The sequence below is a fragment of the Urocitellus parryii genome, chromosome 9, assembly GCF_045843805.1.
Source record: "Urocitellus parryii isolate mUroPar1 chromosome 9, mUroPar1.hap1, whole genome shotgun sequence".
NCBI classification, from domain to species: Eukaryota; Metazoa; Chordata; class Mammalia; order Rodentia; family Sciuridae; genus Urocitellus; species Urocitellus parryii.
In genome coordinates this window covers 111,308,808-111,450,763 of record NC_135539.1, presented here as the reverse complement: position 1 = coordinate 111,450,763, position 141,956 = coordinate 111,308,808, and the positions used below count along the sequence as shown (strand labels likewise).

The 141,956-nt window shown below is 44.5% G+C and overlaps 3 protein-coding genes and 1 long non-coding RNA gene across 4 annotated transcripts; 2 read left to right on the top strand and 2 right to left on the bottom strand.

Annotated features, from left to right (window-relative positions):
• Positions 1–1,142: 1,142 nt before the first annotated feature.
• Dyrk3 (dual specificity tyrosine phosphorylation regulated kinase 3) lies at positions 1,143–11,527 on the top strand. The gene is made up of 3 exons (XM_026387471.2): positions 1,143–1,351; positions 3,244–3,355; positions 8,975–11,527. The coding sequence occupies exons 1-3, from the start codon at positions 1,275–1,277 to the stop codon at positions 10,547–10,549; spliced, it is 1,764 nt and encodes a 587-aa protein (XP_026243256.2). The 5' UTR covers positions 1,143–1,274; the 3' UTR covers positions 10,550–11,527.
• A 24,189-nt stretch (positions 11,528–35,716) lies between these two features.
• Positions 35,717–38,772, bottom strand: LOC113181772 (uncharacterized). The gene is made up of 3 exons (XR_003300628.2): positions 38,681–38,772; positions 37,125–37,272; positions 35,717–36,875 (listed from the first exon to the last, which is right to left on the bottom strand). It is a non-coding gene; the product is annotated as an uncharacterized LOC113181772 (long non-coding RNA).
• Positions 38,773–45,396: 6,624 nt separating this feature from the next.
• Positions 45,397–89,748, top strand: Mapkapk2 (MAPK activated protein kinase 2). The gene is made up of 10 exons (XM_026387409.2): positions 45,397–45,881; positions 84,390–84,529; positions 84,673–84,737; positions 85,020–85,099; positions 85,546–85,672; positions 86,317–86,392; positions 86,798–86,922; positions 87,248–87,333; positions 87,449–87,529; positions 88,164–89,748. The coding sequence occupies exons 1-10, from the start codon at positions 45,618–45,620 to the stop codon at positions 88,305–88,307; spliced, it is 1,188 nt and encodes a 395-aa protein (XP_026243194.1). The 5' UTR covers positions 45,397–45,617; the 3' UTR covers positions 88,308–89,748.
• Positions 89,749–118,401: 28,653 nt separating this feature from the next.
• On the bottom strand, positions 118,402–121,970 carry Il10 (interleukin 10). The gene is made up of 5 exons (XM_026387532.2): positions 121,806–121,970; positions 120,969–121,028; positions 120,545–120,697; positions 119,558–119,623; positions 118,402–118,494 (listed from the first exon to the last, which is right to left on the bottom strand). Exons 1-5 carry the CDS (start codon positions 121,968–121,970, stop codon positions 118,402–118,404), a joined length of 537 nt encoding a protein of 178 aa, XP_026243317.1.
• Positions 121,971–141,956: the final 19,986 nt, after the last annotated feature.

Genomic DNA, 141,956 nt, shown 5'->3' with positions numbered 1-141,956 from the left:
AAAACACAGTTCTGTGGTTTAACCTCCTTCGCCCTCACTTTCATTCCAACTGTCGAAGTGCGCTTAACATCAGCATTATTAAGGAGTGTGAAGTTTTCAGAAAGGGGCAAGGGAAAAAAAAACTTCTCCAAACATACTAAAGAAAAGGAAGAGTCTTTCAAGAAGTCTGGTGCAGGAGGAGGAAGGCTGGGCTTTTGAAACTTTAATTCAGGGTTCACCACTGGTTGAGGAAGCACGGAGTCTCTGGTCTTAAGTTTCCTCACTGGTAAAAATGGCTCTTTGAGCTCTACTATCTGTGGCATGCTGATGCAGGGAAGTTAGGCAAACCCCAGCTTCAATTCTCGATCCCAGTTATAACTTTAAAACAGCGATATCATTTGGCATGGTTACTGAGATTAAATAATTTTCATAAATGCTAGTACTGTACGTAAATGGTCTTCATTATTATTGCCTTTTTTTGGGGGGGGGGAGAACCAGGGATTGAGGGGCACTCGACCACTGAGCCACATCCCCAGCCATATTTTGTATTTTATTTAGAGACAGGGTCTCCCTGAGTGACTTAGGGCCTCGCTAAATTGCTGAAACTGGCTTTGAATTTAGATCCTACAGCCTCAGCTTCCCAAGCCGCTGGGATTACAGGCGTGCGCCACGACGCCCGGCTTTATTACTGCCTTTTTATGTCACCAACTCCCTCCGGACGGCCACTTCAGCAGTTGGGAAGTCTAAAACAATACACATATACATTTAGAATTCATATATATTCATGCAGGAGGTTTTAGCACTCCAGATTGCAAAGTGCTACTTAATCGCAGACTGTGAAGGCTGGCTGCACTTTGGAACAGATACACAGGGTTTCACAAATCTTCTTCCCGGGCCTTTCTTCCACCCCCTGCCGCGTGCCCCAACCTTGCGCGCAGCAGCCCAAGCTGGCAGCTCAGGACGCGTGCTTCTCGCCTTTAATCACCAGCGACAGCGCTAGGGACACGGAGAAGCGCCCCGCCCCCGTGCGTCAGAGCGTAGTTGCGCAGAGGCGTTTCCCGGGGCGTGCCTCGGTTGCTAGGCGACCATGCCGCTCCCCCTCCCGCCCTGGCGCTCCGTCTCCCTCCTCCCGGTCCTGGCTAGTCGCGAGCGAAGGCGCGCGGAGCTGCAGTGTCTGGCAGAGAATCCCCGGGGAAGCGTCGCGCCCGGGAGGCTGCCTTCACAGCGCAGGTGGACGCGGCCCGCCGAGTCCGCCAACCGCCGCCCCTCCCCCCGCGGGGGGTCCCGAGCTCAAGATGGGAGGCACTGCTCGCGGGCCGGGCCGGAAGGATGCGGGTCCGCCCGGGGCCGGGCTCCCTCCCCAGCAGCGAAGGTAACGGCGCCGCGGGGTAACGGGCTAGGGGTGCCAGAGTGAGCGCTTGGCGCTGGTAGGCGAGGCCGGGTGTCGGGGAGGATCTGAACTGGTGGTCTAGCGAGCCCCCAGCAGGAGGGACGAGGGAAGGGGTCTGATTCCCTCCCTGGACGGGCCCCCTCCCTTCTTTTCCATCAGCGTCCCCCCTCCCGTCCCCTGACCACCGTGAGTGGGGGAGGGGGCTGGAGCGGAGTTAGAGGAAGAATTACGACTCCTGGGTTGTCTCTGAAATCCTAGATCGGTGATATGGCAAGGGACTCCAGAAACCTGGGACTTTTCGTGGCTTTTCTTTTCTTTCTTTCTTTCTTTTTTTCTTTCTTTCTTTCTTTCTTTTTTTTTTTTTTTTTAAGCAAACCTGGGTAGTCTGGGAGCTATACCTTTGAAAAGAGCCCTGTTGCTCAGAGCAGATAACCCAGGGCTGAACTCTTGGGGTTTTGCTATGAGGGGTGCGGTCTAGCTTGGTATTTGAAGGTAACGGACGGTGCAGCGTAAGGCTCTCGCCGGATCCTATTTTAAGATTCTCCACCTTGCATTGTATTTTACGCCTAAGTGGAGAGAAGCCACCCATCCCCACCCCCACCCTCAAACGCCCTCCACCGCATTTGCATGGAGCCTTCTTGTGGTTAATTTGCTGTTAGTAGGAAATCTTCCAAGTGTTTAGCGTCTTTTTCTCAGTAATTGTGGATGCTTTTCCCTGTTTGTCTTATATTTGGTTTCTGTCCGTGAAGCATTTCTCTGTTAAAAATTAGAAATAATTCTATTAAGAATGAGCATTTTTTAAAAGAACATTTCAAAAACATTTGTACTTTTTTTTACCCTTTGTATGTTTTTAATACAGTAATCACATTTAGAACTAATTTTATAAAACAGTTTTTAAGGGTGACTAAAATATTTCAGGATTTTTAAAGGCATTAAAAAAAATTTCCCCCTGCAACAGGGTCATTGTTGTATTATTCATGGTTATATCACATAAAATGATACAGTGAAATGCTGATGTATTTAATTGGAAAATCCATGTTCTTGGTGGCAGATGAAATACATTATTCCAGGGCCATCTTGTGGATTAAATAGATCCTCTCTGTCTTTTGTGTTCCCTTGCAGTAGGGAAGCCACAGTGCTAAAGAACAGAGAAATGATCCTAAATCATTGAGCATTTTGCCTCCCCCATCTACCAGGAAATGAAGTGGGAACAGAGACAAAATTCAGTACATCTTGTAATTTGAAGCACCCCTTTAACTGTCAGCTATAGTATTCACTGTATTTTTCTACTAGTTGGGTAGCTGTAAGCATGTAAGTAAACAAATAAAGAGAAGACAGCTCTAAAAAGCCTTTTTATTTCTTGCAATTAGATCCAAAAGTGTGTAAATGAACTGTTCTTTCCATCAACATGTGGTAAACATGCTCAGAGGAGAAGACAGCCCAGCCAGAGATAAGAGATTAGAATCCATGTCTCAGGCTGAAAAAACAATCACCTCTGTCACACTTTCTTTCTGGTTTTTAGGATTCCTATACAAACTAGCCTTCATTTTCAAGTAGTAAGTTAATTTTTAGTTCCTGTTTTTTTTTTTTTTTTTAGCAATACTCACAACAGGTAATCTGAGTTTTGACCATTTTAAAATGTAAATCTAGAAATGCTATTTTTTATTTTTTAAAAAAAGGAAAAGACAATTTGGGATCATTTGTCAAATGCCCCAGTTTTTTATATCCAATGCCAAAATGCAGTGTAGACACTTATTTCTATTAACTGTTCTTTGTAGCAGGTATGAAGCAGTTAAGACACACATACAATGTTTTAGAAATGTGATTTATATTCTTCTTTACTAACAGATCTTATCTATAATCCTTTTAACTAGATTGGGGGATGGTGTCTATGATACCTTCATGATGATAGATGAAACCAAGTGCCCACCCTGTTCTAATGTACTCTGCAATCCTTCTGAGCCGCCTCCACCCAGAAGACTGCATGTAAGTAAAGGGCGTAATTCTTTGTGTTCTAATTGTCTTGGAAAAGATAAAGTGCTAAATAATACTCAAGGTGTGGTTATGTATCACTGGCAACACAGACTCTTTTGTTGTTGTTGCTTTTGATTTCTTCTGGCTTTGGAAAAACAATTTCTGTGGTCCAGGTTTAGATTTTCAAATTCATTTTGATTTGGAGCCCACCTCTTTGAGTTCCTACTCAGATAAATATATGACACTGGGAAAACGATTTTATTTAGGTGACATTTATTTTAGTAGAGGATAATATAAAGTATCACAAAGGCTCCTTTTAACAAAAACCAAGCAAAAGAAATTGTCTCAGAATTTGTGGATCTGCAGAATTCTTCCTGCAAGATAGAAATGCAGTCCCAGCTTATTAGTATGCTAAAAAGAACCATTTTATAACTCATAAATTAAACTTGAACAATACAACTTGTTTTTTGATGAATTTAATCATTTTAGGAACTGCAGACATTAGCTTTTGATGCTGTTTTATGGAAGATAATGATAGAATTTATTCATTTTTCCTCAGCATACACAGACCAGTAGGCAGAGCAGGGTTTGAACAAGTTTCAAGACAAGGAGAAACTATCCTGTGACTTAAATTGCACATGCCACCTAATGAACATATTGAATACTTGAATTTAATTTGTAACATTTCTCCTTCATGTTTCTGTGTTTAAGACCTGAAAAAAAATGTTGTGTTATGTCCCCCGCCCCCATCAGAGATTGAACCAAGGGCTTCATACATGGTAAGCAGGCAGTGTACCACTGAGCTATATCCAGAGCAATTTTTATTTTGAGACAGGGTCTCACAAAGTTGCCCAGGGTAGCCTTGAGCCTTTGATCCTCCTGCCTCAGCTTCCTGAGTTGCTGGGATTACAGGTGCGCCTCACTATACCTAGTCTGAAATTGTTACTATGTAGCAAAAATTACTTGCATTATTCTTATTCCATTCCAGGTTTTTGCTATTAAAATCAACACTTTCCACCCCTTTCAAGGCTAATAATATTACAAATCATGGGCAAAAATTATTTGGAAGGGTGGTCATCCCATTTCTGGAGTAAACTAGGGTTTCTTTCCATTCTCTGCAGGGTTCATTTCCATTCTCTTCATTTTCTTTCTTTTTAAAAACTTCCAAAAACCAGAAGAACTATGTCTACTTGTGTTGACCATTAGATTTCGTGATGCCAGTACTAGATCACTGTTGGATGCTGATTACAGATGAGTTGGTGTGTAAACATATGATTTCAGTTTAACATCAATTCAGGGTTGATCCATGCTGATAACCTTCCAGTAGGTCACTTAAATTATATGTTTCAAAATCAAAATGAATTTTTTATTGCACGGTGTTCAGAGTAACAGTTTTGGGAAGCATAGATTTTTAGATTCTAATGCAATGGTATCTTTACAAATTTTACTAAAAAAAAAAAAAAAGTTTGACCTCTTGGTGACACTTATAGTTCATTGTGCTATGACTTTATCCTGCCCTCCTATTGCTCTTTACACAAAGACTTTTAGCTTTGTCATTTATTCTAGATGCTCTTACATATTCATTATAAACTAAATCATTGACTTAAAGGTTGTTACTGGGTTAAATTCTGTGTTGCAGGGATATAGATAGGGTCAGGAGGTAGGTAAAGGATAGGTTTTTTATATCTGGATGAGAAGACTATTCCTCTGAATTATCAACAAGATTTTTAAGACTCAAATAATGCAGTAGAAGATTGTATCTGAAACATTGAAATTCACAGTGTATATGAGGCATTGTTAAGAAATAAAGTATGGCCAGGCTTAGTGGCACACATCTATAATCCCAGCGATTTAGGAGGCTGAGGCAGGAAAAATCACAAGTTTGAGGCAAGCCCAGATTATTTAGCAAGACCCTGTCTCAAAATAACATAAAACAGACACTGGAGGTGTGGGTGAGTGGTAAAGTAACTGTGGATTCAATTCCCAATGTGGGAGGATAGAAAAGGAGGGAGGCAAGAAAGAGAGAGTGAGTGAGTGAGAGAGAGAGAGAAAGAAAGAAAACATGGTAAATCTGGATCTCTGGAAATAATTACATGGTATCAAAATATTTTCTTATTATGATTATAACCTTAGACCGGGATTTTTTATAATTATTACATGTTAACATGTGGACACTGTAGATTCTCTGAGAACAGTGGAAGGAAGGTTTTATTTATAGCACAGAAGACTTGATATATAATTAATTCAGGCCAGTATTTGAATTATTTACAGGAAAGGAGAGAAAGATAAGGAAAGAACCACTCCCCCTGTGTGGAAAAATTCCTTCCTGGAATTCTGCAGGTTTGCTGGAAATGCAAACCTCTATACTCCGTAGTGGACTACACCCTGGGTAGTAAGTTCTGTTCTGGAAGCCACACCTTAAGAGAGACATAAAGTACAGCCCATAAAAATAATGTGAACAGAGTATTAAAGAAACCCAACACATGGCGGGCAAGGTGAGAATAGTTGAAGGAGATGATGAACTTGCAGAAGAATGGTGGGGTCAGGGATACAGCAGCCATTTTTAGGTATTCCAAGGGTTCTTACATGAAATTTGGATACTTCTGTATTTTTCCTGAGGGCAAAGTAAGGCTTATTTGCAGAAAGAGATTGATTCTCCCTTTAAGGTAAAACCATGAGTCAGGAAATCCCAATGACATCCTTCATCTTATGGTAATAGTTCTATGGTAGTTAAATTTCTATTAGATTTCTATTCTTATTAACATACTGTGCCTGAGACACCCTCTCTTATCACAAACAAATGAAGACCTCCAGAGCCAGCTCAAGGCAAGGGCAGTCTTATATGTAGGCAGAGTAGGTGAAATTTCCAGGGATGGACCCTGGACCACAAATACCTTTCCTACCAGCTTGTCATTGATGACTGCAGTTCTTAGGCATTCTTTGGGGTTAAGGCATTGTTTTCCATTAGAGTTCAACTATCACTGGAGAGGTAGCACATTAAATTGTATAGCAAGTTGAAAGCAGGCTTTGTGCCAGGGAGAAAGTGGGTGAGATGTTTCATGAGGAGGCCTGTTGAGTGGGCCCACATTGGGCAGAAGCTGTATTTAGATGCTTAGTGGAGGGAGACTGAGATTGAGGAAGCCACCACAGAGAAATCATTAGGGAATAGGGGAGAGTGTAGGAATTTAAATCTTATTATATTGAAAATTTTGCCTAATCATAACTAGTATTTTGAACATGCTTTCCAGTTTGTGAGGGTCTTTCACATGTATTATTGATTATAGTTTGATCCACACAACATCCTGCAATTAGGTATTATTATTCATGTTATATAGATAAAAAAAAAAAAAGATGAAGAACAGTTCAAGTAACCTGTCCAGAGACCTACAGCTCTTAAGTACTATAGCCAGTACCCAAACCTGGGCCTTCTAACTTCATTCTTTAGAATATGTTCCAAAAGCTATAGCAGTGAATATTTAGGTACATTAAAATTGGGTAGTGAAAATTTTAAGGAAAATAGGCAAAGATGGTGTGCAGATGTTCATTTTCTGTTATGTAAATCTAACTTGAACCAAATGATTATAATTCTTTCCTCATTCAGCCAAATTTATTCCCTAATACATAGTAGTTCTGTAAGGAAAAAAAAAATCTGTTTTTTAGCATAGGTGCTAAGTTGTAAACTCTGAGTGTTCCAGTGAATACTGGATGGGTGGCTGTGAACCTCTTCTGTTTTTTCATCCCTACAAACAGGAATAGTTGTTTGACATAATTACTGATAAAAAGGATGTTGCATTGCATTTGTCTTAGCAGGTTATTGGGACTCTGTCTACAGGCCTATTTGTTTTCTTTTCTATTTTAGTATCAGAAAAACCACAGCGTGCCCATGTCTGGCCTCTTTAAAGCTAAATGCCAAATTGTGGCCATAATCAAACTGGTTGCTTCAGTTTTGTTTTAAGATTTTATGATAGTTCATGTAACTCTTAAGTACTCTATAAATATTGAGATTGATTAAATTATTTTTAAAGGACCAGGAAGGGACTAAGTCCTGCTTTTATAACTAGATCAGGGGCTATTTGACGTATGCCAACACTGAAAATTTTTATCCTTTTTTGTTATTTGGGTTTTCATTTTTGTATCATTTCTTTTTTTAGTTTTGGTAATATATAACTTTTGGTTTACTTAGGTTAAGTTAAAATTCAAATTTTTTAAATGTTTGATTACTTTTTAACTTATATTTGTGGAGATTTTTAACAAGTTTAGAGCTTCTCTGGAATTTTTGTCTTTGATACTGGAGGTCCCCTGAAATAGTCAGATTAGGGTCCATTGGAAAAAACAGACGTTCTTTTAAGTATCGCACACTTTTTTTTTTTTTAAACAATAGATTTTTTTTCTTTATTCCTAGCTCATTAATATATCTGAACAATTTTGTTTTTTCCCTTAAATATTTATATTTAAGGTATACATCATGATTTTTGTTGTTGTTGTTGTTGTTGTTTATTGGATGTTGGGGATTAAACCCATGGGTGCTTAGCCACTATGCCATATCCCCAACCCTTTCTCTTTTATTTTTTAGTTTGAGACAGAGTCCTATTAAGTTGTTTGGGCTTTGTTAAGTTCCTGAGGCTGACCTTGAACTTGAGATTTTCCTGCCTCAGCCTCTGGAGTCTCTGGGATTACAGGCATGAGCTTCCACACCCAACTAGGATAAGAAATGGTTATGCACTCAAGCCAGTTAGCATATTCATCAGCTCACAGTTACCCTTTTTATCTAACTATTAATTATTTTTAGGTGTTTGGCTATTTTTGCTTTTGCTTTTGTTTTCCTTAGTCATATTTCAAAGAATCTTGTTTCAATTCACAGAATCCTATTTTAATTCAGAGAAATAAGTAGAACTTTTTTCTCTGGGATATTGTTCCTTCCAAGAAAAGTGTAAGCAAATTGAGGTAAAAGAGTAGTACTGCTTTATCTCAAAGGCACTTGGAAAAAGCTCTTCAGGGGCCTCGGATTCTTGGTTATTTATCAGCTACATTGAAAGTTGGCCCAGATGGTTTCAAGAGTTAGAATTTTCATGACTTCATGTGCTGATAGAAGGCTGCAGTAATGTATTTGAGGACCTGGGGGTTGATGAGGAGGCTAGGTCAGAACCATAAAGATACTTGAAATAATTAGTACATAATATTAAACAGTATATATATAATCAAGGGCGAATCATGTGGGTATAGGCTGCAGTTAAATCATGAAGTTAATTATTATGGGCTTGAAGTAGTTCTAAGTGAAAGAGTGCACTTAAATTGAGTCTGAAGGAGTAGAGGATGAGAGTGAATGTGGGGAGGGGTGAAAAGATTCTCAGGATAAGACAGACCTATGAGAAAGAACCTAGCATGCCAAGGGATGGGAAGACAATCATCCTGTCTTGAGCAAAGCAAGGCATATATAAGGATTAGGGTGGACTTAATCTTCAGGGAGTCAGGATTAATTAGGAGACCCTTGCTTTGCTCATTGTATCCTTTCTGTGTCATTTTAACCTTAAAACTAACACAATTGGACATATTTTGATGTTCTTAGGTCAGAGGGAAGATCCCTTCCTCTTACTAGTGTCTGTAACATTGTATTCATTTTCTCCTTTACAGATCACTACTGAGCATTTAACAAGAGAGCATCCTCAGCACTTTATGAATGGAGGTGAGATAAAAGTAGAACAGCTGTTTCAAGAATTTGGTAGCAGCAAATCTGGTACTCTTCAGTCAGATGGCATCACCGACTCTGAAAAATGCTCTCCCATTGTTTCTCAAGGGAAAAGTTCAGATAGCTTAAATATAATTAAATCCAGCAGTTCATCCAAAGCACCCAAAGTGGTACCTCTGACCCCTGAGCAAGCGCTGAAGCAGTACAAACATCACCTCACTGCTTATGAGAAGCTGGAAATCATCAATTACCCAGAAATTTATTTTGTTGGTCCAAATGCCAAGAAAAGACATGGAGTTGTTGGTGGTCCCAATAATGGGGGATATGATGATGCTGATGGGGCCTATATTCATGTCCCTCGAGACCATCTAGCTTATCGGTATGAGGTGCTGAAAATTATTGGCAAGGGGAGTTTTGGGCAAGTAGCTCGGGTCTATGATCACAAACTTCGACAGTATGTGGCCCTGAAAATGGTGCGCAATGAAAAGCGCTTTCATCGTCAAGCAGCTGAGGAGATCCGGATTTTAGAGCATCTTAAAAAACAGGATAAAACTGGTAGCATGAATGTTATCCACATGTTGGAAAGTTTCACGTTCCGGAACCATGTTTGCATGGCCTTTGAATTGCTGAGCATAGACCTTTATGAGCTAATTAAAAAAAATAAATTTCAAGGCTTTAGTGTCCAGTTGGTACGCAAATTTGCCCAATCTATCTTGCAATCCTTGGATGCTCTTCACAAAAATAAGATCATTCACTGCGACCTGAAACCAGAAAACATTCTTCTGAAACACCACGGGCGCAGTGCAACTAAAGTCATTGACTTTGGGTCCAGTTGTTTTGAGTACCAGAAACTTTACACATATATCCAGTCTCGTTTCTACAGAGCTCCAGAGATCATCTTAGGGTGCCGCTATAGCACGCCTATTGATATATGGAGTTTTGGCTGCATCCTTGCAGAACTTTTAACAGGACAACCTCTGTTCCCTGGAGAGGATGAAGGAGATCAGTTGGCTTGCATGATGGAGCTTCTAGGAATGCCACCACCAAAACTTTTAGAGCAATCCAAACGTGCCAAGTACTTTATTAACTCTAAGGGCCTACCTCGCTACTGCTCTGTGACTACTCAGGCAGATGGGAGGGTTATACTTGTGGGGGGTCGCTCACGTAGGGGTAAAAAGCGGGGTCCCCCAGGTAGCAGAGACTGGGGGACAGCACTGAAAGGGTGTGATGACTACTTGTTTATAGAATTCCTGAAAAGATGTCTTCATTGGGACCCCTCTGCCCGCCTGACCCCAGCTCAAGCATTAAGACACCCTTGGATTAGCAAGTCTGTGCCCAGACCTCTCACCATTGAAAAGGTGTCAGGGAAACGAGTAGTTAATCCTACAAATGCTTTCCAGGGACTAGGTTCCAAGCTGCCTCCAGTTGTTGGAATTGCCAGTAAGCTTAAAGCTAACTTAATGTCAGAAACCAGTGGTGGTATACCTCTGTGCAGCGTGTTGCCAAAACTGATTAGCTAACGGACAGTTCAGAGATGCATATGTATGTATTTTAATATTTTGCAAACCTGCAAATGGAAAACAGTGCAAGCCCATTGGTGGATATGTTTTTGTTAGACTAGACTTCTTTTTTTTTAACAAGACAAAACATTTTTATATGACTATAAAAGAACTCTTCAAGGGCTAATTACCTAACCAGCTTGTATTGGCCATCTGGAATATACATTAAATGACTTTTTATAGGTCAATGCATCTTTCTTATTATCATCAGATGTACTTCAACCTTGTATATTCTATTGGGTTTGAATCTCTTTCTTCCAAGATGGATGGGATACCAAAAATATATGCTCACTACTCCTCTCCTATTTCCCTCAGCATCTATTTTGGAGGGGTAATATGGGAAGTTGTGGTAGTTGTAGATGAGATGCAAAGCTAGATCTCTTGCTCCAGCAGGCCATTCTGTGGGCTTATTCTAAGTGAAGGGGCTCACAGCAGAATGTGAGGTGAGGGAGCACCTCAAAGCTATTGGTCACCTGTACAATTGATGTCATTGTTTTTCACTTCCCATTATGCACAGTATTTTTTATTTATGTTATTATTGCTATTATTTTGCCTCAGCTTTGTTCCTGGACACTTACAGACGTTTCATCACCTTACCAAAAAACCTTGTAGGTTACTGCTGGGGTTTGAATAAGTCTTCCCCAAAGGCCTGTGTATTGAAGGCTTGGTCCCGGCCCTCAGTTCTCTTGGGAGGTATAGAACCTTTAAGAAGTGGGTCCTAGTGGAAGGTTTTCAAGTCCATTGGGCACTTGACCTTGAAGGGAATTGTGGGACCCTCGTTTCTTTCTCTTCCTCTTTGATTCTCAGGCATTAGGTGAACGGCTTTGCTCTGCCACCACAATGTTATTCCCACCACAATGGCCACTGCAGACCCAAAGCAATGAGGCCAATTGGTCATGGAGTGGAACCTTCAAACTGTGAGCCAAAATAAACCTTTTCTCTTTATAAAAAATTGATTTATCTCAGGTATTTGTTATAGTAATAGAAAGCTGACTTACACAGGGCCCCATTTTAACGCCAAGTCATATACATTATTTCTCCCCCATCTCCAAGGAAGATAAAGCAACTTCTTTGCCCCCAGCTACCTCCAAATGTTAAAGGTAGAATCAGCATGAAAACTGCAATTTCCTAACTCCTTGATCGTCTGTGGTCTAGCTGCTTGCTGGATTTTTGTGGATTCCTGTCCTTGTGAAACAGACCTCTGTTAGGTAAACTCGCTACAGTTTAAATGTTTTCCTTCTCTCTTTCCAGCCACGTACCACCTTAATATGCCACATTTTTCCACTTTCATTTTGAGCTGGGCACCTTCCTAGATTCTGAGCAGACTTCAGTTATATGATGAAAATTGTTTAAAAAATCCAGAAACTTGTGATAAGGCAGTTTCCCCTTTGTTTCTCCTAATTGCATATTCTTCAACAGGCTTTCTTTTTCTCTGCTAAGATTGAAAGTTAAACAGTGAAGGCTGGTAATACAACTAATTGCTGGCCAAATGGCTTACTGGACCTGGAGAGCTTGTTGGGAGGTTCTAGCAGAGGAGCACAGCTACTCATATACCCTTGACTGAATAAAGGTCTTTCTCTATCAAGGAACTTTGTCCTCTTTGAGCACACAGCTTTGGGAGAGATGCTGATAACCTTTCCCCAAAAAGAAAGATATAAGAGATTGAACAGGTCAACTTAAAGAAGACATGAGCACAGTAGATTTCTGGAGTGGTGAGGGAGGACGAGGACATCTGCCTAGCCAGCCAGATCAGCTGAATCAACCCCGGTGATCGATGGGGTGACAGATTTCGCAGCCAGATCACCCTAAAATCCCCGAATGGCTTCCTGGAAAGGTGGAGAACTAAATAACTCACTCAATGCTACTGATTATTTTTATTTTTCCTGTTCATTCCTCTACTTCTGTGCTCCTCAAGAATGAAAGTATCTCCAAGTTCTGTCCTCAGTGTGTGTTCTTAGAGCATAACAGTTCTCAGAATGACCTCATTCAGTTTTTATTCTAGAATCTAGTATCTGAAAACTCCATAAGATTGGAAGGAGGCTTCTTTATTGGATGACACAGTAACCAGAAGGGAAGAAAAATAGCTATGGGCACATTATTTAAGGAACTTTGACCTTAGCCACATTATTCCTGGCTGCTTCAATGCAGATGTGGACAGTGAGAACAGAGACCTCAGCCTCTTCCAAAGGAGGAAGTCTTGATACTTTTGGTGACGGAAGAGCTGGATTATTTAAAAACCTTAATGATCATGTTTACTCCTGGTTTACAGAAGGCAAAGGAATAGACAACTCCTTTAGAGCCTTCTAACTTCTGCTGAATTCTCTAACTTGCTGGAGAAGTTGGAGAGTCTCCCGCATTATCTAGGCAGAGCATATGTTGAGGTTGTTTTGCTTGGTGTTATCAGAGTGGGAGACCTGCTCTCACAAACGGCTAAAAGGATTGCTGCCCCAAATGACGCACAGTAGATTTCTGTGTTGGAGTTTCTGTGAGCAATCTCCATGGTTAGCCAGTGCTGCACCTGAACTTGGGAGAGAAAGGAGCCTTTATCTGAGACTGGCATGTGCTCTATTCTGTGTAGTGAATGGACTGTGAGGTCACTGAAACTGAGCGGAGGTGAAAGGATATAGACAGCCTATGACACTGTAGAGAAATTCTAAAAGATCTGGAAAGGTGAATGTATGTGCTTTGGCCTAAATTTGGCAACCAGGAGAGTGATGCAGAGCAGAGTCATTCAAGTTGGCATGCCTGCCTTCTGCGGGTGGGTTCAAGTTTGGGGAGAGTGGGCTGTTTTAAAATTTGGTGCTGGCTGTGCAGATAGATTTGAGGAGATTTACGGGTGTGTTAAGTTCAGAACAAGTTGTGGTTTTAGAGGCTGTCACCCTGTGCCCTCTTTTAAATGTTCACTTGAATCTCTGCTCAGCCCTAGCAGTGACTGACTGAATTGGACCAAAGTTCATGCCGACATTCATGCTGTGGCTTACAGTGAGTGACTAGATTGTTCTTTAGTTGCTATTGTTCTAGCCGTGTCAGTTAAACAGATCAAGTGGGTTGACTTACTGATTTCCAAAATGGCAAAATCAACTGAATTTACAAATTGTTGTTTACATAATAGAAAAGTTAGATCAGAATTTTTGTTTTATTTCATTTTTAAAATAATTTTTTTTCTTTCAACCTGGGAACTTGGCTAATCCAGTTAATACCTGCTCATATTATTACACTGTATTCCATCTTCTACCCCCAGTGATTCATCTGTTCATTCATGTGCTTTCATGATTTCTTCTTTTGAATGGACAGGCCTATGTTCTTATGATATTCTGAATTAACATATTTTTTCCTTTTTTTTTTTTTTATGGTACTGGGGATTGATCCCACAGCTTGGCACATGCTAGGGACGCGCTCTGCTGCTCTTACCAAGCAGCAGAAGGGTGCAGAGTTTGATAATGTGCAGATCATGAAAGCTCATTTCCTTCATGTGCAAGGAGCATGCTCACGTCTTCTTTAAGTTGACCTGTACAATCTCTTATATCTTTCTTTTTGGGGAAAGTTTATGAGCTAAGGGTAACATGAGGCCACTTTCTTCTGTTCCAACAGCAGACACAATTACCTTGGAAACAATGAAAAGAAAAATGCAGCCATAACCTGTGATGAAGGATTCTGCTTCTGTCCCACAGTGGGTTCTGTGAAAGAAGAGAGTTTAGGCAAGACCTTCTTTCCAAGAAGAAATTGACTTAAACCATATTTGCATACTTTCTTCTTAGGTATCAAAGGATGTTTGGGGTAAATAGGGTAACTGGCTAATGCAGCATGTTAGTTTTATAATATTTAATCTGTTAAGAAAGGGCTTTATTGCATGGTCAGAAACCAGAAAATTAAATACAAATTTCAACCATGAAACAGTTTCATTCTGTAGCAGCTGGTTATGTTAAAATACCTTTGATTTTTGTCTAATTCCCAACTAGACATAATTAAATGCTAAATTTTAGGTAGCAGCTGATAAATGGTTGTAAGCTTTCCAGACAGAGCACTCCTATTGTTTTAATGAATCATGGAAAACTTTGTCATTTATTTTTAATTCTTTCTTTTGCATCTATTATTTGATGTCATCAGCATGAGCACGGAAGTTGGAAAGGTGACAATGATTGTTCTAGACAGCCTCCATATGCTTTTTCCATCTGTGAATTAAGGATAAGTACTTATCCTTGAACTAGGCAGGATTGCCAGCAAATGTCTTCCTCTGCCTCTTCAGAATCACCAGACATGATGAGTCTATATACACTGCCTATACATAGAGCAACTGCAGACAGCTGTGATATGGAAAACTGGAGCCCACATAAATAAGAAGTAAGAAAAGGCCAGGGCTTGGCTAGTCAAGGAAGAATTGTCCTCTGCCAGAGATCAACCTACTAATTTTAAATAATGTTTTCATTATCCTCATTTCATCACGTCCCTCTTTCAATTTCAATCTATACTTCCTGAAGCCCAAGAATTTAAAAGAACTTCTGGGCTTGATGAAGGGTAACCCTTTCCAAGTGTCTGTTGAATTAGGCCTGCTGATTTTAATGAGAAAATTTTTTGAGTATCACAGTGAACCCATCCATGTAAGGACTAAAAGCTCGCTGGTTCCTGAGATCCATAACTCCTGAGATAAACCAGAGCCACAAATATATTGTCTAGACTTTGACAGAGCTGGATATACTTCTTAATATAGCTCACCCACTGCTAAGTTGAGCCAAAGCTCTGATATTTTTCTATAACAGGAGAAGCCTGCCTGACGAGAGACTAGAAAGATTCTTACCTCCTTGCCACCACACAAATAGACTAAAGAGAAAGCAGAGCCCCAGATAAGGCCAAATGGTGACCTGTGGCTATTTCAGCTCAGAATGTCAGCCTCCAAACCATTAGGTTTAAGTCATTTTGATGTCATGGGATTCTATCATTGTTCATTTGAGCCTGCTGACACGCTTCCTCTGGAAAGTGCGGCTTAGCATGGATGAGTCAGTGTTTTGTTTTGTTTCTTCTTATTATTTCAGGATGTTTGTTTTAAAAAAATATATAAAGGAATTGTTGTGAGAATTTTTTTAGCATCTTGTGATTTCTTCACAGCCAAGGCATAGAGCCATTTCAGCAGGAGCTGAGTGCCACACGCTGAAGCCACCCTGTCCCTGAAGCAGGGTGAGAACCAGTCACTCTGGATTATTTGGGCTGTGCTGCAGGTACAGACTCTCTGACTTGATGGGATGATGAAGAAAGAACAGTGCTCAACAAAGGCAGTGCTGGGGTGGGGCAGGGAGCAGAGGAGAAGCAGTCTTGCCAGGACTGGGCCAGTGCTCCTTTTAGTGTCCAGAGCTGCTGTCACTAGGCTGGTTTGTGAGCTGTGGCATTGCTGAGGACAGGAAACTGAGGAAATGTGTAGAATTCAGGGATGAACACCTTCTTGGGAACCCTGGCTGTCAGCAGTCCCATCAGGAAGCCTCACATAGACCCTCTGGGGTCCAAGCTTGGTTTAGGGATAAAGCCTCACAAACAGCTTCCCGGAGTACAATTTATTTGGGAAGTTTAAGTGTTTTTTAAGGCTCCTGCCTTGGCCTGTGGTAGAACTGAGTAAATGGAAGGAGAGAGGGAACAATGTGCTTAGGGGCCTTTGGGCTTCTGTGCTCCAGCCTCTTCTGATCTGGCCCTGGGCCATTATTGCCCTGGCAACAGGAGCTAATTGGACACTGAACTCAGGGACTGCCTTCTGCCATCCCTGAATTGCCCCCCAGGTTCTTGAACAGGCTTTCTGCCTTACAGGAGCTTGGCCAAAGCTAGAAATGGGCCTTCCCATATTCACAGGAAACAACTGCATGTTGGGTAAACTGACTGCTGCTGGTGGAACTATAAGGCAGGCAGAATTTAAAAGAATATCTAGCCCTCAATACAGATGTTAAAATTAACCCATGATCAAGTACACAGCACTGCCATGACATTTTTTGCCATTTAAGACAAAAAACTGTCAGGTTAAAAAAGGCAGTGAAAAGTGCAGTGCTATAAGAAGGAATTTGTCAGTCCAAAGGCAAAAATCGTGAAGTGACTACAGCCAGACCATGCTGTGATGCTGACTAAAGACCAAACTTGACCTTACCATAGCATGGGCACAGTTTGACAGGTTGGCTTTGTTTTGCAGAGGTCACCTGGCCTACCTTTGCATCTTTGCTGCTGGTGAACTGATGTGGAACAGACCCAGGACACCCAGTCTGAACACCGCAGAGGGTGGAGCCCTGGCCCAAGCCCAATTCACCTCTGCTCTTCTTGAAGCAAATTCATACATGCCTGTTGACGCATTTATTCTTACAACAGTGACTTATGGAGCATGTTTTATGTGCCAAGGGAGTACTCCAGTGGTGTTTTTGAAGGTCAGGGAGCATGGACAGCATTGTAGACCACAGGTTCAGAATTTAACAAAAGCTGGGCAAATGGGTTTAGGGGAAATTGCCAAGAAGTGACCTACAGGCTGTTCTGATTTTAAAATTTGTATAAATCTGCAAGTAAGTCAGGTGGAAAAGGGGGATGGTTTCGAGAGAATGTTCTGAGTGTGCAGTACAGTTCGGGTTGGGTTCTGAGCTGAAGGGGGAGGAAGATGGCAGGACTGAGAGGTGAGGAAGACATGCCATCCTCTGCTTGGCTCCACTCCCTGTTGCTGACCTTGGAGGGGAGATGGGCTTCCTCTGAGGTTTCTCTCACCTGGATTCAGAGCAGGAGTTTGACCCTTGCTGGTCCTTCACCAAACTGATTCTGTCCTCAATTAGCCATTGAAAGCAACCAATAAAGAGGAATTAACAGTAGAGTCTGGCTCCCATGCCCCGCCCCCCATTTGCCTCAACATCTAGCTGGCTGCTTTGCTGTTTTCTCTGGTTGCCAAACCAACACTGCTCATTTATTTATTTTATTTTTTTAGTTATACATGAACACAATATCTTTATTTTTTATTTACTTTTATGTGGTGCTTAGGATCAAACCCAGTGACTTACATGTGGGAGGCAAGTGCTCTGCCATTGAGCCACAACCTCAGCCCCTCAACATTGTTCATTTCTGTCCCATCAGCACAACTAGTCAGAGCCCAAGACTGAAGTGAATACATGGAACTGGTTGAGAAACTGCATCCTGAGACATTTTCCTGCAGTTTTTGAGCAGATGTCCCACATTGTCTTGGTTCCAGTTCCTTCTCATTAAACCCCTTTCATTCAAGAGCCCCTTACTTCTTGGAACCTAAAGTCATTGTGTGCTTTAAAACACCAGAGAGATGTCCAGGCAAAGTTGCCTGAGTGACAGGCAGGAGGCTTCCGAGTTCTTTGGGGACTGAGAGGAGAAGCAGATCACAGGTGCTTCCTTTCGGTCCAGCTAAAATAGCAAGGGTCAGGTGTTTTTGTGGTGGGTCTTCCTGCAGGAACAACTGTTTCCCAACTACTGTGTCACATCACCCCTCCTGCCCCTTCCAAGCTCAACCTGGCCGGAGGCAGCTGCATTTCAAAGACAGCAATGCCTCTGTTCTTTATTTATTCCTGGCTTTAAATCTGCTCTATCCAGAGGAGGATGAAGAGAAGGCAGCATTAGCTGGAAAAGCCACGCCGGGACTGGAGGACACAAGGCATAGCCTTCCCAGGCCAGAGTTGCAGCTTATCAAGTCAGAAACCTGTTGGGAATAGACAGGAGCCTCCTGCCACCTGGAGGTGGTCTTTCCCTTAACCCTTGAACTGCACTTCTCCAGTGGCTCCCCCAGGGCATTAAGCCTCACCTCCCTCCTTTTTCTCTCTGCCTCCCTTTCATTCTTCAGTTAATGCCCAGTGCCTTCTCTGTGCCCATTGCTGTGCTGGATCCATTCAAACATGAACATACATGTACTTGCTCTCTGGAGACTCAAAATTTACTGGGATGTCAAACAGGTAAAGAATTGAGACACTATGGAGACTGTGAATGAATGATGACTGAACTCTTCCCAACTGAAAAGACACTTAGAGTTAAATTGGGGACACCGAATACCCTTGTCCCTTTGGTTCACAGCAGAGACAAGGACTGGAGCTGGTTCTCCATGCTTCTATCACCATGGCCTCACCCCCCACTGTTTACATTGCATTTCCAGTAGCCCCTCTTTCCCTGCCCCTTAGTCAACTCCCCAAAGCTGCCCAAATGGGCTTATTTTTACCTACTGGGATGGGAAAGGGGCAAGGGCCGAGCCTGGTGCAGTTGAGAGTGGCGCCAGCTAGGGCTTAAATATAATGAGAAAGCCCCTTCCTGCCAGCTCTGCCTGAGGAGAACCCAGTAGGAAATAAATAGCACTGTGTGCCCTGCTTGGACTCCAGGCCCCCATATGTCTGCCTGGCTGCAAGCCAGTCACAGGAGCCGAGGCTGGTTAAAAAGAGATCTTGGGTAATCTCCCAGCTCAGTTGTCTCTTCTGGCATGAGAAGCCACGAAGGTGCCAGCCTTTCTTTATGGGGCCTGAGTGGACAGGGAGGCACAGAGGGAAGGGGCAATTCAGGCCAGGGAGGGAGTCGGCCAGTGAGACTTTGCCCCAGGCAAAACTATCAGTCCTTAGCTGCTGGCACTGGAGAAGGGTGATAACACTGGCGAGGGCAGAGAAGTTGAGAAAGAAGAAGCCTGGCGAAAGTTCCACAGGCAATCTTAGTTTGGCCAAGGTCTTGTTTCCTACACACCCCCACCTGCACGTAGGAAGGCATGGGCACACACACAATGTATCTTTTCTCTTTCAGTTTTGTCCCCTTGCATTCCCTCCTGCCCCCAAACTGCCCTTTCCTGGGACTTGGGCCCTGCTTCTTTCTAGGCCTCAGTTTCCCCTTAGGCAGCATGTTTCCGATCTGTGCTCAGGGCCTTTTGGCAATCTAGGACAGTTCACAGCAAGAGGCTCCTGGGAAAAGAGCTTTCACTCTGGAAATGATCTTTTTACTGAAGTCACAGAACTAGGTTAAGTGATTCAGCAAGCCCAAGACCTCCTTGTTCAGACCTGAGTTCCCTGAGATGCTGGGGAAGGAACCCTGAGTCTAGAGACTCATTTGCTCCATGCCTCCTGCTGAGGAAAGTGTCCTGTGTATTATGCTTGGACGGGTGCAACCCAAGAACACCTGTTCACTGTAGTGGGTTGGCTGGATAGGGCGTAGAGATCATGAAGGGACAGAGAACTTGCACCCTGCAGGATGACAGGTGCTGGGAATGGGAGGCCGAGGGAACAGCTCTTGCAGGTGAAGCATGACCTCCAGGAGCCCAAACTAGCATGATGGCCATGGGGGTGGGAGGGCAGGACACACAGCAGTTCTTGACTACATGATTAATTTTTTTACTAATTATTTTAATTAGGTATATATGACAGCAGAATGCATTCTGATTCATTGTATACAATTACAGCACAATTTTTCATTTCTCTGGTTGTACCCAATGTGGAGTCACACCATATGTGCAGTCATATGTGTACCTAAGGTAATGATGTCCATCTATTCCACCATCTTTCCTGGCCCCATGCCCTCTCTCCACTCCTCCCTCTCTTTTGCCCTATCAAAGTTCCTCAATTTTTTCCCATGCCCCACCCCTCTCATTATGGACCAGCATCCACTTATCAGAGAGAACATTCAGCCTTTGGTGTTTGGGGATTGGCTTACTTTGTTTAGCATGATATTCTCCAACTCAATCCATATACCTGCAAATGCCATAATTTTATCCTCTTTTAATGCTAAGTAATATTCCATTGTGAAATATACCACAGTTTCTTTATCCATTTTTTTTTTCAAAAGAGAAATCAGACTTCCCCTCCGCCAACCCTACACCAAGAAAAAAAATTACTCCAAATTTGCATATCGAAACAGGGAAGAGAACAGAATCATTTGAGATTTCAAAAACTACTCTGGATCTCTAAAATCCAGAGATTATTCCTAAGGTTGGGGACAAATTCCTATTTTTTTTCCTCTGGTTGAGAAAGTTAATAGTGGGGGACTGGGACATAGAAGGATCTAAGGTCCTGGAGGATAATCAATTAATCTGATTCTGAGCCAAGTTTGGACCACCATGGAGCAGGCATCTGGAGAACCCTGACAGTACAGAACAAGACGTGGATGTCAAAAATGTTCCCACAGATGCTGTGTCTAAATTCTCTTTGAAGACAGAATAGGTCAGAGGCCATTTACAAAATGTGGACATTGTGATGGGACTGTGAAGGACACAATAGCCATGTGGGAAAGGAAGAGAACAGTTGTCTGAATATTGCAAAGCACAGAGCTGTGGGAGACACTGAGGAGAGAAGAGGGCTGCCTGCTGGTGAGCTGTGACCTTTGATGGAGAAGCAGGCACTGCCACCTACAGCCAGTGGGGAGGAACCTGGGGACTAAATCCACTGACCTCACTCCCCTCATCCTATTCCCATGCCTCCCATTGGCCAAACCTAACCAGAAAACAGAGGACAAGGGAGTCTGGCTAATGCAGTCCCAAGTGGCCAACCTCATGGGACAGGGGGGCGCCGTGCAGGGTGTGGAGGGTAGATCTGGAGGGACAAACAGTACATATGGGACGGCTCCTATGACTCTAAGCAGATAAACTCACAACATCAACAGACACTTTCTTTTTCTTCTTCTTCTTCTTTTTTTTCCTTTTTTGTTTGGCATGAAATATACCAGTACTGTGCTGTTTAGAAACATAGGAAGGGAGCTTCAAGAACATGATAGCCCAGCTGGGAGACAGGAGCAGGAGCATTCAGAAAAGACTCAGAGGAACTGGGGTATGTGATGAGGCTTGCAGGACAGGCAAGCAGAGTCTGGGAGTGCTTTCCTTCACTGTAGCAGAATGCCGCTTAGCAACTCAGTCCACCCCAAGGTCAAGTTTTAGATCTTCCATTCCTGAATGTTTACATGACAGCTCTGACCTGGGGAAGATCAATTTCCCTAACTGTTGGGTTCTCTGAAGGCCATTTATTAAGTTGTCCTACTGAACTAAGCAATTGCCCAAGCAATAAAAATATACTGGACCCATAAATAGGCTGTGCTGGGACTTGGGCTTATACTGAATAGGACACACTCCTTGTTGTCAATGAGCTCAAATTCTACATAGAATACAGTCATGCAAACACAATTAAGATGTGTTTGGTAGGAGAGATAATGGGACTATGAGCAAAATTCTAGGGAAACAATGGGAAGAGTGATGAATTCCCATGGGTGTTTAAAGATATATATTTAATTCCCACGGGTGTTAAAAAAATTTACACCAGATGCAATGGTGCACACCTGTATTCCCAGCGGCTTGGGAGGCTGAGGCAGGAGGATTGTGAGTTCAAAGCCTGCCTCAGCAAAAATGAGTCACTAAGCCGCTCAGTGAGACCCTGTCTCTAAATAAAATACAAAATAGGGCTGGGATGTGGCTCAGCAGTCAATTGCCCCTGAGTTCAATCCCCAGTACGTGTGTGTGTGTGTCTGTGTGTGTGTCTGTGTGTGTGTGTGCACTACAAACTCATGAATGACCAGGATTTGCTAGGCAGAGAAGGGAATTCCTGGCAGAAGACTTGAAATGTGTGGAAAGAGCAACAGGTTAAAAACAAAACTAAACAAAAACAAAACAACAACAACAACAACAAAAAACAAACTCAGGGTTGCCAGAGTAGAGGATGGCAGGAGTTGAGTCTGGTGAAAGGTTTGGGCAATTTAAAGGGACATCATAGTTCTAGTAAGGAGTTTGTAGGTTAATCAGACAAACAAGGAACTAAAGGTGGTTCTGATGTGGGGGAGTAACATGAAGAGTTTTTGAGGTTTGTTTTTTTTTTGAAAGATAATTTACTAGGAGGAAATAAAATGTTTTCAAATTCAAGTGAAGCTCCCTGAGATGGGGATCTGTTTCTCTGCCCTCACCTCTGTCTCCACCCCACATCCTACCTCTCACCTTCCCATCCCATTCTTTCTCCAGAGAAAAGTTGTTATTTGAAATTTGTTACTGTTCTGACTTTACATTAAGGCAACAGGGCCAAAAACTGTGTTTCTTTTTCTCAGGCAATGTAAATTGGACATTTCCCCTTTGTGTTAGTCTATTTCTATTGGTATAACAACAACAACAACAACAAAAAGTAAGGCTAGGAAATTATAAAGAAAATAGGTTAACCTAGGTCACATGTAGAAGGTTTGAAGTTCAAGATCAGGCAGCCCCATGTTTCATCCTCTAGCAAAGGATCCCCCAGCTATGAGATATCCTGGTGTAGGCATTATGGCTGGGTCTGGTGGGAGGGACAAATCACATGGTGACACAGGAAGCCAGAGATGTTTGCCCTTTTATAACAATTCTCTCACAAGAACTAACTAGAATTCATGTTAATCCCTTCTGAAGGCACACCCCCAATGGCCTAATGACCTCCCATTTGGCCCCGCCTCTTAAAGGTCCCACTTCCTCTTAATATGGCCACACTGGGAACCAGCGTTCCAACACATGAAACTTTAGGGAACACACTTAAACCATATCCAAACCATAGCATCCCCCCTCCAGTTTTCCCCATCCTAAAATTTGACAACCGAGAGAACAGGATACAACCTTAAGTGGAACAGCCAGCCTGTGGGATTTGGGACCTGCCAATCCTAGAATAATCAGCCAACTCAAGAGCTTTTCAGTCTTCCTGGGGCTCATTCCAAAATTTGTGGCTATTCCCCCAGGTCTTAGCTAAAGAACACCAAAAATAGGCCAGCTCTTTTTGATTTAATTAGCCATTCCTCTGAGGACTCCAGATGGAATGAAGTTAAAACAGATGCACGGGGGCAAATGGGGGTGGGAGTAGATTCTAAATGGGATTTTGTGAGCCCAGAATCACCTCTACAAAAGCACTTTCTTAGAGCAAGGAGCTCAAGGCAAAGGAAGGGACTCCAGGCTTCCAGCTTGCAGGCCAAGCTCTAGCTATTGCTCTCAGGCCCTGTGGACACAGAGCTGGCATGTGTAGGAGGAGGGGCATGGAAGAGGTACTGGAACAGCCATTGGGGGTGGGTGGGGGCAGGGTGACGGCAGAAGGGCAGAAGGGAGACCCCCCTTTGTGGGGGAGAGCAATGCATGGTCACCTGAGGGCTCACCTGCTCTAGTGTGGCTCCTGCCTCAGGGGCTGTGGGAAGCCAATAGTCCACACCAAGAGTCTTGGGACAGCAGACAAATGAGGAGTGGGGTCTGGATCCCTTTAAGAGAAGGGGACACAGCCAGTTGCCTGGGTCCAGGTGATCTTTGCAATGCCTTCCTTATCTAAAATAGGGTGACAGATGTGCTGAGTAAATTCAGACAATACTCGGGCAGAGGAGAGGTGAAAAGACTTAGATCCTTAAGGGCTTCCACCCTTAGCCAATACCTTAGTGTGCAGAAAGACCACCGATGTGGAGCAACTCCCCCCCCTGGTGGTGAACGTAGGGATAAAGTTACCAGGGGCAGTTTGTCCCACCCTTGGTGAGGTCTTGCCGTGTTTCCCCTAGGGTTCCAAAACGAAAGCCTTGGAGCCTGAGGTGTGAGACCAGGGTTGATTCCTTCTCTTTCTGACTTCCTCCTCTCTTTCTCTTGATGGCCTTATGGTCTCTGGGTAGGGGCTTCTTTCAGTTTTGCGGAATGACGGAATGACTTGCTAGTGGAAAAGCTCTGAGCTATGCGGTGACATGAGTCTGGTTCCAAGGAGAACACCAAGAAAGGCACTTTCCATTTTTGCCCCATGGAGGAAAAGAAACAGCCTGTTGGAATATCTTTATGCAATCCTCGCTGTTTCCATATTGGCAGCTGGAGATGATGCTAAACGCACTGTCTGTTTCCCAGGGAGGCTGAAAGAGTGATCACAGGCAGGGGGAAGGGCAAGTTGCCTCCTGGTCCTGGACCCCCTTAGTCCCATTCCTGGGTGGTCTCATCTGTTCAAAGCTAGTGTCACCGTCACTCATGCTGGTTCTGAGACTACACGTGGCTCAGCTCCTCGTGGCCTCCTTCCATCCTGGTTGGAAAGTCACCTTTTCCAGCTGCCTAGGGCTGACGGCCAGAGGAGGACAGAATGACCTGGTAATGATGGCATCAGGCTGGAAAGACACAGGGAGAGTCCTGATCTTATTTGTTATTGTTCTTGTTGCCACCTAACAGTCTTTTTAGTATTTGTATTTATTTTTAGACATCTTACTGGAACTTCCTTTTATATGCACTATGACTCTTTATCTAGCAGACACTGGATGCTATTGATGGAAACAAGCCAGGAGAACAAATTCTTGTCATCCTTTAGGGAGACATTTTGACCATGGTTGTGACTCTCCTTCCACAGGTAAATTAGCGAAGCTTTTACTATAAATTATTTTGATCTAGCTATTGCTCTCAGTCACTGGGAATGAAGGACAGTTGGCATTAATTTTCTTCATCTTTGTTCTAAGTTTAAAAACAAAAGCACAAAACAAAACAAAAATGGACATGGTAGCACATGATTGTAATCCCAGAAACTCAGGAGGTTGTGGCAGGAGGATTGCAAGTTTGAGGCCAGCCTCAGCAAATTAGCAATATCCCTTGCAACTTGGTAAGAACCTGTCTCAAAATAAAAACTAAAATGGGCTGAGGATATAGCTCAGTGGTAAATAACCTGTGGTTTCAATCCCAGTACCAAAAAAAAAAAAAAAAAAAAAAAAAAAAGAACTGAGTTGTTCGAATAGTTAGTTCTTTGGATAAGTGTATATATGACAGCAGTGTTGCATAATGTGTTTTAAAAATTATTTTCAATAATTAATTTTGCTAAATATTCCTCAAAAAAATTAACTGTGATAAAATATATACAACATGAAATATCTTCGTAGCGCCCCCACCTCTGCTTTTTTTTTTTTTTTTTGGTACCAGGGATTGAACCCACATCTCAACCTTTTTTTATTTTGAGACAAACTCTTGCTAAGTTGCTTAGGGCCTTGCTAAGTTTCTGAGGCTGGCTTTGAACTTTCGATCTTCCTGCCTCAGCCTCCAAAGTCACTGGGATTACAGGCGAGTGCTACTGTGCTTGGCCCTTGAAGCCATTTTTAAGCATGCAGTTTTGTGGCATCAAGTACATTCATGATGCCACACGGACAACAGTCCATGGTGGTTGTAGCTGGCTGCCCTGGTTTCCTACAGTCACTGAATTCTGTAGCCAGGGATCGAAAACCCCTTTTCCAAACAGAACCACAACCAACCTACAGTCTGTTTGGGTGTCTGACATATAATGGACAGTCAATAAGGATTTGTTTATGAATGAATGAATCTGTACAGGTATATCACTATCCCTGGGAAGGGAGACTTCATGGCCACTGTTGGTTACAGCAAGATAACAAAGGCATGTGCTTTCAGGTCAGAAAGATCAGGGTTCGAGTACTGTCCTTGTCCCTTACTAAGTGTGTAGCGTAGTTGTTGTTTTGGTTAAGCCACAAAATGAGAATAATAATTCCTGCCTTACTGTGTGACATTTGAATGGGGTAATGTATCCCAAGTACTTAATTTTACCTTGGAGTACTAGAAGCTCAATGATATTAGTTTTCATTGTCTTCCTCCTACTAAAGAATCTCACAGGTGCATCTCCTTTTCAACCAGTTCCATTACCTATTGGCTCTTTTTTTTTTTTTTTTTGGTTAATTTCTGAGAAAGAGAATACCCCTCAGTATCTCAGTCCTTTCATGTTGGGATGCTAATGCTGATTAAATGTGAAAGAGGATGTCACTTTCTTTGACTTTATCTGAAACTGAGCTTGTGGATTTCTATTTTATTGGATGGAGTGGTAGTGATCTGTTTGTTGATGTTATCTGTTCTTTCTCTCTCCCAATCTGCTCCTCCTCATCAAGAAGCACTCCTCTCATGCTCTAAACTAAAACTATCATGTCGATTGCTATATCCAAATTCAACAACATGGTTATGTGCATCTGAGACAGAGGGCACAACACTTATCATGGGCACCCAGTTTTAATAGTAACTCAGACCTATCAATCATTCTCCATAATGCCTCATTCATCTACCCCTTCATTCCAATCACTTGGCACATTTATTCTCAAGGTCAAGGAACAAGGAATTGGTGAAAAATTAAGTGATCTAGCCAAGATCTATGCCCTATTGGAGGTATGATTCTGTTTACCAGGTGAAGTCATTGGAAAAGTTTAACTCTCAAATGAAGTAATACATCTACATTTCAAATCAATAAAAAAAATCCTCTGGGGATTGTGTATATTCAAGGGGCCTGGGGCAATATGAATTTAGGAAATATGGGCCTATCACCAAATGTCATGATAGAGATTTAAAAACAGTGTTGAGTGGCCTCAACTGATTTCCCTGCTACCATTCCTCCCTTTCTTGATCTAACCTACACAGACTTACAAATTAAATTTCTAAAAATAGTGCTTCTGACTTTGGGGCCCAGGCTGTGATCAGCCCCACAGGTGGCACTAGGAAATTGGGCCCATTTCTCTAGGTTATGTAAACTACTGAAAGATTTCTTAATCCCTGGATCAGATTTCCAATTAAATTATTGGTGATATTGGATTGGAAATCAGGAGCCAGAAGCCAGTTAGAATGCTGGGGCCATAATCCAAATGGAATCTGGCAGGTGCCTGAAGCAGAGCAATGGTATAAGAATGGAGAGAAGGAAACACTGGGGAAGTTGAGTTATCTGGAAATGGTAATGGGATTGAGTGACAGTGAAGAGTGAAGGTCATCCTGCAGCATTGGCCATCACATGGAAAGCCCCAGGTACCTTCTCTGAGGAGCAGAATAAGTGTGTCTCTCTGTGTGTGTCTCTGTGTGTGTGTGTGTGTTTTACAGATAATGAAATCAGTTTTGTGGATGATGAATTTAAGGTGTCTGGGGATACCCAGTAATAGAAGTCTACTGTGGGTAAAGGCTCAAGAGAAATATTTGGGTTTTATTTGTAGTTTCGGGGGTCATGGGTGGAGTTGGCTGGTTGAAACTTGGGAAATGGTACAAAATGATTAGAAAAGACAGTCAGGGGGAGAACCCCAGAAAGCCCAGGCCTTCCAGAGGCTGGCAGGGGAGAAGAGCTATTGAAGAAAACTGAGAAATGAGCAGGGATACAGCAGTAGAATGCAGACCGTGATGTCCTGTGAATCAAGGTGGGAGAGGGTTTTGAGAAAAAGAAGGGTTGGTGCAAAGTGTGAAAACCAGCAGCGAGATCTAAAGTGACAGAGTGAGCTAAGATGAGACGATAGGAGGAGTGGTAGAAGCCAAGGCTAGACTTCTGAAGCACTGAGTGATCAGAAGAGGAAGCGCAGACTAGAAGTGGAACAGTTATATGGCCCCTGGAACGAGTCTGCTAGCGAGGGGACAAGGAGAAACCGGGAAGGCAGGGAGAAGTAGGAGTGAGGGCAAGAAAGACTTCAACAGGGAGTAAGGAGCCTCTTGGGTGGGCGTGGGCAAATGCTGTTTGCTACCTACTCAAAAACCACCCGCCTTCCTTCCTTCCTACAGAAATTGTTTCAGCTGGCAAGAAGCAAGTGGTGGGAGGAAGGCAAGCTCCGCCCCCACTCCTGGGGAGGAGTCCTGGGAATTCCGGTTTCCCTGTGCAGTGATTGGTGTAGGAGTGGCCATGAGACTCACTTTCAGCCAATGAAACATAAGGGGAATCTGAACGTAGTCCTCTGGGAAATGTTTTTTTTCCCTTCATAAATAAATTACAGAAGGGAAGGGGGATTTTCAAGAAAACTTTTTGCCTTGGTTTTTAAAAATAATAATTATTTTACCCCTGACTCTTTCCTTGCTCTGTTGAACCATGTCGTGTGAGAATGTGACATTTACAGCCCTTGCAGTCTCTTCGCAGCAACCAAGTGATGAGCTGAGCTGGAGGCTGAGGTCTGGTTGGCCGAGGATACTAAGCCCGGATCCTTAATGCTACTTGAGGATTTGTTGGAGCTGCCCAACAACCTGAGATCGCCTCCCTTTAGTTTATCTAAAGAACTGTTAACTTCTTTATGATTTAAGTCACTGCCAGTGACATTTTTAGCCGAATGCTTCCTAACTGATTCAGGGAGATTATCACATTCTGGACCTAAGGTAATTTAGGTTAGGTTTAAAACAAAATCAGGGGAAGACTTTTTTTTTTTTTTTTTTTTGTATCAGGGATTGAACCCAGGGGTACTTACCACCAAGCCACATCCCAGCCCTTTTTTATAATTTATTAGAGACAGGGTCTCGTTGAGTTGCTTAGGGCCTCGCTATATTGATGAGACTGGGTTTTGAACTAGAGATCCTCCTGCCTCAGTCCCTCTGATCACAGGTGCGCACCACCACGCCCTGCTCAGGATAGGACTTTTTGAAACCTTGAAGTAAGCGGTCTTTGTGGTTTCTTACCTAAAGTAGCAGTCAAGACCATCACTCTTTAAAATGATCTTGATTGTTTAAACAAACCAATTACTTTACAAAGGGTAGTAAAGATTATGGAAATCAGGCCTCTCTGCCTTTTGTTGAAGCCAAGCCAAATAAGCCTCCTAAGGAAGAAAGGCCCATTAGCTTTCTCCAGAACATCTCATCATTATTATTAAACCATCCCTTATTAACCCACTAGGAAGCAAATTGTCCTAATCTTTCCAATTGGTCACATGTCACCCTTAGTGTGAGATCAGACTTTGGATGTCATACTTTCCTTTGGAATTTAGATTGAAGGGCAGCACTGTCTTGATTAAATTCAAAAGGCTGAGCTGTAGTCTAGAACATGGGCCTGATGGGAAAGGAGAGGTATTTCCAAGGGAGGCATTGCATAAATAACCCAGCCAGCATGAGCAACTCTTAGGGCCACTGAGGAAATGCACAGGTAACTGGGAATGGAGCAGTTGCCTTGGAGATATTGACAGTGTAGGAGGGGAAAAGTCCCCAAATAAGCAGCATGAAGGATGGATTGGAAAATGAGGTTGAAAGCAAGGAAACCTACTTAGGGATACAGTGGCATATTCTAGGCAAGAGAAAACTAGGACATTGGCAAAGGAGATGGAAAAGAGGGTAGGATACAGGTATATAGCAAGAATTGCCAGCCCTTTAGAGGTTGGGTATGAGGAGAGATGAATGAAAGAATGAATCTCCTAATACAGCAATAGGAGAGATTTCAGAGTCACTCAGATCACGGTATTTGAACTACCTTTTAGCTGAGGAATGCCTTCTTCAACAAAGCTCTTCACAGAAGGCCAAATGTATTTGAGGTAGTTAGGCATGTATAGAGTAGATAATAAAAGACAGTTCTTTGCAAAAATTCCAGGAGGTTCTATTTGGGACCAGCTTCATGGGTGAAGACCAGTGTAGTCACACAGAGACCTTTGCTTAGTAGGTTTAATGGTTTGCTGTTACTGTCCTGAAATTCTTAATTTCTGAACAAAGAACTCTACCTTTTCATTTTGCACTGGGACCTCCAAATTAGGTGCTCAAACTGGTCTTGAGCAGAGGTGAGGGACTAAGGAACTGGGCTCTTGGACTGACTCAGTGATGCTAAGACCACGAGGGCATGAACAAATATGAACAATATCATCAGCATAGAAGTTGTCTATTTCACAGTTGCTGCAAGTGTTAAATGAACACATATGTGGAAAAATACTTAAAACTGTGTCCGACACAGAGTGAATACCATGGAAGGAGTTCAGTGTCATTATTATTCTCTCCCTGCACTGATTCAACTCTGACAGCATGAGGTTGATTGTTCATGGGGTCACAGTTGACTTTTCTCATTTTCACATTTTTAACCTGCCACTCATCATCCAGCCTCAGGTTCTTGATTGTTCTTTGGTGGGGGAAAGAGATCCAGCAACAATAATTATCACAATAAGTAAATGTGTGATATCACACCCTCTCTTTCTCTCAGTGTAGTTAGAGAGTGTCTCAGGGTGTGTCTGGGTGGCGTGTGTGTCTGCCTGAATTTGTGTTGAGAGGGAGGCTTTTAATTAATTAGAAGGTCTCTCTGGTGGTTCTATTTTTTCTCTTTACCTGTCTTTTTTTGTTCATTTTGAAAGGACTCTTAAGCCACCTGCCTCCTCCCTCCCTCCCCTTCTCTTCAGATCCCCAAGGGGAGGGCAGGACCTAAAGAGGACTGTGTCACCTTTGTCATCAAGATAATGGCTCCCTCCCCCGCTTTCCTCCACTCCCCTCTCATTTCCCAGAGCCTGGCAAGTGCTCAACCTTTGTTCTTCAGGCACAGCTCTTACACCTCTGCTCCCTGAACCTGCGATCCTTCCTGACCTGAGCCCGGAAGCTATCCCTCCTTCCCTCATCATAATCTTAGATATTCCCAAGTCATTCTCAGGACTCTCTCATTGTCCTAGGGTTTTGAGTTTGTAAGAACTACATACTTTTTTCCTTGGCAGAAATAATTATGGTTTTTCCTAACAACTTTGCAACTTCCCCATAGATTTGGAAATTCCCTTCTTAATTACAGCTCTTGATAGATGCAGAGGAAGTATTTGGTCTGGTCCTATCTTCCCTCCTGATCTGCTGTGTGATTTTGGGCAAAAATTATCTTGACTGGGGCAGACTGGAGGATGAAAAGGTTTAGAGAAGGATTTCTTTTTGGAGGCCCTCTGAAGAAGGGATTTACAAATGTCTCCTTGGTCAAAATAGTCATTTGGGGAAGTACCAACCCACTTACATTCCTCCTTTTGAAAAAAGGAGCTTAATAATTTCCATTGCTGGTTAGCTATCCCCCAACCCGATCTCCAAGCCTGCCTCCCCCCTCAGCTGTGAATCAGTGGAGACAGGCTACATCCCCCCACACAACTTCCACTTACACACACACTTCTGGGAGGCCCTAGGTAAACAGAAGGCAGAGGCAAGGCTGTGGAATTATTATTATCATTACGATGATGATGATGATGATGCTTTCAGCATGAGAAAACAGGAAGTGAAACTGCCCAGTGATAAATGTCTGGCCTCATCTCCTCAGCTGGACCTAAAGGCAAAGCAGAAGCCAGCCAGAGAAAATAGACTCTGGCAACCTCTACCGTGTGTGTGTGTGTGTGTGTGTGTGTGTGTGTGTGTGTGTGTGTGTGTTTGTGTGTGTGTGTGTGTTACAAGGAGTGTCTCTAAATACGTGGTTTCCAGAACTTTCGGTGATCTTTCAGCCTTATTCTAATGTTTGTCTTTTCCCCTTCATGTGATATCTTTGGGGTGCTTCCTTACTACTTCCTTCCCCATTTCCTACAGAGAGCTCCCCATGGCCGTCAGAGGTGTAAAAGGTCAAGGCCACTGATCACTTAGCTCCTGCTACACACATCTTATCTGCCCAGGTCAGGTCTGAGCCGTGCGCCTTTCTCCAGCCAGTTTTTCCCCACAGTGGACATATTCCAAGGGCCAGAGGCCTTTCTTCCTTCTCTCTTCAGGGAGCCGTGTTTTCTCTCCTGGCCTGGCTGCCTGACACTCCATCTGCTTGGTTGATTATTCATGTCCTTTGTCTTTTCCTCAGGAATCGATTATGGATAAATGGTAGTCCGAAAACAGCATGTCAGGGCCAATGCAATTATCCCATGTTGACATTCCATTTGTGGCACTCTGGCCTCTGGAAACATTGAAAAACAGTGAAAATGACCTGATTTTCATAGTACCTTGGAAGCTCAACTTCCCAGGAATAAAAGAGCAGACAGCTGTGTGGGGAGTAAATGAAACAAACTGGAGTTTCAGAAATACCTTCTCATTTGAATAATATCCACAGAACAAGGGAGGAGGAGGAGGTGTTAAGGAAGGGGAGGAAAGAGAGGAAGGAGAGAGCACTTTACCCATTCAAGACATTGCGCTTCTGTCCTGGTCCCTGGGGCCCACATCTTTTTATATCTTTCACACCAAAATCTTGAACAAATTAGTATTTTAAAATCTTGGCTTAAGAAAATACGTAGTTGTACTCATTGTTTATTGTAGCACTGTTCATAATAGCCAAGATGTAGAGATAACCTAAATGTACATTAATAGAGGAATGGACTTAAAAAATGGGATATCAGAGGAAATGTCTCATTATAAGATAATGTGGACAAACCTTGAGAAAATTATATTAAGTAAAACAAGCCTGTCACAGAAAGACATATTATGTAGATTCCACTTATTTAAGGTATTTGAAGTCAATTGCATGAAATCAAAGAATAGACTGTTGACTGCCAGGAGCTAGGGAGAGGGAGAAATAGGAAGTCAGTAGAATATGGGCATAAAGTTTCAGGCAAGCAAGATTATAAACTCTAGACATCTGCACAACACTGAATCTAAAGTCAATAATGTTTTGTCCACTTAAAGATTTGCTGAGGGAAAATTTCATGTTAAGTGTTTTTTTTTAACATTTACTTTTTAGTTGTAGGTGGACACAATATCTTTATTTTATTTTTATGTGGTGCTGAGGATCGAATCCAGTGCCTCATGCATGCCAGGCGAGTGCTGTTCCTCTGAGCCACAACCTCACCCCTGTGTTAAGTGTTCTTACCACAAAAACAGCACGACATAGCATAAAATAGTAACAGAACAGAACCTGACCTGATATACCTGACATGACATGATACAACTTATTAGAATACATGAAACATACTAAGCAGGTCACACCTGACACACAACACATGTGACACATGTTGAAAGCAACACATGATACAGAAGATGCATGACAAAAGTGACACAGACAAAAGTTGTGTGCCACTGCTGTCACATGTGTCACTTATGTCATGGATACATGTGGCCTGTGACAAAAATGAAGTGCATGCAAAAATGCCGTAGGTGAAAAGTATGAAGAATGACATGGATAAAAAATGGCCCCCACAAAACACATTTTACATGACACACGGAATGACACGTGTGACAGGTGGCACAAATGACACACCAAAATGGTGCCTGTGACATGCATGTGAAAAATGACAAGTAGGGGCTGAGTGTGGTGGTGCACGCCTGTTATCTCAGTGGCTCAGGAGGCTGAGGCAGAAGGATTGTGAATTCATAGCCAGCCTCCGAAAAAGTGAGGCTCTAAGGAACTCAATGAGCCCTGTCTCTAAATAAAATACAAAATAGGGCTGGGGATGGGGCTCAGTGATCAAGAGCCCCTGAGCTCAATCCCCAAAACAAACAAACAAATAAACAAAAGACATTGAGAAAAATGACACTTGTGTCATTTGTGAGACATGACATACAGGCAAAAAAGGAGACACATTACCAAAATCATATGTGAGAAAGATGACACAGGTGTGATTAGTGACATGTGCAGAAAATGGTGACACCATGAAAAAAATGTTACAGGAGCTAAAAATGACATGTGGGACAAAAATGACACATGACATATGTGATGCATTTGGTCTGCATGACATTCATGACAGAAATGATAGTCTTCATGTCTGCTGGGCTTTCTGAGTATAGAATAGGGGTCCATAGATGCACATCTGGGGGTTGAGATGGGGATCTGAATCATGGCAGGGGAAATGGTTGAAGAAAACCTCTACTACGGAGCTCTCTGTCCCCAAACAGCTGCAGATCTCTCCATTTGGAGATCATGGTGTTGGGTCCTTGCTTCCTGCATTCAGATCCCCCTCTCCAAGCCTTACTTGAAATCATTTAGATGAACTGGGCCCCAGTGTCCTCATCTGGGCCCCTGGAAGGATTTTAGTCATACGTGGTAGGGCTCTTCTGGAGCATGGACGGAGTCAACACACGGGACCACAGTCATCTCAGAAACTAAATGTTGTCCCAACCTTTCTTTATTTACCTTTGTCTGCCATTCACCAGCCTCCAATTCATTCATCCAGCAAATATACAAGTGCCATACTATGTGACAGACATTTGGCAAGCCACTGGGGATAGAGACAAGGTTAGCAGAACATAAATGTCAGAGGGTTCACAGTCCACACCCTTTCCAGGCTTCTGTTACTTTTTTTTTTTTTTTTTTTTTTTTGGTGGCGTGGTGCTGGGGATCAACCCAGAGCCTCACACACGCGAGGGAAGCTCTCCACCACGGAACTATACCCAGCACCTAACACAAAGCAAGTACACGATAGGTACTGTCACACTGAACTCAGTTCTTCCTGGTTTCTTGCCCATTTTCTACTTTGTTTTCTCCTGCTTCCCTGTTTTTTCTTTTCCCAATTCTATAGGAAGAGGCCCGAGGTGTCTTGGCAGGGGAAGGTCCTGGAATCCCTCTGGTCCCTGTCTTGGTAAGGAAGCCCTGGGAGGGCTAGGATCCTGGGTAGCTCACTGGATCTCCTACTCATCAATTCTCCTTGTCGGAGTCTTGAGCTCTTCTATAAGCTCTCTGGGAAGCTGGAGTAGGGCCACTGGGTTCTGTAATAACCACAGTTCTTCATGGTAAACAAGAACCAGATTCCTGGGCAGTGACGCGGGCGGGAGCCCTGGCCAGGCAGCTATGATTACACCAAGACATGAAGAAACACCTCTGCTCAGCCCTGACCTGCCTGGGGAAGGCCTAGAGGAGAGGCTGCCCACAGGCCCCTCTTGGCTCCCCTTCTGGTCATTCTTGGCCTGAGTTAGAGGGGACTTGGCACCAGCTTGATCTTCAAATACAAATGTTTAATCAGTCAGCTCTGGGGAGATGACCAGAGTAGTGTCCTTCTCCATCTCTCCTTTTTCAGAACTGGTCTCCCTTCTTCCTTTCTCATGTGCCCAACTCCTACTCTATCCCTCCATCAGGAGAATTCTCAGGTACACTTCTCTCAATGATGCCAGGAGAAGCCTCATATTCCTGTGAGGTGCCTTGATCCCAGGAACTCGGGAACAGGGGCTGCACTGGGCTATCAGAGCGTCTGACTTTGCGTGCATGGCCTGGACCAAGATTTTCCTCTTAACAATGTGACTTCTGACCATAGGATCAAATCTCCTGGGATTTAGGCCAAACATAATCTCTGCTAATTCCTGGGTGGATAAGTTGGACTGACTTAAATACGTCTAGAAGGATACAAGAAGAAAACTGGGGGGAGAACTGTGTGACTGGGGTTGGGGGTGGTTTGGGTGGAAGAGAAAAAGACATTTTACTATATACAACATTTTGACTTTTTGTATTTTGTACCATGAGCATGTATCAAAAATTTTAAAACAAAATGAAACAAAACAACACACATGCATACAAAGAAAAAATTCTAAGATTCGTACATTTCTTATAGATCAAATACAAAGAACATCTTTTTACTTCTGTCCTCATGGCAGAAGGGACAGTGAGACAACAGCATCAAGATGGCATCCTTTGGACCAAGTAAGGTAGGCTGAGAAGGGACTGTCAAAGGTGGGTAGTGGCTTGGCTTAAAGATTTTCTGAGTCTGAGTGACTCAGAATCTTATAATATGGGGCCCTGATGTTGTGTGCCATCAGCCAGGAGGGAGGTCCTCACTGCCTGAAAGGCCACAACTCTCCCAGGTACAGGACAGCAGTATCCTTTTCTGACCCTGAAAAGTTAACAGGGGTGGACCATCTGTGCTACTCACTTACCTTTGTACTTGGGAGCCAACAGGGAGGGAATGGACCAGTTTCAGCACCCTGGGGAGCCAGTGTCCTACCAGATAGGTGCCAGAAACTGCCATCACTTCCTGGGCATCATGCTGGTGGGGAAAGGGAGCCATTGTGGAACAGGTACAGTTTCCGTTTTTCCAGATGAAAAGAGTTCTGGAGATGAATGGTGGTGAGGGCCACATAATGTGGCGGTAATAATGCCACTGAACTACATATTTAATCATTCTAAATTCTTACATCATAAAATGTTACAATTTATACAGCACTTTCATATACATTACCAATATCTCCCCGTTTTCCAAAGTCCAAAACCTGAGTGGAATTTCTAGCTCTTGACTCTGTCTCATGCTTCACATCTTTTCTTTCTTTCTTTTTTTTTTGGTGGTGGGCTGCTGGGGATTGAACTCTGAGGCAATCAACCACTGAGCCCCATCCCCAGCCCTATTGTGTATTTTATTTAGAGGCAGGATCTCACTGAGTTCCTTAATACCTCACTTTTGCAGAGTCTGGCTTTGAACTTGTGATCCTTGGGCCTCAGCCTCCCTCACCGCTAGGATTACAGGCATAGACCACTGTACCTGGCTCATGCCTCACATCTTGACATTCTGCCCTATAAACTACATTCCAGCCCAGGCCGTGCTGACCCTACTTGTGCTTCTAAATAGGCCATACAAATTTTCGTCTCTCTCCACTTCTGTGTGCATGTTAAGCTCTTTCTCCTGTGTGGTTTTCCTCCTCTTCCTGAAGAATTCTTGCTTATCTTTCGAGGCTCAGGTAAATGTCACTCCTTTGGGCTTCCTAGATAAATCTCTTCCATTTTTGAGTGCTGGAGCACCGTGCTTAATCCTTTTCAAGGCCACTTCCACTAGGATGCTATTAATAAAACAAACATAACAAAAATAAATAACAAGAGTTGGCTAAAGTGTGGAGATTCTGAAACCCTTGTGCACAGCTGGTGAGAATGTAAAATGGTGCAGCTGTTATGGAAAAACACTAGGTAGCTTCCTCAAAAAGTTAAACATAGAATCACCACATGATCTAGCAATCCCACTTCCGGGGATATACCCATAGGAATTAAAAGTGAAGACTCAAATGGATAGGTGTACACACATTCATACTGACCTTATTTGCAGCAGCAAATAAGCAACTCAAGTGCCCATTGATGGATGAATGGATAAACAGAATGCAGTATATGCGTAGAGCAGAATAACATTCAGCCTTAGGAAATTCTGATGCAGGATACAACATGGATGGATTGGAAAGCATAATGCTGAAGAAAGAAGCCAGAACAAAAGGCCAACTATTGTATGAATTCATTTATCCGAGGTAAATATGCAAATTCATAGAGATAGAAAGTCAAATGGTAGTTGTCAGGGGCTGGAAGGAGGGGAGAATGGGAGCTATTGTTTAATAGATAGAGTTTCAGTTTTTGCAAGATAAAAAGAATTCTGGAAGTAGATGGTAGTGATGGTTCCATAACAATGCGAATGGACTCAATACTACTGAATTGTGTGTTGAAAAATGGTTAAATGGTAAATTTTGTGTATAGTTTACATATATACACACCTTTGACCACCATATGTACATATGTGTGTGGTGTGACAAAGCACTTAGAGTTGTCCAGCACCTCCACTAGGGGACCCATACAATACAGGTGTCTGGCATTCCCAGCACATCTCACACTAACTGGTGCTCAGTCAATGTTTGTTGCCATGAAAGGGGACAGGAAGTTAATGGGGGGGGGGGGTAGATGCAGGTCTCAGACTACCCAACTGGAGGAGGCTCTAGACATTTATCCAGGGCCATGGGTCAATCTTTCCTCAGAATCAATGAATGCACTTCTAGGAAGGAAAGGGACTTGCCCGTAACGTATGCTACAAGGACCACACAAAAACCAGAACTTCCTCTTGTGGTGTAAAAAGGCACCAGAAATTTTGTGAGTTGAGAGTTTTTAAGGTCACACACCTGCCTATATGATGGTGTACATGTGGTCCTTGGAGGAGGAAGGGGACAAATGAGGAAATCTCCGTGTATCCTTTTAATCTCTACAATGTTGCAGTTTTCACAACTTTATGAGAAATGTCAGGGAAAGCTTAGCTCCTACCTTATCCGTCATGGGATGAGCAAGAACAAAACAGTGCAGCTTGAGCATCCTTATTCAAAAATATGAAATCCAAACTTTTTGAGCCCTGACAAGATGCTCAAAAGGCTTCAAATTTTTGAATATTGTGGATTTTGTTGGAGTTCAAAATTAGGAACACTCAAAATATTCCCAAACCCATAAAACAAAGCAAAACAAACAAAAAAACCTCTTAGATCTAAAACACTTCTGGTCCCAAGCATTTCAGATAAGGGATGTGCAACCTGAATATATAACATATACCTCATCTGTTTAGGTCCTTCCTCAAAAGCTTAGAAATGCTAGGATCTCTCATTCATTACTGCTTAAATGACTTTCTACAACCAGAAGGGATGAATCAGAATTCCAACCAATGCTCTTTTTTGGACAAGGGCATTAGAATTCTGATTTGCCCCTCCAGTTGTTGAAGGACTTTGGCTGGTGTGATAGCTAGCTTTCCATTACTGTAAACAAAACAAAAACAAACAAAACAAAACAAAACAAAACAAAAACCCTGAGATAATCAAGTTTAAAAAAGGAAATGTTTGTTTTGGCTCACAGTTTTGGAGGTTTCAGTCCATGGTGGTTGGCCCTGCTACTTCTGGGCCCGAGGCAAGGTAGTACATCCTGGTGGGGAGCATACCACTGAGGCGACCTGTTTACCTTGTGGTTGGAAGGAAAGAGAAAGAGAAAAAGACTAGTGTCCCACAATCCTCTTTGAGGACACAGTCCCAGTGACCCTAAAACCTCCCTTTGGGCCCCACTTCCTAAGGGCCCCTCCACTTCTCAATAGCACCATGGGTTGAGAACCAAGCATAGGTCTTCGGAGGACATTCAAGATTTAAACTATGACAGCTGATTACTTGATTTTTCTAAGCCACATTTAAAAAAAATTCTAGTACTGGACATTGAATCCAGGGATTCTTATCACTGAGCTAAATCCCCAATTGTTTTTATTTTTTATTTTTTTAATTCTGAGACAGTTTCTAAGTAAGTTGTTGAGGTTGACCTTGAACTCGGTATTCTCCTGCCTCCTCAGTCTTCTGAGTAGCTGGGAATACAAACCTGCACCACTGACTCAGATCTGAACCATAGTATTTTTTTCAGGATGAAAACAGCAGAAATAATACCACTTAGAGCATTGTCAAGAGGATTGGATGGGATGATTCTTATGAGAGCACCTATCATATAACAATAGCTCACATTTACAAAAGCCAATTACCTTGTGTCAAGAACAGTCCAAAATGTTGTTCATCTATTAAATCTAGGGAATACGATCTCCTCCTTTATTATTCAAAGAAATAGTGTGGTGCTGCTAGGATCAGAACCCTAGGCTTGATTCTTGTATGCTCTGCTACCTCAAAATTATGTTCTCATTTTTCGTTCTACCCTTAGGAAAACTCCTCATTCCCTGTACACACGTGGACATCTCTTCCCTCTCACTTCCATTTATTTATCCTAAGAAAGGAGAAAAATCCCAGGCGTTACTTGGTCACCCAGCAAGATCTGCTGACTGATCTTTTCAGTTGACCCACCCTGGTTGTGTTCCTGGACAGCAAGTTCCCTTTTCTTTTCTCCCTTCCCCAATTTATTATCCAGGTTGCATGTTTATCTGAGTGGCAAGTGATGTGCCAGACATAGGATAGATGGGGGCAGAACCTGTAGCATGGGAACACAGCCTTGAACCTTCTTGAATCCATGTGGATATTTGCCTCTCTCACCTATACATCTCCTACTAATAGGCAGGATCATAATTAGGCATCCTATAATCCTAATTAGTCTCGTTTGTAGTCCCTTTAGACCATGTTATGTCTGTTGATGTGCAGAGGTAAAGTTTCCGTTCCCTTTGGGTACTTCCTTCTTTCTCTTTCCATTCTCATTCCTAACCACTGCTACAGCTGCTCCTTGCTGTGGCTTAAACGGTCGAAAGGATTGGTACAGACAAGGGCATTGCCAATGGAAGAGCAGAGCATTTCTTTGGCCCAGGAATGTTCTCATGAAGGGCATTGTTGATGACACTTTGGGTAATAAGCCCTTAGCACCTTCAGAAGAGGTATGATGGAAGGGATGACAGATATCATTGAGACTAAAGTAGTGAAGTCATTTTTCTGGATCAGAAATTTTTGTGACTAATGATTCCTAGTATCTGTCACTGTTTCTTTGGAAAATTTTTCATTTTTATCTAAGAAATACTAGCCTATGACATGAAGACTGCTTATCTCTCCTTGGCGTCAAGTCATTGAACTTTTCAAGGATGAGATTTCAGAGGACATCCTATCCTGCAGTATCTTGTCTAAGGTCCACTAGCCTATAAATGACTATCTCATCCAGAGATCCTATCTGGACATTTTCAAGAAATCCACCTCCACAGATTTCTACTCTCGATCGTCCACCCATAATGCCACATCATAGTAAATTAGGAAATGTATACTCCTTGATGGTGTGAAGGCAGGGTGGAGAAGTTTTGATAGAGAGATTATCATGGACTCCTGTAATAGCACCCAGCCGTACAAATGAACACAGACCTAAGCTCTGTAATAGATTAGGCCAAGATTGAGGGAAATTGGGGTGTGCGAGAGTTGATCTAAAACAGCAAGTGTAGTCTAAACCTCTTAGGTTATTCCTGCCCAGGAATGATAGGCACCATATTTCAGACATCAAGAAGAATATGCGGTTATATTTCTGCTCAGGACTTTTAGTAGAGGACATATATATGAACTTTGGGTCAGAAATACTTGAATTTTTTCCTTTCATAACTGAATGACCCTTGGAGAGTTATTTAATTTCTCTAGAACTCAGTTTTTCTCCTTTATATAGTACATATGTGAGGATAAAAGTACATACCTCATGAGGTTGAGTTCTAGTTCAGGGCGGTTCAGGGCTGAGAAGATGGATCTGTGCTTCCCATCCACAACCTGTAGTCTACTTCATGGACAATGAGGGTTGCTCAAGCACTAGCCATTAAATTTTCTTTCCAGCCAACAGGAAGGAGAAAAGAGGAGAGGGAGGAAGAGCCATCTCTTTTCCTCAACTATTTCCATTTACAAGTCATTGTCAGAAATTAAATCTCATGAATGCAATCAGTAGTAATGGAGTTTGAGGAATTGGGAAGTGTGTTTTATTTCAGGTAGTCTCATGCTTAGCTAAATATTGGGGGTTCTTCATGGTCAAAGAGGGGAAAAATAGGCATTATCTTGGGGAGTGAGCTAACAATCTCAGCTACAGATCCTTATGAGATTTAGCCGAGACAAGGCAACTAGAGAGCTGACCACAGTGTTGGTCACTCAATAATCATTGTCATCATCATCGTTATCATCATCACCATGAGAAGGTGGAGGATACTTTGAAACTATGCCAGGATGTTTTCTTATTTTAATTGCATCTTGCTGATGAAGTCACTCATTTATCTCTTCTCTCCCCTCCTCCTCCTCCTCCTCCTCCTCCTCCTTAACCATTGAGGCACATTCCTAGCCCCCTCTTTTTTAAGAGAGAGAGAGAGAGAGAGAGAGAGAGAGAGAGAGAGAGAGAGAGAAAGAAACACACAATATCTTTGTTTGTATGTGGTGCTGAGGATCGAACCCAGGCCGCACGCATGCCAGGCGAGCGCGCTACCGCTTGAGCCACATCCCTAGCCCCTATCCCCAGCCCTTTGTATGTTTTATTATGAGACAGAGTCTCACTGAATTTGTGAGGGCTCTCTAAATTCCTAGTCTATCTTCCTTTTTAAGACACTTTGAGTTCCATCTTTTTATAATACCTTCAAACATCTTCATGAAATAAAACTACATAAAAGGGAAAAATGAGCATAGGATTCAGGATAATGGTTATTTTGAGTAACATATGCAAGGATGGCTTGAAGGTAGAGGAATCATCTCCTTCAGTGTATGTTATTGTCAAATTCCTGGTTCTTATTTTGAGTAGTGGTTCACAGATGCCTACTGCATTATTGAAACTTACTAAATAGATCCAATGATCCAATGACCAAGTTATATCATGAACTGAGGATTATAATTAATCCAATTCTATATCCCTGAGTTTCTTAAATTGCCTTTGTGTGTGCTGTCTTGCAGGGATTGTGTGTTTGTGTGTCAACAGTAGACAAAAATAGAAATCTATTTGTATAGATTTCAACTGTTTTTGTGTGCAAGGTGCTGGAGATTGAATCTAACACCTCACATGTGCTAAGCATGTGCTGCACTACTGAGCTACATCTCCATTCCAACTTCCAACTTTTTTTTTTTTTTTTTGTAGTGCACCCAGGGATGCTTTGCCACTGAGCTACATCTCCAGCCTTTTAAATTTTTTTATTTTGAGAAAGTCTCACTAAATTGAGTCTGGCCTTGAACTTGTGATCTCCTGCCTCAGCCTCCTGAATTGCTGAGATTACACGCATGTACTATTGAACCTAGACTTCCAATTTTGGAAGTTTTTTAAGTAGTTCATAACAGATGGCCCAGAGATGCAGAAGCGTGATGACCTAGGAATAATTGGTCAATCGAAACCCAGCTGGGGATTCCTCCTAGAGTTATCAAGGGCTAAATGGGCCATAGAAGACTCCCAGGATACATAATGCAGTGTGTGGAGACTGTACACACAATAAATACTCAGAAAACACATGTACATGAATGCAACACAGAAGTACAAAGTGCCCTGGCATATAACAGTACAAATGCCTACTGGATGATAACTGAGGGGATGAACTGCAGGAGGAAACCCTCGGCAAGAGATCCTGAGTGGTAAGTTCTCTTCTGATACTGGTTAGATACGTGAAGGCCCCTTGCACCCCAGTTTGTTCTTTCTCATCTGTACAATAGTGATAATAACATCTGCCCTGCCTACCTCACAGTGCTATTGTAATGATAAATGAAATACTTTTCTATAGGCCAGAAGAAGTGCAAAGCATCTCCCCAGAACTCCATGTAGGTAGAATGGTGGTTTTGAGTCAGGGACAGGTCCCTAAGCATCGGACACAGAGTAGAGGAGCAAGCCAATCATGCCTGAGCAATGGTGATATTTAATATAGCATGATAACTGATAGCTATGCTTTATGAAAAGTTCTCATAAATACTCTCACTTAATTCTCACTCATCCCTGAAAGTAGATTCCCCCCACCCCCCTCCGACCCTCCGGATACAGAGAGGTTAAGTGGCTTCTCAAAGATAATGTGTCTGGAGACCCTTCTGCTTATTCGACCCTGGATTCTGTGGTTTTCCCAGTGTACCTTGCCGCCTCTGAAAGGGCAAATGAACTTATTTTCTTTCCAGCCTTGTGGAAAGGAGTTGGTTCAAGTACCAGGAAGGCCCCAGTGAATTTCTGCAAAGGACCAACTCAGAGCCCTGGGCAGACCACACCAGGGACCCCCTTCCACCTGAGGAAAAGTCTGAGCAGTTGAAGCCTTCCTCTTCCTTATCCCTATATTCCTTCCTCAGGCCCGGGACATCTTTGTGTGTGCTTCCTGGATGGGACAGCAATCTGCAGAACTGGCAAGGCCACAGCATTTTCCATTCCCTGTAGCCTAAGTTAGAGTCTTTGAAGAATCGGGGGAATCCCAGGGCCCTGGACCCCTACCTATCCTGCAGCCTAGGAGGAAGCTCTGGGCAGCTGCAGACAGAATTGAATCCCTCCGCCTTCCCCTCCCAGGTCTGCCTGCATCTGTCTCCTTCGCCACCAGATTAATACTGTTCATAACCTCAGGGGTAAGCATAGCACCTTGTATGCAGTAGGCACTAAATAAGTGCTGCTTGACAAGAGCAGCTATTTATATTAGTGAAATCATTTTCCTCTTTGGTCCATGGGTGAGCCCTGCTGTCCTGGAAGGGACAGATCTGGGAGGGTGACTCTGGCATTTCACTCCATCCTTCATTCTTGAGTCCCGAGGAGGAAGGAGACATTTGTGCCTGTGCCTTACCCACCAGGACTGTGTCCCCATGGGCTCTTTTTAAAGGATGCTCTCTTCTCTCCAGAGTTTTGTTGGTATATATTAGGGGCCATGTGTGGCTATAGGTCAAGCCTCATTCTCTAATTTGGCAGGATTATAATTAAGTTGAGGTTTTGTCCTCACTTGTTTTATTCCCGTTGTCTCATTTCTCAACTGTTTTACTGGTAAAAGCAGGGAGGCCAGCAGGAATGTATTTAATGATCATCCCCAAATCCCACCACAATGTGTGTAGAGACCCTCTGGCAGTTTAAAGTCTGGGCCTCCCCAGTCCCCTTCCTGAACTAGACTATGCTATGGGGTTCAGCTAGATCTTTGGTATCTTCCTTAGAGACCTGGGGTTTGTTAACCCAGTTTAGAAGTAGGCAAAGTTCTTTAACAGTACCCACTTCTCCTTATAGCTGTAGGCTCAGGGACTAATTTTTCCACATTGGAAATCAGAACCATTTCCCAGAGCTTCCCCTTTGCTACATTATCCCATCGGATTCTGTCCAGAAGTATATGAAAAGATACAGCTGTTCTTCCCATAGAGAGAAGTGCCAGAGGTGTTTAGGATCACACAGCAGATCAACAGGGAAGGCTGGGGGGGGGGGTAGAATTCAGGCCGCCTCTAGCTTCACTCATCCTCTTCTCATCCTGTGTTCCTTTCAGTTTATTTACATAAATATGTTCCAAGGCACAACTACTACATTGTTCCTGGTTACAGGGTAATAAATCTTTACTGAAAACAGTAATGAGAAAAGAGATGTAAAACTTAGAGGAAAATGTTCCAGTTAGGAAAACAACTGAATGTTTGCCTGACACTTGTTCCTGGAATGAATGGCCTCTGCAACTCCATCTCACCCTTGAGGTCTTATCTAGCAGCATTCTTACCAGTCATCCCTCTCCTTCAAACTACAGCCCCTCTCCCTATTCTTTGCTGCTGTCTAAAAGGTCCAGACAACTTGGAAAACAGTAGATTTTCCATCGGAATGAGTGACTTTCATAGGACTCCCTTTCCTTTACGTGTCTTCTGTTAAAAACTAGGATTTCTTCGTTCCCTCTCATGTCTCTGAACCTCCAGCCTCCAGCCCCTAGCCCCTACCCCCACAGCCCAGCAGGGTTCCCTCCTCTCCCCGGAGCCTCGTATCCTCCCCTTTAAGGCGCGCCCCTCCCCCACACCAACGCCTCCCCAAGCCCCACCCCCCTGAACCTCCCCTTTAAGGACCGGCCCCGGACGCAGACGAGCCTGTGACGCGGCCGCCGGCCCCGGGGCTGGGTATATTGTCGCGCGGCCGCTTCCCCCCGGGCCGGGCCCCCGCCGTCCCGCGTTCCCCGGAGCGCCAGGCCCCCGGGGGGAGGGAGGGAGGGAGGGAACTGGGCCGGTGGGCGCCAGCGGCGCACGGCGGGACCCACGGAGCCCCGCGACCCGCCGAGCCTGGAGCCGGGCCGGGGCGGGGAAGCCGGCTCCAGCCCGGAGCAAACTTCGCAGCCGGGCGGGGGGTGGCGGGGACCCCGTCCCGAGCCGGAGGAGGGGGCGGCCGCGGGCCCTCCCGCCTCTGCGCCCGCGTCTCCGGGCACCATGCTGTCCAACTCCCAAGGCCAGACCCCGCCGGTGCTGTTCCCCAACCCGCCGCCGCCGCCCCCGCAGCCCCCCGCCCCGGCCCAGCCACCGCCGCTGCCCCCACAGCAGTTCCCCCAGTTCCACGTCAAGTCGAGCTTGCAGATCAAGAAGAACGCCATCATCGACGACTACAAGGTCACCAGCCAGGTCCTGGGACTGGGCATCAACGGGAAAGTTTTGCAGATCTTCAACAAGAGGACCCAGGAGAAATTCGCTCTCAAAGTAGGTCTGGGGCCCGGGGAAGGGGAGGACGAGGTCGGAAAGGGGTTCCGGGAACGGATCCCCAGCTCGCTGAAGCGGCCGCAGTGCACGGGCGGTCAGCGCTGGGTGCTGACCCTCACCTCGGACAGGGTGTCCCCGGCGACTGTGGGGCCGCGGCGGGGCTGCCCGGTCAGGGTGCCCGAGGTGCCCCGAGGGGCGGGACGAGAGGCTGGAGGGTGACGGCGAAGGTCGGGTCCCGGCAGACCTCGCCACGGAGACCGAGTTTCCGGTCACCTCCGGGAGTGAGTGGCGGGGACTCTAGAGGACTCGTGGGGACTCTGCCATTTTGGGGTTTGAGCGGGATCCAGCCGAGTCGCAACGGTCTGTCTTGGGGACCACTTCTGCTTATTTCACCAGATCTCAAGGAAGTGATTCTCGGGGCTTGTGGCTCCTAATCTTTCCCTCCCTCCATTCTTTCTTTCTGCGGGCACAAAAGACCCATTACTCATTGAGCTGGTTGGTCGGTTGGTTTGGAGAAGTCGGATCTCAGAGGTTTATTTAGCCTCGCTCCTTATTTGGGAGGCGGAATGTGTGATTTCACTTCCCTGGGCCTTGCGAGGGCGGCCGTGCCGCGGTGGGGCGCACCCGCCCAGGAGGCGCGGGGCTGGAGATTCCGCGGGGACGCCGTCCTCCGCGCGCGGGGGAGGGATTGTTTTGATCCCGGAGCAGGCCCCCTCCTACCTCCAGTGCCTGTGAGGCCCCAGATGGGAGGCTAGCAGGCTACGGGGCGCGTTGTCTGCTGTTTCCATAGCTCCATTGGTCTTTGTAAACCCAGTCTACAAGCTTCAGCTTGGCCAGGCGCTGATTCCGCAAACCCGAGACAGCCTCTTAGGTCCCAGCCTCGGGTGAGTGATGGACAGCAGGAGGAAACGCTATTCTTGGACTGGGGAAACCCAAGCTTTTCTTTTCTTTTTTTTTTTTTTTTTTTGGAGGGGGTATGGGAGGGAGAGATGGGGATTCGTGGCAACACCACTTACTTCAGAAGTTAAACGGAATGGACTTGGAGGTCTGATGTGATGGAGTGTGAGCCGGTCGTTCAGGGTCACCAAAAAGGTTCACTTCTCAGAAGTGTTTCAGGTCCAACCACATCTCTAAAGGTGACAGGGCAGGTCTCTTTCCCCTGGGGTGTCTTAATGATTGGAGGAGGGAAATACTTCCTGTGTTATATTTTCCTCTTCCCTTTCAGCCCACACAGCTAGCTGTATTTCAGTTATCAAACATTAAACCCAGATATGAGTTGTGGTGAAATGACTGGCATATATAATCATATATATATATAAAGCAGTCATGTCCAATTTCTAGATTTTAAAGTCTCTATTTTCCTTCTGCTTTCATCCTTAGTGCTAACAGATTTCTTTGGTTTTTACTCTTAAGTTTTTCTGTCCTGGGATCTCAATTGTTGCTTAATGTTGACTGTTGGAGAGGGAATTTATCAGTGTCTTGATCACTGTACTATGTGTGCCTTTGACTTCTTTTTCCATACTAGCTACTAAGGGGAGAGGTGGAAAGGTATTTGGATGGACCATGGCTCTGACCTTGGAGATTAGAGGTGAATGAATATAATTTGACCACAGTTAACCTGTGCTGTTGAGGAAGTGACAGACATTCTTTCCTGCAGAGTTTTCTGTCTCTTTTGAGATGCCATGTACCTTCAGCTTCAGCAGTCTGGCTGTTCGTTCTCTTGGTTAGCTGGAAAAAATATAAAGACTTCAGAATATAAGCTCTCAACTCCTGTTTCTTATTCTATTTAATAGACACACACCCTCTAAAATGCTTTTGGGTGGCAATTCAGATTTTTGTTGTAACTAATAAGAGAGAAGTTTGGGAATTTTTCTTTGAATATTTTTGAAAGAAAAAAGCGAGTATATTAAATAACACTCATAGCTTATTTTTCTGCAGGTAGAAGTGGGTGTAGATTGAAGTCAGAGACTGCTGTTTTGACAGGCACCTTGCTTCCAGATCTTAGAAGTTGACTCAACTGTTAAATTGTAGATTTCCCACACAGCTTTGTGTTAAAACTTAATAATAGAGGAAGAAAGGAGGATGAGGCATTTGGAGACTGACAGCAGTGTCAACAGCACTTTCATATCCAAATATTGGCTAAGACATAATTACAGCTGTGGGGGAATCTGGTTCAAAGAATCCTGTTCTAGAGACATACACCAAAAAAGAGATGTCCAGATCTTAGATTTTGACTAATTTTAGGTGCTGAATAGTGAAATAATTTTCAAAACCAGGGGTATTTTGATTATAAAGCAAGGAAGGAAGATGTGGTGGGACAGGCAGGATTGGTGATTCCATTGGAAAGGTACCTAAGAAAGAGGCAGGAGACCTTCCTTCACATGTGTGCTGAGCCCATTCTTGAAGCCTTAGGTAAGGCTGAGGCCAACTGCTAGGCTCTAATGAGGTTTCCAAAGTCTGCTATCTTGTAGCCCTGGGAGTTGATGGGAGGTGGTGGCTGCCTGGATACCCTGTGGCCTAGTGACCTCTTTGCCCTGTTAAGTGAAATCAGTGCTTTAAAAATGGTCCCAACTTACCCTGCTGCTTCTTTACCTTCACCTTGCTTCACCTTCATCTTGGAGGGCAGATGCTTAAATTCTTTCAGTGGGTGCTGTGACTTCTCCCCATCATCTCTTCTATCAAGTTCTTAGTTGTACCCATACTTCAGGCAGAATTTGAAGGGGCTCATGGGGTCATCTCATCCTACCCCCTCATTTTGCAGATGAGAAAACCAAGACCCACATTGAAGGAGTGGCTTGCTTCAAAACAGCTACTTACCTGGTAGAGGCAGGATTAGACCCAGGTCGTCTGACTCCTGGTCTCAGGCTTCTCCTTACTTCCTAACTACAGTGACATTGATGGACATGGGGATGGTTGCTACTCCAAGGTACCTTGAGCCTGCGGAGCTACTCTGCCCTCAGGTCCTCCTTTGGCAATTGCCAGCGGTTGCTGGGTGAGTATCTTTCACCTTCCAACCACAATCTCCAAAGTTGGAGGGCAGCTTCCAAACTCAGTAGCTCCATGAGTTTTGAATCTGTGGTAACAAGCTTTTCTTTTCTTTTTTTTCCCCTCTACCAATGAGTTTTGATAGAAATATTATTTTCTATTATTTATATGAGAAAATGGGGATTCGTTTATTTCTTTGGTAGGGACTCATTTGCGTGTGAATTGGTTGCATTCCCCATGTGGTTCCTCCATTGCTTCTTGCTTCACTGTGTCATGGAGACTTTCAGGTATTAGCTGAGTAAATTTAATTAAAGTTGATACTATTGTCCTACTCTGCTGTGCAACACTGATTAGGTGAAGGGTGTTATTGCCTTTCAAAATATAGAATGTTGCCATAACTGATCTCTGTTTATCTTTCCATCACATAGACTAGAGGAAAAAAGGTAATGTAGATTCTTCTTTTCTTTGTCCAGTGGGCCTCCCTCTGCAAGTCATGTAAGTGCTACTTGGCATCATGAAAGGGAGACAATTAGAGCCTCTCACTTGTGGTCTGGACACTGAAAAGGGGAAATGCCAGAATTCCCTCATCCCCCCAGTACAGGTGGCTTCCTATCAGCACACCTTATCTGTGCACCTGTGAGAGAGAGGGCAGTGTGGCTGGATAGCATCTTAAATTGGGGTTTGACGGGTGGAATCACAAGGAAAGTCTCCCTGACCAAACCAGCCTCTTTTATATCCAGTATGGTTCCAGATAGCTAACAGGTTGCTGAACACTTACCACATGCATAGTCCTGTAAAATTTGGGCGGAGGGGGTAGAGCCAGTCAAGAAGCCTATTTGGAGGATAGTATTAACAAATATAGTCTAGGGCTATACTGTGGAATATAGTAGCCACTACTCATGTATGGCTATTAAAATTAATGAACAGGAAGGAATGAAAACTAAAAGTTAAAAATTCAGTTGTGCCAGATGTGGTGATGTAATTCCAATGACTCCAGAGGCTGAGGCCAAGGGATCACAGGTTTGAAGCCAGCCACATTTCAAGTGTGTGGTAACCTCATGTGCCTGATGTTCAGAATTGAAGAGTGGAGAACATTTTCATCCTTGCAGAAAGTTCTACTGGACTTTGCTGGTCTGGGGACTAAGTGTTGGTTAGAATAGAGGAACTTTAAAAGAGAGCTGTCTGTGAAGGCTGAAGGAACTGAGGGAAGCTTTGACTGGTATCAGTGGGGGCATTCCTGGGCTTCTGAATGAGCAGGTCTGCTGGAGGACCTAGTGAGGTCGCATGTGTGGAAAGCCAAAGTGGGAGGAGTAAGAGACCTGGGTTGGTCACTGCTGGGATCTGGGGTGAACCTAATCCATCTGTGTATCAAAGCATGTTTTAAGTGTTTGGGGGGCTTGAGGATGTTATAAATAAATGTTTAGAATCTCAGAGGTTGGGGTTTGTGGACTTTGGAAGGAAGGGTCTGGTTTCTGCTTTCAGAGACCCTATACCTCTCTTGGGAGAAGCCTCCAGGTATATCACCCTTGGCCTTGTCCATGACCCCCTTTCTATTACACCAGAGCTCTTGGCATCACTGACACAGGATCAAAGCTGAGGCGGCTCATGGTCCCTTTTCACTAGCGAGTTCTGGGCTTTGATAGAGCTTGAAAATAATCTCCAGCTAAGATCTGAGATCAGTGGCTGTTAGGAGGAGAGAGAAAAGCCCTCCCAGGGCCTCAGAGCCACATATTGGTGGGAGTCTGGAAAACAAAGGGCCTGTTTTTCAGGAGCAAGGAGATATTGGTATCCATGGTTGAGAAGATGTTTTGATCTCTTGGGATCTGAGGGATTGGGCCATCATCCATCTACAATTTGACTTAAGAAGCAGGTGCTGGGGATTTGGAGGAGGGCCTGGAGGAATCAAGCCTCAGGACTGCTGGAGGCAAATTTAATCCCTGACCAAATCCTGGGGCTGGGGGAGGGTCAAGCTCCTGTCACTCACAGAGCCCAGGATATGAGGGGTCTGTGCCAGGGGGAATATCAGCCAAGGTGGCAAAGAGCTGTGACAAGAGCATCTGCATCTGAATTGTTTCATAATTCCCCTGCAACCCTGCCATGCTCTCAGCCAGGATTCTCCCTGGTGGTTTGATATCTGTAGCACAGGAATTCACACTTCCCTCCTATTCTCTTCTGTTCAGTCCCTTCCAGGGGTCAAGTGAGGCCTCTCCCTTTCTTCCTTGTACTGAGTCTTTCCAGGTGGTTGTGTCTTGAGGGACAGGGCAGAGTTCTTCTATGAAGGGGCCGCAGCTCCTCTTGGTAATGGTTTCAGGCCCAGGGGTAAAGGGACCCATAACTAATAGTGACTTGGAGTTGATGTCTGTCACCTTTCTTGCTTCCTTTCATCTCACTAAGGAAGAGGCTGGTTCAGTGCAGAAAGGTTCTGTGGCACATCTAAGATCTTACTTGGTGTCAACATCAGAACCCTGCCTTGGACCTGGTTCCCTGGCACCTGCTCTTGGTCTGAGTTCCTTGTTTTTTTGGTTGATAGAAGGTGGTAGTACTGGGGTGATAAATATGGCAATCAAAAACTGAGCTCCACTAACCCATCTTTCCACATAGGTCACCTTATTTATACATGGGGGCATTGGTAGGGAAAAAGAGGACACCCCATTGAGCAGCTTAATATGTACCAGGTATGTAATCCATCTGGTTGCTATGCCTTTTCTGGTCTGTAGGAAAATACTGATATTTTGTATGTTAAGATATAAATATCTATATTTTAAGTAGAGATGAGTCTGTTTCTATGGGTTATGTGCTAGATAAGAAAGGAAAGAACAAAACCAAATAACCAACAACCAAACCAAACCAAACCAGAAAACAACACTGGTTCTAGCCTCTGTGCTCTGCTAACTTATTGTGTGACCTTGAATAGGTCAGTTAAACTTTCTGGGCCTTAGTGTCTACATCACAGGGTCTGGCTTCAGTAGCCCCTGAGTACTGGCAGTGTGGGATAGCAGAAGAGGCAGTGTTAGAGGCCAGAGGCCAGGGTCCGCAGGATAGGTGCTGATTTACTCCATGTCTGCCCATCAGCAGTATCTGGGCCAGTGTGATGCCCTTTTGGTAGGCATAATGCTGGGCTCCAGGGCAGCCTGTGTCCAGTTAATTAATAATCATCAATGACCAGCTGTTCCTCCTCTTCTATGAAGACTTGGAAAGCATTCCAGTTGGTGACTCTGCAGAGAGATGGGTTATGTAATTCAGCACAGTGTGTATCTTCACTTCCCTTGAGATCTTAGTGTAGTCGTGGTACAAAGTGGAGATGAGAAATTCTTTATTTTCCCTACTCCACAATACCTTCTCACTTGAAATCATGGGATGCTAGAAGCCTATTCTGTCTATGTGGTTGTGCTCTGCAGACACAGTTCTGGGTGGGATGTTCTGAACTGACAGCTGGGCTGATCCCAGACCTGACAAGGAAATTAGGATTTATGTCCAGTTCCACTCAGCCAGAGAGGCTGGGTAAGAAGTGAAACCTGGAGTCTGAGGAAGCAAGAAGAGAAGGAGATGCCTAAGGTGTCTGCTCTCTTTCCTTTCATACCTGTTCACTCATGCTGAGAACCGTGGTTTCAATCCTGTGGGTTTGAACTGTGGGTTCCTGTGTATCAGGCCATCCAATTTGGTTGGACAAGGAAGAGAGGCAGAGGCACAGAGGAAAGGGGCATGAGGTTGGGCTTGGCCTGTGGCATTGTAGAGTTCTTGGGGACTTTATTCTCTGGTCCAGTAAACACCTCTGTAGGCCAGCTGGCAAATGGTAGAGCCTGGGACATAGCCCCAAGGTCAACCCCTATTTGTATGTAATGTTCCCCTCCAAGTTCAGCCAAGCTGTGTGTTCCTTCCACTAGGACCATGAGCTCTCCAAAAGGGTTAAGCAAAAGGGCATCTTATTCTTGAGGGACATTTCCAGGCATCTCCTGGCCAGTGTCCATCTGGGACTCATCTGGGAGGTGAAGAGAGGTGGCCAAAGGTAGGGAGAAGCTCTGTGACTGCCTGTTGGCGGCCTTTTCTGTCTCAGAGAAGCTGGAAATCTGGGCGAGTAGAACTGTTAATGCCTTCTTTCTGTTTGGCTTATCTCCATGACGGTCTTCTTTTGAACACGAAGTAAAGGTGAGATCTCTCCAATCCTGGGGATTGGAGGGAATTAAAAGGAGACCTATGGACTGCCTCTATATCAACTCTTATGCCTTCCTCCTCCAGCAGGACTCCTTACCTGCCCTCTGTAGCAGATGATTAGGTTGATCACTTTGTCATATCCATATTGTTAGGAAGCTCTCAGCCCACAGTGGACATTGACAGTCTGGCCTCCTGCCCAGGACCCAGGACTGTTACTCAGCCCCTCTGTCCCAACAGCTAAAAATAAACCTGCCACTGCTACAGTCTAACCCTCCCAGCCAGGCCTGATATCTGTCCCAGGTCTTCCTGCCATACTGCTGACCTGTTTATCACACTTCTCACTCATGCCCTACAATTTTGCCCCTTTTTCTTCCAGCCTGAGCTTGGTAGGTAGTTTGGCCAATTCAGTATTCTGAGTGCTGGGAGATGAGTTGTGTTGGTGCTTCTTCAGGCATTTAGAATCATGTGTACAGAGGCTCTCTGAAGCAGCCTTGCCTGTTCCCCAGTGGGAAAAGGTTAGATAAAGGAGGGCAAACAAGGTCTCTGTGCTTGCCGTTAGCTCTGGGGTCCTCCAGGCTCTAGTTCTGAGCAGGCCTTCTTGCCAGAGGATATATGGGATGAGCGGGGCATCTTCTGCCCCAGCCCTCACGCTGACCACTGTGGGATTGAGCTTGCTACCTGGTTGTACTCCTGTCCCATTTCTAAGTTATACTCTCCACCTCCACAGTGTGAGGCTTCAGGTTACTGCATTCTAAGTGTGACCTCATCTTGTTGGCTTCTAAGAATAACTGGGTACTGGCTCTTGGGGCCTCCTTTCTGAGTCAGGCCATGGCCCCTGGGCCTCCCTGCTCAACCACCTGCAGAATGTTAGTTACCCTGAGCATGAGTTTCTTTTACCTCCTGACATCAGGGGCAGAGGTATTAGTGATCTGTGTCTACTGCTTGGGGACCCTGGAGATCTGTGGAGCAAGTTAAGGAAATAGGTGCAGGTAGCTAGAGTATTTGCTTAGCCAAGGGATGCCGGGCAGAGTATTTCCTTCAGTTTTACTTTGGCATTCTCTTCTGATTTTTCCAAACCCTGGACAGGTGTTGGTTCTAATCATGGTACAGGAAGGTTCTGTGTATTTTCTGGGATTAAGGTTTGTTTGGTGGTAGGGAGAGTGATATGAGCCAGGAGGTGAGACTTGGGAAGTCCTGTGCCTCAGTGGAGTTACATACCCATACATGTCTTCCTGCCTCTCCTCTTGGGTCTGTTCCCTGGAGCCTCATTTCCTCTGCAGGGAGAGGTTTATTTGCCAAGGCCCATTGGACTCTGGAGGGGAGGAGCTGGATGTAGTTGCTAAGAGTTTATTTTTAACTCTGACAGAAGGAGTCCCTGTCCTTGAAATGGCCATACCCTTTCTCTTCCATCCCTGCCTTGGTCTATGATTCTTTGGAGAAGGCAGTAGGATTCTAAAGACCTAACTTCACAGGAGCTCTCCAAGTGAAGAGTCTGTAGCTTGCTTGTCATACTTGGTTTCTGCAGAATGTGAAGGGTCTTGGGGCAGGGGAGTGAAGGGGCAGTTCTAGGCATTCAGAGGGTGGTGTGTGGAACTCAGAGCATTCTAGGAATGCAGGTGGACTGGTGACAGGACTGCGACTGCGACTGTGTGTGCCCTGGAGCTTTGCTGGAGCAACCACCAAGGGGTCATCTTGTGCTTGTCTTCCCTCTCAGGACAGATGCCCAGGTTGCTGGCTCTTTGGAAGGCCAAAGGGAGCAAATGAAATAGAGTAACTATTTTGTTAATGCTTATGTCATAGAAGTGCCTAGTGGTATTGTTATTCCCTTGACCTCCAGGTTCACAAGCACTATGTCCTGTCCAGCAGAGCTGCTGTGATTCTCAGTGATTTCATTTTATTTTATTTATTTTTATTTATTTTTATTAGCTACACATGGCATTACAATCTCAGTGATTTTATATCCTTTGTGATCTTCTTTCCCTGTGCTCTTAGGAGGAGGAGGGAAGGTAACACCCTCTCTCCTGGGTCACAGACTGTCTTCACTCGTTACCTTGGCTCAGATTCTTTGAAAGAAAATAAAGTTGTATTGCAGGTGTAATTAGAGAAGGAAGGAATAGAGAAATGTAGTGGTGAGCAGTAGAAACAGGGTCTATTTTGAGAACCCTGATGTGGAGTAAAGGTCTTGCCCCTGCAGTTCCACAGTATGCGGGGGTGTGGGGGGGTGTCATTTGCCTGAAGTGCAGCTCTGATCACGAAGCTTCCCTGAGTAAATCCATTAGTGGGTTCCTTTAACTGCTGCATATATGAGATATCCAGATCCTTCCCAGGTCTGGCTCCAGTCTACATTTTTTTCTGAGTGCATGCTTTTTCTTTCTTTTTTCCCACCTAAGCTTAAGTGACTTATATTTGTTGTTTCCTTAATAGAATTCTGCTTTCCATGCCTAGACCTTTGTGTCTGTCCATTTGTATCTTCTCTGCCCCTCCCTGCCCTGCCCTGTCTATACCTACCTATTCTGCCCTGCACAAAGGGTTGTTCTTCTGTGAAGCCTTTCATGCCAAAAGTGAGGGGCTGGGGGTGGGTGGAGTGGATGTGGGCAGAGGTTGTGGCTGGCACTCACGAGGCCCTGGGTTCAATGCCCAACACACAAAAAAATTGTCTTCCCCTCCTTGCATGTCTAATTGCCAAGACACCTGTCATTTCACTTTTTAAATGTATCTCTCCATCTGTAAGATGTTTCTTTAGATATTGGATTATAAATTCCTTAAAGACTCATATCTTCAATTTTATGGTATCCTCTTATTTCTATGTAGTGACTGTATGCCCTCATTTAAAAAAAAATTCAGGGCTTGGGGGCATGGCAGCTCATCCCCCTTAATGTCTGTCACTGTTCTGTCTGCTGGAAGGCATCTTCCAGGCATTTCTTTTTTTCCTTCCACCCACTCAGATCTGCTGACTCAAGAAGGTATCTTGTGTTTCTGTGTATGGAGTTCTCATTCTCATTTTTGTAAGAGAATTGCAAGAATTGATGTTTCTCCTTCTCCCTGTTCTAGGGGCCCTCCCTTTCCTGCTCCATTATGAAGATGACCCTTCTGCCCCTTGGAGAACTTTAACAGTGGGAGGGAGATAGGAAATGTGCCTATCTGTACAGTTCTTGGCATTTTCCTAGTTAGCTTCAGACACACAACAGAGACACACAGATGATGTCCAGGGTTATCTCTCTGCTGACTTCACTCCTGTGTGTTGAAAGAGGGACTAGCATTGAGCATCACGTTCCTGGGACTGAGGTCAGAGGTTTAAATCTTATGGGGCTACTTGTGTCCATGCACTGCAGATTTGTACAGGAAGGAGAATCCTAGAGACCTGGCTCCTAACCCTACATATGAGACTCCGAGCAAGCCCTAAAACCTCTCTGGACCTCACTGAGTTTCCTCATTTTGCTTATTATGATTACTATTATTATGATACCTGGGATTTGACCCAGGGGTGCTTATCCACTGAGCCACATCCCCAGCCCTTTTATATATTTTATTAGAGACAGGGTCTCTCTCAGTTGCTTAGGGCCTTGCCAAGTTGCTGAGGCTGGCTTTGAACTTGAGATCCTCCTGCCTAAGCCTCCCAACTTGCTTGGATTACAGGCATGCACCAGGCTCCTTTCCACTGCAGTGCACCAGGCTCGATTCCTCATTTTAAATCAAAGGGCTTAGCTTTGACCAGAAGTACTTCTGCATGGATGCTTTTCTTTCTTCATCACTGTTACTACATCCCTTCTGCTGGGAAAGTACCTGATGCTGGGAAAGAAGTAGTCAGCCTGGGTCTTAGAGATCTTCCAAGACAGAGGGCATCCTTTCCATTTCTGTAGACCAAATATCATTTCACTCTTCTGTTGGCTGTAGTATTTTTATTCATTCGTCAGTGTTTATAAACGTTTATTCTCCTCCATGCATGCCTCCTGTCTTCCCTGCTGACTGGCCATCAGGAGGCCCAGATGGCAAGATTAGCACAGAATGGAAGCATAGTCAGGGTCATCCCCTTGGGTTTAGACCCTTTTAATACCTCTGCTATATGAGATGAGAGGAATTTTAGAACAATGGGGGTTGATTCTTTCTCGCAGATTAGACTAGACCCCTGCCTTTTAAAGCAGGATTTGCCTTAGGTACCTTCTATCCCCTGAGATCCAAAGCAACTTTCTATTCAAGAAAATTAATTAGCAGTGCCAAGAATGACTTTTAAAGCTTCTCTAAGGATGGATCAGAACAGCAGATTGACTTTGATACATGTAACAGTCTTCTGTCACTCAGCACACTGTTGGAAGTTTAGCAACTCTGTGAAGGTTTCTTGGATTAGTAACAAGTCCTTATTGAGCAGATACCATGTATCAGGCATTATATTAGGTGTTTTACTTATACCCTCCTTAATCCTTGAAATAATACCACAGAGTCTGCTTTTTACAGAAGAGGAAACATGTTCAGACATGTTCAGAATAATTCATTCTTTAGCAGTTATTTATTGAATACTTGGTAAGTTCTAAGCATTATTTTAGCTCTGGGGATGTATCAGTACATAAAACAGACAAAAGCAAACAAACAAAAACACAATCCTGTGTGCTTGGAGCTTGCATTCCAGCAAGGGAAGACAACACAATCAGTTAAATGGTACAGCTTGTCAGATGGTGATAGGTACAAAGGAGAAAATAAATAGGGAAGAAGGCCCTAGAATTAGAATGCCTGGAGTATAGGTGTGGCATTGTGGTTTTAAATGGAAAATCAGGGAAGGCTTCACTGTGGAGGAGGCTTTTGTGTGAGCCTTGAAGATACATATTTGGGGAAGGGGAAGGAAGCACGAGGCAGAAGAAATAGCAAGTGCACAGGCCAGACAGAGTGGATGTTGAGAGTGCCTGATTCTAAGACCTCGCTCTTTATCACCCATGTTTCTGTTTCTCTAGTGGTTCCATTAGAATTCAGTACTTAGTTGACCTAGCAATTTGTTTTATCATCAAATATTATTGAATGCTTATTTTGTACAAATTGCTACACTGATAAGAACAAGTCATTGGCTCTGCCTTGGGGACTTCCGAGTTTCGAGAAGGGGTGATTACCCCAATATCCAGATTATATTTTTTTCAGACACTTTACCATTTGACCTTCATAGGCCTGGTGCTCAGATACCATATCCAAAGAAAGGTTCAGGGAGCTCATGGCAGATGAATGGCAGAGTCAGGGCAACTGGGTAGCCAAAAATGGATGCAGACAAACATGTGGGATCTCCAAGGCAGAGGGGCAGAGGGGTAAAGGGTGGGATCACTTTGATGAATACACAGTTGAAACACACTCAGGGGAGAATGCAGAGAAAGTATGGCCAGCAGAATTGTTTCTAGAAAGGATGAGGGACTTCTGAGTACTCTTGTCTTTTGTTTGGCTGAGAAGGGAGAGTTGTTTCCCCAGGAATCTTTCTGAAAATAGGAAATGTTTGGGACCTTCCCAAAGAGCCAAGGAGAAGTATAGAAGTGGATAGGAAAAGAAATGGCTGGGCTGAAGCTGTGGCGGATGTTTTGTTATCTTCCATTGAGCCCTCACAGGACTCCTTTCTTGATCCAAAAAATCTTATCTTTTTTATGTTTAGCTTCCTAGGTGGAGGAATCAGAAGACTGCAGGTGAGGGGGCTGGGGAGCTCTGTGGCCCTAAGGTCTGGCTGTCTTGGCTTCCTGCATCTTAGGAGCTGTGTGAGCAGAGGTCAGGCTTTTGAAGGAGCTGTCCGCTAGCGCAGATGGGAGAGTGAAGCAATGGTTGGGTCTGTTTTTTCCTGAGCATGTGCTGTAGCAAAAGGAAGTTGCAACATGTTTTTTTCCCCTTCTTCTTCTTTTTCTTTCTTTTTATAGAATAAGAAGAGAGGAGAGGGAGAAAGAAAACTTTACCAGTAAACTTCAGAAAAAGTTTCTAATATTTGATGGATGGTTATTACTCTCTTGTCTATAGTGTCTTTCAGATGTAGTTTTTTTTTTTTTTTGTAGTTGTAGGTGGACAGCATACCTTTAATTAATTAATTAATTTTTTATGTGGGGCTGAGTGCCTCACATGTGCTAGGTGAACACTCTACCACTGAGTTACAGCCCCAGTCCGAGATGTAGTTTTTCTTTCAGCCTTTCTTCCCCCTTCTGCACTGTCCAGTCTGCCTTTCTCTGAGACATTGTGTTGCTGCAGCAGTCTAGCTGGTTTCCAGTGAGGGAAAAAGCTAAAACAGGGATTACGGGGACCTTGAGTAAGCAGCTTGTCCATTGCCTCCAAGCCAGAAAAGTCTCTTACATCATTATACACCTGGACAGTTGCTGGTTGCCTCTGCCATATGCTGAGAGCTGTTTGAATAGGACAGGTGGTTCCTTATACCCTCCTGGCCTCTCACTGCCACTCCAGTCTTTGTCATATACCAGAAGGTTGAGGAAATACTTGTTTTTCAACTCAGATCTACCTTGTTGGTAGATTCAAGACTGTATCCAGGCAGAAGCTGGGAAAAATGGCTCAAAATATGTGTAGGAGGCAGAAATCAAGGCTGAAAGACCATACATGTTCATCTGGAGTCCTTGGTCAGATTTGAATTTTTTCTGTGTGTTGGAGCTGGGCAAGAATCCAGTTGTATTTGGAAATGTAACAGAAGATATATTTTCTTGATGAAAACTTTTGAGGTCTGGAAAAGTAATGGAACTAACTTTGTCCTTTTTTTTTTGAGATTCATTTCCTTTCCCTTGGCTTTCTATACCTTAGTACAGCTCAAAAGTTCTAGTATAATCAATGTTCTAGGTCATCCCTGAGGAGTTCTGCTTGCTCTGAGGAAGCAGGGGAATGCAGCAGGTAAAAGTCAGCTGCTGGTGTTAATTGCTTTCCCTGACAGAAGAGGGTAAAGTCCTTACCAGTGAGAGTTTTTGTTTGGGCTCTTTGTTCCCTTGTACCTGTTGCTTGGGGCCCAGCTGACACATAGCTCCTCCTTTCCTGCTGTTTTCTTTGAAGTTAATCTCTGTCTTGAGGCTGGAGATGAGCTCAGGGAGGGAGGGTGGTGGTGGAGAGAGTGGGGCAGGAGTGATTGTTTTCTGGATCCCAATGTGGACACATAAACCTTTTCCCACAGGAACTGCACTGTCCTATATGTTAGCCACTAGGCAAATATGGCTATTTAAATTAATACTAAAGTTAAATAAAATTTAAAATGTAATTTCTCCTTCACACCAGCCATGTTTCAAGTGTTCAGTAGTCAGTCCTTGGCTACTGTATTGTGTAGCAGATGGAGAGCATTCTATCATCACAGAACATTCTCTTAGGTAGCCCAGGATTCTGAGATAATTGTTCTACACCCTGGTAAAGACTCATTTGAGCTGGAGGGGACTGACTTGATGGGCATGAGGTAAGGTTTTGAGGCCCAGATCAGAGGGCAAATAGAGGTAATCATTTAGAAAAGGATCTTTAAAAACATTTAGTTTGTCTTGTTCAGGACTACATCCCAACACAAGATGGTCATCTAGCTTTGTGGATCCCAACCTGGGTTAATAGTCAGATTCACTTTTGAGTAGTGTTTGAAGGTACAACTTTCTGAGCAGCACTCTGTATCTTTTTGAGTCCAAAATTCTACAGTGTTGGTATTGAGGAATATGTATTTTTAGTATGCTCCCAAGTGAGAATTATCTGGGTTTGGTAACCATCCATTTATCTTACTGATGCTCACATGTGTCCAGCCACAAGGTGCTTATTCCTTTTTTAGAAATCCTTGCCATCCAGAGCCTCACAGAATGTCACCTCTCTCTCTTGCACTTAGTCTCAGCAGAGGTTCAAACATGCTGTGGTGTGTTCCCTGACACCTGGAGTCAAGGCATATCTTCAGGTGCCTCATCTGCCAAATGCTCTGGGGAGAAACAGATACATGAATCACTCCCAGGGTCCTTCTGACTGTCTCGCCTTTTTGAGAGACTGAGGAAAGGTCTGAATCTCAGTAGTGGAGTCCCAAGAACCATCCAGCTGGTATGGCCTATGTGTACTTCCCACCTGTCTGCCTTCTGCTCCTGTTTGTGTGTTTAACATGTGCTCTTCAAGGGTATTCATCTGGTTTTCTGTGAGGGACTCTACCATCCATTCCTGGTTAGAAATGATCACAAATATTACTTCTGTCTCAAGACCTTCGGTAGATTTCCCCTTACCTCCAGTGTAAAGGACAAACTCCTAAACGTGATATTTGAGCAACCCACTGCTCCACCCTCACCTTCCAGGAGAGACCCATCCTTCTTACCCTACCATGCATGTGGGGGGTGCTTCATTTCCTCTTTGGCCTTCCATGTGGTCATTCATCTGTTCCCTTTCTGGTCAAATTATATTTATCCTTCAAGGCTCTTGTAAGATTTTATCTATCCATGTCCTCAGAGTTAACCATATTAGATGTGCTATTGGCAGCTCATACTGCCTGCATGGCCACTGTGAATTTGAATTATATAGTCACCACCATGTTCTCCCCTGCCAGACAGAGCTTCTCGAAGATGAGGACAGTGTCTCATTTGCTTGGTATCCCCAAGTGCAGGCAGAGTGCCTGGCACTTCATGGGAGTACTTGTCTTTTTTTGGTTTCTGATGAGGCTGCCCCAGGGGAGCAGCCTTCTTCCCCTCAGTGGAGCTCATCAGCTCCAATGAGAAAAGTGCTATTTAGCAGCTGATAATTAACAAGCAGGGCATGAGTCTTGGCTGCCTCAGAGGCAAAACTGGTAGTTAAACAATAAAGTTTTAAAAATCATACATTACTATGTCAGCGTCAGAAGCAGCTACTTCCAGACATGTCTCCGCCCAGTTAGAGAAGATCATTAGAATAATGAGTGGAGCCAAAGGATTCTCCTCAGCCCCGAGAAGAGCCCAGGGGACAGACCTGGCTGGCAGCAGCAGGGAAGGGACCTTTATGATTTTGGTCTCTGTGGTGAGCGGGGCTGGCTGGGGAGTGTTGGGTGGAAAGGGCTTCCTGAGAAGGACTGGCAGTATTCTCTTCACTCCCAGTTTCTATAGGTTGGATTCATTCAGTAGGCAGGAAGAGACATTGGGAAAACTAGGGTAAGAATAAATTCTGACATTATTCTAAGATGTTAAAGCACATACTTTTAAAAGTGATTAATTTTTATTTTAAAATACAGATCCTTTAGCACTTCCTGGGGGGATACTCATCTTGTTTTCTTCTGATGCTACTGGGGGTGAGAGAGGAGGGGCTCCTCCTTTTAGGTTAGAACCAGAGTGTGAGGAATTCCCCAGCATCTTGTTGGTACCTAGACACTAACCACAATCTGCATCTCCACTCAGGCGTTCTAAGAAACAGTCTGCCAGAGTGGTTCGTAGCTTCAGAGCAAGGGGAGCCTGCTTGAGAGGTGGAGGCTTCCTGTTTGTGTGTTTGTTGTGTGTGAGAGTGTGGCTAGAGAAGGCCCTGACACCTTTGTGTGGGTGGTGAGCACACCTGCTTCGGTACTCAGCTGCAGAGTTCAGTGGGAGACACCCTTTCAGGGTCTGCTTTATTATGAACAAAGCAAAAAGCCCATTCTAGGAAATCAAAGAGGCTACTTTTTGCAAGTTTACCCAAAAGGTACAGGGGCTATATTTTTCCAATCCAAAGTTAGGGTCGGTCTGGCAAGTATTTTTTCTTGGGGGATGAGGGGTGGGTGCTACTTTCAAATCCAAAGAAAATCTAGGATGTGTGGTTTGAATAGGAAGTTTCTGAGAGATTTTGGAACTTTATGTCATGTCTGGGTATCTTCTACTCATTGTTACCGTGGTGGGAGGGAGGTTGGGTGAGCAGTATCCTGTGCCTCTTGTTGGTTGAGCTTGGTTGGCCTTCCTGCTGGTCCTTTCAGGTTTCTCTGCTGGCTTAGTGGTGGTGGTGGCTGGTCTCCACACCATGTGTGATGGTTATGGTAGTGACTCTCACTTACCCACCCAAGTTTGTGCATTGAGTGAAGCCATCAGTTACCCTTATAGCCAAATGTAAAACATTTGGTAACATCTGGGCAGAGGAGGACTTAATAAAGCACTAAAACCAGCTGACTCATCTGGGGGCCAAAGCTGCCTTGGTGACATAAGCACAGAGGAGCCACAGCCAAGTTTGGCTTGAGTGGTGCAGAGGTGCAGTCCTTCATGAACTTCAGTGTTCCTTTCAGAAGCTTCATCACCACTGGACCTGAATGTTCCACCAGTGTGTATGCACTTGTTAATCTGTTCTTTCATCTGTTCAGTGGGAGCTGATGGAGGCAGACTCATGTAAGCAAGGTATTTCTTATGTTCTCAGATGAGAGAAGATTTATTTATAGGGGGCTGGGTAAACATGGAGGAAGAAGCCACGAATTTCTCCAAGCACTGATGCCAATCCTGAGATGCTCTGTGATCACATAAATGGGGAACATTCAGCAGTACACATTTCCACATTAAGGCTCTGAGAAGTTCTTCAGTAACAGAATCTGTTTAACTTTATTTAACCTAGTGATTCTGATTATAGGACCCATTTTTACACATTACTTATTAACATCCTACAGGGTACTGTTTGAGAAATGACAATAAAAAAATCTCTCTCCTTTGAGAGAATCGTCCAGTGGTTCAGGAAAAAGTCACTTGACCTGGACCAACACGTTTGAGAGCTTTGAAAAAGGTGTGTGTGAGTGTGTGTGTGTTTGTGTGTATGTGTGTGTGTGTGTGTGTGTGTGTGTGTATGCATGCTGGGGGGTGTGGCAGAGAAGGGCCCCCGGCAGGTGGCTTCTATTGAAGTTGGCCCTGTCTGCATCCCTGTTGGCTTTGTGCTTTTGTCCTGGCTTGAAAGCACTGAATAGCAGCTACATCTGTCATGCCTGGGAAGCAGCACTTTGGGCACTTTGCAGTGTGGGGGTGGTGAAGGAGCAATCAGCAGATACCCCACTTGAGGCCCAGGCTGCCTGGAGTTCCTAGGCAGTGGAGAAAGGAGGGGCTGGGGATCTGGAGGCAGCTGCTTTCTAATCCTGGAAGTAGAGGGAAGCAAGATTTAGCTCCCTTGTCTCTCTGCATTTTCCTTTTCCCCTGGGGGAGATGGTGTTGACCCTGGAGGGTACAGCTGGGAGTAAGCAGGTGGGCTGGAGTTTTCTCTCTTCTCTACCCATCAAAGGGCTCTAGAGTATGGACCAAGGCAGAAAGGTACTCAGCTCACCTTTACCCCGGGAAGTAGAGATGAAGGCATTTATAATTGTGAAATAGTTTGAAGTTTGTGGAATTTTTTTAAAAAAACATTTAAGAGTCTGGGCTGGAACTGTTTTTAGACCACTGGGGGCAGGAGCTGAGTAGGAATGAATCGTCTCCCGGATGGCTAGCTTCCTGAGAAATGCCTGGGAGGCCTTGCTGGATTCTTCACTTGGAAGAGACCCAGGGATAGGGGTTTCCCGGAGCTTGTTGCAGGCCTCAGGCCCTTCTGGCACGGCTTAGCAGGAGACCATGGTTATTTCTAAGGAAATCAGCAGTTGGGAACAAATGGAAATGTGGGATGAGAATCAGTTACTCCTCCTGGGGTTTATACACTTCCAGTGTTGGACTACTGCAGTATAATTAAGGAAGGACCAGGATTTCCTCTCTTTTGATTTTTTTTAATTTTATTTTTGTTGTTGTTTTGTTTGCTTGCTCTCTTTGGACCTTCCCAACAGAGAGGGAGTTTGCCTGTCCTCATCAAGAACTAGAGAGAGGTGTCCTTTATTTCCCAGACCTCTGGATTGCTCCCTATCAGGCCCCATCACTCAGATGAGGGAGGAGCAAACTCAGCTTGGGGTTGGTGGCCCTTTGTTAATGCAAAAAAGTGCAGATACTATTCCCCAGCACCCCGCCCCCAGAAGTCTGGCTGGGCTGGCTTTGTACAGGACATAGCAATATTAGCTACTGCTGCCAACCAGAGTTGTACTTGCAGACTCCCAGGCTCCAGCGTCTCTGGAGGGACCAGCATCCTGACCCTTAGGACTTGCCATGGCTCCAAGGGAGGAAGCCCTTGCCAGGAATCTCTGAGTTCACTGAGGTGGATGTGGGGTGAGGGTGGAGAGGGCTTGGGCACAAGAGAGGAGATGCGATGACATGCTCCTTCCCCCATCAGCTGGGGATGCATCACTGCTGCTGGGAAGACAGACCTTCAGGCCTTTTCTAGACAAATTGGTCATGATGGAAATTCTTTCTTACCCACCTCCTAGCCCGGGGCGTGGCTTTACTTGTTCAGAAGAATCTTCTGGTTTTCCTTGTCATGGCACTGTGGGCTAAGCCATTTGTCACTGTCCCTCAAGGCTGGACGGCAGAGCAGTGACTGAGTCCCCTGTAGTTGCTCTCCTGCCTTGCTCTCCCCTTTTTTGTCCTTCCATCAGTCCTGAGCAGCTGGTAAGATCCTTGTGGTTGCAGCCAGTTCATAGTAGCCATGTAGTTTGGGAGGCGATGGTACTGCCCTCATTTTGTTTTTTCCATAGGTCCTAGCCTTTCTGCCTACTTCCTGTCATGGTCCTACTTGCAGCTGTGGCACATCTGGACCTAAACAGAGTGTCTTGTTGTCCTGCATGATAAAGATCCCATATTTCCCCTGGGTGACTGGCCACAATTATTTCTGGGGAGAAGCAGGACTTCCCTACCCCAGGCACTCTGGAGACTTCCTCCAGGCTCTCTCTTTATGAGTCCTGATCTCTGAGCAGCCTGCCTGTTCTTCACCTGCCCCCAAGGAGAATGGTGGGAAGGAAGTCCAGCCAGAAGTTGTTTTTGGTTTGTGAGGTAATGGCCTTTGGTTTGAGAAGCATGTATGTATCCCCTTTCTTCAAGATCTGTGGCCAGAAACACTAGATACTCCAGTTGCCTTGGAAACTAGATTGGCTGAGGCAGAGAAAAAAGGGGCTGGATGTAGGTACTAGAGTCTAGGAGGGATTCCCTGGGTCCCCTGTGCTTCCCTGGAGAATCTACATGCTCTACTCAGCTAGGCAAGGCTGTCTTAGATTATTCAAAGGAGACAGTGAAGTGACTTGTCTATATATAGATACTCAGTGAGTAACTGAAGAACTGGAGCTAGATCCAGGGTTGTATACTTTCTAGTATATTCTTCTGTCAGTTGGTAAACTTCAGCATGTGTCCTTGAAGTCAAGAACTATAGAGTAGTTAAACCATACCAAAGAAAACTGACAGTCTTATAAGTGAGTTGAAATAATCCTTTTCATTGGGGGTAGTGGATGGTACTAGAATAGGTAATTTTAAAATATTGAAATTGGGCTTTTCAGAATATCAGTGAATTTTCTTTCTCTAGCAGATATATCTCCTTAATTCTCTTGGACTTCCATAATGTTGTATGTCCCAGAAATTACTGGCTGTGTGGGAGGGTAGAGTAGGGGAGGGTTCTTTTGCTAATGGATTCAGTGCTTGCTGTGGTTAATCTATAGAATAGATCATCCACATGGAGATGGTTGAGGCTTGTCTGTATCTAGGCTCTTTCTTTGAGGATATATTGATACAATAGCAGGCTTTCTGCCTTTTGCCTCTATGAAACCACTAGAGCTCACTGAAGTCATGATTGGCATTTTCATTCTCTGGTTCCTGTCTAAAAAAATTGGTTTCCAGAGATGCTGGAATAGTAGCATCTGGGATCATTGCACCTGGGATCATTCAAGCTGATCTTTTCCTTGTATGTTGATTACTTTAGCCAAGGCAAGAAGGGTAAGGACTTGCCCCCGGCCACATAGTCACATAATGAAGGAACTGGTCCCATAGGAACAAGCTTATGATAGCAAAGGTCTGAGCCTTAACCTTACTTGTGCTCCATCTTGGCCAAGATTGCCTGTTCCCAGGTCAGCCAGGCCTTTTGCAGTTCTGGCCTTAAGGGTCCTGTGTAGGCTGAAACTGACCCTCTCCTTCTCCTTGTGGTCTCTTCTCATGACCTCTAAGCCACCTCTCCATTCCCTTTTGGTGCTTACTCCTGGCTATTACTTCCTCCTCCCCACAATTTTTTATTTTGAAGCTTTCTAGATATGTGGCAAACTTGAAAGAATTACGTGGCGAACACCGAGAAGCTCAACCACCTAAAATTCTATTTTTACTCTTTTTCACTTTTCCCTTTTACTCATTTACTTTTTACTCTATTTACTTTATTGTCTCTTTCCATCTTTTAATCTCTCTGTCCATTTACAGTCTATCTTATTTTGGGGACACTTTTCATAATAAGTTCAGACATCGGTGTACTTCACTTTCAAACATTTCAGTGTACACAGGAGTTAATTAGAATTTAATATACTTATTCATACTTTTATTTATAAACTCTGTTTTTAATTTATAGATGAACATTATTTATTTATTTATTTATTTATTGGTGCTGAGGATTGAACCCAGTGCCTCACACACGCTAGGCAAGTGCTCTACCACTGAGCTACAACCCCAGCCCCTTGTACTTTTTTTTTTTTTTTAATGGTAAAATTTATGTCAGTGAAATGCACAACTTTTTGGTCATAATTTGATGCATTTGGATAAATGCCTTCATGTGTATGACCCCAAACTCTGTAACACATAAAAGTTTTTTTGTACATTAGTTAGTTCCCTTATGTTCCTTCCCAACCATCCCCATACCTAACCCCTTATAAATATCACACTTACGAAGTGGTTTCACCATAGATTAATTTAGCCTGATCTGGAACCACATATAAATGGGTTAATCTGTATGAACTTTTGTGTGTGAGGTTCATTCACATGATTTCATTTATTGGTAGTTTGTCCCTTTTTAGGCAAAGTAGTGTTCCCTTTATGGATATGATATGGTTTCCTTATCCATTCTCCTGTCGATGGGCATTTGATTGTTTTCAGTTTTTGACCATGATGAATAAAGCTTCGTAGAGCAATCTCATATAAGTCTTTTTGTGGACGTAATGTTTTCCTTTATCTTGAGTAAATATACCTAGGAGTGTGATTGCCAGGCTTGGGAGGCTGTTGCTTCTTGTTCCTGTTGGAGACTCTGCCCTGCCCTCTCACTGTACCTGGCACCCAAAATTGCATTAGAAAGTGCCTTATTGTTCATGTGGAGTAGTCTCTTGTCCAAAATAAGATTCTCCTTGAGAGCCCACTTGGCTGCCTCTGCAGGACTATTTCTAGGGAGGGGGACATCCATATAGAGCTCCTGCTATTATAGAATAGTTCTTTGAATTCCTCCCTTGAGGAACCCCACAGGACAAAACTAATTTAGCCCTTTTACTGTGACAATCCTGTGCCATTTTATGACCATTACCACATCCAGTCCCTCAACTACTCCTTTAGGCCAATTGCCCTAGTTTATTGAGCCATTTCTTGTGTGTCATGGTTCGGTTCTCAGATCTCTTCCATCCTGGTGTCCTCCTTTAGAAATTTAATACTCTTTTTCAAACATGTTGCCTAGAATTGAGCACTGGAATGTAGTTGTGGTCTACACTCAGATTCTAGATGTGTGAGAAGTGCAGAGTGTGGTTGGGTTTGGATCCCTTTCTTGACCCAGGTACTTGATCTGTCAATGAGCTGAAGGCAATAGCAACTCTTTGGCAGTAACAACATAGTGTCAAATCAGATGAGTTAATGTTTGTAAACATACCGCAGATCTAAGGTGGTGTTCAGATGCTCAGTTCAAGCTTCCCAAGTTAACAGTAACGATTGCATTCTTCCTCTGTGCCATCATCTTGGTTCATCTTGGCCACTACCTAATGACAAAGGCACTATGAAAATTAGCTTGATAAAAACTCTGGTTTAAAATAGTGTGTCTTGGTCTGGGGTTGTGGCTCAGCGGTAGAGCACTCGCCTAGCATGTGTGAGGCCCTGGGTTCGATCCTCAGCACCACATAAAAATAAATAAGTAAAATAAAGATATTGTGTCCAACTACAACTAAAAAATAAATATTTAAAATAAAATAAAATAATGTGTCTTAGCATTGGTGTTACTGTACTTTTAGACCAGATATGTTTTGTAGTGGGTGATTGTCCTGTGTTTTGTAGGAATTTGCTGGATCCCTGGCCCCTCTACTCACTAGATGCCTGTTGCAACTTGTCCTTCCAAGTTGTGGCAATAAAAATTTCGCCAGACAATTGCCAAATGTCCCTTGGGGGACAAAATCTGCCCTGGTTTCGAACTATTCCCAAGGTATAGTTCTTCCCAAAAGGGCAATCATTCTTTGCTCTTTGTGAATATGGTTCCAGGTTATGTTCTTTACACAGTCTTCAACTTTTTCATGGTTGTAATACACATGGATTTCTGTTACCATAGATTAAATAACATCAGTCCCCCAACAGCATGGCTCAAATGTCAGTTGCCATGGTGTATTAGCTCTGAGTCATTGCATAGAGTACAAATTTTGCTGTTAGCTCTTCAGTTTACAAATCACTATGTACATAACAGATGCTCATTATGGTCACTGACCAATCATGTTTGTTCTTTAAGAGTCAGCTGGTGATTGGTCACTGTCCATCTGTTCAGTTCACTCACAGGGAGGTGTATAGTTTAGTTGCTTCTTTGTCTCCTTGTGAGAAACTTGTGATATTTTATAAAAATGGGCAATCAATAAAGGGAATTGGGGAAGAAAGATGAAATTTCAACGAAGAAATGAAAAATAGTAAAGCTGGAAGTGGAATTTGAGCCAAACATAAATGGAATTATAGAATGGACAGATGACGTGGGGATGTGGACACTGTCACCATCCGAGTCTCTGCACGTGCAGATGGGGAAACTCAGAGAAGGCAGCACGCTGACGACACTGGGGAAAGGGTCTTGACAAATGCGGAAGAGTCCCAGAGGAAGTGACTCTGGGACAAAAAACGTCACATCAACAGCACTCTTGGAGATGTTTCACAACTGAAAGCACAAAGGATAAAATGTTAGAAACTGACATTTGGTGAAATAGAAAGGAAAGTAACAGTTTGTGAAGGCCTGGGAAGGCCTGGGAAAGATGTTCTCACTGCAGTGCATGTTAGCCAGAAGCCAGGCATGGTTCATACTGCTCTGGATAAGGTTTTTACAGACACACTGAAATCAAAAGTTACAGTAGGAGGTATGTGAGCCCAGGCTAAATTCTAAAAATGTCATTGTGAGAGTTCAAAACACTCATCCATAATAGCACAGGAAGATAAAGAACTCTCAAGTCAGATCCAGGTAAGAAGGGAGGGAGCAAAGGCCCTGGGGCCAGCAGCCCTGGGGCGGGGTAGCACCACCACTCACCAGAGCTTTACAGAGATGAAGTCCTCATTCTCAGTGCTCTAATGTTTTCAACATGTTTACTAAATACATATGAGGTTTATTGTTTTAAAATTTCCTTCTTCATTTATAACTTGACAGAAAAATTTTAAAACATTTTGACAACATTTTTAAAGGTCATGGAACAATCTAGATTCTTTCCAGCAAAAATTAAGATTGCGTGGCCATACAGCAAGGTCTGCCTGTATTTATGAAAGCATGGGTAAACACACACACACAATATTTCTTTTGCTTTTTCAAAACATTTTATAAAAATATATGTACATATGTACATACATAAAAATGTATGTACATAATTACAGTTTACTTTTTTCTATTTGAAAATAGAAAAAATTATGATTTCTACCTCATTCTTCCTGATAATTGCTTATTATTCTATGATGTGGATGTGCCATTATTTCACCAGTTTTTTAAATTGATATTCAGTTTATTTCCATTTTTTTTTCCAAATGAAAATACATGACACAGAAGTACCTTTGAACCATTTCTGTCATGATTCCCGTTTAATGGATAGGATGGTGGCGATTTTGAGTGTGAGAAAATTGGCTCAGGCCAGGTAGGCTACTAGCTGAAGGTGGTGTCCCAGAGCCCCTGCTTTAACCACAGTGCTTTGCACCTTCTCTTCCCTCTGCTTAGAATCAGTTTTGGATAACAAAAAGAACAAACTGTAAAAAGAGTTTATTGAGTAGGCCTAATTCTAAATGCATTTGTATTATTATTATTAACCAAACAGCCCTATGAGATAGAGACCGTTGTTACCCTGTCTTATAGGGGAGGCAGCTGCAGGTGTGAGGAGGTTAGGGAACTTACCAGGCCCCACAGCTGGTGAGTGGTGGTGCTGGCCCCCGCCCCAGGGACACTGGCTTCAGAGCCTTTGCTCCCTCCCTTGTTACCTGGATCTGACTTGAGAGTTCTTTTTCTTTCTGTGCTGTTGTGGAGGAGTTTTGGGAACACTCGTATATGACTTTTTGGGGGTTAGTTTTGGCCCATATTTCTCCTACTAAAATCTTTAAATATCTAATATCTAGTACACTGACCATCTTGTCCTTATTTAGTTCTTTTTATTACTTGCAAGCTTGATAAGCTTGCTGTCTACTATGTCTTCAGCCAGTATGTTGGTAAAATATTAGGCAAGGCTTGGTTTGTCATTGTAGGTACTCTTGAGTTGATTCAACAGGCAACTATTTATTGAGTACCTCCTAAATGCCACATTTTGGGTTTGGGACTTAGAAGATGAACAAGACATTGGTCCAGCCTCCAAGAGGTCTATAGTAGAAGGAACTGTCTTGCAAATAATACTAGAGTGTCGACCTAGGTGTTCAGTGATTCTTATGGGAACAGAGGAAAGAAAGGTGAACTCTGCCTGAACAGGAGGTGACATTGTGCTGGTCTTGGAGGGACACAAAGACATAAAGTCATGAAAAGACATGGCTCATTTGAAGTCATGAAGTTCAGTGTAGCTTAAGTATAGGGACTATTGGGAGATGGGGTAGAGATGATATGTTGTAGGAACTGGGAAGGACCGAGTTCAGAACTTAATCCAGTGGAGATATTTAAGGGAAAAAATATCCTGTGCAGATTTGCCTTTCAGAAGTAGTGGGACAGAGTAAGTCTACCATCTAGAAACCAGTTAGAACACACCCAAGAGAAAGGAGCTTACTGAGCAAGAGGAAGTAAAACTGGAAAAGGGAAGAAGGATTTGGGAGATCTTTCCAGAGACACAATTGGATTGATTCTGTGGATGATGGAGGAAAAGAGGGAGAGAGACTGAGGTTGAGTACTTTGCGGTTTACATTTGGGAACCCAGCTAGATGGTGATGTCATTGCCATTTACTGAGATCCTGGAGCAAATTGGAGGGGCAGTGAGTTCAGTTTGGCATTTGTTCAGCAGCTGTCCTCAAGCCATTAACTGACACTTTATTATTGGTCATTTATAGCAACTGCAAATATTATCTAAATGCTTTGTCATCTCACTCCCTCTTTCATTGTCATCCCAAAGGCTTGGAAGGAAGGGGATTTTATAAGTACACCTCATAGCAGTCAAGGCATTCCTCTGGGCTATAATTTAATAATTCTGCTAAGAAGCAAATGAGCCTAGTTTGCCATGGCTTTGTGGGGATCCCAGGCTGGGTTGTGAAGGTCCAGTTCATGATCTGTTCTAGAGCTTTGCAGGGACTGCTATTATGTTAAGCAGCCTTTCAACAACAAAAATGCCAGACAAGTTATTTACATGCTCTCACACAATTTTGTCTACATATTGTTTCATTTTCCTTCTTGACTGTGAGCCCTTGAAACCCCAGGTGCTCAGTCTAGGGCCTGGATGGAGCATAGCTGGTTCTGAGGGAAATGTGCTGCCCCCAAAGCAGGGCACAGGGCTGCTGACCATCACCACCAACAGTGGCTCTGGAATCACACTACAGTTTCTTGCTGCACCCTGGGATGTGATTCTTACAAGACTGGGATCTTTTCATTGAATCATTGAGGGTGATTGTAAGCTGGTTCTTGGTATAAGCTGTATTTGAGATTTCCCTTGAGAGCATGTGCATGCTGTGGGTAATTATAAGTGTTTAGCTTGTTCTAGTCTGAAGAGTATTCACCTTGCTAGAAAAAATGGACAGACTAGGGATGAACTTCCCCCATTCTCTTTTTTGTATAGAAGCCCCTGCCGCCTAAACTTTGGATGTGGCTTGAAGACCTAGCTTCTAGTAGTACTTGTGTTTCCATGAGCTCTCTTCCCTCTGTTTTGTGAGGGCCTGCCCAGTGGGTGTGCTCTGGCTTCCCTATGGGCTGTAGCTGGGTCTTGGATGCATCATTTAGTGTCTGAGTTCCTCAGTTCTCCCTGAGCTGTGACCTGACTCGCTGTGGCTGCTGCCACCTGATTTTTTCTTCAGGGGATGATTATGCTAGATGGTCAGAATTCACTCCTTAGAGAGAAATAGGCTGGATCTTTCCAGATCATTCCCTTTTGAGATCTCTGTCTATAGGTTGGTCTAGGCTAAACTATGGATTTTGTCCCCAGATTTTTTTTCCTTCTTCTCTACTTTGAATTCTAAATCAATAAGGTTACTTCCTCCCAGTGTGGTGGTGTTCTTGTTAATGTGGTTTTTGCTAGCTAAGGTATGTGTGCATTTTTAAACATAATATACTAGATTTTCCTTCCTGGTCAGAATTTAGTTCAAAGTAGCTGTTCCCTTGAGGTCTTGAGTTAGATAAAACAAGAATTTGCCAGGTGCCCTGCTCTTAGCAGAAAGACTGAACCTCTTTGTCACAGATGTCTTTGTGTTTGCTGTCTTGTGTCTGGGTCATTTTTACTAACAGTGTGGGAAGGACTGGTTCATATCTTCTCCTTGACCATGAATTCTCCTGTATTATGTTACCATAGTACTGATCTGTCTTCCAATTCTCTTCCTTCTCTCTTTACCAGCTGTTACTCCTGTGGTAGGTATGTGGAATTGTGAACAGGGATGTGTGTGTGTGCGTGCACACACACATAATACTTTTTCATTTTCTTCTTCCATCTTTTCTCTCCCTCCCCGTGTACCTCCCATTAGATCTATTGATTTAGTATACATGCCATGAATTGCATCCCACTAAATTAGAGTGATAAAGATGAGCCTGCATTTATTACTTCAAATTAAAATTTTAAGTTTGCTTTGGCAGTCATGCAGGATCAGATTGATAGAGGCTGCTTAGGCAGGAAGCAGTGCTACTGACCTCCTTCTGTCTTTTTTTTTTTTTTTTTTTTTAAACTCCCCTGTGTTCAATCTCCCGGGGACTGAACACAGGGGAGCTTTTAAACACTGTGTCACACCCCCGCCCCCAGCCCTTTTTCTTCTTCTTTTTTTAAATTTTAAGACAGGGTCTCACTAAGTTGCTTAGAGCCTCACTAAGTTGCTGAAATTGGCTTTTAACTTGCCATACTCCTGTCTCAGCCTCCTGCCACCCTGATTACAGGCATGTGCCACTGCACCTGGATCCTTCTGTATTAATTCGATGACCTCTGTGAGTTGTATCTAGGTACAAAAAAACCAGTTTGGAGAGTTTAGTGCATTGCCTTCCTCCCACCATCTCCCTTGTCTTCCAGGGAGGGATGCCTTGTATTTTGTTAAAAGCCATGGCCTGTAAAGCTGCTGAGCCTGCCCATTTAATCAGTAAGTGTTCATTGTGACTCTTCTGTGCCAGGCTCTGCATGGGGCCTGATGGATGGAGAGATAAATGGGGCAGGCCTGGAACCAGAGCAAGGATGGGAGACATTTAGGGGAGGCAAGACAGGTCAGCAGTAGACTAGCATTAGCTGAACAGGGTTTACTTGTTAAAGCCTCCTTTCTTGTCAGGGGTGGGGAAAGCCTGGAGATGAGTTTGAATTGTGTCTGAATCTTGGCTTTATCATTTACTGGCTGGCTGGCCTTCGGCACATTGCTTGGGGCTTGGTCACCCACACCTGTATAAGGGAGCCAGCAATTGCCTGTACTATAGGGCTGTTAGGAGGTTTAAATATAGCAGTGTTTTCTATAGATACACTGTACCTGGCACATGATCAGTGCAGTACAAATGGAAAATTTCTCTTTTTTCCTGCTGTGTAGCTAGCAGCAGTGGTTTGGGGCCTTGCCTGCCCTTTATCATCTTTTGGTTATGTCCTCCAGGAAGATGCAGGCCTTTGCTTAAGTTGCCTAACCTCCCGCCCTCCACCCTCTGGCCAGACCTATCTTCCTCCTGGAGCCCTGTGACATCCCTCATCTCTGCTCCCTCCCTCTCCAGCCAGGAGGACATCTGGCCTTTGGGGCATATGTAACGGTCAGCCATCTCTGACCAGGGCTTCTAATGTAAGACCCAAGGCATGCCACACCTCAGAATCAAGCTCTTTGATTTCATTTTAAAAAAGAAATCCATGCAATGGTAAAGACTCAAACAATAAATGAAAGTTTAAATTGAAAAGGAAAAAAGAAAAATACATGTTTCTCTCTAGTACCTTCTCCCGTGTGGTCAATATTATTAACTTATTTTTTGGGAAATTCCTCCAAGAAAAATATAAGTGTCCACAACTCCATATATCTTCCCTCCTTTGTCTTAAGAAACAAAATAACTACAATAAAAACACATGAAGGGAATTATACATTCTATTTAGTACTTTCTTTTTTGACTTTTGGAAATTTAAAAACTACATATAAGAAGGAAACATCATCCATATTACTACCATTTATAGTAAACCACTAGTTACCTTTTGTGTGTGTGCTTCTTTTTTGTATGAATATACTCAAAACTTTACTTAAGAAGTGTGAATTCAGTTCCAATAATAATAATAATAAAACTAGAGCATTAAACATAAAGCCAAAGTGTCACCTTTTCCTTGTCCGCAATTTCAGTTAATAACACCCTGCTCTTTCCACAGGAGTAGGTGAGGAACTGCCTCATTTTTTATAAGGGTGCATGGTATTTTGTTGAATGGATTTGCTGTCATTTATCTGACTAGTTCCTCACTGGTAGACATTTAGGTTATTACTTAGTTTTTTGCCATTAAAATGCTTTATGAATGTAATTTGCAGGATGAATTCCTAGCTGTGTAATTATCGAGTCCAAGGTTTGAACATTTACCATTTTGATAGATATGGCCACATTTCTCCAAAATTGAGTAATTTATATTCCTACCCAGTGAGTATATGAGAAAGTGCCTTTTCTCCTAAACTCTGTACATAAATCCAGGATTTTGTTTTGGTCAAACATTAAAACAGTTTTGCCAGCTTGGTGAAATGATTATACTTGTTTTTTTTTTATAAACATTTCTCTTTTAATGAGTTACATTGAACATATTTCATTAGGCCATCTGTGTTTCTTTTTCTTTGAACTGCCTGTTCTTATTCTTTAACCATTTTTATAATGGGCTGTTAATCTTTCAAATTGATTTTCTAGAGTCAAGTTAGCCTTTTATCCATCATGTACTACAAATATTTAGGAAATAAAATAGGAAAATTTGTCATTTTCAGTGTGACTTTTCAGCTTCTTGCCTTTTGTTGAACATCAGCCCTTTGTGACCACCTGGGGGATCTTGAGGATGAGGGGGTATATCAGGGATGCTCACCCCTATTGGAGGCAGGTCCGATCTCCTGACCAGTGTGGAAAGGATGTTTAAAGGCTTTTGGTGCTGATTTTTTCAGAGATATTAAAAATTATTTACTGAGTATTAAATGTCGTCGCTGTTTTATATATAATGTGTATATGCATAAGTAGGTTTAGTTACATATATGGATATGAATAAATATACATATTGAACTGAGATTCTAAAGTTTTGTAACTTAGTTTTTCATTTATTTCAACTACTTTAATATATATATATATATATATATATATGTTGTAGTTGGACACAATACCTTTATTTTATTCATTTATTTTTATGTGGTGCTGAGGATTGAACCCAGCGCCTCACACATCCTAGGTGAGCGCTCTACCGGTGAGCCACAACCCCAGCCCCTCAACTACTTTTTGGTAAATAAATTTAAATTAATTACAGATTAGAATTTGTGCTGCAAAAGAAAAAAAAAACATGGTGCTACCCTAGGCAGTGACAATAATGGTGACTGAAAATTTAATAGACACACAGGAATCCATTATCTCATTAAATATTCTTCTAAAACATCATTTTGGGGTCTATGAATTGAATAGAGAAACTCATTTTTTTTTTTAATTCTCAACTTGTTGAGAATGTAAAAGGATAATAAAAATGGTAGTTAGAGTTGTAGTTTTGAACATATTCTTGGAATATTGGCCTTCCAGAGAGAATTATTTCAAATAGCTGAAGAATTACTTATCTTTTTGGACTTTGTAAAGACAGAGTTTTGAAAAGATCTAGTTCACAGGACTATGGTAGCTAATTTATTGTGAGAATTAAATATAAACATGTCAAGCCAACTAACGGCAGAGATAAGAACTAATGTGACAGAAACAGCTGGAGCAGATGGGATCAGAGGCAACCAATCCTAAAATTACTTTGCCCTTGTAGCAACATATTAATATTTAAAATAAATTAATTATACATTCATTGTGGTGTTTTTTAAAACAATCAAGCCAAAATAAATTCTTCATAACATCAAAAAGATACATGTACACACATGCGTATGCGCACACACACACATACACTACAAAACTGCTTAAGCATAAAGGTATTTATTGAACAGCTGTTGGCCTGAGCCATACACATTTACGGGATCCTCTGCTTCTCAAGCTTAATGTAGGCCTATCATTTTGTATAAAAAATAAGACTAAACTTAACTTCAACAAACTAGGATTCTAGTGGTGCAGAAAATCAACAAATTAGACACCACAAATGTTAATGGCTGTCAAAAATGAGCTCCCATCCCAGTCACCTAGAGGGTTTGAAAGGCAGCTTGCTAGTCCCCACCCTGGAATTTCTAATTCAAGAGGGTACTGTGGGGTCCAGATTCTGTACTTTTAACAGGGGACCAGGAATGCCACTTTAAGAACTACTGGCTGTGACAAGTATAAGAACTTAGTACCAGGCCAGGGATATAGCTCCGTTAGTAGAGTGCTTGCCTTGCATGCATAAGGCCCTGGGTTCAATCCTCAGGACCACCAAGACAAACAACAAACAAACAACCAAAAAAACAAACAAACAAACAAAAAAAAAACTCAAGAAATTTAGCACCATCCCCATCATTGTTTTGTGGGTGACACCATTAGCATACTATCCTCCACATTTGCCCTGCAGAGGGCAGCATGGAGCCAGCCCTCTGTGAAATGCCATTGCTCAGCATCTGGTAAGAGAAGTCCAATCTAGCTAATGGGTGCTCTTCTGCCAGCCCATAGTGCACTTGGCAGCTGAAGCCATATATGCTGTATTTGAAATGTTGATAAACTCACATTTTAAAAAAAGCAATCTGTTGCTGGGTATTAAGTTTGTTAGCCATTTCTAGTTAAGGTGAATAATAAGCTGCACCTGTGATTAGTATTTTAGGATAAAATTGCACAAGTGGAATTTCAACAACAGAGGGTTTGCACTTAACGCATTCTCAGCCTCCATTGCTGGCTGCTGATGTCATGGACAGTCTTGGGCAAACTTAATCTCTCTGTCTTCCATAAAGAGGTGGGAGAGGATTTTAGGAGCTGCAAGAGCAGGGTTTCAATTGTAGCCTGTCACAGACAACTGGTTGAAGGCCTTGAACTAATCCTTCAACAGTAAGTTATCTTAGTTATAAAATAGGCTGTCCCTTCCCAAGGTAGGCACACAGGGTAGGTGTGAGGTGGGTGAGCTGCCCCCCTGGAAGTACTTAGCCATTTCCCAAGGAGCCCCCACCCCCACTTGGACCTGCTGCCCATTTGAGCACTGTGCTCAGGGGTTGATGGCACTTGTCCACAATGCTGCCTCCCAAGCCTACTCTTTTCTTTACACCCTGCAGAGCATCCAGGCCAGCCATCCGTTATGTGGTACGGAAGAGGTGTCTGTAGCTACAGATAGGAGTGATGGTTCTGGTCTGAAAGCTGGTGGCTTAGTACACGACACACAGAGCTTTCCCTGACCCCAGCTGCATTGGGGGTGTGTGTGCATGCAGAGGTCTGTGGAACAGTGGGCACCATACATCACCACACTGAAGCACTTGGTGCCTGAATCAGACCATCATTCTTAGCACCAAATCAGAATCAGTCTTGGGAAGGGCTGTCTTCCTTCCCTCGTAACATGCACACCCTGTCTCCAGCTGCCCAGTTTAGTTAGTAGGGAGGAAAAGCTCAGGGCTGCCACGCCAAAGTCTACTTCCCTTCCTTTATCCTGGGCCCTGATTGCCTGCTGCCCAGGGCTATGAATAACCACTAAGTGAAATGGGTGTGGTCAGGATCCCAGCTGCCCACCCCAGTGTGACTAACACATGGTACAGGGGAACAGAATAATAATAGCCAACACGAATACAGTGGTCACTGTGCATGGTACACCGTTCTAGGTAATTTATATATTATATGTGCATCAACTCATTTAATATGACAGCCCCATCAAATGAGGCAGGGACTTTTATCCCATTCGACTCATAAGAAAACTGAGGCACATAGGGGTTAAGAAACTCCCGAGTTCACACAGTTAGTGAGGAGCAGTGCTTGTCAGAGGTGATCCTTGGGGCTGGGCTTATCCCTTTCCAGAAGGGTCCTCACATCTGCCTGACTGGTGAGTAGCACCTGAGGCCATGGTCTCCCTGATTTCCTTCCTTTTCTCTGGCTTTCAGCTTGGCTTACAATGTCTTTTTGGGGGACCCTGTGATGGAGATGGGAGGGGAGATAAAGGAGACCAGGTACAACCTGAATCAAAGGCCCTGTCCCTTTTTCCTCTCGAGAGGTCTGGAACTACATTTGGGTACCTCCTGTGTCTCCCTCACTGCCACTATCCTGGCATCCCCAGGCAGTGGGTTCTGTGACCTGGTCCTGACCCCTGCCACACTTGGCAGGTGCCCTAGGCTGTTGCACTGCAGTGTAGCACATGCAGCAGTTAACCTTTCTATAGTGCAGGAGAATTTCAGACACAAACTCTGTGGGACAGAAGGAAGTCACAATATTAGTTCCAGGCTTAGCATGGGCTTCATGCTGTTCAGTCCCCCCCCACCCCAGGCCCTCTGTGACTAAAGGCCTGTGGCTTTTTAGTAGGAAGACCCTTCCTTCTTCTAGCCTGTGGTGCCCAGAACTGTGGTCCCAAGCCCTTTGGCCACCACTGTCCTTGTTCATGCCAGAGGACCTTCCCCACGTGACTCTCGTGACTCTCTTGGCTTTGGTTGTTTACCTGATGCCCTAGTTCCTCTGCTTATGGCCCCTGACAGCCCTCTGGGAGCCCGGCTCCCTTTCCCTATCCCTTTCTGGCTGGGAGCACAGGCCACCTTCCCTGCTGTTCTTTACTTAGCCCTGAACTCCAGATTAGCACATTCTTGACTTCTCTCTCTACGCTTTCTGTCTTCCACACTTGTCTGCAAGTATCTTTAGCACTTCATGGCTCTGCCCCATGATGTCAGCCTGCCTGCCTGGCCAATTGGGAGGTATTGCTTTCATGGGTTGCTTGATTTTCATATCCAGTCACAGATTTCTGATAAACATGTGCCAGGATATATATCAATTACCAGTCTTCTTGAAAAATTCTTAGTATGTTTCTTTAAGAATTAAGAATATTCTGCTTTTCAGCTAACTTCATGGAGGATAGACGTCTTGCAGCCCGCTCACAGTTACTTTTGGTGAGGAACCTCCATCGACAGAGTTTAGATATGTAGAAAGAAGCAGCAACAGGGAAAGGATTATGCCCAGAAATTCCTTTTCCCTAATGTAGGAAAAAACTAAACAATCCATATACCCTTGGGTGAGGGGAGGGAAAAGGGAGGGGTAAACAGAAACAACAGGAGACCTTTCCCTTCAGAAACTTATATTGGGGGAGATAAGCACAGATTTACAAAATAGTAAATGCACAGGGTTTCTAAGGCCAGCTTCATTGTATTACCCCAACTTGCCCCTTCTAGCAGATGACTTTCTAAGTCTGGGAGTATGCTGTGAACTAGACTTTCTGATGGCAAATTCTCTTTTGCCTTGTGCTGTGTACCTGTCAATGGCAGAAAGAGTAGAACTTGCATTTAGGGCTCCAAGTTCAGGGGTGCCAGAGATGTGCACTCGGGCTTGGCCTCGGTGCATCCTCACTGAGCATGGCTCTGGTTTAGAGCAGGGATCTGATGCCCAGGTGGTAGTCACTGGGCTAAAGACAGAAACCAGGCTACTATCCTGCCAGCTCTGGCCTCAGTCAGCCATGACCCTGCTGCTGTGGCAGTAATGCTGCTGGCTTGCAGTGATGAGTGCCTTCCTGATAATAAAACCCTTTAGAGGCTTTATTTCAGGAGCTGCTCACAAGGGCTCTGTGAGAAAGAAGCTAGGAAGGTCTCATTGTCCTGCCTTCTGAACTTGGAGCATCTCAGAATGGTACGCAATCAGATATTAACAAATTCCAGACCAGGGCCCAGGTCTCTCCTGGCTGTAGATATACAACCACACACAGTTGCCTCTGAGTAAATTTGACAGCTTTCTTCTTCTCTGGACCTCTGTTCCCAGGTGCCTGTAGAGGGCGACAGAGATCTTTCCTGCTTGGCTGCTCTGGAAACATTTATTTGCTCCTGAGCCCTTTGAATTTAGCACTCTAATAGCACATTAGCTCACTGGGTTATAAGCATTTTTAAAGAAAACATTTCACTGAGAACTTTTTATTGGCCTTTTTGGATAGGAATGGGAGTTCATTTGCCAGGATGGATGATCTCATCTTACTTCTGCTGGAACTGCACATGGTTTCCTCTTTGCTGATTATGTATTTGGCCTCAACATATCCTGTCCTTCTTTTCTTGTCTGTGATGCTGAAACATGACCTTCCCAGAACCACCTAGAATCCCAGGCCATCTATACCAATGCTAGGGTCATATTTGATCCTCAGACTGATGTGTTCATGGTTCCCTAATCAAAGTTTTCATTATCTGAGAAATTCTTTCCTGACTCATATTCCCGTACCTTTAGCCTTTTCAGGATTTCTTCTACCTTGGCACCATGGTAGGTGTAGTGGGTGGCCATCTTTTTTTTTTCCTTTCTCCTGATGCCAGAGGCTCTGGCAGTGCCTTAGCTACTCTGCTGTTTTCCCCACTGATGGGGAGCCGACCCTGTGGGGAAAGAGTTCTATGTGGGATTCTTCTTTTATCTCAGTTCCACACCCTTGATGGAGAACAGGAAGAGAGGGACAGATTATGAACACTTACTGTGTCTACCTCTTCTCCTGTCCTCCCTTTCTGAAGTAGGACTGAAGAGACTGGACACGCCAAGAAGCAGGCTTATTGACTGCAGGGTTCAGAGGTGGCTCTCACTTCAGAATTCTTCCTCTGAACAAAGAGTTTTGAGATTCTTTGAACTTTATACCCAGTGTGTGTGTGGGGGGGCTCTACCCCACTGCTTTGAACTTTCAGATTAGGGCTCCCTTTGGCCTTGACATTCAGCAAGGCCTGTAGTAGGAGCTTCATAAATACTTGTTGAATTGAATTACATACACACGAAATCAGCCAGTACTGCCTCCTACTCTTCTCTTTTTTCCTGGATTCATTCAAATGAATAAAGTGAAAAGTAGCAGAACTCAGGACCTGTGCAGTTTTCTCATACGGCCACAAGGTGGCAGTGTGACCCCATGGGGATCTTTCCTCTTGCAACTACTATTCTTAGAGTGCTCCGAGGAAGACTGAGTTATCTCAGTGATTCTTTCTGGATACCTGCTTGGGGAATTGCCTCTGCAAAGTCACTCTGGGAAATTTCAGCTTCTAGCCTTCTCTTAACAGCTGGGTAGTATGTTGGGTGCAGTGGTGCAGGCCTGTAACCCCAGCTATTTGGGAGGCTGAGTCAGGAGGATCATGAATTCAAAGTTATCCTCAGCAATTTAGTGAGACACTGAGTAACTCAGCAAGATCCTGTCTTAAAAGAGTGGAATGTGGCTCAGGGATTAGGTGCTCTGAGTTTAATCTCTAGTACCAAACAACAACAACAACAACAACAACAAAACTGCATCGTGTGGTTGAAAAGCCTGGCTTTGGAGTCTGTCAGGCCTGGATTCCAGTTCTGGGCCTGTTTTTCTCAGAAACTTAGCTTTGGGAATACCACTTCTTTGAGCCTCAGTTTTTTCATCCTATAAAATGATAATTGTTATGTAACTAGAAAAGGTCCAGCATATCATGGGCCATCACGTAAATGCATGCTAGTTTTACTGTTGCAAATTTATGTGTTTGCCTTTCACTGGAATCTGACTCATCTGTAATCTGGCTCCCTCTCGGTCATCTGATCTTACTTACCAAGCCTCATGCGCTTTCTAGCAGGCCTCTCAGCCCTCCCTGATGCACCACCCACTCACCCATCCCCTCCTCTGCTCCATCTTGGTCAGTCAGTGCCTGATTCTTGTCATTTCCCCTGACTGGGTGAATTCCTTCTGCCTGTGCATTTACTTCCTAACCTTGCTCTCTCCCTGACACCCCAGCCCTTGAAATGTCCAAAGCAGTTGAAGTGTGTACTACATAGGGCTTATCTTGAATTCTCATGAAGATGGAAAGTCTGCAAGGACCCTTGCCTCAATTATTTTGGCATCTGTATTGAGCACATGTCAGATACTCTACTAGGTGCTTTGTAGTGTATTTGACCCTTACAACATATCTGTGAAAAAGAAACTGTTACCCTCACTTTACACAGGAGAGGTATGTCAGGTTCCAAACAATAAGAAAATTCTACCAAAAATAGCTTCAACAGTTAATAAAGTTTTTTAATCTTATCAAAAAGAAGTCATGAGGGGTTCTTGGTGATGTCATCTCAGTGCATTGGTTTCTCCTTTTCAGCTGACCCCCTTACTAGTACCCAGGTGACTGGCATGGTCCTGGTGCCACATCCAGGAGAGATGTTGTATACTCCATGCACTCTTTGGTAGCAGCCTCTGAGTAGATTTCCTAAAGATCTTCTGGGTCATTTGGGTCATAGGCTTGTTCCCAAGCCAGTCACTAGCAAAAGGAATGGAACCAATGACATTGGCTCAGACTAGCCAAGGTTCAGCCCTTGAGGCTGGGGAAGGTGCAGTTTCCTTTAGTATCTAGACACTTGGTTCAGGTAAGAAGAGGGGTCTGGCTCAGTGAGGTATGTTATTTGCTCAAGGTTGTAAAGCTGGTATGAATGGGGATTCAGACCAGCAAAGGCTGACTCTGGAGGCCATCTGCTGGTTGAGTGAAGTCAACTGTGGGTAAAAAGAACATTTTTCTGTGTCTGGTGTGCAGGTTTGAGTGATCTTGGAGGTGCCTTTTCCTGCCAATTCTGGAGTCTTCCCTCTTCAGGCCCCTTTCCATTCTCAAGTCTTTCTTTCTCCCCAGATCTCCTCCCTTCACCATGGTCCTCCAATGCCCCACTGCAGCCTGCCTCTGTAGCCTTCATGACCTTTCCTGGCCCAAGGGCTGATCTCCTCCTAGCTGTTGAGGCCCTGAAGGGATCCTGTCAAGAATCCTTTCAGGATCTAGGAGGAGGCGCCCGTGACTTTGGGCTGGGGCTGGAATAGTGTGAGTGGGAACGGAGACTTGGGGTGGGGGGCCTCCTCTGCAGAGCCTGCGTCACTCAGGAGGTGCTTTCTTGCAGATGCTCCAGGACTGCCCCAAGGCCCGCAGGGAGGTGGAGCTGCACTGGCGGGCCTCCCAGTGCCCACACATCGTGCGCATTGTAGATGTCTACGAGAACCTGTATGCAGGCAGGAAGTGCCTGCTGATTGTCATGGAGTGGTAAGCAGTTCCAGCCCAGACTGTCCCCACCATGCTCAGGCGCCTCTCCCTCTGAGGACAGCTCAGTGTGGACCTGAAGCTTGGAATGTTACATTCTTGGCTTTCTTTAGGGGTAGTGGATCTCAAGGTGGGTTTTCTTTCAGTTTGGATGGTGGAGAACTATTTAGCCGAATCCAGGACCGAGGAGACCAAGCATTCACAGAAAGAGGTAGAAAGGGTCTGTCGTGGGGGTAGGCTTGGGTGGGCAGGGCAGTAGGGGACCAAGGGCCTCTGCCCGGCCTGCTATCAGGAAAGAGCCCGAGGCTGTTGTCTCTTTACCGCCAGAGGTGACACTTCAGTTGCTGAGGACAACTACTGTTTTCTTGGTTTCTGGGGTGGGTGATGGGTGTGAGGACCTCAGGCTGCATGGGTGGGGGCTGGTGTATGGGATTTTCAAACCTGATAGTACATCTTTGAGACTTTCTTCCACACTGCCACCCCTCCTCTCTAGAAGCGTCAGAAATCATGAAGAGCATTGGCGAGGCCATCCAGTATTTGCACTCAATCAACATTGCTCATCGGGACGTCAAGGTACCAGCTATTTATGTCCCATGCTTGAGTGCTTTGTTGGTTGCGGGGGCTGGACTTGGAGACCTGCAGGAGGATTGCTAGAGTCACTCTGTACCCAGCTGCCTGGTTCATGAGGGTGGAATGGGTCAGTGTGTCATTCTCTGCTCTGTGGTGACCTGCTTTTTCTGCTGATGAACAAACTGCAAACCCAGTAGCAAAGCCTTCTCTGATTGCACTCGGATTGGGTTCTCCCTATCAGCACTGTGGGTTTTCTGACCCTGTAGTGTTCACACTGTCGTGTCCTATCCTGGGTGTTGGACTGTGAGCTCCATGTTCCCCACGTGTGCAGCTCTGGGCTGGACAAATGGCTTTGGGGTGGGTGGGAAGGAGCCGCCATCACCCTCTGGTTTCTGACAGTCCTCCTAGGCTCAGCGAGGGTGCTCACTTGCCTGTCTTTCTTTCTGTAGCCTGAGAATCTCTTATACACCTCTAAAAGGCCCAATGCCATTCTGAAACTCACTGATTTTGGCTTTGCCAAGGAAACCACCAGCCATAACTCTTTGACCACTCCTTGTTATACGCCATACTATGTGGGTAAGTCCAGAGGAGGCCCAGGGGCCTAATGTTTCCCCAGGACTTTTCTCAACCCCTCCTCTTCAGATCTGGGGAGAGTCTTTTTGCCTTTTCTGTGCTGGTTTTGGTAGGATCCCATCAGAGGTAGGGTGTTCAGGGCTGGGGATGTAGCTCGGTGGTGGAGGGCCCCCATGTGTGAGGCTTTGGGTTCCATCCTTTGCATCATCAAAAAAAAAAAAAAAAAAAAAAGTAGGACTGTCAGAGTTCAGGTAGGACCGAGATATCGTAGAACTTGTTGCCTGGAATCATGGGCAGGATTTTGGTGCCTGAACTGTGTCCCTGAGCAGAACCATTATTTCCATCAGGTTCTCAGTGACTGAGTCTGGGACCCAGATTTAACTCTGGAGTCTCAGCTGACAGGCACAGAATAAGGCATGTTTGTGAAATTACATGGCTAGCACAAGTCTGGAGGTCTCTGTGGTTGGGGTGTTCTCATGTTAAGAACTGACTGCAGGTTCAGTGCCTGGAGGGGAGTCTTCTGCTTTCCTTCTCCCACTCCTGCAGTTTTCCCGTCACGTTGGGCCAGAGGGTTGTACGGGGAGCATCACCCACAGAGAAATGGGTGGGTCACACTGTTCCCATCCACACTGATCTTTGTTTTGCAGCTCCAGAAGTGCTGGGCCCAGAGAAGTATGACAAGTCCTGTGACATGTGGTCCTTAGGTGTCATCATGTACATTCTGTGAGTGTGCTGGGGAGGGGGCCAGGGTGGTTTGGGCTGCAGTGGGGCAGGGAGCCAGGGAGGTTCGTACCTCTCCAGGACAAGAGGAAGAGGTGAATGTTAGCATTTCCTAGTGGACAGGAGATCCCCTGGGAATCCCCGACACACCTGCTTCTCTCAGTGCTTTGTGTGGTCTGATTGCTGCACAGTGGGGAGGAACTAGCTCAAGGGCTAGATGTGTGTGGTTAAGATACTTGGTGTGTTGGATTCCTGGGCTCTGTCCTTGGCTTTGTGTGTCATTCCTGTGTAAATGAGTCCCTTGTGACCTTTACAAGGAGAAGAGACTGTTTCTCACCCTTATTCCTGGCATAGGGTCCCTAAATAACACCGAATCTGTCCCTTTCTTCCTGCCTTGGTCTGTCACAGGCTCTGTGGGTATCCCCCCTTCTATTCCAACCACGGCCTTGCTATCTCTCCGGGCATGAAGACTCGCATCCGAATGGGCCAGTACGAATTTCCCAACCCAGAATGGTCAGAAGTATCAGAGGAAGGTAGGAGCCCAGCCTTCTGGGACAGGGGACATACACGCATGTGCATGTATGCACACATGCTCATTGGCATCTGTCTCACGTGACTGGTGCCACTGTGGGTTGCTGGGTGTGGCCTGCCTGCATGAAGGGCCTGGGCGGGGCCAGGGCTATTGGGCTGCAGAGGGCCTTGTGAAGTGGTATAGCATAGTGGTCCATGGGCCACTGCTGTTGGGCAGTCTGCCTCTTTTGAGACACAACCTTCTTTTGAGCCTAATTTCCTCTGAAAAGTGATGAGCAGAATGGGGAGTGACCCCTGAGCTGTCTCTGAACTTGCCCCACCCCACAGTGAAGATGCTTATCCGAAACCTGCTGAAAACAGAGCCCACTCAGAGAATGACCATCACAGAGTTTATGAACCACCCCTGGATCATGGTAAGCCTGGTGGGCAGGGAGACCTGGGTCCAAGGGGATGTCACTTAGTATGGGTCCTTATCTAGGACTTTATCTGCTTCAGACTTTCACTTGGATCCCTTTAATGTCCCCTCAGCAATCAACAAAGGTCCCTCAAACTCCACTGCACACCAGCCGGGTCCTGAAGGAGGACAAGGAACGGTGGGAGGATGTCAAGGTGAGTGGTGCCACTGCACGGGAGGACTCAGGGAGGCAGCTTGCCCGAGTGCCCAGTGTGAGCGGGGCCCTGCTGGGAGAGTGGCTCTGTGTTCTTGCCCACTAACTTCGTTAGTGTCTCCCTAATAACAAGGCAGTGACTCTGAGCCACTTCCCTGAGGTTGTAACAGAAGTTTTGTGCACTTATTCAAAGTGTATTGTAGCCTACGAGCCATCTACTCCCAGAGTCCCTGACAGGGACCTTAGAGGCCATCTGGTATGATCTCCTCATTTTGCAGATGAGGAAACTGAGGCCCAGAGAGGGGGAGTGACCTGTTCTAGGTCATACAGCTGGTGACTGACTGGGACCAGACCCAGGGCTCCTGACTCCCATCCCAGGGCTCTGCCATCTTCTGCAGGGTGGTAGGAAGGATCCTGGGAGAGCAGCAGAGCAGTGCAGGCTCTGCAGCCAGCACTGGGTGATGCTGCTATCAGCAGTGCAGAACCCCTAACTGCCTGTCTTCCCTCCCTGCACCCTCGTTCTGCTCGCCTTGCCTCTCTTGCCTCTCACTTCTCCTCTGCACTCTGTCACGCACTTTGGCTTGCTCTCTTTCTGTCCCTTCCTGGTGCTATTCCCCCGCTGCCCTTGTCCTCAGGAGGAGATGACCAGTGCCTTGGCCACAATGCGCGTCGACTATGAGCAGATTAAGATAAAGAAGATTGAAGATGCGTCCAACCCTCTGCTGCTGAAGAGGCGGAAGAAGGCTCGGGCCCTGGAGGCTGCAGCCCTGGCCCACTGAGCTGCTGAGCCCTCCTGTCCGCGGGAGGACAAGCAATAACTCTACATGAATTTATTTTTTAAACGAAGAGACACAGACTGTCCACTTCTGCCTCCTGTCCTCTGCAGCTTTGTGGAGTCTGAGACAGCGTCAGTGGCTGAATCCTGCCTTTGGTCCTGGCCATTCCAGAGACGGAGGGGCCAGGAGGCTGTGGAGAGGGGAGCAAGCAGCTCTCACACCTGTGCTCATTTTGCAATTTTATCAGTGATTGACTTAGAGTTTTTATGAAACCTCTTTTGTTGCCCTTTCCCTCACTCCCCTTCCCATCACACACCTTCCCCTCTGGATACTGCAAAGGTTTGGGGCTTGTCCAAGGGTATTTGTGGAAACTGTTACAGGGATTGTCCCTGGGTTGTCCCATCTGCCCTCCCGGTTTTCTCACTATGGTCCTGGGTCCCCACTGGCTCAGGCATTCTGGGGGCTCAAGGCTACCCTTGGAAGGGTTGCTACCCACCTCCTCTCCTGGAGAGTCCTCAGGTGTCACCAGTGTGCTGGACAGATAGGAGTGAGTGTGTGCGTGTGTGCATGTGCGCGTGTCCAGATCTGTGCCTGGGACTGTGCATTCAAGGGGCTGGGCAGGTGGGGCTCCAGAACCTCCCCGTCCCTGCCTGCACTGAGCCTGCCTAAGTGCCTGGGAAGCCTGTCCAGATCCAGAGCCAGGCCCCTGTGGCCTGTTAGCTGCGTTCCAGGAGGCAGAGAGGAGCGACTTGGGCGCTGTCACAGTGCTCAGGAAGTCTGGACCCTCAGGACTACTGCCCATGTAGTGCTGGTCCTAGGGCCTCTTGAGGCACTGACCTACTGGAACAGCCTCTGTTTCCCCTTCTTGCCATTATTAATCCATTCTTGTTGATTTTTCTTAAATTTTTAGCCATTTCTCAGTGGGCTGCCTCTCAGGTCACGTGGGTGAGCCTGGGTAGGTCAGACTGCAGAACTTCTGTGTTTCAAGCGTCTCTCCTGGGCTCTGGGGCATCAGCCAGCTACCCTTTATGGGCAAGGGTAGGACCACTTTTGTGGCCCTCCCTCAAATTTCCACTGTGTGGCCTAGTGGGTGGGGGTAGTCTTCGCACCAAAGATGTCCCCACTTTGCCCCCTGCCCATTAGCCACTGTATCCTCCCGACTCGGCCTGTGACGAGAGGGGGTGCCCCCAGTATTTGAGGAGCAGCAGCGTGGGGAGAGTCCTCAGTGCCATGGTCCCACATTCCTCCCTCCCTCTGGAGGAGGGGGTGGCTCCCTCAGGGGCTGGTGGTGGAGGGCCCCTGAGTCTTCTCTGGGTCTGGGGGCAGGGCCCTGGGTGCCTCCAGCACGGCCCTTGTCTGTGATGGTGTGTCAAGCACTCAGACTGTTGTAAACTGTTGTTTTGTATGAACGAATTTGTCTTTACTAAACAGATTTAATAGTTGAGAGTTTTTCTTTCTCTTTCTTCTTGAGGCTCAGGGCCTCATTGCTCACCTGTGTTCTTCCTACCCGTGGAGAGAGGTTTTATGTGCTGGGGGCCCTGGGAGGAGAGAGGAAGGCATCTGGTGTGGGGACCATGAGTAATTGCCCTCTGGGGGCGTGGGGGGGGCAAGGAAGACTGGGAAACCCTTCTTCTTTTGCTAAATACTGAATCAGGAGTCAAGCTGCTTTTCAGCACATGATTCTTTGATCTACACAGCCACCGTCAGGGACTGGCATCCTTGGTTTGGGGGAAAACACCCGTGTGGGGCGGTGGGAGAAAGGGGTGGTGATGAATTGGGTTTCAATCCTGGGAGAGACCAAGGGAGCGGATTGGTGTAATACCTGAGAATTCCAGGAGGGGGTGATAGGGCTCAGGCAGAAATCAAGGTACCCTACCTCAGAGCTGAAAGTGACCTTGGTTCCAGCCATTCAGTCTTCTCAAAGGTCACAGGATGACCTGATTTATGATAGGGCCTAGAGTAGAAGCTGGTCTACTGCTTCTTTCCCGGATCATTTGACTTACTCCATCCTCAGAGCTGGCAGGGGAGAAAGGCTAGGCAGGATGGATTTTTATCCCTGCTTCACGGGCAGGGAAATGAACTGAGACTGGGAGGCACTGGAGGTCACCCAGCTGTTGGTGTGGACTGGAACTCGGCCCGGATCCCAGGGCCTGGGTGTTCTCTGTCCTCCACCAGCCTCTTCCTTGTAGGAGAGGCTTGCTTATCCCCTCAGCTGTTAAAGGGATCACTTGCCACCCTTCAGCTTGTGATCTGTGAATGGTTGTGGAGGTTGATTTCTCTCTAGAGACACACCAGTAACTAGAGAGCTCTGCTGAGAACCAACCAGCTGGAACTTCAACTTTCAGAGAAATTGAGGTTTTTGTCTGTTTTTATAGTATCAGAGCAATAAGTTCCAAGGGGAAGAAGGAAGGAGAGGTGGGGGAGGCAGAGAGAGAAGGGAATTTGTTGGAGTCCACTGTCATTAGAAGTTATTATGTCCCTGTTGCTGCCATAATAAAATGTAGGGGCAGTGATCCGGGCTGAGCCCATCCTCTTGCTGAGAGCAGGGGTGAGTCTCCATGCCTTAGGGTGAGGGGGCAATTGGGTTGGTAAATAATAACAGTAAATTTGGGGTTTTCCTTTGGGTTGGAGACAGGAAATGCAGAGGGTTGTGAATGGCAAGTGGGTAGATCAAGGTGTGAAGAAAATTGTTATTCAAGGGAGGAGGATGAGGTTGGTAGGGCTGGGGAAAGTGGGTGTCCCACTGAGGTGGATGTAAACAAACTCTGTTGGGCACTGCCAGGGCGGGGAGACAGAGGCAGCCTCTGTGCCCTCAGCCCAGAGAACAGAATGAAATCTATACTTAGGTGCCCCAGATGCCCCAGGGTGAGACTGGCTGAGTTTGAGAGTAGCTCCTCTTGAGAAGAGACATCAGATTCCAGCACTGGGAGCCTTTTGGGTGACTTCCTCCACCTCTCCTCTCCCGACACTCAGGCCAGTGTGGAGAGGCTAACCAACGTACTATATCACTGAACATCAAGGCTCTTATATAAGCCCTGTGCTTGGGGACAAAGGACAATCTGCAAGACCAGACTGTGGCCAGAGGACCTGTCAGGGAGAGGAGGTGCCTGATGCAGCAGCAAGCTTTGACTTCCCTGTCTCTGCATCCACATGACTGGACACTTAGAAGCTGCTCCAAATAGCAAGGGGCTTGTCTTCTACCCCAGGTGGCACTGTAGCCTCTTAGGGACATAGAGGTAGAGATGAGGTCAAAGGAAAGGGACACTGGCTTCTCATCCTTTGTTTGGACAGAGCCCTCACATTCCTGCCTTGGTTTAGGGGTGATGCTGCTCCTGGCCCCACCCAGGCACACGAGGATTAAATAAGGCTGTGCCAAGACTTTGAAAACCCTGTTCTTTGGTGTGCAAGGTCATGGCTGCTCCTACGGAGCTCCACGTGATCTTTCAGGCAGGTCAGTGGTGCTGCCTCTCCAGTGAGAAGACTTCCACTCACATCCAAGAGTTCTGTTCACCTTGAGCACCTGCTCTGTGTCAGGCCTGGTGCTCAGGACTTTGGGGGAGATGTTGATGAGGAAAAACAGAGGGTATGGTCCTCATGAAGCTCAGTGCACAGGAGTGGATGGATGTCACTATGTTAGAACCAAGCTGTCCAAATAGCAGAAGCTCTTTTGGTGCAGAGGTGGAGCTGTAGTCAGTCACAGGGGAGCTTCCTAGCAGCCCTTCGAAGTGGCATTTGAGGGACAGTTCTGATGGTGAAAAATGAGGGGACAGTATGGCACAGATTTTCCCATTGGCTTTTTGGTTTCTCTCTGCAAGAGCCAGATCTTTCCTTCCTTTGACTGTGGGTTTGCCCCTTCTGTCTTCTGCTCTGAACTTCTGTCTGCTTGGCAATTTAGCTTAATCTTTGACCCCTGTGGTTTCTTCACAAAAATCTGGTTTGCCCCTCCTAGTGGGGTGTCCTTAAACTTTCTGTTCCTTTTCTCTTTCCCACCCCTCCAATCTGGGTTACCCTCATTCAGAATGTTTGCTCCCCAAACCAAAGTTTGGGAACATAATCTGACAGGGATTTCCCCACTCAATTTTCAGTTCATTATTTTTTTTTCATTTAATATTGGGGATTGAACCCAGGGGTGCTTTACCACTGAACTACATTCCCCCAAAAATCTCCCTGCCCCCACCTTTTTTTGTGGTGTTAGGGATTGAACCCATGACCTTGTGCATATGAGGCAGGCATTCTACCAACTGAGCTAGATCCCCAACACCCCCAGACCTTTTTATTTTTGGTTTTGAGACAGGATCTCACAAAGTTGCTGAGGCTGGCCTGGAACTTGTGATCCTTCTTCCTCAGCCTCCAGAGTTGGGGGATTGCATTTGTGTGTCCATGCCTGGCTCATTTTTTCTGAAAAAGCATTACAAAATGATACTTAGATAATTTGTAGTTCTCCAACTTATGAATCACTATAAAAAAGAATGGCTGTAGGGGCTGGGATCGTAGCTCAGTGGTAGAGCACTTGCTTAGCACGTGTGAGGCACTGGGTTCTATTCTCAGCACTGCATATACATAAATAAATTAAGTAAATAAAGATCCATTAAAAAAAATGGCTCTAGGCATTGGAGGCCTCCTGAGAGTGTGGGAGGACTGGTCCTCAGCGCTTCCTGGCTTCTCCTCCTCTGAGTCTAAAAAGCTATGCTTCTCTGCTGCCCTCATCCCCTACTGTCCTAGTGGGCCCTCTACCATCTGTCTATGGAGAGAAGCCCTCCAGAACCATTGGGGACAAAATGTGATGTTAATGTGCTTAAGCTTCACCCTTTTTTATTTTAAACACACTCACACCTTAAACCTGGGGACACCTTGGAATGTACATCTGCCCTCAGGAGGGGAGGGTTATTCCTCTGAAGATGAGTTGCTACCTAAAACCTTTGTCCTGGAAGTTTGTGGCCATCAGGCCTGCAAGATTTCAGGTGGGGCCTCTGGGGCAGTGGAACCTGTGTAGGGTTAAGTCATTTTTAGGGACCAGGACTGACATGCAAACGCATTCATTTGCATAACTTTCTTGCTCTCAGGAACAGTTAAGTTTCCAACCCTCTCACACTGTTGCCTGGATTTGCAAGTGAAATATTAGGACTAGTTTTCCCCTTTGCCACCTTCCTCCTTTCTCTCTGTCTCTCAGGCCCCCCCCCCCCCTGTGACCAAATTCTAACTAGTCTTAACCTCTCTGATCCCAAGGAAGATATATATGCAAAGTGTCCACTAAAGCTGTGCAAATGAGCACCCAGTCTGGTGTTGCCCTCATAGGCCACTGCCTGCTGAGTTCATGTGAAACGTGATCTCACTCAGGCCAAGCCGCTGTGGCTCTCTTGTTCCTCAAACAGCTACAGCCTCTTGGGGTAACAAGGCTTCAAGTTTCAGAATGAGCTGAGTTCTCCCAGCTCTCAGCCTCTGCTTTGGAGGCCTGTGGTTCTGAATTCACCAGTCAAAGGTTTACTGTTCAAAGAAACCACGATCTCAGCCTAGACCTTGGTTGGCGGGAGTCTGTGGTGCAGATAGAGCTGGTGTTTGCAGTAAGACCCAGAGGGGCCTATGGTTTTCTGGCACTCAGCTGTCTCCTTTTCTGGTCATAAACCTGTTCTAAGAAAATCAGTTCTCATAGTGAGACTGGAACCCTACCCCTAGGAGTTGAGGGGGACAGACCTTTCTCTGACCTAGTCTTTGAGGAAGAAGAGGAGGGGAGTTGAGAAATCCATCTGACCTGCTTATTCCCAGGTCCTGAAAGTGACACCTGACTAGTGACCAACTAGGGATAGCCTAGGGATAGGTGCTCGTATTTGGAGGATGGATGAATTTATTTAAAGAAAATGACCACAGTATTAGTAATTCAAACACTATAGAAATTACACATATAATTTGATAGAGTGATGTCCTTTTAATAGTTTATTATTTATTTATTTTTTGTGTACTGGGGATTGAACTCAGGGGCACTCAATCACTGAGCCACATCCCCAGCCCTATTTTGTATTTTATTTAGAGATAGGGTCTCACTGGGTTGTTTAGCACCTTGCCATTGCTGAGGTTGGCTTTGAACTTGCAATCCTTCTGCCTCAGCCTTACGAGCTGCTGGGTAACGGTTTGATTTTATTTTAATTTTTAAAGAAGTTTCAGTTAATTTATCCATATATTCGCTTATGAACACAGCTGAGAAATTTCTGATGGTTATAATAAATATAAATGGAATCATTAGCCATATTGTTCTATAATTTGCTTTATTTTTAAAAATACAACATCGAATTTACTACCATAACTATTTTTAAATGTATAGATCAATAGTATCTTAGGGAATTTCTGTGACTAAAGTCATACTACTATTATTTCTGTTTTATTTATTTGATTTTCAGTGCTAGAATAAAACCTGGGGCCTTGTGCATACTAGGCAGGTGTTCTACCACTGAGCTATATACTCCCTTAAGACCTCATTTTTTTGGTCTGTTTTTATAGCTTCAGAGTGTTCCATAGTATGGATGTGCCATAATTTTATTTATCTCTTATTGGTGGGCATTTTTTTTTTTTTTTTTTGGTACCTAGGACTGAACCCAGGAGCGCCTAACCACTAAGCTACATCCCAGCCCTTTTTTGTATTTTATTTAGAGACAGGGTCTCACTGAGTTGCTTAGGGCCTCACTAAATTGCCGAGGCTGGCTTTGAACTCACGAACCTCTTGCCTCACTTTCTCAGGCTACTGGATTTTAGGTGTGCGCCATAAAGCCCGGCTATCAGTGGGTATTATGTTCCCCTATTTTTTTTTTAATTAAGGATCACATAGATGATGCACATATCTTATGTAACATCTTGGAACACACATGTAAAGATTCCTGTAGGATAGATTCCTAGAAGTGGAATAGCCAGATTTAAGGTTGTATATCTTTGCGGTTTTGATAGGCACTGCCAAAAAGACAGTGTCCATTCATGAATGAATATAATTTGCACATTGCTTTCTGAATGAAAGGTCCATGAAAGGACTTGCTGTCAGCAATGGAGCAATCTGAGGATAGAATAAGTCAGCTGAGAAGTACTTCCCAAAACCAATAGATGTATAACCTTGGCAAAGTCATGGCAACTGAAAAAATCCTATCTAGAGAAGGAAGGGGATTCCTTTAACCTCTCCCCAGAGTAATTCTGCTCACTGAGTTATGGTTATTTGCATAAATTTTGGGCATGTAGGCAGAATGGCTCAAAGACAAAATCTGAAGTTCTGTCTTATTCAACTTGGTCTGCCTCTCACACTACAGTACCAGTAACCCTGGGAGACACCAAGGAGATGACAAGGGTGCAGATAACATCGACATCAGGCAGACTGATGGGGTGTAAGAGACCCTAAGGTGTTGTGGGAGGTTATAGGGAGGGGGCTCCCCTTTGATTAGGGACGTCCAGGAAAAGCATGTGTCAGAGAAGGTAGCTCTTGCTCTTAGCTGTTGTGGGGACACAGACAAGTATTTTTTCTTCTTTACAGGAGCTCAGGCACATTACCTCCTGAGAATACATTATAAGACACTCACTGCGGCTCTAGCCCTCTGCTGTTTACTGAGTTTGAGGAGTCAGACTTGTGCCGTACAGTCAATAGCTCAGATGCACACAGGAATTAAGCTACACTGGATTCAAACCATGTGCGGGTGACTTGACTTCTCTGAGCTTCAGTTCATCAACCACTAAAAAGAGAATAATTGTTGAGGTACCCATGAAACTTTCAGGAAACTTAATTGTCTGAGGGCCCCAGTTGCTGTGCTCTGAAACCCATGGTCAAATGCTTCCCTCCTGCTCCTGAACAATGAGCACCATGGGGATCCCAGTGCATTCCCACTCTTGGGAGTGCCAGGACCTCAGTGAGGGCCAGCTTTGGCTTAGGGAGGCCCTGTGATTCTGTGGAAGTGCCCTACCCTGCACAGCAGTTGAGGACACGGATGCCCTTTCTCCCTCTCTCAGCTGCCGAGATGTGGTCTGGTGGCTGGCCCAGCCTCGCTTTACACTCCCTATGTTCTCACATAAAGAAGTTTCCCCTGATAAAACCCTTACAACTTTAATTCCATTTTGGCATCTGCTTTTTGGAAAATCCAGACTCACAATAATATCACATGCTTTCTTGGGTTATTGTGAGGAACAAATGAAAACTATAAAAGTTAAATCATGTCAAAACTCATGTCAATGCCTTAGCTGGGAACCTAACACCTGCTATTAGCATATTATTAAACACCAAAGTAATCAGGCCACTCTAAGCAGACTGATTGTTGAGAGAATTTGGACGTGGGAATGAAGATGTGTGTTTTCCTCCTCCCTCCCCTGAGTTCTCTATCCTTCAGTCCCCATTCTGTTACAGTGGTAGTTGTCCCTCTAAATGTGCTGGGTTGGCCCCTGACTCCTCTTTGCAAGTAGAGAAGGGAATTAACAACGCCACATGGCTTTGGTTGAAAAAGGCTGTGCCAAAGGTCAGCTGCGGGGGAAATGCACCCCATGGGACTTGTGGCTGTTGAGCCCAGCAGAGAGGACCCTGGCTGGCAGAGGCGTGACTTGCTGGGAGGCAGAGTGGCAGGTGGGTGGGTTGCTGAGGAACTTTGGTAGCCAGGCAGAGTTGGCCGCCGGGGGGGGGGTGATGGGGGCTGATGGGAAGAGTCTGCCTTCCAGTGAAACATCATGAGAGGCCAAGGTGAGTCACAGGGTTTCTCCCCAAATCCCCGTGCCATGGTCTCTAGAACACGGAGTGTGCTAGCCCCAGCCCTGGTTCTAAGAATGCCCCCTTCGCTCCCTCCCACGGTTGCCCAAATTAATCAGGCTTTGGGGATATTATTCTCTTAAGAATTTGGCTAAAGAAAACCCCTGGGTTATATCCCAGCAAAGGAGACTGCAGAGATTTGGGTTGACTGGAAGGAAATGTGAGATCAGCTGTGTCTAGTTTGAGTTTCAAAACCTGTTTTTTTTTTTTTTTTTGGTTCACCCCACCAAAGAAAATCTGGCTCCCAGAGACTCAGAAGCCTACAATGGGGTACAGACTAGAACCCTGGGGTCCTGCAGAGCGGGGCTTAGATTCTGGTGTTGCCACTTACCAGCTCAGAGTCCTCAATACCCATAGGCTGCAGTGTTCTGATGAGTGAAACAGTGACCTGAGAGCATCTTTGCCATGGTGTTGTGAGAGTGACAAAGCTGAACTGTGTCAACCCTTGGCCCAGGTCCTGACACATAGCAAATATGCCCAGAGACCCTCAACTCAGTTCAGAGAGCCCACCTTCCATTGTGCGCTTCTCTTTTGGATTGTTGTCCTCCAACGACCCTTGAGGAAGTGGTATTGTCCCCATCTCATAGATTTATAGACTGAGGCTCAACTCGATTAAGTATCTAGGAAACAATCCTTAGTAGTTCAGGACCCCGAATTTTGGCAGAGATGTGGAGCCTACTTGGAACACTCCCAAAGGCAAAGAGGAGGTAGCAAAGGCATCCAGGGCTCAAAGAGGCTCTGGGCCCTTTGTCCTTGTGAAAGCCAAACCACAATTTTGGGACCTACAGTGTTTCTAGGCCTAAAGGGCCAGAAGGCCACAGTGTAAGCCACTTTGTCCATCCCCAGTTCCCCAAGGGGGAACGTTTCTCTTTCAGATATTTATACAAATTAAGTTCTGTTCACACGTCACAATTTTAGTGATGCCCACCTTATTTAAAATTGCAGTCCTTTGATCTTAAGTGTCCCCCGAAGGCCATGTGCTAAAGCCTCGGTTGCCAATTGTTTTAATTAGCTTTTTTTTTTTTTTTTTTTTTTTTTTTCTGCTGTGACTAAAGGATCTGACCAGAACAACTGTAGAGGAGGAAAGGTTATTTGAGGGCTCACAGTTTCAGAGGTCTTAGTCCATAGAAGGTTGGCTTCATTCCTCGGGGCTGGAGTGAGGCTAAACGTCCTTGTGGGAGAGTGTGGCAGAGGGAAGCGGCTCACATCCTGGTGACCTGGAAGCAGAGAGTGACTCTAGTTGCCAGATACAAATATATAACCCAAAGCCATGCCCCAATTCCCATTTCCTCCAGCTACACCCTACGAATCCAGTTAATCCCATCAGGGATTAACTCACTGATTAGGATAAGGCTGTAACACAATCATTTCTCCTCCAGACCTTGCGTTGTCTCACATGTGAGCTTTTAGGGGACACTTCACATCCAATCCATAACATCTGTCTATAACACTATGGGAGATGGCGAAACCTTTAGGAAGTGGGGCCTAAGAGGAAAAAGTGAGGTTGCTAGGGCCACGTCCTTGATGTGAGTAGCTTTGCTCCACTATGTGTTCCTTGCCATGATGTCCAGCCTTGCCATACACCCAAAGTGACAGGGCCAAGTGGCCATGGTCTGAAAACTCTGAAATGGTGAACCCAAAGGAAACTTTCCTCTTTTTAAGTTGTCTATCTCAGGTATTTTGTCACAGCAACAGAAAGCTGACTAATATGCTCCCCTAACTCCTCACGCTGGCACTCTCCATACCCCTTCATGGCTCTATTTTCAGAAGCCATTTTCATTGAAGTGTAATATATATACAAAGTTTCCCAATTTAAGTTTCCCCCCATAGATCTGATCACTCTCTAGAAATATGTGTAAACTTATTTATAATGGCTAGAATGTTAACCAGATCAGGAATTTGTGTCTGCTTCATTCACAGACACATCTCTAGTGTCTGTCATAGCAAGTTCTCAAATACACGTTGCAGGATGGGGAGCACCTATTAGCATCCATCCTCTCTGCAGAGACTGCAGATGTACAGGAACACCCAGGTGATGTGTGAGGACATGTCAAAGCATGTACTAGACACAGCAGTGTGTGCTTGCAGGCCAGGAGCAGGTCCCCAGATGTTGGTGAGGTTGGAAAAAACTTCCTGGAGGAATTTGGATGGCACTCTGATTTTTTCAGTTCCCCTGTTGCCAGAGACAGCTCCTCTTTTCCTAATAGAGGGGAAAGCTTCCCTCTGTCACACCCCATCCCTCCTGCTGCTTCAGCCCATTTCCTCTTGCTCTGCCCTCAGTGGGTCCTGTGGCAGTAACCACACTAACCATTCCAACCCATCTCATTCCCCAACCCCACTTCCCAGCAGGCTAAGTAGGAGCTGCTGCAGACAAATTGCCCACAGGCTTGTGCAGCCCCAGCTGGGGTATGTGGAAGACAGTTTGCCATTGGAGTAAGATCACATCTATAGAGGATTTATCCTTGACCCTTGCAAGGAAACCTGGCACATAGATCATGCTCAGTAGATAGTGGACCAGGGGTTGAAGGAAGCTGAGGGTTAAAGGAAGCTGGACACAGTAGAGACATCCTTGAAACCAATCTTTGACATTTTTTTTTTAAACTTTACTATTTGTATTTAGCATTTTCTTTTATGCCACTTTTCCCCACGTGGAAGCTACCGAAATAGTATTCAATGTGATACAATATAATTACATATAAATCAGAAAATAAGAAAATTTAAATGGAGATGTAAAGAGAACGATGTATGTACAAAATGCTCTTCCCCAGCGGAGCCAGGTAGAGCAGAAACACTAACATTGAAGTCCTGCTGTCGTCTACCCATCTGTCTTCCTGTTTCAAGGAGCCATTCTGAGGGAAACCTAGGACTGCCACCCTACTGTGGGTGTGGGGCATGTTCCTTGTTCCTGGGGCCAGTAGGGGAAGTGGAGTGTCACAATTCCTATGTGTTCTAACTCCTCTCTGGGTTTGTATCACATTCCCCTACCTAGGATGTCAGAGAGTGAGTTGAGGGACACACAGGCTGGGCTTCTCTGAATCACAGAATCTCAGAGTTGGAGGCCCACAAAGGGATATTGGTGTTTCTCAAACTTTCTGAAATCACAGAACACCAATGGATAATATTTGTCATGCTTCTCTGCTATGAATCTGTTACTTAAAAATAGATGTCACCCTTCTCTTTGCATAGCCACATACAGAGCAAAACCCCAAGGAGATGTAATTTCTTTAGGTCTTGAGGTTGCAAAGAGAGGTAACATTGTATCTGTCTTAACTAACCAAAAAATATATAATAACATTGTTGTTTACTAATTCTTGTGGCACATTTGCAATTCTTTAATAGGCTCTAGACTAGATTTCCATGAACTCTATAGTTGAAGCCACATTGGTGGCCATATCAGAAACCACATTCCTTTCTTGATTGGTCTTTACTGAACACGAAGGGTGGCAGTCGATGGCATCTTTGGAGTCATCTGTAATAATTTACAGCAGGAAGCCTCCATCAGGAAGCTAATGCATTTTGAACTTCAGAGCCTTGGCTTGCAAAGATTCTTTGGTAATTTGGTATCTGTCATTTGTATTATTTATTAAAGAGGGCCTCCAAATTATTCAAGCTTTGGACCCCACAAAACCTGGATCCATTGCTGCTTATGTTCACTTGTGGCAGAAAAAGCTGAACGTACACTCAAGATTCTGTCCCCTTCTGCTTGGCCAGTTATACCCCAGTCCCTTCCATCTAGGTGACTTGGCTCTGAATAATGGAGTGTGGGGGGAAATAATATTCCCACCATCCCGGGCTTGACTTATTAGAACTTCCCACACAATTCTCCACTTATCTCCTTTTTCCTTATCTTCTGAGTGCAATATTGGAAGCGCTGCATTGATGATAGCAAAGTGTAATAGGATCTGACCCCATTTTTTTTAGGGGGAGAGTAATGGGGATTGAACTCAGCGGCACTCAACCACTGAACCACATCCCCAGCCCTATTTTGTATTTTATTTAGAGATAGGGTCTCACTGAGTTGCTTAGCGTCTTGCTTTTTCTGAGGCTGGCTTTGAACTCCAGATCTCCTGCCTCAGCCTCCTGAGCTGCTGGGATTACAGGTGTGTGCCACCATGTCCAGCCTGACTCCCTCTTTGATGTTTGCTGACAACTTTCATTTCCACCTCTCCTCTTACCCGTCCTGCCCCACTAAGTTGGTAAGAAAGCTGGAGTACTTCTTTCTTTGGCACTGGTAGGAAGCTCAAAACACGAAAGTCCCAACCAGTATCTGGGAATCCTTACCAGGCCCATCCAAACCCCAAGCCAGTCACCCCACCCTGTGCTCTCTTGAGCCATCTTTTAGACTTGCTTGGTGAGCCTGCCCTGCTTTCTCCAGAAAGCCTCATTTTTCTCTAGATGTCTGTTTGGTATCATCTGTCTTAATACTCAAATCAAATTTTGGATGTGTGTTTCTGAGGGACAGCTAGAACAGAGTCTCTATTAGCATGCATGATAGGTGGCACAGGGTTCTCACCTTTATCCCCACTCCCTGATTTGTTGGGGATTGAATCCAGAGCCTTGTGTATACAAAGCAAGCACTCTACCAATTGAACTCTATTTCCAGGCCCCACATATACTCTTTCTGTGAGTGAGAAATAAACTCCTATTATGTTAAGCTACTGAGATTTCAGGGTTTATCTGTCATAGCATCTAGTGTTACCTTTACTAATATACTCATGATTTTCTAGATCCAATCCTTTTCTGTCTATTTAACTCCAGTATCTTAAGTAGCATTTTGGAAATCTGAAAATAAAAATTCCTGGCCACAGAGAGGGTGTTCTTTGTCAGCAAAGAGATTGTGGATTGTGAAGTCATTTGATTAGGACATGAGCACAAAGATCCTGTAATTCTGGATGATGGATTTTTTCTTTGTCCTACAGAATCAATATATTTTTATCCATTCTTAGTATTTTCCCATGGCAAAAGGACAGGAAGGAGAGAGTTACATATGTTACGAAATACTAGGTGGGGGAGAGACAGGAAACACCCATTACAGTATAATCAGCCACCAAAAAAAACACCCCATAAATGGGTGGAGTTGAAGAACATCATGCTAAATGAAATAAGCCAGGCTCAAAAAGTCAAGGGTCAAAGGTTTTCTCTCATAGGCGGAAGCGAGAGAGAGAGAGAGAGAGAGAGAGAGAGAGAGAGAGAGAGAGAGAGAGAGAGAGAGAGAAGGGGGGGGCGAATCTAATGAAAACGGAAGGAAGACCCACAGGGCAGAGGAAGGGGATTGAACGAGAGCGAGAGAGGGAGGAGGGGAGGAAATGAGGAAGTATTGGGGAAGGAAATCTACCAATTATGCTGTGTCTATGTTCTAATTTACCACAATGAATCCCACATGCACGCATGCATGTGCATGCACACACATACAATTGTAATGCACTAGTTAAAGTAACAAGAATAGAAGGGAAATCAATAGAGCAGAGCAAACAGATCAGAGGATTGAGGAAGGGAGGGAAGGGAAAGTACTAGGGAATGAGAAGGATCAATTGCATGTTTATGTGGCATATTATGTACAATTATAATGCAATTAAAAAAACATACCCTTCAGTTGGGCAGAGTGGTGTACGCCTGTAATCCCAGTGGCTTGGGAGACTGAGGCAGGAGATCACGAGTTCAGAGCCAGCCTTAGGAACTTAGTGAGGCTGTAAGCAACTCAGTGAGACCCTGTCTCTAAATAAAAAAATGAAAAAGGGCTGGGAATGTGGCTTAGCGGTTAAGTGCCCCTGCGTTCAATCCCTGGTACCAAAAAAAAAAAAAAAAAAAAAAGTATCCTAGCTTCAGGGTCACTGCAAGTCAAGACTGAAGGAAAGGAATGGATACACATAGTTTCATTCTTTCCCACCTTCCTCTTCTCTCTCCTCGTTAGTCAACATTTCACATACTGTTTTGGTTTCTGGCAATAAACAAGGATGTAATTTGTCCCATCTCCTGTTTAGCAAGTTCCAGCTTCTATGTCATGTTTCTCACATCAGTAGAGGAGTGATGGTACCCACTACTTTTCCTTTCTCAGTCTGCTGCTCACTCTCGCTTTTTATGGGGTAAGCAGCCCTTCTGCTACTTTTACCTTTGGAGTGAAGTGGGAAGCTGGATAATAAAACCAATGGTATGTGAATAAGTAGAAGAGATGGCAACATCACTAGGGTCCAGTAAGAGTTTACTGTTCAGCTCCGTCCTTTAAGGCTTATTGGGACTGGGTCTAGGGAGATACCTGATGCAGGAGGCATCTGTAGCCAGATTTTAGAGGACCTACATAGTCATGTCTTTGCAAATGTGAAGACAGGAAAAAACAGACGAGTGGCATTGGCAGAGGGTTAAGAACACTTGGGGAGAGGAACTGAAGTTCACTCAAAATGAACAGACACTTTTATTTGGTTCCTAACTTGTGTGAAGAGGGCAGGATTGAGGTCATTCAGGTCTAGATAAGTTACTTATTTCATATAGTCTGTGAATGGATATATTTGCATTTCCACTAGACTTGGTATAACTGGATTTCATCAAGGCACCTGAGAGAGTCTTGCATGATCCATTTGTGGATAAGATATTGTTATGAATTACTTCTAGCTGGGAGAAGAACTGTGATTGACAGCTGATGTGCTATGGCTTTGGCTACCATATTGAATCTTCTGTTGGTGCTATAGTTTGGATTTAAATGTCCCCCAAAGGTTCAAGTATAAAGCCTGAGACCTCAGATGGATGTCATTGGGAGGTTGTGAAACTTTAGGAAGTGGGGTCTAGTAGGAAGAAGTCAGGTCATTGGAGGTGTGCCCTTGAAGGGGATTTTATGACCTTGGTCTCTTGCTCTTCCTTTTATGCTTTGCCACTGTGAGGCAAAAAGATTTGTTCAAATATGTGCTTGTGCCATGAGGTTGTGTCCCCTCAGGGGAGGCCTCAAAGCAATGGGTTCAACTGACATGGACTGAAGTCTCCCAAACTGTGAGCCCAGATAAGCTTTTCCTCTTCTTTTTCCCTTTGTCTTTAAAAATTTTTTTTTTATTGGTAGTCTTTCTTCTTTATAAGCTGGTTTATCTCAGGTATTGATTACAGTGATGGAAAGCTAAAACATTCAACTTGGGCAAAGAGGTAATTTAAAAATAAGTCAGATCAATTACCCAAACTATCTAAGCATAAAGCAGACACTAATGAATGCAAATTTAATTTTAAAAACCTCAGCATATAACACAGAATGAGGATGAGATAACTTGGTCATAATACAAATAAAGAAGACTTGAGATTTTAGCTGACTCTAAGATACTAGTTTCCTAGGGCTGCTACAACAAATTACTACAAATTAGATGACCTAAACCAACAGAAGAATTGTCTCTCATAGTTCTGGAGGCTAGAAGTCCAGTATCAAGGTATTGTCAGGGCCATGGGTCCTCTGGAGGCTCTAGGGAAGACTCTTCCTTGCTTCTTGCTTCTTTGAGTTTCTGTGGTGGCTGTCAGTACTTGGCATTCCTTGGTCTATGGCAACACAACTCCCATCTCTTCCTCTATCTTCCTGTGGCCATCTTTCCCATTTAGGTTTCTGTACCTAAATTTCTGTCTTGTTATAAGAACACCGGTCACTATAGGACTTACCCTAAGTGTAACCTCATTTTAATTTGATTACAACTGCAAAGACCTTATTTCCAAATAAGGTCACAGTCACAAGTGCTTCCTGCTTCGCTGGGCTTCTGTGTTACCACAGTCTCATTTCTCCTTTTATCTCTCTGGCTGTTCTTCCTTGGCCTCCAATGCTGACACCTTTTTCTGAGCTCAAGCATTAAGTGATTGGATTTCTTGGCGGTTTAAACCTTCTCTTCTCATTCCACTTATTATTATTTTTTTCTGAGTTGATATCCTTTCCCATGGCTTCAGTTTCCACTTAAGTACTGATAACTCCAGGATCTTATGGAGATGTCTCTTGGAATCTAATTAGACATTTCTTTTTAGATATTCCAAGTATCTCAACTAAATAGATCCAAAATTAGGCTCCTCCTCTTCCTCAATTTTTTTGAACCCTGGTGTCCTCCCAGGTTTCCAGTTTCAACAAGATGTACCTCTGTCTGCCCATTTGTCTAAGATGTCCTTGATTTCTCTCCTTCCTTCATCCTTCACATCCAGCCAGTCATCAAATCAAACTGACTCTACATTTCAATTAGCTCATAAATATGTTTATGTAATTTACAATTTATTTCTTCTGCTACTATCTTGGTTCAGGCCACTGTCTTGATTTGTTTGTTAGACTTAGATGTGTGTAGCAGGTTTTGAATTAGTATCCCAGCCTCTGATCTTGCTCTCTAATCTGCTCTCTGCATAGCCAGCATGCAAATATGATCATGCTATTTCTCTGCTTAAAACCCTCCAATGGATTCTCACCTTCTTTAAGACACGAATCGACTTCTAAGCTGGCCTAAAAGACATTGCATGATCTGATTTCTATGATCCTCAAGCCTCATTTGGCTTTATTCAGTTTTCTTCCTCTCTCACCCCTTCCTATTGACTCTGCATCTTTTCATGAACTGTTTCTTAGACCAGCACATTCCTCCCTTCTTGCTTCATTTAATTAACTGGTACTGATATTTCAGGTGTCAACTTAAAACATTCTTTCTTTTAGGGAGATCTTTCCTGACCCACAGTTTGCTTGTTCCTACCTATGGCTGCTACCAAGTTGCATGACTTCCAAGGGAAGGAAATCTGCACTGTATCGTGTGAGTATGGTCCCCCTGGAACTGTGTAGTGCTGTGATCTAGCACACCTTGCTCCTTATTATCACCGTTTAATCATCTTCCCTCCTGAACTGTAAGATCCACATCTGCTTCTCTGCCCTAAGCCTAGCACAGAGTCAAAACTCCATTGATATTTGTTGAATTAATAAATGAAGCTTTAAGAGAGAAATGGTTAATATAGAAGAAACGTGGGGAAAAATATGGAAACTACACCTTTTTTTTTTCTTTTTGGAATGGCTTAACTGGAAATAGTTTGGCAAAGGAAGATGTAGAAGAGATGTAACAGCTGATTTCACTAAATGAAGGACTATTATGGGAAGACAGAGAATACTTTTTTTTTTTTTAATTTTATCCCAGGAAGATAAGATAGACATACTGAAGGCAAGTTATTTGGACCCAATAGTAAAATTAAAAAGAATTTTCCAATAATGGGAGCTGACTGGAAATGAAACAGGTGGCCCAAAAAGTAATGAATTCTTTCATTGTCCATGCTGAAGTATGAGCTAAATGTCCATCTGTAGGATCACTGTGGGCAGCAGTTAGACAAGAGAACCGTTGAGGGTCTCCTTCAAAGTGTCTGTGATTTTATTACCATAGAGAAATTGAACTTCAGCATCTATTCAATGACTCTGTGTTTGTGGCACTATTGGGGACATGGGGGCTGGACAGTCAGGATTGGCAGACAATGTCAAGGGAATAATCAGAAGGTAGAATCTTGCAGAATATCACTGGGCATCTAAATGTGTAGCACAGAGTCTCGCCTTGTGGTGAAGGACTTCCTAGAAGATAACAGGAATGGACGGGCCTGGGAAAGAGCTGGAGAGGAGGAAGAAGGGAGGCTGATGGTAGAGTGTATAAGAGAAGGCAGGTCTACTAGCAGGTGCTCCTCACACCTTTCATTCACTCTCAAAGCCCATACTTAGTTCTGTAGAGCTATAGCTGAAATTCAATGAGAAGATAGGGTGGGGGCCAACCTGAGAATTTCCTAAAACTCAAGAGTAGTGTCCCAAAGTAAAATGGAATGCGCTCCTTGCCTCCTGAACACCTTCAAATATTTGGGGTTCACTAGATGAGACAGAAGTGACTCAGCTGCTGAGAAGGAAGACAGTAGGGGAAGCCCCAGATTGACTACCCCATTGTTGGCAGCCCAAGAGGTCACTTATCTGTTTTGTATATACTTTTGACTGCAAGTAACCAAAAACCCAATTAACAATGACTCAATCAGAGGGAAATGATTGTTGTACATATTGAAAATGTGGAGGTTGCTCTGATCTAGGATTAGCTAAACCATAGGTTTGACAAAGTCATCAAGGTGCTACCTCTTTCCGTTATTTTGTTTGTTGTTTTCTGCTGATTCAACCTCTTAGGCTTAGTCCCCTCCTAGTCCCCAGAGGCCTTCAGTGATTTTAGGCTTCAGATGTGGGCAACATTCAGAGGCAAGAAGGGAACAAAAGCCTAGTTTCCTTGCTTTTAATAGTAAGAAGAATATTTTCTAGTAATCCTGCAGTCCTGGAGAGACTCAGACAACCCGTCATGTCTCCTTGGCCAGGTGTCACCACAAATCCATTTCTAAATCAGTTACTGGACAGGAAAATTGAAATCACTACAAGAGAAACCCTGCTCCTCTGAAGCACATGGATGTTTAATAGCGGAACAAAATCAAGGTTTGTTATCATGAGAGACCAGGGCAATGCAGCCAACAGCAGCTGCCTCATTTCCTTCTTGTTTTTTAGGTATGATGGAGACCAGGGTATGGACGGTATGGCTAGTACTGCTTACCTTGGCCTGAGCTGGGGTTCTAGGCAGTTTATGCCAACTGTGCTTGTAACTAGCTCATTGGGAAGGCTTGAAAGACTCACTGGAGCAATAGGTTATGAATTCACCAGGTTGATCTGTAAGGTAACTCCTCATCTTTACCATAGATCTTGTATTTTCCTGGACCACATAGTCTCTTCATCTCAGATCTGTAAGTCAAGGATCATTATTCCTTCCCTCAAACTGGAATTAAAATTAACTAGCTTACTTAAGATCAACAGAAAGTGGTAGGAGTAAGGATTTGAAATTGGGTTAATGTATGTATAATATATGTGTGTCTCCCACCCATGTCTATCTCTTTCTTCCAGCTTAAGAGTTTGCATGAGTCTGGGAACAAATGTGGGAGTGTGATTTAGATCTGTGCACTTCAAACTACCTGGCTAAGAACCAAATTTTTTAAAAATTCCAATCCATATGGACTCATATTTTTATGAAATATTATAAAAAGAACTAATTGGAAAGCGAAAAGAAGCTAGCATGAAGAAATACAAAATGTAAGTCCCATTTAAAATTAGTCAGTTTTAACAAACTAAAAAAAAAATTATCAATTGACTATAAAGTTTTCTAAACACTTAATTTTGGTACTTACCTTGCCACAAATCACTGACAGTTTTTGGACCTGCGTTGGTCCTTGGCCTAAGTGGAACAGCACTGATTTAGACAGCTTTTGGCCACTGTTCTACAACTCAGGATGTTGATTCTTGGATGCTGCCATTGAGATGATGGCGGGTTAGATTTTTGCACTGTTGATTTTGTAGGGACTTTTATTTTTACTAAGAGATTTATATTAGACCTGAGGAAACTATTTCTTGAGGGTAATTTTCCATCTCTCTTCTATGTAGGAAAGAGATTGAGCTATAGTAGAGGCTGAGGGGATGAAAAAAAACCTGTTCACCAAAGGAAGAGGTTCCCGATTGGTTGTGTCATTGGATGATGAGTCATCTTGTAACAAAAAATTCAAGTTTCTTGATGTGAATGACTCTAGGTTTGTGTGTGATTAATGCTTGGATGCTTGTTATTTTTCTGACGTAAAAGTGACTTCAATTTGGTAAGCTGTTTTAAAAATATGTAGATCCTTTCATTCAATGGAAATTCCATTTCTACGAGGGAATCTTCCCAAGAAATCTAAGTCTGTGATGTAGAAAATCTAAAATGACCATTTGCTCAGTGTATGAAAGTCTGAGAGCTTGACCTAGGTGGGAACTGGAATTCACAGGTGTTCCAGGATGCTCAAATATCTTCCTGTCCCTTCATTCACAAATGAGTTGAGTACCAATCTCATTTTCTTCCTTCTTCTTCCTATTGATCTCCCTTCTGCTGCTGGGAGCCTGATGGACTTCAGGGTCTTTATGGATGACTCAACCAAAATGTGACTTTTGGATTCCATGACTTTTATATTTCTAATGACCTGTTTCTCTGTTTCTACTCAGCCATTTGCTGTAATGGTTATAGACTGGAATTTGGCATTTCTCAATACTGGCCCACCTCCCAAATCTCCTCATCCAGGCATTTCACTTTCTAGCTACAGAGTCTACTCCTTAGTGATTCCTCCCTCACAACTATTTCTTGACCTCATGGGCAAGATCTTCCAGTCCGTGGGCTCATTCACACTATTCCTTTTTACTGGCTCCCTCCTGTCTTTGCTGTTCTTGTTAATCAACTTTGACTCTTTGGTCCATTTTCCCAGTCGGGCTCTTACCTATACTCTCTCAAGTTTCTCTCCTCCTGGGCTTTGGTCTTTCACTACCAGACATGACCTTCCTATAGCATTTGATTCAGCTGATCACAGGGCAAAGCAATTCTACCTTCTATGTGTTCATTCCCAGTCTGCCAAAAGAATCATAAGAAAACTAATGCAATCTGGCGGGACCATATCAATCCACAATCCACAATCCATATCGTCTACCTTAACTGGCCTCAGCACTGTCTGAAAATCTACCACCTTTCTCTGGAGTTGTTTTCTTTCTGCATCTCTGCAAACATCACTTCTAATCTTCATCTCTCTCCTCAGATCTCCTTGCATTCTCTTCTCTGTGTTCACTCTCTTAAGAGAAAATAGAAACCATTTGATGGAAACAACCTAAACTTCCTGCCAACAGTTCTTCAAACCAATCTGCTTCTGTACCCACCAACTCTATTTCTTTCCTGTAATTATTCAGTGGAAGTGTTCTCCTCATTTCTTTCCTCTGCCTAAATCCCAACGCCTATAGCTTTCTAAGGGAATTGACTTCATTAGTTTTCCCACCTCTTTCATCTTCAGTGTCTTCTTCCTCTCTGTTGGCCCAACATCCTGAAAGAGCTGTCTACGCTTGTCAACCTCCCTTCTAGACATCCCATTTCATGTGCAGCCCCATCAATTAGTTACTCTTTCTTGCTGCTCCCCATCCTTTTCCTGATAGTTTCAACAATGGCTTCATTCACTACCAGACATGGCCTTCCCAGAGTATTTGATCCAGCCCATCAATCTTTCTTTCTTGAAAGGGATGCCATGATTTCTAGGGTTTCTTTCATCACTCAGGCCACTCTGGAATGAATTCTGACTTACAAACATCTGGGCTCTCCAGAGTTTGGTCTGGGCTCTTCTCTCACTCCACACTCCATCTCTATGATGTCACTTACCACCTTCCTACCTGCAGATTCTCCTCCAGACTAGATTTCAATATCCATCTGACCACTCTGAATATTTTTAGTCAGTCTTGGGGGCCCCTCCAACTCAGCAGGACCAACATAGATTGTATCATCTTGCCCTTCAAACTTGCTTCTTCTCTGCCAAAATTGCTCAGACCAGAACTCTAGGGTTCATCTTGGCCATCACCCACTCTCCCCTAAATATTGGAATCCCCTCTCAATTCCTGTTTATTACTACCTTCATCCAGACTGCTATTTCCTCTTGTCTGGATTGGAAGCAAATGGCCCCAAATGAGCTCATAAGAAGGCTTTATATTTATTCTCTTTTCTGCTTACTAGCTTATATTTACCACAGACTGGCATCCCTGAATGATTAGGCTTCTGCTCATTTCCCCAAGCTCATCTTAAATTGTCTCTTGTGCATAATGTCCCTCACTTTCTGTGGTTATCTTTTACTTCCTCAAACGGTTTAAATTCTTCCCTACCTCAGGGCCTTCAGAATATGAGCTGGGGTGGGGAATCCAGAAGGCCATAAACAAGATACAGCTATGTTGTGGATCAGTACAAATCTCTTGGGTCGGAGACAGCCTCCCCGCTGTCACCGTCACCGCTGCTGCTTCCTCCTCCACCTCCACCTCCACCTCCTCCTTCTCCTGTTCTTCCTCCTCTTCCTCCTCTTCTTCTTTTTCTTCCTCTTCTTCTTCTTTTTTAGTTTTAAGTGATCTTTATGCATCTCTCTCTGCTTTTGTCACCTCCCTCTTCATTTGGCCAATTCCCATTCATCCTTCATGTGCAGCTGAATATCACTTTCTCATGGAAGGTTAGTTGTTTTGCTAAATCTCCCACTTCTAGATTAGTTGCTTTGTTAAATCTCCTGCTTCTCATTAATAAGCTGGGCATAATAGTGCATGCTTATACTCAGAAGGCGGAGGAAGGAAGATTGTTGAACATAGGAGTTGGAGGCCAGCCTGGGAAACATAATGAGGCCCTGTTTCAAAAAATAAAAAAAATCACCATTATAATAAAGTTGTGCATTTAACTGTGTGATATCTGTTTCCTCTCTAGCTATTAAACCCATAAGGACAGGAACCACATCTCTCTTATTCCCTGCTTTTCTCTCAGCAGCCAACATAGTACCTAGAGATTAATAAGTTCTGAATGAATAAATGTATATCTTGGAAGAACTTGGATTTGGAAGAAGTCAGTAGAAGCCAATCTGCCCTGTTTTGATTTGGTAATGATACTATCACTGTCCAATATGAATGCAGAGATTATTATGTAAGGAGACCAGATTGACTATGTAGTATTGCATACTAGTCTAAGTTACCAATTCAGCTTTGGAAGAGGGCACATGGTAGGGTCAGGTGGGGGAACTCACATTCCCCTTACCCTAAGTAGCTTCCTTCTGCCACTTCCTTTTGCCACATCCTTCTGCCGTGATGTGCTGCCTCACCTTGGTCCCAGAGCAATGGCATTGGCTCACCCTGAACTGAATCCCTGTAAACTGTGAGTCAAAATAAACTTTTGCTCCTTTAAGTTGTTCTTGGCAGGTGTTTGGGTGGCAGTGATACAAAGCTGACTAACACAGAAATTAGTATCAAAAAGTGGGGTTGTTGCTGTGACTAATATGACCAAATCGTTCAGAAACCTTTGGAACTGACTTGTAGGAGGAATTTGGAACAGTTTAAAGATACAGGATGGAGGAGACTTAGAATTTTGTAAGCAGAGCTTAATGGGTAATTCTGGTGGGATCCCAGAAGACCAGAATGCCAATAGGAATACAGAATGTAGGTTTCAAGCAGGGAAATGAGGTTTTTATTGGGAATTGGACTAGGGGGCACTCATATTTCATTCTGGCAAAGAACTTGTCTAAATTTTTCTGAGACTATGTGAGGCCAAATTAAAAAGCAATGGGTTAATTAATCTGATAGAGGAAATTTCCGGGCAGCACAGCATTCAGTCAGTGGCATGGATGTTGCTGACATATTTTCTCCAAATTTACTGACAAAATTGGGAGCAGAAGGCAGAATTTAAGAATTTTCAAAACTTGCAATTTGACCAGAAAAGTGCATGTAAAACTGGGGACAAGAAAGTTGTGGTTGTTGAGAAGATTATGGCCACTAAAGAGATGTTAAATACTCTGCACAGAGAAAATTGGAAAGATGGCTTGAGGGTATCTCTGGAATGTGTAAGACCAGATCCGTTGCAGGCTTAAGGATATAGAAGGAAAAATTTCTTTGAGAAGAGATCCCAGGAGCACTTTGATTATACAGGGTGGCCTAGGAAGTTAGTTCACAAGACATCCAGGGGCCATTGCAGCCATGATCCCAGAGGGCCCAGCTACTTCATGAACGGGTGGCAGACCTTGGTGTCATCCACGTGGTGCTAGTTCTGCATGAATGTTGGATGTTGGAATTAAGGGCTCATGGAGGCTTCCACTGAAATTTCAAAGGGAGACCTGGGAGGCAGGGCAAAGTGTAGCAGGGTTGGAATCCCTGCAGGCTGCCCTGGAGAGGGCAATATATGAAGCTGTGAAGGTGAAGTCATAGCTGGAATGCAGACCCGAGGAATTAAGAAATGCCAGTAACATGGATTGTTAGTTGAGAAAGTTGTAGGCTACAGAGAAAATTAGGCTAAAAGAGAGCCATGTGTGCGGCAGCAGGCAAAGCCAAAGGAGTGGGGCTGCCCAAGTCCTTTGGGAAGCACTTCTTGCCGCCAAGACGCTACACTTGGAGTCATGGGACCCATTTTCCAGTTGGGTTTCAGTCTTTTTTGGTCCCACTCTTCTTTCTATGTCCTTATTCCCTACTTTTAGAATGGGAATGTTTACTCTGCAACACTGCATATTAGATATATGTAACTTGCTTTTGACCTTTACAGGGGTTCACAGCCAAGTGTTTGCCTTCAGTCTCAGATGAGACTCTGGACTTGGACATTCAGGCAGTGCTGGAACTATTGACTATGGACTCTAAGAGACGGACTAAATGCATTTTGCATTGTGAGATGGATATGAGCTTTTGGGCGTCAGGGTGGAATGTTATGTTTGGATATGAGCTGTCCCTCTAAAGCTCTGAGATTAATGCAGGGATGTTCAGAAGACAAATGATTGGATTATTAGAGCTATAACATAATCAGTCTATTATAGCTTGAATATAATGACTGGATGGAAACTGTGGGAAGATGGGGTATGGCTAGAGGAGTTGAGTCACTGGGGATATGCCCTGCAAATGTTCATTTGCTCTGTGACCCCTTCCCCCCTCTCTCTCTGCTTCCTGGCTGCCCTTTCCTGAAAAGCTTCCATCTGCCATGCCCTTCCACCATGATGTGCTGCCTCACCTTGGGCCCAGAGTAGTGGAGTCAGCCCACCATGAACTAAACCTCTGGAATTGTAAGCCAAAATAAATTTTCCTTCCTCTAAGTAGTTCTTGTTAGGTTATTTTGGTCACAGCAATGCAAAGCTACCTACATACCCATCCTCTAAGTAATCCAGGAAGATTTCTTGAAACATACATGAGATTCTAAGTTGTATATTTGACAATTGTGGGCTCAGTTATGCAATGGCTTCATAAGTTTGCAAAACATCCCCTTTCCCTTTCAAATAATGGTAAGTGGAAAAGCGTTATAGTAGGCTGAATTCTTGTTCAGATAAGCAAACAATGATGGAGAATGAACATATGAACAAAGCCGAGTGTTATAATTGAATAAAGCTTAAACTAATTTATATTCAATGCTATGTGTAACTATTGAAATCAGGCGTCTATGTTAAGCAGTTCATTGGATTCAATGGATTTATGCAACTCCAGTGACTGTAATTTATACATATTGTTTTACTTCACCAAGCCAAAGCATTTTGGAGACCAACTTCAGGATATTGAAAGTAGCCACTCAAAAAATATTATTTCCTTTCTTTCTCTCCCAAGTTCAAGGATGAACCATTTTATCTTTCTATGCAGAAATGGTGGGTGAGAAGGCAGAAGGCATTATAAGGAAAGGTCTAGGTATAGTGATTGGCACAAGTGCAAGTTGTGCCCACTATTTTCATGGTGTTAGAGCATCTGTCTTTCCATTTTGTTTCATGTTAGCACTTTCACAAATGCCTAAGGGACGGACCTACCTTTTTTGAATGTTTACTCTGTGCCAGGAGCTTTATATGTACTCTTGCTTTTATTTCTTACACCACCATCACCTTGAAGGAATGATCATTTCTCCATGTTACAGAGGAGAATACTGTGGTAGGTGTCATCTCAAAGTCATGCAGCTAATAGGCAAATGGCAGCCGTGGGCTTAGAACCAAGATCCACCTGCCTGGAGAGGCTGCATAACATCCTTATGGGATAAGAGGGAAGCTGTGTTAATTTTCTTCAGATCTTTTATTTCCTTCATGTCTTGACTAGCCAGCGTGCCCAAGAGGCTTCTGGAAGCTCAGGGTTGTATGGCTGTTCAACTCAGGTGGGAGAGGGGAGCTGTTGATCCTACACAGTTGACTGGGGAACTCTCTAGAAGATCATTGGTACAGACTCTGCAGACACAGGATGTGTCCTGGAGGAGGGTCGAGTGGGAATGGGCCTGGCTGACTGAAGAGCTCGCAGGCTGGGATGAGGGTCTGTAGGCTTGAGCAGAATTTGAAGGTCATCTAATTCAGTGGTTTTGAGGCTTTTTACCACAAATAACTGCTGCCATTAATTTTGCCCAGGGACACTCTATTAAAGTTTTTTTTTTTTTTTTTAAAGAGAGAGTGAGAGAGGGAGAGAGAGAGAATTTTAATATTTATTTATTTTTTTTTAGTTTTTGGCAGACAACATCTTTGTTTGTACGTGGTGCTGAGGATCGAAAGCGGGCCACACGCATGCCAGGCGAGCGCACTATCGCTTGAGCCACATTCCCAGCCCTCTATTAAAGTTTTAAAGAAATAATTTCACTTTCTGATTTTTGTTAATTAGAGATACAATAGATGGCTACTAAATAGAGCTTTGATCAGCATGAGACATGGGACAAAGTAGATATGACTCCAGCCGGACAGAGCAAAGACCTGGAAGGAGTAGCCTGGAATATCCATGTGAGGAGCCATCTTAAATATGATTCTTTCAGCCCCAGTCAAGTCTTCAAGTGATTGTAGCTCTGGCTTGTCATTTTCAATGCAATGTTATTAAAGATCCTGAGATGGAGCTACTAGTTGTCACTCTCAGATTCCTGACCTATAGAAACCGAGTTAATAAATGCTTATGATTTCAACTGGCCAACTTTTTTGTGTTGCAACAGATAATTAACACAAAAGAAATGGTGTGTTATGCTACACTTCTTCATGTTGTCTAATACAGTCATGTCAGTATTTTTCATGCTCCAGAACAACCAATATGTCACAGAAGAAAATATTAAAATATCTTGAGAGAGAGAAAAAAGGCATACAACATATTAAGGTCTATAAAAGACATAATCTGGCCTCCAACCCTGGGACTCCAATGATCCTTCTGCTTCAGCCTCCCCAGCAGCTATGAAAATAGATAGATGCATGCCAATGAACCTGAATATGTATCTCAATTTTCAATGAGACACAGCAGAATTATATTAGAAAAGAAGAATGTTGTAGTAATTTATATATGAAAATCCTATCTAGGAGTTTAATATAGTCATTGAGATCATGATCTACCATTTAATAGCTAGATGACCAAAGGTAAGTTATATAACTTTTCTGGGTCTCATTTTCATTATATGAAAAATGGAGATGTTAATAATTAATCCCTCATAGTTTCACATGACAATAAAGAGTGATACCAAGTCCTTAGCCAAGTAGCCGACAAATAGCTTTAATTAATATTCACATTATTAGCATAAATACCAGGTATCATAGTAATATACACAAACAGGTCAGAAGCAGAAAGTCTAGAGCCTAGGGATCCCTTGGGATTAGTTTATGATCAACTCATGGCTTAAAGGGCTGTATTAATAAAGCAGTTCAGAAAACTTGAACTTCAAACATGTTCTATAGCTTGTTAGATCATTAAACCCCACCCCCCCACCAAAAAAAAAAAAAAAACTGAACAAAACACAGGAAAAAAAAATCTTGTATTTCCGAGCTTTCTGAAAAATGGCAATAGTACTTCGTCTTACAGAAAATAGCAATAATGATGCCCTAGCGTCTCTGATGAATATATACCCAGCACAGACACACTCAAGAGAAGTGCTCCAGGAATTGCAGCTGCGAACACTGGTTCTGTAGCTTCCCCAGATGCCTGTTCCCTTGAAGGAGGTGCCAGCTCCTCCTCATGTTGGCATGCAGAGCCTGGCAGCGAGCCCTAACTGCCTAAAATGTCCAGGCCACAGCACTCGTGAGTCTGTCCCTTCCCCGTCCGTCACCTTCTACTAGCCTCCATTCTTAACTCTAACCTTTCATCTCAGAATTTCAGCTTTGATGCTTCCCACTTCCTTCCTATGGTTACTTTAACCGAAGTGAGTCAGGTCTTACTGAAAAAGTGACCACAGCCAGTCAGCTCCCACCCTCCATGAGCAGGGGGAGCAGGGCGGCCTGGGCAGAGCCAGAAGGGAGTCAGTGTTTACTCAGCCTCTTCTTCCCCTCTCTGCTCCAAGTCACAGGGCCTTGAGTAGGGCTTCCCCAGCCACGGTGCCTTCCCCCTCGGCCAGCAGACCGCAGTCAGAAGCCATGCTCACATTTGTCTGGTGGCTAGGGAGGGGACAGGAAAAGTGGCTGCTGGAGTCTGGGGTATCCTCTCCAGGGGGGCCCACATTCTACTCTGTTAGCTCCAGCCCTGGTGCCCCTAATTTCAGCTCAAAAAGCCTTTGGTAGGAGTTGTTTTTTTTTTATTGTTCTTATCAATAACAACAAATTTTGTGTACTGGAATCATCTCCAAGGGCCGGGAGCCAAGTGAGCACTTTCTTTTAATTCTCAGGATTTATTCTCACCCTCTGGGCCTATGGAGCTTGAAGAAGCCAAAAAAAAAAAAAAAAAAAAAAAAAAAAAGACTAAAACAACTTTTTTGCCTGTCTATCTTTCTGATCTCAGTATATACAAAATAATCATATATATATGAAAGTTGTAGATGAACACGATACCTTTATTTATTTATTTTTTTAAGGTGGTGCTGAGGATCGAACCCCCAAGTGCTCTCACCACTGAGCTATAGCTCCACCCCCACAAAATAATCTTTCTTAACCTTCAAAGTCAGCATAATTCTTAAGGAGTTAGGGGTACTTCTTAAAGGATTGCATTATGGGAAGACCGTGGTGGTCTTGCTGTTGGGCTTTGAAAGTGAGAATTGCCTTTTCTCCTGATCAAGTTTGGAGCCTCCTTTCCTGGAGAAGTTGCTGGCTTCCTTTCTCTGGAAGGTGTTAATTCATTCATTGTCCCTTTCCTTTCGTCTTGTGGAAGCCTTAAGAGAACCATTTCTGTCACCCAGGAATCAAATGACACCATGATTTGAATAAGATCCATTTATTTATTCAAAATTAAAATCTGCTGTGAAGACAGACAAACAATATAACATTCCCAAAGGAACTGAATTACTTGTAGTTAAAACTGAGTTCTATTAGAACCAACTTTAGGTTGCTATAAATAACAAGCTGGCCACAGCTTTAGAGAATGACATGGTTGGAGAATGAGGTCAGGGGACTCCCTTGGAGATGTGGGGAGGTTAATCCTGGTTAACTGCCTGGTTTCTCTTCCTAAGAGGGGAAGAGTCTTTGCAGCAATCCAGGAGCCCAGATCCAGGGATGAGAGAAATCAGAAGGAGATCATGGAAAACAGCTCAACAGCCAGAAGTGTAGTCATGCTTGGGATGGAAACTTCCATTGGCTCCCCAAGTTACACTTTTTCCCCTTACAAAACTTATAATTTATCTTAAAACACTCAAATACCATAGGGGGTCACCCTATATAAACAGCTTAAACATAGGTGAAAATAATAAATATTGAAAAAATTATAATATTGGGCTTCTAAGTAGTTCACAGAGAAGCTCAGTAAATAAATAGAAATGGGAACTGAGGTATCAGAGGTTAATAAATATTCTAGGAGAGAGGTGCAACAGGGTTTTCGAAGGAGCTGGCTTGGCTAGCTTACAACCCTGAGCCAGATTTTGGGGATTTCCAATTTATATCCTAGAGTCCAGTAGAGTTGCCCTTCTGGATGTTTTAGCTATTTATCTTCGCTGTCATGTAGGCTTCTATGTAGTTGATGAAGATGTCAAACTCACTCATGGCTTTGTAGATGCCTTTCTCTTGAAGCTGTACAGGGAGATAAGAAACACTTGGTTAAAACCTACTGGTAGACGATGGGGCCCCCTCCACTTGGAAGGGCAAGACAGGAGTCAAACGTAGAGGCTATTCTTGCTCTCTTGTGTTGGGAGGTGAAGAGTGACCCTGGCCATCAAAGATATGCCCAGCTGCCTTGGGAAAGGGCTGGGCCTTGACCCTTAGCCCTCACAGGCCAGCAGGCAGTGAGAGCAGCATCTATTCTGCAAAGCAAGTTTTCAAATGGTGTCTTTTCAACATTTTTAAAGGTCAGGTGTTCACACAGTGCTTATGCAGAATTTAATGAAGAGATATCAGAGGAAGCAGTTTGAAAGCTAGATGATGAGGAAAAGGAAATTTTTTATGTTTGTATTCTCCCACTAAGAGATCAAGCAGGCCCTCTGTCTGGCTGCTTTCACCTGTTAGGGGACTTGTGCCCCCTGATGCTGGAGCCCTTTCTAGTGAATGTTCCCAGCCCATGAAAAGGGCACAGACCACATGGCTTCTGGGAAATAGGGTTTAAGAGGCTCTTAGGCAGTTGGAAGTATGAAACCTCATTTAGTTTGGGAGTTCATATTCTCAGGCACCTGGGGAGGTATGAAGGGCAGATGGAAAGTGAACTTGAATCAATTCTAGATAAGTAAGAATTCTGCTTCCTGCTCATTCTAAGTTTAGGGGAATCCAGCCTGAACCCCCAAGGGTGTCTGCATGAGCACAGGCACGTGTCAGCTTCCTGCACGTGTGGGTTCAGCCTGGATTCCCGATGAGCTACTTTCTTTCTGTTTCCTTTATCACTCTCCCCAGCACCTAACTTGCTGGCCCGTCCAAGCTGAAAGCTTGCAAAGACAGTCATTTAGAAACTCCCAAGACACTTCACAGAAAACAAATAGAACCGAGGCAGCTGCTCCTCATTGGCTGAGGAGCTCACACCATTTCTGAAGTTCCCACACCCCCTCCAAGTGTGGGACAGGCTGGCGGAGCACCTGCCACCCTCTGCCCTTGAGGAGTGGGCAGAGTTTGTGTTCTGCAGACCCTCTCTGCCCCCACCCAGGCTCACCTTGCTAAACGCATCCTTCACTTGCTGTACGGCCTTGCTCTTATTTTCACAGGGAAGAAAACGATGCTACAGAAGGAAAGAGAAAATGTTAATGGCCCCGGTTCCTGTGTCCATGGCACTTGGGGGGACAAGTTGGTAGCATGAGGAGGGGGCCCGATTCATTCTGAAAGCCCACTTCTCCTACTCCCAGGGAGAATGGAGCCTACCTCAGTCTTACAATCCTGCCACCCAAGGGATAGAGAAGAAATAACCAGGGAGATGAAATGTTTGTCTTTTGCTTGCTTGAGAATCCAGGTGATGGGCTTCCTCTGCCAGAACCCCAGTGTCTACTGTCCCTTTCCTGCCTCTTTGTCTCCTCTCTTTTAATCTCAGACACCGAGGACCATTTCCAAGTGTCTGAGAAGTGGAGACATTGTTCCAGCTATGCCCTGTCCAGTAAGATGACACTGACTAATTTTCCAATCTCAGTGAGAGATCAAAACAAACCATCAGCGGCAAGGGTGGACTTCAGGTAGAGAAATAAATCATCTGGGAGATTTATTCACAGACACTTGCTTGGGGACAGTAGTCCCCTGGTCCTTCTGAAATACTGGGAGAAATCCTGTCAGCCAGTTGTGCCACACTAAGAGACTTGTTTTCCAAAGATTGAGAAGAGGTGGGTGACACTTCTCCCTCCTTGGGAGCTGAGGCTTAGGTCCAAGGGGACAAGGGAGCCTTGGCTGAAGCTCAGGGCCCCTTTCATAAAGAGAAAGGGGAGTAGTTAATAACCCACAAATGACTCACAAATAACAGGAAAGCTATGTGCAAATCTTCACATGTAAATGCCTAGCGCTCCCCCACCCCACCTCCAGAGAGAAATGAGCAAGAGATCTGACTCCCCGCACCTTTCTGAATTCACAACTAGCCCTGGCACTCTAGGTCTTGGTGTGTCTCTGGATGTAACCCTGCTAGGTCATAGGAGATGGCATGCACAGGTCTGCTACTCACACAGCGCCGGAGCCGAAGTCTGAGGGTCTTCAGCTTCTCCCCCAGGGAGTTCACGTGCTCCTTGACATCTGGGCTGTGGTTCTCTGCCTGGGGCATCACCTCCACTAGGTAAAACTGGATCATCTCTGACAAGGCTTGGCAACCCAGGTAACCCTGCGGGCAGGTGCCAAAGAGTGGGGGTGACTGGGAGGAAGAGCTGGTGCAGCTAGCTGCAGAGGACACCCTGGTCCTGGGGACCTTCCTTAACCAGCCACCTCTCCCCCAGCATAGAGCCCTTTGTTAAGCCCCTGGCTGCTGGCTTTGTGCTGAGTTAAGATCTTCCTACTTCTCTTTTTCAAAGTGAAGGAAGCCGACCCAGCTGTCTGCAGTCACCCCGCCTCCCTTCCCTTAATCACATTGCACGCTCCCTTGCCCTGGCTCTCACCTTAAAGTCCTCCAGCAGGGACTCGCTTAACAGCATGTCATCCAGCTGATCCTTTGTTTGCTGTAAGAACAGAAGAAGCAGTGAACTGGAGGTTTGGGGAAACCTGAGATGCATGTCTTTCCCATGCCCTTTTATGTATGGAGTTTTCAATTTGTGATCTATGGAGTCCCTGCCCGCTTAAAAAAGGAGAGTGCTAGAACTCGTTGTTAAATCAGGTCCTCCCACTCCAGATCAAGTTGCTTTAAGAATCAGGCTGATTTTGAAGAGAAGGCAGAAGCTGGACTCAGTCCTGGTCTTTCCGTAGAGCCATAGCTTTTGTCAACCCTTTTATTCCTGAATCCCTTCTCATGTCTTGCTCTTTGCCTTTCTTTCTGTCCCTGGAGGACATCCAGCTCCAGTTCTGAGAACTCTCTAGGAATGGGAAACTTCTCCCAATGCAAGTTTTCTCTACTCGTGGTCCTGTCCCAAATCTCATTCTTTAAGTTTTGGTGACCCTCTAAGCAGAGGCAATTTCTGCTTTTTTTTTTTTTCTGCCCCAGAATAAGTGGAACATTTCTACCTCCCATCAGAACTTTCTTGATCTCTCCTAGTCAATAAACTATCAATCTCCATGGAATCTTATAGAAAGTTTCTGAGCATAGGAGAGAATGCATTTATGAACCCCTTAGGCAGCTTTCCCTGCACCTTTCCTACATCATCTGGGCATGGCTCCATTGTGGATTTTCTTAAGAAATTAGGTTTGAGGGGAATGAGTGTTGGGGATGGAAGGGGAGGGGGAGGAGGAGGAAAAGGAATACCCTCTCCTGGCAGTCCCGGAAAGAAAGCAGCAATACTTACAAAGAAAATCTTCACCTTGCCAAAGGCAGCTCGGAGTTCTCGAAGCATGTGAGGCAGGCCACCTGGAAAGTGGGTGCAGGTTTCCTCAGACTGGGCGTTCTCTCCTCGGCTGGTCCCCATCCCAGCCAGGAGGACCAGGCAATATAGCAGCACGGGGTTGGGCATTGCGGAACTCTGCTTCTTCTGCAAGTCTGCCTGTGGTTGGTTTTGCAAGAGCAAGCCCCTGATGTGTAGACCTCCTCCTGGGTCCCCTCTTTTATATCATGAGCTTGGTGAGGCCACCGTCAATTTCCTGAAGGTTTTTTTTTTTTTTCTCTCTCATTCAAGTCCCTCCCTTTCCTAGACTCCAATCTGTATTGGTTGAGTTTAAAATTTTTAATTTCTGCATCGTAAGCAAAGGACTGGTTGAATATTAACTTTGAGGCTCTTTTTTAACATACTTTTTTTTTTTTTCAGTTTCTCAATTAAAAAAAAAAAAGTTAACTTCCTGAGGAGAACAGCTGTTCTGTGTGCAGAGGCCCACAGCTGTGAGTTCCATTCGCGTGTTCCTAGGTCAGAGTGACGCGAACAAATAGACCATTCCAGAATACACTGGGATTGAGAAATTATTGGATCCCCCTCAACCTAGGTTGCACACGCAGACTTTTCCTTGCTGATTTGGGAAGTCACCTGAGGTCTCTGGACTCAGTTTTTTTCCAAGTCAAAGTGAGTGGTGAGCTAAATGTCCTCCCTTCTTTAAATATCCTCCAAGTTCTTTCATGTCACGTTTAAGGACAACCTCTTGACGAGGCTGGCATCCTACAGGACAGGAAGGTCGGGTGAGCGCCAGCTTCTTCTCTGATCCTGGCTTCATTGAGATTCTCAGGTCTAAGTTTTCACACCCTCAGCTCTCTCAGTTCTTGGGAATGTTAGGAACAGTGGTCTGCATCCCCCAAAGCTTGTTAGGTGCCATTCAGATGGTTCTCACCATGACCCTTAGCATCTCCATTTGGTAGAAAGGAAACCATCAACCAAGGTTCAGAGCTGTTCTGTCACCCAACACAGTGTCACCTGTGTGCTGAGTGAGGGAAGCACCCTTCTTAATACTGTGTCCAGTGTGAAGAAGGAAAACCTGGATGAGGAAGTCCGCAGGTTTTTTTTTTTTTTAAATGTAAATGGCATTTTTTCTATCTATCTATCTATCTATCTATCTATCTATCTATCTATCTATCTATCTATCTATCTATTTTTGGTTGTGCTGGGGATTGAAACCAAGGGTGCTTTGCCACTGAACTCTATCTCTAGCCCTTTTAATTTTTTTTTTTTTAATTTTGAGACAGATTCTTCCTAAGTTGTTCAGGCTGGACTATCCTCATGTCTCAGCCTCCAGGATTGCTGGGATTACAGGTGTGTGCCACTGGGTCTGGCCAGCGTCTCTTTCGGTTGTAGGCTTCTATGCCGCAGCCTGGAGTTTGGGAGGTGGAGGAGGGGAAGAACTAGAAATAACAAGGAGAATGATTCAGAATTCCATGAAATGCTGGACAGAAAGGCCCCTCCCCTACTTTTCTCTATCTCTCTTCCCCTTCCCAAAAAAAGCCACAGTAGTCCAGTCATAGATGTGCGTGTGTGTGTGTGTGTGTGTGTGTGTGCGCGCGCGTGTGCATGTGTGCACAGGGCAGGGAGAAACAGGGCAGCCAGTTGGGGTTAGGATGAGGAGTGTTGTTCTACCTTTATTTGAGAGGGATCAGGGCAGTGACATCAGAATTCCGAACATATCTGGAAGGTCTTGGGGGCTCCTTTGAAGTGACCAGACCTGGCCCTTCCACAGGGCTTCCCTCATCCCGGTTTACACAGTTACTTGGAAGAGCACTGGCCTGGGGCCAGGAGACCTGGGCTCTGTCCAGGCTTTGTCAAGTCATTTTTCTCAGGGCAAATCACTTGTCCTCCCTTTATCTGTTTTCCATCTACCCCAAGGGGACAGCCGTGTCTGTCCTCTTCCCTGACAGGGGGCTTTGTGCTTAAAGAACAAGTTGGCCAGGTGGAGGGCATCCCCAAGGTTTCTGGGATTTCCTCGCCTTCCTGCTTCAGTGCTGGGCATCTTTGATGGTGCTGCGTTTTGCGTCTTCCTCCTTGGAGAAGATGGTTGTGCCAAAGCAAGGAGGAGAGACACTCTGGGTCCAGTCAGTCTGGAATGAGAAGGAGGGAAGTAGGAGAGGCTCTAGGCCCCCACCCCATGGGCTCACCTGCTGGGGTGACTTGTGGATCAGCATCAGGGACTGTGACTTCTCTTCTCCACCCTTTGAGGAGTGTCAGTGCAGAAACTCAACCATTGCCAAAGAAGGAAGAATCTTCCAGAAACTAGAATGGAGTTAACCCAAGAATTGCTGCTGCTTCCAGATTTCTACTAGTTCTGCTGCCAGTGAGCAGAGAGGAAGGGTCCAGGGCTGGGATTCTCCATGCCTTTCACCTTTCTCTTTCCCTCTTGGCTCCTGGGTTTTCTGGGCTTTGTCTGCTTTTAGCCTGCAGGAGCACCGTGCTCTCTAACCTGCATGTTCTAGATACAGATGCAGCACCGCAGACCAGCCAGGCCAGGAGTCCCTGATCCCAGGTAGTATGGATCCCCTTCTACCTTTTTTTTCCCCCAGTGCCTTGTGCTTACCTCTCTGTGAAATCTATAATCCTGCACCACTCTACCTTGCCCCAACAGCTGTGAGCTCTCTGAGCAGAACATTACTTTATTAACTTTTATGTACCAAGTCTGGCCCACAGAAGGGACCAAATACACTTGAGATTGGCATAGCAGAGTGTCCCCGCCCCCTGTGAGCCTGGACCAAGGCTGAGGGTGTGACACCAAAGAAGCTGGTCTGGGCATAGACAAACACTCAGAGGGACGGGGAGAGCAACTGAGGGAGACAGACAGCACTTCTTACATTTCCTTATTACAATTTGAGATATATGTGTAAATATATACACACTTGTGCTAAGTGTGGTAGGGAGAAAGGAGATGCGTAAAAGCCATTTGTATCTTTCTTTAATCCAAACCCCATTAAATAGGGCTGAAGTTGGGATCTGAATTCTTTGTTTTGAAAAAGGCATAGCCAATTATCTCCAGGTGTGTGTTGGGTACTAGATCCTTCCACACTGATTTAAACTAATTAGCTCTTCCCCTGTCAAAATTTCATCATCTAAATGGACAGAGATACCATTGGTGAGTTCCTTGATGTTAAGTCCTTATTTTGCCAACGAAGGTACTAGATTCCCTAAAACCTAAGCTCCAGTATTGATATCAAGGGATACGTATAAACACTGAAAAGTCAAGACCATGGGCGCTTAACATTGAAAAAACATCAAAAACAACATAGATAACTCCTAGATCTCAAGTCTGTGAGGACATCTGTTCATCTGGAAAGTCATTGGAATGCATCTGGAAAAGTTCCAAACTTATAGCCACATCTCAAATATAAATGCCAACAAACTCATAGTAGGAGATTTGAATTTGTGTTTTCATATGAGGGAACAGCCCGTTCAGAAAGGAGGTGAGAGAGTAGGCACTTTTGGATGGCTGGAGTGTCAGGCTGGGTGTCATTTGGTTCTGTGAATTTGAGAGGACCCAGGTGCCCCTCATGAGACTGTGAGCTCCTTGGCAGCAAGTGGCCCGAGTCTCATTCGCCCTCTAGTCCAGATGGCTAGCAGGTGTCTAAGAAATGCCTATTAATTAAATACAAATAAATTTATATATATATTTTGTCCTGCTCCAAAATATTCCCTAATTTCTGTATTCGGCTGAATTGAAAGAAAAATCCTACTTCAAAAAGAAAGGGATTTGACTTTTTGTCTTACCCAGCAAGAAGTCCAGAGGCTGGCAGTCTGGGGCTGGTATCACATTCATGACATCTGGGATCTGTGTTTTCTTCCTTTTTGTTTTCAGATCCTTTGTTGCTAGAGAGAGGGAGGTGGTAAAATCTGAGTCCCAAGGCATGTCAGCCCAGGAAATCCTAATAATTTTTTGGGAAGCTCCAACTAGTTGGTTTCACCATTTTTGGCTATAGAGGAATTGGGCAGAAGAGAGTTGCTGGTGTGTGTGTGTCCAAATAGATTTTCAAGGGTCCTATCTACAGTGCACAAGCTCTTATAAGGAATCCATCCACATGCTCAGAAAAATGGCAGCCATCTTGCTATAGTTGCCCTGGATCTTGATGTAATTCTGCAGTTCAGATCCAAGAGTGGGGACCAGGCTGGGAGCCCTGTGGGTTAGCACTGGAGCCACAAAGGGAAGGTTAAGGATTCCTGACTTGCTGGGTTTAGCAGAGCAATAGGGTCACTTGGGGGAAAGGGAGACAACTTTCCTGATATTGAATCCTTTTGGGGTTTGGCTCCTAGATGCCCTTAGTTTTATTTACTTTTAAAAAATACTGATGATAATGGGAGTTTCATTTCTTCTTATCCAGGACATTGAGTATGGAAAACATTTTGCTAACTTGAAATTTCTAGTATTCCCTTGAATAATCTTCAGCTTGTTGGGCAGAGGTTTTCTTGGTGCCTTTGCTATAACAGATCTCATGAACATCATACCTACCCAGTGTGGTTGGATGAGGTCAAGGGGACAGGGGTCTGTGGGCTGTGTTCTCCTCTGGGCCCCTCCAACTTGGGGCCTTATGATTAGGGTACTTCAGAATAAAGCCCTGGTGGGTTAGAATTTTAGGAGGAGCCCAAGTTAGGGCTAGCAAAGTCTATGCAAACTGGATTGGGTGACCTTCCGAGGATTGTGGCCGGCAGACACTGCAAACCACAGCGGAAGGGCTGATCTGTGGACAGCCCATGTGGAATTCCCCTTTGTGCAACTGTGGCACCCGATCGAGCAATTTGGATTTTCCTTAGGGGCCAAACAGTATGTTCTGTAATTTCTCATATAAGACATTAGGCTTATCAGGGTCCGGAACACTGGGTGTTATTGCTGGCCACCCAGAAGCCAGAGCTACTGCTTCTCTGTCTCTATGGCAACCTAGGATAATTATGGGCACCTGAATTGGTGGTGCTGGTGGATTCTCCCAGCTTCATAACTGTTCCTCGATGGACTTTAGTTTACCCAAGTCTTGATGGCTGGCACCTCAAACCTGGCACATGCCAGAAGAATGGCTTCGTGGACATTCAACTTTTGCAGTCATAGAGGGTCCCATGAATACAAGGGTCTTGTACTTGTTCTGCTCTCATCTCACTGTCTTGAGATCCTTAATAATTGCTGAGGAAGGGGCCCCGTATCTTCATTTTTCACTGATCCTCCAAGTGCTGTAGTTGATTCTATATCTGAGTCTAAAGTCATCATCTTCTCTCTGTAGTCTCACCTTAATCTGATGCTCCCTAACTCGGTAAAAAAACCTCCACCCAGCACTAGAAATAGCGTGTTGGTTCCTCCCTATTTGATGCTATATTCCAACTTATTACCAGGTCCTCCAGATTTTTCAATACAAATATTTCTCTCTCTCTCATACTGAAACTGAACCCAGGGGCACTTTACCAGTGAGGTACATCCCCATCCCTTTGAATTTTTTATTTTGAGACAGGGTCTTGCTAAGTTGTTTAGGGCCTAAGTTTCTGAGAAGGGCCTCAAACTTGTGATCCTCCTGCCTCAGCCTCCCGAGAACTGGGATGACAGTAATGGTGACCCATGCCTGGCTTCACAAACATTTCTCTAATTTGCTCACTTCTCTCAGTCTCCATCATCACTAGCAACAGCTGTCTGGTTCAAGTTACCATTTCTTCTCTCCTGGACTCAAAAGTAAATGCGGAATTGACAATTGAATTTCCATTCTCTAAACTGTTCTCCATGTTGTAGATAGACAGGATGATCATTTCCAAACACCAGTGTCTGATTATGCCTCTCTTTCTGCTTTAACTCTTCAATTGCTTCTTACTTTCCTTCTCTTGGAAAGAGAGGAGCCATATTTTTGATACTATCTAGAACTTCATTTATCATCTGACCTTGCCTATCACTTCTGCTTTAGCACTCCACTTCCCTCTGCATTCTAGCCTCAATGGCTTTCTTTCTTTTTTTTTCAAAAAATGATCCACTCTCTCTGGACACAGGGCCTTTGAACCTGTAATTCTGCCTTTCCACTTTCTCCCTCTCTTCATTCTTTATCTCTCAGATCAGATGCTACTTCCTCAAATGAGTTTTTCCTGATTCCCCATCTAGGTTACGACCTCTCGGCATACCTTGCTCCTTTCCTTGTATAGTGCTTATGTCATATGGCTGTGTGCTCATTGGATCCACCTCTGTCTCCATTAGACTATAAGCACTATGAGGGCAGGGCCCATGACTCTTTGTGATCATCATGGTTTGCCCAGTAGTTAGCACAGTTCTGAGCACATCCAAGGGTCTCATTAAATATTTGGTGACAGACTGAAGGACTGGAGAATATACTTTTCAAACTTTTTGTAGCGTGAAGTGCCTGGCTACTTGTGTTGATCTTCCATCTCATATAAAGTGGAGGATGAATGCATTTGGGGGAAACACCTATCCTAACAAACTATACCTATTCCTGCATAGTTTTTCCAGTTTTTTTTTTCAAATTTGATCTGATTATGAATGAATGTTCTTCTAGGCATATGTGATAAATCCCTGATGGTGTGGGAATGTTAAAAATGTCCTGTGGATGGGATGCCAGAAGAGGGAAGGACTCAGACATCATCTAATTTATACGCTAATTCAGACTCTTTGTTTTACAGATGGGCAAACAGAGATCCAGGGAGGAAAATAACTTTTCCAGACACTAAAGAGGATCAATGGCAAAGGCGGAATCGGAACCCAGTTCTCTTTCTCGAGTCAGTACCAGATTCCTTGTCTTAGAAAGTACTAAGTCACTCTGAATTCTCCAGGCCTACACCAACAACAGGGGGGTTGTCTAGGATGTGTGTAGTGTGTGGGTTTGCGGTGGTGAGGAGAAGCTGAAAGTCTGTGAAAACAAAGTTTCCTTCCACCAAATGATGATGACTCTAGGGTGCTCTCGTGGGTGTGTGTGCGGCTGCATGTTTAGGAAATGAGGTTGGAGGTGAGGGCTGCTTAGGTATTTTTTTGTCTTAAGGAAATAGTCAAGTCTTAGGATATTTTCAGAAAGAAAAGTGTTTTTACTGTATTTTTGTCTCTGAGGCCTGACATCAGTCGCATTAATGTGCATAATCTGACCTTCCCACTGTACTACCCTGGAAGCACCCACCCCTCCTAGGGACCTAGGTCAGAGAGGAGAGTGGGGGGGCACTTCCATTCCTCCTGCCCATTTCCAATCCTGATCTCTAAAATGCACCACTGACTCTGAATCCTCAAATATGCCACTTGGTTTTAAGCTTGACTCTAAATCCTCAGCCACACCCCTTGAGTTTGGCATATGTTTGGTGGGCTCTGGGTGCTCATATGGGTTACAGGTGAAGATCAGGTGCTCCCCAAACCCTGGATTCATGCAATTCCTACCACCTACATGTACTGGACTTAAGTCCTCACCTCAGGGGGAAGCGGGAGGGGTGGGTGTATGCATATGCACTGTCCTAGTTTCCCTAAGTCAGCAAACTACGGAGGTTCAGGATCCCCTGACACTCTTAAATTATTGAGGATTCCCACAAAGAGATTTTATTTATATGGATTGTATTTGTCAATGTTTATCACATTAGAAACCAAAACTGAAAAATTAAAAAAAAATCTGCTGATGACATCAATTAGAATTACCAACGATACTAAACCATTCCATATTAATATACATCTCTATTTTCAAAATGAGATGTCACTATTTCCCCAACCCAAATATATTTAGTGAAAAGAGTGGTGGTGTTTTACATTTTTGAAAAATATTTATTTTTAGTTGTAGTTGGACACAATACCTTTATTTCACTTATTTATGTTTATGTGGTGCTTGAGGATTGAACCCAGGGTCTCACAAGTGCAAGGCGAGCACTCTACCACTGAGCCACAACCCCAGCCCCTACATTTTTTTTTTTCAAATCTCTTTTTCTGGTTTGATAAATAAAGCTGGATCCTCCCATCTTTCCCACATTTAGCCAATATATTGTGTTGGTTGGAGCATTGGAAGAAAATCGGCCTTATAAAGATATGTGGCTGAAAAATGGAAGACCTCCCAGGGTTCCTTGTAGTACCCTTTGAGAACTGATGTCATAAGGATTATGTAAAACCCTCTGAATAAAGATAAGTGAGAAGGAAATGATCAAAGTGTGGTCTCATAGGAAGGGGAAGGCGACCCACTCAAGGGTACCTGGCCCAGGTGGACAAGGGAGAAGCCCACTGCTGTGTTTTCTATTCAGAGTTTCCAAACAGCTACTGTGGTCCCCTAGTTCAGCACTCCTGTGAGCACCTGTATGTCATGGAAGCCAAAGTGCCTCACACACAGTCTTTGTGGTTTCAAGACAGAACCCATGATAGTTTCGGGGCTGATTTGCAGCGCCTTCCCTATTACCGTAAACCCTCTTCTCCAGAGGCCCCCAGGTCTGGGGACAGGCTGTAGGGGCTGGGCGTGGTCAGGGGCACAGGTTCTGCAGGGGCTCCATTGCCTTTGAAGCTTTACTTTCTATTTCCACTTTTTATTCTCCATCTCCCCATTTCTCTCTCTCTTTCAACTCTGAGAGGCAACCTTGTACTATAGTTGAAAAGAACACACGATTAAACTGCTAATAAATGTGAGGACACCCTCTAAGGTTCTCATACTTCTTTTAATGATCACATCAGTGCTTTTTAAGAAATATTATTCCTCCAAATAATTAAAGAGAATGTCTGTGCCTTGGCTTTTGGGTGATCACAGATTGTGCCTCAACGCAGGAGGGTGGTTGTCAATTGGTATCAAATAGTCAATTGATTAGTTTCAAAAGAAAAAAAAAAACATGGCTGAGCACCGTGCTCAGACAGCAGCAAAGGCTAGACCTGCATCTGTACTTTGTTCCCATCAACCTTGCCCAGATCCTAGTGTTCTGTTACAGGACGTTCCTTGCCTTTTTGTGAACACAGTTAAGGGGGTGAGCCCTGGAGTCAGATTGAATTTGCAGTCCAGCTATACCCCTTGCCATCTGTGTGGCATTGGGTGAGTTATTGAGCTTGACAGCGCTGCAGTATCTATAGGCAATTGGGGAAGCTAATGGGCCCTCTTGTGATGTGCAAGGCCTGATAGCAATATTGAGTGTACTTAAGTACTTAAATGAACTCCTGACATATAGCAAAGCAGTTGGTCCATCTGATTGTGGTGCTGAGTTTTTTTTTACATCAGAATGCTCAGCTGCTAGATTTGGATGAACCTGTTCTTGGACCTGAAGACTTAACATGGAAAAGGTTTAGATCTCAACAGCCCGAGGGCATTACGGGAGCACAGAGAAATCAATCCCAGAGCAGAAAGAGGTCTGGTGGAAGTACTTAGGACCCAGCGTTTAGTCCTGACCCTTGTACCACAAAACCCTGGACAAGTTCCTTCTTATCCCTAGGCCTTGCTTTCTGATGTTTTTCTAAGATATTTTCCAAATCTAGAATTCTGTGACACAGCCTCTCCCTCCCCGGACGACTCCCCTTGGCAAGACTTAGTTGGCATGCTGGGTTCTGATGCGCATTTCCCCTCCCCGCTGCGAAATCCCCAGATCAGCACAAGATCAGTCCCTTCCAGTTCAGAGCTCCTGCCCAGACATGGAAGTGCCACCCTGTCAGAGAAACAAAAGCTTTTCCTCAGGCAGCTTTTGCGTGTGTTCACCTGTATTTCCTTCTCGCCATCCTGGCCCCCAGCGCTTTGAGGTTGCAGTTTCGATGTGAGTCAAGTGTGCTGAGAGCAGTGGAAACCAGAGAGGCCTCTGCTCAGCCAGAGGACATGATGCTGCCTTTTCCTCAAGAGCGAGGCCGGGGGATGGGGAGTGCGTGGGAGGGAGGTGGCCACCTTCTGAAAGTGGATTTTTTCGAATTGACTGTATCAGGGAGGAAAGAATATTACTGGAAAACCCTAGAGAGCACTTCACATCTTGTTCTGAAGGATCTTCACCTTCTCAAGAAATGATTCCCGCGGTGCTGTCAAATGTTGGGGCCATTTTGATGTGCTTTGAGGAGCAAGAATTTTTTTGGTGGGGTTGGCTCATGATGTGGGACTCAGACAATGTTTCCCTAGTGGAGGTGACCCTGGGGTGCTGGATCCCCATGACAGAGCATGATCAGGCCAGTTTGGGAGGTGTTTCAGTCCTAAGGCTTGTCAGCAGCTATAGGCTTTGAAGCATCAAAGTCTTCCCACCCCTTCATCATATTCTGTGGGAAAAAGGAAAGAAGGCACAGAGAAATGCCCAGTGCAGAAAATAGGAAGTTTGACCATTATGGATGAACACTTGTATCATGCAAACCCTGTGAATCAGCAGAGTCTCAGATCCATGAAGGAAGCCCTGTGGAGTGAGCAGGAGGCCTGAAGACCCACAGAACAGAAACAAAGAGTGGGAAAGAATCCACTGGCCACCCCCAATTTAGAAGTGCCTGCTAGCTGTAGACCCAAATGACAACCATTGATTCTTCCTTACCTCTGCTGGGAAATCCTTTGTGAAAGGACCAGGAACTTCTAGAGATCCATGGAGTACAAAATGTAGAGGTGGAAAGGGAACCATGGAAAAGAGGCAGGAGTCTCTTCAGTCTGTGACCCAGAGGCTGAGTTCCATGCAGGGCTGGATGGTGAGCTGGGGTGGGTGGAGAGAATTGACCATCTGGAGCACTTGGTTAAGCAGGGCAGAAGACAGAGATTCAATGAGGGGCTTAGAGGAGTCACTCAGAAGGGAAGAGGGAGGGACTAACCAGAGAGGGGTTGTAGGGAGAGGGAGTAGAGCATAATAGGAGGTGACACAATACAACTTCGCCTATTCAAATGTTGCTTAAGCCTGGTCATATGGTCCATAGGAGAAAGTAACTCCTTTGTAAATCTCGTAGAACTCAGCTCCCAAGAACCCAAACTGAGGGTTGGGGTTATTTATAGTATGACCCAGTTGCATTGTAGGCTAGGAACAAATCAGCATTTAGAAAAGAAATTTTCATGAAGATATTATTCCAGGTGGGAACAGTGGATCATGATCATTAGAAGATGATCCATTACTTCTGCTATAATCACTGTAACTACTACCTCACTAGAACTACTATGGCCTTTACTATTAGAACAGCTATGACTATTGATACCACCACAATTTCGCTTTCCCTTCTGGGCCTCCAGAAATGACTTTGAACACCCAAAGGTTGATGCTAGTGAGGGAGGGTCCCCACTGGTAGAGTCCTTTCTGTGTGGGTGGAGGTTGCCAGGGATTAACAAGGCAGGGGGACTCAATGGAGGCTAATGGCAGGTGGTGGAGGGGAGTGGTATGTGAAGCTTCTGATCACAATGACCACATCTGGGGCTTCTGTTTCATTTCATGGAAAGTCAGAGGGCCTTAGAGTAAACTGCAGGGGAGGAGGAGAGACTGGGTTGCAGCAGGTCACATCTAGCCAGAGCTTGCATGTGGAGAGCCTGCATTGGCGAGAAAATTGGGGTCAAGGCTGCCTGGGCGACCGTAACTGAGATCTGAGTCTGTGGAAATGGTGTGAGGGATGCTGAGCTTTTCACATTGACCCCACTGTGGCTCCCTGCAGTTACCACCCTAGTTGAGCTAAAGGCCATGTGAAGGTTCAACCCATAGCTGGTAGTTACCACTGGCAACGTTCTGAGTGCAACCAAGTTAACTCTTTACATGCATCGTCTCCTCCATCCCAGGCTAGAGAATAGAATGCATTCTTAAAGTCATTTTAGATTTCTCCAGATTACCAAGCCAAGCTCATTTGTCTAAGGCACTGATTTCGTCACCAAACTCCATCTTCCTGAACCTTCAATGGCTGGCCAGTGCCTTCAGAGCAGAGCCCAGTCAACTAGCTAGATGTTTGCATCTCCCAGTGTCTTGCAAACTTCTTTCCGAAAGATTTTCCACACAAGATCTCTGGCCAGAACAGGAGGGCCCTCACTCTTATCAGATGATGCCTCCCCACTCTCTCTCCCACTTCCTTGTCTCCACTCATGGCCTGCCCCTTCCCCTTCAGCATCACCTCTTCTGTGAGCCTTTCTTCACAACTTTGATCCTACTGAGACTTCATTAAAAGCAAATAAACAAACCCTCCAGCACTCGGGACTACTTGGTGGTACTCGGTGTGCACTACCTCACGTTGTTTTTCCTGTGCCAGGGAAAGAGAGGAGACACACAGTGGCTTGGGGTGAATATTTTGCTCATTGACAAATGAGCCTAGGCATGGGTTTAAGATTCTTCAAACGTGAAGACCAGGACCCAGGCAAAGGGGACTTGGGGTTTAGTCTTTCTTCTGTGTGACTTTGGTGATGTCTTCAGTGAGCCTCAGTTTCTTTCTCTGTGAAGTGGGGCAACTCATCTCGATTCTTTCCTCCTCCCTTGTAGAGGATCACAGAGGCTTGCCAACTGGTTGAAATACTTAAGGCCACACAATAGCTAAACACATCAAAGAGTTAGCCCCTCTGTGGTCTTGATCTTGACTCAAGGAAGGAGACCTTGGTGGCTTTCCCCAGAACCAGCAGCAGGGGTAGAATCCAGGAGTTTCCTCCTTAGCCATACCACAAACCGTCAAGTCACATGACCTTTTCCTGGACTCCATTATTCTTTCCAGTAGACCATGCGGGTACCACCCCCTCGCCCTCGCTTTCCTTTCCATCAGTGATATTTACAACCATTCGCATCTGCTTTTCAGTCAGCTTCCTTTTAAAATCCCCCTCTGCTACAGGGATCACAGGATCCTCTGTGATTCTTCCCTCCTTGTGACTTGGTTGGGGAAGCACACTGGTCTACAGAAGTCTTATTCATCTTCTTAGTCCTGGGGAGGATGAACTTAAGTATCTGCTGAGTGTAAGTGTGTGCTCATGTGTATACCCAAGTGTGACTCCTTGGGGCTCTTCTATCACTAACTGATGAGCTCTCTGATCACATATATTGTGTGCCTACTATGTGCCATGGACTGGACACATCCTGATGCTGTTAAGCTGCAGATGCCTACTCCAGATTACTGCCAGTATTAGGTAGTTTTCCTTTATCACTCTTGATTTCTTACTCTGTGCCTCCTATTTTATATTATTTCATTTTAAGTATTACGACAACCCAAAGAGTTTAGCCAATTAATTAATCCCACTTTGCCAAAGAGTAAATTAAGGCTTGAGTGATTCACCCTAGGTCATATAGTAAGTAGTTGAGGCCAAAATGTGAACCTAGATTTGACTCCAAAACAGACCTTTTATACAATACAACTTCTTATTAGAGCCAGAATTTTCTCCAAGAGGCTATGCCTGCTCAATGAATTTCTCATTTTTGGAAACTACTAAATCCTTCCTTTTCATATCTTCAAAAAGGCCACTCCACCCATCCTCCCAATACATTGCTTTGGTAACCATTGACCATGAACTCACACCTTCTAAAAGCATCACGCAAAAAGTCCACTCCCAGATTCCTGTGAACCTCAGAGATTGGAAATGATCCAGTTTAAATCCAAAGGGCCTTTATCTGTGGTTACTTACCCATTTTAATGCTTACATGAGAAATCTTAAGAAATAATTTCTCCTACTAGAAGGGTGCTAGAGTCAATTTGGACCAGGCCTTCAAGAGACTGAGGCTTAGAGAGAGGTTAGTTGACATGTCCAAAGTCAGATGACCAGAGTGTACTGTGCTAAGATCCAACTCCAAGTTAAATGCTTAGAGCTGTTAGAAGGATGAGGACTTTCGGAATTTATTTCTAGTGTATTTCCATTTCAGCCCCTTCTTCCAGATGAGAAAACTGAAATTCAGTGCCTTTATTATTATTATTTTTTTTTTCAGTGCCTTTAAAGGACTTCTCTGATGACAGATCAGGAATTCCACCTTTGATTTCCTGGTAGTAGGCTCACTCCTTTACCCATAATACCATCCTGAGACAAACAGTAATTTCTAAAAGGTTAAAAAATGTCAGGAGAATGTGCTTCTCTCATGGTCCTAGCCTTTCAACATCCCAGAAAAAACCTGAGCCCCGTGACATTTAGATTCTTTCTCTGGTTGTTGCTGCCTAGGGGCACCTCCCAGACAGAAAAAGAGGGAAACAATAAAAAAAAAAAAAAAAACAAGCTCAGCAACCAGAGAAGATAAACACCATCGAGTCTCAATATGGTTCACCGGCAGAATTTTCCCCAGAGCCAACGGCCCGTGTCAGACTCTATTTTCCATCTGGCTACTGTGATTTGGTTGTGGCACCCGTGCTGCTTTCTTTCCTTTCGATGGAGGCAGACTCTGACGCAGGTCTGGGCTCTGGCAGGTGTCTGGGGTTTATGAGCGTGACCTTGGCCTCTGACACCTCATCTCCGGACAGGACCAGGTCAGCTGGGACAGAAGCAGGTGGAGGTGCAGGGAAAGAGTTAGGGTTTTTGCCCTCTCCAGAATCCCCCTAGCACAGGTCCTCAGCCTCAAGGCTGACAGAAGACAAAAACTTTGGTTCCAAGGGGTTTCTCTTAGCAATGGATTCCAGAAAGTAAGTGGAGGAGGGTTATCTGGCATCTTTCTTGATTCCTTTTGTTTTGCTAAATTATTCTCTCTCAGGCAGTGCTTATGTGGATAAGATATTTCTGGTCAGAGAGCTTTCCCAGAGGTGGTCAGATTTACCATCTCCTCTACTGATCATGATTAATCTTTTAATTAATAGTACCTGCCACATCAGCTCCAGTCAGAAGGCCAGAGTGACCCTCTCTGCTCCTCCTTGGTGAGAAAGACATTGTTCCAAGATGTGGTGGTAGGACTGTGTGGATGGACCTAATCAATGAAAACGATTTGTTCAATATCAGGAAAAGGCTGGGCAAATTCCCAGCAAGGCTAGGGGCTAGGATGTCCCCAGGTTTGGATTTGGTTCTCTGCACACTGTCTCCAGGCTCAACTCTTCCTGTGCCCCATGCCCAGTCCTCCAATGTCCCTCCACTAGCTCTCAAAGCCTGCATGTGGGTTTCTTTATCCAGATCTTCGCTCTTACTAGGCACTCCTTTCTCTTCCTCCAGCAAAAGCCTCATTTTCTTAAAGGTAATTGGCCAATGGAGTTCAAAAATAACTTACAAAGACAGTCTCTCACCCTCTCAGGAAAACATCTGTAGTTTTAGCTGGTGGTATTGAGAAACTGATGTGACTCCATTTTTGAGAAACCAGCTTCCACCTCAAGGCCTGTCCTAAAGAAGGGGGCGTGACCTTGACCTGGGAAAAACCCACAGAGCACTCCTAAGCACATACCCATCCTACTGAGTTGTTTGTCTGCAAATAACAGGAGTGGTGCCAGGTGTCCCTGACTCAGGCTAGGTGAAGACCCATAGCAACCCCCCTAGCAACCTCCAAACAGCATGAGACAGGAAAAATACCGAGGATGCCAGATGACCCCCCTCCAGTAGTTTATGGTGGTTGATAACATGTTGGGAAACCATGTAGTTTATAGCACATACACCCCTCGTGGCCTAAACCATTCAGTTCAAAGGAATCCCCCTCTTGTACTAACCAATCACTCCTACCCAACTTGTTCCCACCAGTGAATGTGCTAATCAATGTTAAGAGTTGTTGTTTGATTTTCCAATGGTATGGAATGATGTTGTGACGCACAGAGTATCCCCCGAAAACCTATAAAATCTCACTGAACAAAGGACCGGGACTCACTCCCTGGGATGGCTGCATCGGGAACGGTTGTGAGTCCAGGTTCTAGCTTGTGTGATTGCATTGGATTCGGCTCCTGGAGGTCTATTGGATCCCATGAATCTGGCATTACAGTATTTATCCTGGCTGTGAGTGTGTGCACATGTGTGTGTGCACGAGCATGTGTGTGTGCAATTGAGGATAGTGGGGCAGGCCAGGGGCCTTCCCACACTGGTTGGATTTATCATTTCATCTCCACTTCCCACTATGAAAAACGATCAGTGTCAGTCACAGGCAGATGCCCACGTCTCAGGAATTGCCCCATCCTGGTAATATCTGTGGCTTCTGAAGGTTGAGTTTCAAATGATTCTCCTTTGAGGAAGCCTGGGGAACAGTATAAAAAGTTACTTTGCAAATAATGTGCAAACAAACCAACCACACACTCACTTGCCCAGTGAATGCTGCTAGGTGCTCCTGAGTCAGGGGATAGGTCTGAATTCCTTAAATGGCCTTCTCCTTTCCCAGTCCCAACTGGGCAGGGCCTCCCCTCCACTGGCCCACCATGTTCAGTTAACAGTAATGTGTGCTTTCAGACAGGGCTTCCCAAGGAAAAATTGGGTATGGAGAAAGTGTGATGGCATGGTTATCCCTTGAAGTTTAGCCCATTCCCATAGACTTGTATCAGCAAGATTACTTAGAATACATAATATAAAGAAAACCAGAGCCAACCCTTGATACACATCAAGCATAGTTCTAAATGGTATACATATAACAACTCCTTTACTCCTCACCATAATATAATGGTGATGGAAGTACCTCTTTTTAGCCTATCTTGGGAAAACTGAATTCAGAGATGTGATGCACCTAATCCAAGTCCACACAGCTAAGAGGAGGTGTCAGAATCTGGGATTGAATCTGGGCAGTTCTGCTGAAGAGGCCACACTCTGAGGTCCCTTAACAGAGCAATGGGGGGTAGCACTTGTCATAGTATGAACTGAAAGGAAGCGCTCCATAGCACCCAGCACAGAGGGTGCCCAACAGACATCACAAGAAGAGTTTGCTTTTGAATAACAGTGGGACAAAACGTTTTAGGATCAGTTAGAAGCAGAAGGGCTTGCTGTTGAATGCGTTTTTTGCCTTGGATCACCGCCTGGGGCTCTCAGGAATAGACAGACACCTGGAAGGATCCTGAGGAGGCCTTCTGCAGAAGTTGTTTCAGTTTGTGACACTTCCATCTCTTCATCTTGGGTGTTGATTGTTTTCTGAGAAATTTAGGGGGTGACTGGTTTAAAAATAATGTGAAACAGCTGATTGTGTCCAGGGGCAGCATGTGAGCTGGGCCCCAGGAGGCAAAAGCCATGAATCAGGAGTCATGTAGCAAGACAGGGTTTTCCTACCAGCCGGCTTTGGTCAGCGTGGGTCCATGGTTCCCTTGAGGGATTCCCCGACAGCACGCCCCAGGAGTTGCACCCAGGCAGAACGCTTCCGATTCCCCCATCTGGCCTGACTCACCCCAGCCCCCAGATTGCTCAGACCCTCCATCAAGGTGCAGCTTGGAGAGTCAGATAGGATCACCACGAGGCTGGGTGGGTGGGAGGCTGAGCAAAATGGCCCATCCTCTGGGTTCCAGAAAGGCCGCACCTCCTTTTCCCTCTCTACCATACACCTGGAACCTCCAAAATAGGAAAAACACTGCAGTGCAGAGAAATAATTAGAATAATTATCAATGCTTTCTGAATCTCAAACACTGACAGATTAGTCATAGTGGCAGTTTGGGTGGTTGTGATAACACCTCCTTGGCCTCCGTAACAGTTGGTGGTGATTGATTACGTCAGCCAATCGAGGGGCCAGCAAGGAGTGTGACTGTTGGCAAGAAGAGGCTGAGCATCGGAGGAAAGGTAAGTGGGGACAGGCCTGGTGCCAAGTGTGGGTAAAGGCTGTGGAGGTGAAGGCTAAAGTTTGTGCACTCGGGTCGTGAGCCTGAGTCCCCAGGTCAGATACGTAGGGGGCCCCTGGCCCTCACGTGGTGGGTGGGTGATGTTCTCCGGCACCGCGGCCACCATGGCCAGATCATTCTTACGCCATCACCACTGCCATCACATCACTCCTCAGTTTGGACACTGGAAGAGACTTCGCTGACCACCATGTTCATGTCTAAATTCATATAGATCCCTCAGTTTCCCCATCGGCAAAATGGAAATAAAGACACCGTCACTGTGGTTGGGAGGATAAAATGAAATGGCAAAGGGAACGTGCCTGGAGCAGCATACAGAAGGCATTCAATAAATGGTGGTTTATTTCATTTCAGTTTTTCTCTAGGGTCTGTGATATCTTAAGCTCCAGTTCTGTCCTCTGCTCCCTAAGTAAACCCTTCCTGCCTCACATACACGCACTGATTCCCAGGCCACTGTGTACTAGATGTTTATCCTCTGCAAAGCCTCTTCTCCCTGGTCCAGCTCTCATGGACACTTCTTTTTCTCAGTCACCGACATTGCAGTTTGTCCTTGATTATTATGTATGTCGTCTTGAGTCCTCCCTACTTGAAACGTGAATGTGAGTTTTACCTTCTCAAGTTCAGGAACTGGGCTTATTGCTTCTTTTGATTCCATGCCTGACAGGCTACCCATAGGTCCCTTAGAAGAAACCTGGGGAGGAGGTGGGTGGGTAGGGGGTTTGTGTGGCAATGGAAAGTTACCCAAAGTGATGGGGAAACCAGCCTGGGGTGCTTCTCTTGGGGGATTTCCCTGTACCATGTTTCATGACCTGTACTAAGTACCAGGTTTTGTCAAGCCGTAATCCTGCCACGCTCCCCGCTTTCGTACCTATTTCTGTCCCGGCACATATTTGAATTGTTAGATGGAAAATACCAGAAATAACTGGGCAACGGCCAGTGAGTGTGCCTTTTAGTGCAGGATGAAGGGCCTCAAAACTTATCTGTGCTCTTCAGATTGCTCAAAGTCTCCCAAACCCTAGTATGTGCCAATCAAATAATCCTGGCAGCTCTGGCACTGGCCTTTCTTGGGGCTTCCTTTGCTTTGTGCAACAAGCTCAGATAGAACAGCCAGTTGACACCCAGACACAGGAGCCAGCTGCAGCATTAGAATAACATCTGGCACCTAGGCTAGAACTGCTCACGTGGCAACAGCCCCGTGGGTAGTGGTGCGTAGTTGGGGGGAGGGAGTAACTGTGCATCTCAAAACTGTGGCTCCTTTTTGGACCCTGTCCATTCTTCTATATTCTGTTTCTTTGCATTCAGCTGGATTTATCCTGTCATAGACCCAGGACTAATCCCGGATGGAGTTTAGGATTGCTTGGCCCAAGCTGACATACCTGAATTATATGCAGATTAGATATCTCAAAAGCCTGGCCTACTCCCTGCCTACTTACCACCTATTTTCTACTCTGGACAAGCCAATTCACTCTCGGACTCCTTCCTGTACTTTTAGGATTTCCAAATGGAGAGTGTTAGAGTTGGAAGGCGCCCTGTGGCCTCATTTACTAGCTAGTGCACTTTCTTTCGTCATTCTGTGGCTAAGAAGAGAGACCCAAGTCTTGGGAATAACTCCTTATGAGCTCATGCAGCCTCCCCATAGGGACAGCTCTGCCCTCCCCTGCTTTTGGAGCAGAGCCTGTCCCCAGGTCATTCCTTTTAACCCATTATCAAGCCTATCAATTGTGTCCAATCAATGATTATTTTGTTCCTTCCATTATCAGTCTTAGAATTCGCCTTCTTTGAGAAGATTTCTTTGGTTAATTCGATTCATCCTTGTATTGGGGTTCTCCAGAGAAAAAGGATCAATAGAATGAATCAATCTATCTATCTATCTATCTATCTATCTATCTACCTACCTACCTACCTACCTACCTATAATAAGGTATTGGCTCATATGATTATAGAGGAGAAAATTCCCGGGGTCTGCTATCTGTAAATTGGAGTCCCAGGGAAGCCTGGTGTAGTTTGAAGGCCTGAGAGCTGATGCTATAGATTCCAGTCCAGATTAAAAAGGCACCTGGTAGAAGATGAATGCTTCAGTGCAAGCAAGGTCAGGGACTCTTCCCTTCCTTCACCTTCTTGCTCTGTTCTGGCTCTTCATAGATTGGATAATGCCCATCCATATTGGGAAGGTCAGTGTCCATCAGAGTCCACAGATTTGAATGGTAATCTTTCCTAGAAATATCCTCCCAGACACACCCAGAAGTAATGCCTAACCAGTCATCTGCGCATCCTCTGATCCAGATGAGTTGACACATAACATTAGCCATCATAATCTTCCATCCTTTACCAGGTGGGCGGCTTATGCTACATGAACTTTCACTTAGTATTATTTGTCTTCACGAGCTCCTTATTATTGCAAAGTGTTCTTTGTCATCTCCTTTAGTCAGGAGGTGTCATCCATCATTCTAGGAGTCCTGTGTAAAACAGCTGTCATCATTATCTTCATCTGGAGTCTCACCTTTTGTCCAGCCAAGGAATGCCTGTAGTCCAGGAGTAGAGATCATTGC

Excerpts from the sequence above, each read along its gene's own strand:
- Dyrk3 (XM_026387471.2), top strand. The coding sequence starts at position 1,275 with ATGGGAGGCACTGCTCGCGGGCCGGGCCGGAAGGATGCGGGTCCGCCC. Across the intron at positions 1,352-3,243 it reads CTCCCTCCCCAGCAGCGAAG|ATTGGGGGATGGTGTCTATG; the intron begins GTAACGGCGCCG and ends CCTTTTAACTAG. Across the intron at positions 3,356-8,974 it reads CTCCACCCAGAAGACTGCAT|ATCACTACTGAGCATTTAAC; the intron begins GTAAGTAAAGGG and ends TCTCCTTTACAG.
- Il10 (XM_026387532.2), bottom strand. The coding sequence starts at position 121,970 with ATGCCCAACCCCGTGCTGCTATATTGCCTGGTCCTCCTGGCTGGGATG. Across the intron at positions 121,029-121,805 it reads GCAAGGTGAAGATTTTCTTT|CAAACAAAGGATCAGCTGGA; the intron begins GTAAGTATTGCT and ends CTGTTCTTACAG. Across the intron at positions 119,624-120,544 it reads GACTTCGGCTCCGGCGCTGT|CATCGTTTTCTTCCCTGTGA; the intron begins GTGAGTAGCAGA and ends TTCCTTCTGTAG.
- Mapkapk2 (XM_026387409.2), top strand. The coding sequence starts at position 45,618 with ATGCTGTCCAACTCCCAAGGCCAGACCCCGCCGGTGCTGTTCCCCAAC. Across the intron at positions 45,882-84,389 it reads AGGAGAAATTCGCTCTCAAA|ATGCTCCAGGACTGCCCCAA; the intron begins GTAGGTCTGGGG and ends GCTTTCTTGCAG. Across the intron at positions 87,334-87,448 it reads TGAACCACCCCTGGATCATG|CAATCAACAAAGGTCCCTCA; the intron begins GTAAGCCTGGTG and ends ATGTCCCCTCAG.